The sequence below is a fragment of the Trachinotus anak genome, unplaced genomic scaffold (assembly GCF_046630095.1).
Source record: "Trachinotus anak isolate AG129_WGS33_773 ecotype Australia unplaced genomic scaffold, CSIRO_AGI_Tana_v1 ptg000010l, whole genome shotgun sequence".
Classification (NCBI taxonomy): Eukaryota; Metazoa; Chordata; class Actinopteri; order Carangiformes; family Carangidae; genus Trachinotus; species Trachinotus anak.
In genome coordinates this window covers 26,058,813-26,202,991 of record NW_027273861.1, presented here as the reverse complement: position 1 = coordinate 26,202,991, position 144,179 = coordinate 26,058,813, and the positions used below count along the sequence as shown (strand labels likewise).

General features: G+C 40.9%; 2 protein-coding genes and 1 long non-coding RNA gene across 7 annotated transcripts; all 3 read left to right on the top strand.

Annotated features, from left to right (window-relative positions):
• Positions 1 to 4,238: 4,238 nt before the first annotated feature.
• gpc1a (glypican 1a) lies at positions 4,239 to 44,016 on the top strand. 2 transcript variants are annotated; one of them, XM_071486444.1, is made up of 10 exons: positions 4,239 to 4,762; positions 32,615 to 32,773; positions 34,515 to 34,732; positions 35,223 to 35,396; positions 36,855 to 37,020; positions 38,373 to 38,503; positions 39,295 to 39,432; positions 39,968 to 40,098; positions 42,012 to 42,187; positions 42,557 to 44,016. In XM_071486444.1, the coding sequence occupies exons 1-10, from the start codon at positions 4,612 to 4,614 to the stop codon at positions 42,736 to 42,738; spliced, it is 1,626 nt and encodes a 541-aa protein (XP_071342545.1). In that variant the 5' UTR covers positions 4,239 to 4,611; the 3' UTR covers positions 42,739 to 44,016. The 2 variants fall into 2 exon arrangements, with proteins under 2 accessions (XP_071342545.1, XP_071342544.1); XM_071486443.1 differs by having other exon boundaries at positions 35,220 to 35,396.
• A 1,960-nt stretch (positions 44,017 to 45,976) lies between these two features.
• LOC139626183 (ephrin type-B receptor 1-like) lies at positions 45,977 to 134,534 on the top strand. 4 transcript variants are annotated; one of them, XM_071486440.1, is made up of 20 exons: positions 45,977 to 48,594; positions 75,813 to 75,877; positions 76,530 to 76,820; positions 77,847 to 78,065; positions 78,185 to 78,365; positions 86,839 to 86,994; positions 92,489 to 92,751; positions 95,457 to 95,532; positions 96,938 to 97,062; positions 107,311 to 107,476; positions 107,849 to 107,954; positions 109,261 to 109,319; positions 109,449 to 109,646; positions 114,386 to 114,633; positions 117,774 to 117,841; positions 118,479 to 118,626; positions 120,831 to 120,980; positions 126,046 to 126,242; positions 126,363 to 126,521; positions 127,933 to 134,534. In XM_071486440.1, the coding sequence occupies exons 1-20, from the start codon at positions 48,501 to 48,503 to the stop codon at positions 128,042 to 128,044; spliced, it is 3,081 nt and encodes a 1,026-aa protein (XP_071342541.1). In that variant the 5' UTR covers positions 45,977 to 48,500; the 3' UTR covers positions 128,045 to 134,534. The 4 variants fall into 4 exon arrangements, with proteins under 4 accessions (XP_071342541.1, XP_071342540.1, XP_071342543.1 ...); XM_071486439.1 differs by having other exon boundaries at positions 109,261 to 109,322; XM_071486442.1 differs by lacking the exons at positions 126,046 to 126,242; positions 126,363 to 126,521; positions 127,933 to 134,534 and adding an exon at positions 121,346 to 123,621 and having other exon boundaries at positions 109,261 to 109,322.
• Positions 134,535 to 139,315: 4,781 nt separating this feature from the next.
• LOC139626419 (uncharacterized) lies at positions 139,316 to 143,094 on the top strand. Its single transcript, XR_011692259.1, has 3 exons — positions 139,316 to 139,834; positions 140,552 to 140,642; positions 142,906 to 143,094. It is a non-coding gene; the product is annotated as an uncharacterized lncRNA (long non-coding RNA).
• Positions 143,095 to 144,179: the final 1,085 nt, after the last annotated feature.

Sequence of the window (144,179 nt, the reverse complement as noted above, 5' to 3'; positions counted from 1 at the left end):
AGCCATATGCAGGTTGTAGCAGGCTAAGCTGTTTTGTCTTTCATTATTTTTCTCTCTGACATCTTCATGCTCTGATGCATCACAGGCATGCACTTGGAAATACAGAGTGCTATGGTGTACAATATGCATGATACTAGAAGACTTTGGGTGTGAGCGTGTGGAGAGTAAAGTGTAAAGGATGGCAAAGAGGGAATAGATTGAAAAAATGGCAACTATTAAAGTATTAAAACTGTCTTCTCAGGAGTGTGTGGGCTTAGTTAAGGGCAGCTAAAGTTCAGATGAGGAGAAAATGGAAGAAAACAAGACTGAAGCTGAGTTTAAATGAGTTCCAGAGCCGAGCTAAGCTGATGAAACGGGATAAGTCTCGTGGTTAATTCCGATGCGTGTAGCTTACGTGGCTTAACTAGTCTCGTATCGGCTGGATAGGGTCAGTTTGGAGGAAATGTTCTTGCCAGTCTGAGTAGGACAAGGTGGATCTATGTCATAAACAGAGACTGAATAGTTTATTTGTGCGACCTAACTGACAACATTTAATCATCACTGACTCGGTGGCCTGGGCCAACAGTGAAATCCAGTACGAATGTGGCGCCAAAAAGAAAACAGAGAGGACACTTGTACTCATCCACAGACAGTATCCACATTGTCGTATTGTTGTGTTGTTGCAAGAACGACCTAAATATTTGTCTGATATCAGTTTAAACCAGTTTTCAGTTTTGGTGTTTTAATCTGACATTTAATATATCACTTTATGTAGATGTGGAACACATCCACCTGCTCCAGAGCTGAATGGATTATACAGATATTTTTACTTTTCCATGCTGATAGCAGTTTCAGAAAAGATTCTCATCTGAAAGCTGGCTGCGTCACTTAATTTCCAAAATAAGATATCAGTCTCTGGACCTGAAGACAGGTACAGTATGCATACTGGATAGAAAAAAAACCAACGATATTTGACATGTTCCCCATCGCTCTGTTTCTACTTACTGGTACAAAACAACGTCTTTTCCCCAACGGCTAAAATAGCTGGTATGTGCCAATCTCCTTTAACACATTAATCCTAACAGCACTTAGCCTGCCATGGTAATAAATCACTGGCTGGATTAACACTTGCCCTGACGTTACACTAGGTGTGCGTGGAACTCAGCATGTGTATCTGGGATTAAGTGAATGTGTAGTGTACTTTTTCCTCTGAATGAGGTGGCTTGTAAACGTATGTCCGACAGATGACCTGAAGAGGAGGCCGAACCTGTGCCTTAATCTCAAACGAGACAGTCCAGCCCAAAACAAATCATGTTTGTCATGAAAGTCGCCCTCACACAGCCAACAACGTGGTAAATACCAGTCATTTACTAAAGCTAATTCAATGGTATCTAGTTTTACTGTAAAATGGGATATCAAGATGAGTAACTGACAAAAATATACCAGGTTATTGATGAATACTATCAGATTCTTCTTTATTCGTTTCTCTGTTACGGCCTTTGTTTCAACATGTTGCAGCGTGCTGAAGTGTTTGAATTTGTACCAGTGATTGATGACCACCTTGATAAAATGTAATGTACATACAGTGTGGTCATGACGTAATTCCCTAGATGACGAGTTGATCATGATCAGCTGAGTACACACATGACATTTTGACAGGTCGCCGCAGGAAAAGCACAGGTCAAAATAATGACATGAATGATGGTTGAATTTAATCGAGCTGCTTCACTTTCTGGGTCCTGGTACTCCTGGTGTGTGCTGGCTCGGTGCTACACTGTCATGACTTCCTGCCACACTCGAAACCAACAGAGCCATCGTGGATGTTATTAATAACACCTGTGCTTTTCCCGCAATCGCTAGGCGGATACATCAGGTGTGTTCTCAAGAATTCAGGATCAAGATTCAGGTTGCAGTGGCAGCAGAGTAAAGGCCAATTTTCACTTTCATGCTGGTCTTGGCAGGTTAGTCCAGACGTCCATCTTCCCAGCAATGTTTTCCAGCTCTTCCTGAGGGATACCAAGATATAAGATATAAGCCAGATGGAATATGTAATCTCTCCGGCCTGTTCTGAGTCTACCCTGGGGTCTCCTACCAAAAGGATGTACCCAGAAAGCCTCTGATGGAAAGTGACCAGAAGGCATCCTTATCACCTCCTTTTAATGTGAAGGAGCAGCGGCTCTACTCCGAGATGATTACTCTCCAAGATGTCAGCCGATGTGGATCCCACACAGCCCATAAACTGGTTCACAGCTCTGGTGTGAATCCTAGCTTTTTCAGCTTTGACTGCTGCTTGCTCTGCTCTGTTTTACAGTATTTACCCTCATATTATGACGACAAAAAACATGACTACATCAATGGTTTTGCAGTTTTAGGCTAATTTATTGGGATCAGTGTACACTACATAGTCAAAAATACATCTGATCTTACCAATTTTGGGGGGATTCATATGGCTTTATTTCTAAGTCAACAGTAATGAGATTACAGGAAATAATGGAAGAAAGAGATGGGAAATGCCACACAGGGCTCCAGCTGAGGTCGAGCCAGAGGTGTTATATGTGATTGTTGAACATCTAATTCTAAAACCATGGGCGACAATATCCCTTGTCCCCATTCAGCCACAAGAGCATTCGGGAGGTCCAACCCCGTTAAAGTCTGGTGCACAGTTGATGTTCCAGTTCATCCTAAAGGTGTCTGATGGGGCTGTGGTCAGGGCTCTTTGCAGGCCAGCTCACCAAAATCAGAAAACTATTTTATTTCGATGCATCTGTTTTTGTTTTTTTTTAGGAAAGGAACTTCTGTTGCCGCAAAGATGGAAGCATATTATTGTCTAGAAATACTATTGTATGTTGCAGCATTAAGATTGTCCTTAAGGAGCCCGAGTCGAACTATGAAAACACCCCCAGACAAGGACAATCAGTGCAGGGACACTAAAGTTGTTACTGTCTTGAGCATTACACTGCCCATAATAAGCCATTAAAAAGTACTAGCACATTGTTACAAAGACTAAAGACTGAAGGACAATGAGTTTTTAATCTTTTTATAGTCTACTAATGTATGTCAAGCATTATTGTTAATTAACCTGCTCCAACCTGACCTGACCTGTGTAGCATTAACGCCTCTCACACAGTTACATACATGTCCCCTTTACACTTCTCTGACTAATCCATTTCTAAAGTAATTAGAGCAAATTTAAAGCCTTTGTGTCTGAGTCAATTTCACCTACAAATTGCATTTCCTTTCAGCCGCATTTCTGAGGTGTCAGCGCTGCCAGTGACCTTTCTCAGCCAGCCTTTGGACCTGGCACTGCTGCTGGGGAAGATGTAGGGTGTGAAGATTGGAAAGCATCCGACAGCTCATCGGTCACGTCCACCAACCCTGCCAAACTGAGCACTGAATCTCTCCCAGCCACTGACCCGCATAGCACGTTTGGAGCTTGTTTTATGAGTCAGGGTTGTTTGCAGAAATGTGTTTTATGCATGTCACATTGTGTTTCATGCATTTACTTGCAGAAGAAGGTCTAACCTTGAACCTCAAATCCTGACCTCAGTATCAATTTTTAACTGGTTGTGGTTAAAGATCCGACTGTTTTGAAGCTGCAGGACAACTGAACACGGTCTGGTGGAAGAATAATTCAGTAAAATCTCTTAAATGGTTTCTCAAAACTTAACAAATAAAAAAAGCTTCTACCCCAACAATGAGATGCACATTCACCAAGCACTTTATAAGGAACACCTGTGCCTGCTTGTTCATACAACTATCCATCAGCCAGTCCTGTGTGTGTGTGTGTGTTTTTGAACCTGGACCCCAATTTGATTTTATGCAAATAGCATTTATTATTATTTGTCATTTATTACGTATTGAAGATTGAGTAGGAAGTATGAAACCAGTACACTGTCATTTTCCATTAATGAGATGAAATACTAGCCTTCACATTTTTGATGGGGAATCCCTGAACATCCCGTCCGTCCACGCCTTTCCTGGGTAATGGGGCCTGCAGGTGCCGCTGTTCAGCCCCTGGCTCCCTGCAGCAGGAAACACACTCTCACTGACAGAGGGAGAGAGAGTGAGAGAGAGAGCATCAGCACACTGCACCGCACACTCCCACCAACACGTTTCATTGTCCCAAAGCGTGGACAGAGGGGATTCACCGGACACTTCTCCTCCTGCCTGACACCTGGCTTCAGATGACGGATTTCGCTCTTTTGCTGCCTTTAAACTGACTTATTTCCCTGATCATGACCCGGTAGCCTGAACCCGGATCTGCACCGGCTTTGACTGAGCAACACCTGCGCTCTCTCTCTTCTTTCCCCTCTCCATTGTCTCTGGCATCTCTGCAGCTCGCAGCCAGCAGCGCCGGGGAGGAGGTGGAGGAGGAGGAGGAGGAGGAGGAGGAGCGGGGTGTACCTGACACCTACAGCCGCGACTCGCAGCCCTGCTCTCCCGCAGAAACACCCCGGAGTGGCCGCCCGGTTGCCAGCGTGTTAGTTGAGCGGAGCTCTGTGCAGTTTGAACGGGGAACTGTGCCTCTGTTGACAGGCTGAAAACTCTTCAACATCAACACTGCAACAAAACACTCGGAGCCTGTGAGAACTCCTGCCTGGAAGAAGGAAAAAAAAGGACTACACCTGGAAGATGCGTCTCCCGGCGCTTCTCTGTGTGTCGGTGTGTCTGTGTGCGGCACCGGGCCCGGTGGCCGGGGCGGACAAAAGCTGCGCCGACCTGCGGCAGTTCTACACCGGGAAAGGGTTCACTCTGGCCGGGGTGCCACTGACCGAGATCTCCGGTGAGTTTTGGGGAAATAGCATTTGGGGAAAAACACAATTTCGTGCACTTCTCAGCACTTCTGAAGTCAGTTTTTTCTAATGATGAGTAGAAACATGAATCAGCTGGCTTGCTCAAATATCACAGGGAGTTATGATATAATGTGAGCAGTATATCGGGATTTACAGTGTGTTTACAATATTGCAATATTCCTTTATTCATTATTCCTTTTGATGGGGATGAAATGACTGGCCAGTGCACTGTAACGGGTTTGAATGAGGATACCATTCATGTTAATGCAACTGCACCCAAAGCTTGTTCAGCCAAGTTTTCAGTTGCATTAAGTTGTTTAACTGTTTCAGTTGTGCTCATGTGTCTTATTGTACAGTTATCCAGCCTCTCTGCACTCTCCCATTTTCTGTCTCCCTCCATAAGCAATGCACCCGTTCTAACTGAAGTGTCTCCCAGTCTATAGTCTGTCCTGCACATCTCTATTATTGTCCCTTTCTGGGGCATTTTCATTGTCTGCCGAGGGCAGAGTTGCAGGTGGGTGTAAGCCATGTCTCTTGTAGAGCTATTATGTTCTATTCAGGGCATTTATGATTGTTTGCTGGTGTTTGCGCTGCAGGTGAAAATATAGATTTGCTTTCTGGCCATGGCTATTGTTGTTCAATACTGTGTTTTCAGGGCATTTTTCATTGTCTGCTCTGGATTGCAGGTGTGGTGTGTGTGTGTGTGTGTGTATACGTGTGACTCAGTAGATGCTGAAATGGCCTGTTGTGTCATTTGCATAAACTAATAATTAAGGCTAGCCTGGAGCAATATTCAATACCAACTATAGCTCAGCAGGCTCACAGTTTAAGGTGCTGTAAAAAAAAAAAAAGTGGAGCTGAACATGAGAAAGGATCTGGGATGGTTTATATTTATTCTTTTCTATTCTTTTGTTTCATCCTGGTACCCTCTCTTATCAGCCAAATCAGCTGTCCAATTAGTGAGGCAATCATGAATTTAATCAATTAGTCAATTACCAATCCAGTCAAAGAGTCAATCAGCTGCAGATCCGGTCAGTCAGCCAGACGCCTCACATCAACGTGTCTGTGTCTCATCTCTCTGGTCACCACTCTTCACAAATGCTGATTAAACTGTCTTGGCCTTGAGGAAAGTGCAGATGGGAACTGTAAAATTGAGTTGCTTTCCCCCTTTAAGGCAATCATCTGTCGCTCTGTGTCTCCTCCTGTATTTCACCTAGAGATGGACAGAATGCAGCAAAGGAGGAGAAGAAAGCGAGGCGAGATTGAGGTGTGCATATGTGTGTGGCCCCTGTATGATCTGAAGGTCATTCCGTGTTGTGTCAGTTCAAAAAAATTGCCTTGTATGGGCGGGTGGGTTATTAATATTGGATGTGTGTGTGTGTGTGTGTGGGTGGGTGGGTGTGTTACTGAGATTGAGACCCGCAAACAGACAAGAGTGAGGCAATGAAAGGTGGAGACAGAAACAGACAGGAGAAAAAAAAATGAAACAAAAAGACAAATCGGATCCAGAGAGAGAGACAGGTTGACAGAGGCAGAGAGAGTGAGTCACTCAAGGTCTCTTCATGGACGACTGTGAAAGAGACCCGCCACAATACTTTCCCACCCTTTCCCTTAAAAACTCATCTTTTATTGACAGATGAAAAACACAATGCTTCACTCACTTGGACCTTGATCTGCTCCTGTTATTTGAGCAAGACTTCTGCCTTCCCAGAACTCATTAAAACTGACAAACAGATAGAAACAGAAAGATGGCGACAGGCAGCACAGTTCCCCAGAACAGGGGCTCTTCAATCTTTCTCATCTCAGGGACCCGGGGTTGGTAAATTTAGCTTTTTCACCCAGGAAGAGACAGACTCCTGTGGATGCCTGTGTCAGAGTGAGTCAGGAAGGTGTTCGTGTCGACCTTGAGGTTTCTGATAACAAAAGTTTGATGCACCTGAGTGCTGAAGCCCAGCCATCAGGAGGAGTGTTCATTAATTGGATGATATGATGATATTTTACTTTAATGTGTATGAATGTATGTGACTGTAACTGCATGCTGTATAAATGCTGATATACTGGATAACTCTTCCCATTTGGAATCTCAAGGTGATCCCACAGTATTATAATGGTTATTATAACATAACTGTAAAACACACTTCCCCCAGTTTACTGCAGGGAAGCTTGTGTAAAACCAGTGAAACATCCTCTCTGAAAAAAACCACATTCAGGCTTGTTTGATTTCTAAATGTATCTATTATCACTCAGTGCAGTAAACACAGCACAGATGTTTCAGCCCTGTGGCCTTCCTGTGCACGCAGACTCACATTTAGAGGAATAAACACTTTCTTAATGATTTGGGACAAGACCCAGCTGTTCCCAGTCATGAGCAGTTCATGATTAGCATTATCTGCAGAGCACAGCAATGGCAGAGAAGGTTATTTCAGTTTACTCACCTCACTGGTTGACAAACCCCTCAATATACAGGATAGTACTCCTGGTCTGGGAAGGCTGTTGCATTTCAGAGCCAAAACAATGCTTCCTTCATCATTTTAGTTTGAGAAATATAAATGTTGTTTTTCTACAAAACACATGACAGATGCGAAATGTTAAGACAAAACATTCATTGTCAACTTTTGATACTTCAAAATTCTAGTTTATGATACTCTTCTGCGGACACATTTTGTTCTGTAGTCAAACAGTATTAAGGTTTGATATGTAGCCCTTTACTCTGTTTGTATTCCTGAGGTCAGTCAGACTTTTTTGGCGCAGTTTGCAGCAATATCTCAGTCAAACAGCCTCACGAATAAGTGAGACAGTGAAAACACAAACGTGCATCCAAAATTTTACAGAACTGTTGGCATGAAAGTTGTTATTTTGAATGTCTGAATGCATTTCTCTCCCAATAGACAGGTGAACTCAGGCAACTACACTACCAATTAACCAACTAGTCAAATATGACTGACATGCGATAAGCTGTTGCATGCGTTTTGAGATCAGCAGTCAAAAGCCTTCTTGTATTGAGCTATTTTTTTTTCAGCTCAACAAACTTGCAGATGCTTATATGTTCATTTTTTGTGGAACACAACCCAGCAACAAAATAGAAATACTGTGTCTGTCTCTGCTACATATTGGCACCTTAAACAGAAATTTTGAAAAAAATAAGATGCAATCTGCAAGGGGAACAAAAATTTTAAAAAATCTGATATTAACGCCTGAAGCACAAATCAAATCTATAATAAAAGACAATCTGGATATGAAATGCATGCTATCACCAGGCTTATACAGGGTGTGAGACCTGCATTTGTTAGTTGATATGATTAATATCATAATTCCAAAGTGAATAGTGTGTAATATAACAAGCAGATGCTCTAAATTCCTACAGGGAGTAAAAAAAAGCCTCTATTCTTCTCACTCCCTGCTCACACCTATTGTCCTATAGGTTTAACACCATGTGAATGGAAGTCGTCTTTCCTCCTGTCTGCCGCTCTGTCTCTGTGCCTGCGAGCGTTTTTAACACACACATTGTACCCCTTACCTGGTCAATAGTTAAAGACTAGCTTGTCCTATATAGTGTGTGTGTGTGTGTGTGTGCGCGTGTATAAGTCTTTCTGTGTGTGTGTTTAAAAGTCAGTGAAAGCCAACACCTTCTTCAGGGAAGACACTTAGTTTCATTCACATGAGCATTGTCTGTGCGGAGCAGCACACACCCATGTGATCGTATGACACAGAAACAGAGGGAGACTATATGTCCTGCACACTTCATGTTCTGGACTCCGAGTTACTCAGTTTTGTCGTTTCCATGTGCGTTTGTCTCTGTGTTGTGTAGCCTACATACTGAGAATTTGCCTCATTGTTGTTTGTTTGAAGGAACACAGAGGAAACGCAGGGAGGACGAGAACGACAGAGATAACCTGAAACACTGTGTTGTGGGCCAGATAACCTGCAGATGAGGATACATTACAGCTTCAGTTACCAGTCAATAACTCTTTAACAAGGCTGAGTCAACTAGGGAGCCTCCATTCATTTACATTTACATGATTTCAATACCCTCTCTTTAGCTACACAGCACCAAGGGCTGAGGAATTATTCGGCATTATCATTCATCAGTCAGGCTTTCATTCATATTTAGAACTAATTTTTACCTAATTTTCAGAAAATTGGCAATAGATGATGCAAATGAATCCGCTTGTCCATCCACAGCTTTTATGTGAGCCTGAGGAATTGGTTCATTGAGATTAACTGCTGGTGGTGCTATTTTTACAAGCACAACAGCATTTTCCTTATAGCCCACCATTATTAAGGAGACGCTTACAACTGGACAACAAGAAAGGTCATTTATTAGTATTGGCATCATGAATTTTAAAATATGAAGTTTTTATATTTGTAAAACATACCCAGAGCCAAAAGTGATTTTTATCTGCATAAAGTTTTTGAATTTGTAAAGTTTATGGACCAAACATGAACGTGGAGCGCAGCCAGTGGGAGAAACAGTCATGCACATGTGCAGTGGGGCGCACAATGCGGAAGCAGACCTGCAGGCTAGAAAACTTTTTTGGCTTATGCACTTGGTGAGCGATTTTAATTCAAGTGAGTGGGCGCCATCTTTCAGTCTGGCATCCAGCTCATATCATACATGCAAGTCAATGTGGACGACAATATGGCATTTATATTTGTTTCATGGATTGATTTGAGGATCGTTGCAGTCATCCTCATGTTTTCATCTGCCGTTATTCATCAGCTCTCCAGTGGAGCAGAAACTGTGCCATTTAAGTCACATGCTTCAAAGTCAAAGTCTGGAGAAAGAAACTCTCTGGAGCATTTTTTTAATGTAACTTATGCAGTTGCATTTGCAGACTAAAATATGCATATTAAAAGAAAAATGGAACTTTGAGATGCTCTTAAAAAAACAGAAGATGAAAAAACAGGTCACAAAAAAAAAAAAACTGGCACTTTTTATTTATATTGCCACCCTCATCTGCATCTGAACCATTATGCCAGACTAAATAAAGCCTTAATATAACTTCTCTCCTTGCTCTGCCTAAGAACACTTAACTATGAAATTTATTTCCTATGCATCTATGCGTTTACATTACCTGTGACAATATTGCAATATCTCAAAGAAAAATATGATATTTTACAGTTTTACTGATGCTGGTTCACATCTGCCCACAGTGTTTGTGGAATCACTGTGTGTGTATGTGTTTGTGTGTGTGTGTGTGTGTGTGTGTGTGAGAGCTTTTATGTATGTGTGTGAGAGGAAATTGATACTGTCCGTCATCTGTCACACATCACACGCTCACTGAGGCGCTCACAGCACATGCCACCAAGTGGAACGCTGAATACCCAGTCCACACACACACACACACACACACACACACACACACACACACACACACACACAGTACGTAAATGCTCTCTCTATACTCTTCTTAACTTCTATACTCCTCCCTCTTCCTTTCCCTTGTTGCCTGTCTTATTCCTGCTTTTGTCCCTGCATTGTTTTTCTAGACATGGCTCAGATTTGTGAGTGCAGGGTTGTCTGTGTCTGTGTCTTTGTGTGTGTGTGTGTGTGTGTGTGTGTGTGTGTGTGTGTGTGTGTGTGTGTGGGGGGGGGGGGGGGGGGGGGGGGGGGGGGGTTTGGTTGGCAAGATCTGTTAAAAGCAGAGCTGTGAATCTTTCATGATGTCTGATGCAGAGACATGAGAAAAAGACAGACAGATAGAGGTGAGGAGGAGGAGGAGGAGAGTGGAGAGGATGTGAGGAGAGGAGAGGAGAAGAAGGGAGGAGGCTCTGTCGTTGTTGCCTTTCCTCTCGTCTCCTCTCCCTTCAGAGACGAGGGATGAGTGGCGCTCCAGCTGGTTTGATACTGATACTGGCTCCTGTGCTCCGCATTTGATCATTTTCTGATGCCTTTTTAATTAAATTCTTAATGTGCAGGCGAGTAAATGACACTTCAGGAAATCTTAAGTGTTGTGTAACTGATCTTTGCTGAACTCTTTTGCTGGACAGTTATTTTCCAATCTAGTGATCAGGTACAGCAGGCCTGTTGAGGTTTGGATTTCTCGGCCGCTGGAGTGGTATGCATGGGTATGATACTCAGCATAAAATGTTTTGAGGGTGCTGTTCTTTTTTTTTGCTAAGCCAAAAACACAAAGACTATGAATGAAAGTCTGTCCGCTATAACACAAGGTTCAAAACGCATAGTGTTTAAAATGGACGTAGCCTCCATGACATCATCCGTAGGTTTCTGAAGGGCCAATTCAAAGCTCAGAGTGGGCTGCTCCACCGTTGCCATCTTGGCAGTGCCTGACTTTCTCTAACTCATAGCTAATCCAAAAATTGGCAAAGAGGTTGGGTGTGTGTGGAGTTGAGACTACATGCTGGTTTCATAACAGCATATGCTGCAGTTAGCATTGCTAGCACAGTTGGGCGTCTTGCTTGAAGGCTAACCCAAGGTTAATTAATTTACTGGCTAAGTAGCTAGTTAATGGGCTAAGCTAACAAGCAACGTATCGTGAGCGCAGACACCGATGCCTGCTAACCAGCCAACATTTCCCAAGCATTTCCCGTACTGTGAGTATGTAAGCTAAACTAACTTACAATGCTAGGACTAATTAGCTCTATTCTGCAGTACAGTATGTTTTTTTTTTTTTTTTTCATGTCTTCTACAAGGATTATCACCTGGTGAGGATGCTAACTCTTTCCCAGGAAGCTGTTAGCTTTAGCCTCCGTCTTTTAGCTTAATATCATTTAGTCAACAAGTGTGTATTTAAAATCCTTTTTTACAAGATTCTTAAAATGAGTCAGTTGGATACTGTGTTTTCAACCCACTCATGTCACTAATGGTAAACTGATGTCATCAGGTCTTGGCCACAAAATGACTGAGAGCATGTGAGGAGGTCCATGTGAAAAGCTATTTTGTGCCTAAACCTACACAAAGTAATGACTGGGAAATATTCATATATCAAGAAGGAAGAGCTTCCTGTTAGCTGAGAGACAGATCGGGTCACAGCTCTGGGTTTTATGAAGACTGTGGATGATTTTACATTGAAACTCCAGAAATAACAGTCATTAGTCATAGAGACAGCTCACACTATTATTATTATGTGTTCATGGCTGTTTCATGAATATTGCTAAGGCTCTGTGTTTGACATGCATTTAGAGTCTCAGTTTGGGAATCGGTGACGGTTGGTAAAAAGCAGACTGATGGCTTTGGATGGAGGCTGTGTCCTGTTGTGATGCTCATAATTTTTCAGATTTCAAATTATAAATAGGCATGTGTGTCTCTTTTTGTGATCCTGTGTGCGTGATCAATAATACCAATTAAGTCCTGTATTGACTTGTAATGTGCTTGTAAGCTTGTAAGGAGTGAATCTCTCTCTGTTTACACTCCATTAATCTCCAATATGGCACATATCCAGTATCTGGTGTATTCGTATGATAATGCTATGAATATAACAACCAGAATGAATCTGTGTTCTTAACTTGTGCAGCAGGCTGACAGCATAACAACATGATTTTTTTTGTTTTTGTTTTTTTTTGTGCTAATGTTGTGCTTTTAATTTTAACCCCTGCTGTCAGCTGATGGTTATTTCTCTCTACCTGCAGAGCTAACTTTGCATATAGCCTTATTCAACATTATTAGTGCTACTAGCTGCAGTTTCTGCCTGGAATACATATCATGTTAGCAGCGTGTGGTAAACAAAAAAAAAACAAAACAAAAAAATAACATGCTCTGCAAGGATGTGAGTCGCATAAAAAGTCAGTTGTCAACAGTAATTTCACAGGTTTCCAACGAGCTTCTTTATTTTTGAAGAGTGGAAATGTCCATACATAAATTATTACGACATTTTGGAGACACATTTTCTGCCCCCTTGATTATTAATAGATGGAAACACATCTATTGTCAGTTGCAAAATTGACAGTTGTTAGTTATAAATGCTTTTGTTTATGTCTTTCTGAAATCAAGGACCAGCTATTTAAAAAGCAAATAAGAATTGCGAGTGGTATCTGTCATTTTAAATCACATATGTGCGGTGCAAGGTCGGGCAATTAGCATAACTTTCTATAAAAAAATCCTGTAAACTTGCAAAAATTTGAATTTTCATTGCAGGAATCTTCTTTATAGTGTCGAGGCTTGTTGCTATCCAGAATGTAATGCAGCCATTTACATTCTGCGTATGAACCCATAGCTATTATCCTGAATCAGTGCGAGTAAAGGCACAAGAAGATTAAATCCATTCTTCCATTGCCAACATAAAATCAAGTAAAACTGATGAATGCAAGGGTCAGAGCCATACAACCCCCCTGCATCCTTATGATCAATGATCATCACGTATTATGGGAGTGGTAGGTGGAGGGGAAAAAAAGAGCTGAGGAGCAAGAGCAAAAACCGTTCCTCGCCTTAACATCAATCTTTGCACTTAAAATCAATGTGGTACAACACCAGCAGTGTTTCTCGATAACCTCTGTCTTCCTCTACATTTCTCTCCCACCCCCGCCCCCCCCAGTTCACACCTTCTCTTCTTGTTCTCTCCCCGCCCTTTAATGTTTATTTCCTCCATCTTATCACACGCTATTTTTACTTTCTCCTCCTCCTCCCAGCCCTCCTCTCATCTTCCCCTCCTCCCTGGAAGTCGAGCGTCCATCTGTTTTCCAGATGAAACGATGAGTTGTTTGTCTGATGTGGTGGACTCGGTAGTTGCTCGGCTGCTTTGAGTCAGTGCTCTTCATACATACTGTATGCTCCACGGAGCCCCGCACTGTGTGTGTCTGTGTGTGTGACGGAAGGGATGGAGATTTATTGGTATTGGTGTCACTTTGATAACAGGCATTTGCATAAAGTGAAATGAACTGGTGCACAGCTGGTTGTAGTCGTGGTACCTGAGCCGATCCTGCTTACATGGAGAGATTACTGAACAATATAATCAAACTGAATTTTTTTATTCGTTGTTTGAAAAAAAACATAATTTTCAAAGCTTTTCTGCTTGATAGTCAACAGATGAGGACTGTCGCTAACAGTTACTTTGATTATCGATTCATCTGAGCATTATTTTCTCAATCAATCGTTTCATCCATAAAACAGTGAAAAATATCTACTCCACTATCCCACAGCACCAAGTGACATCTTCACATGTCTTGTTTTGGCTGAACAACAGTCCAAAACCACAAAATATTACATTTTTTATAATGCAAAACTACGAAAAACAGTAAATTCCCACATCTGATCAAACATAATAAGCAGTTTGAATATGTTAAACTGGGCTTTAGGAAGTTGTGATGGTGCATTTTTAACATTTTTTTGACATTTTGTTGACCACTGTTGGAGAAAATGATTGGCAGATTAATTGATAATGAAAATAATTGTCCTCAAAGCCTTTATTAGTGGCACATTCATGTTCAGTATTGAGTTAAAACAATAACATTATTGTCACTTTCTTCATGCATTGATCAATTATTTGATATATTCATTTTCTCCACCTGATAAAGAGGGATAATGAACTGAGTTTCCTGAAGTAATTTAATACAACGGTACAAATGTTAAGTAACTTTCCATGGCTCACACAGTGCACTTCAACTAAAGTCTTTTTTAATAACTTCTTATGACAGTGAATGGGGATGACAGGAGTGGATGAGCTGTGTCGGTGTAGCGTGTTCACCCTGCGCTTCAGCTCGCAGCTCCGTATATTAACTGTCATGCATTGTGGTTTGTAATTTCAGGGAAGGACGCGTACAGGCTCAGTGGGTTATCTACAGACAGACGTACTGGAGAATGTACAGTGAGGCTTTGTAGTGCTCTGCTTTCCATCTCACTAGCCTTTAGCAGTGACGACACGCCAGCACAGACCTGCTTCCTGTCAGCGCCTGGCCTCTGTCATTGGTTATTACAAGGATTAATTGTTGTAATTCAAAGTCTTTTCTGCAAAATATGATCAGCAAAACAAGCTTCAGTGTGTGTGTGTGTGTGTCTGTGGTTTCACACAGACTGCCAAGTAGTTTTCACTTCATCTAGTTGGTTTTTAAAAGGTTCCACAAATGTATCTTAGCAAATACTTAACCAGCTTTACAACAGAACATATAATGATGAGGACTGCTGTAGCTGGAAGAAAACACTAAACTGTGTCTCACAAACACTGATTGTTATTAACAGTTGTCATGGTGTTGATTAGATCAGGTATCACGCACAGTTGTCTGAGTGTGACTGTTCAAAGCGTGTGGGATATTTCTTTACACACAAAGCACAGTGGAGACTCTCAGACTTGCATCTATACAGTCTAATATTTGTACAGGGTTCCATACATCAGATATAAACAACTTTAAACTGAGTAATGAGCTGATTATTCCTTGAATACAGTATATATCATATTTTATATCACTGGGTGACAACAAGAGGAGAAGCTGGTTCATTGATCATTTGTGACAAATTGAAATTACATTAACTCAGAGATCTCCTCTAGATGTCTTAATGCTCTGCTTGGAAATATAGTTTGTGCCTGCTTTTGATTTTCAACAGAAAAAGTGCAATTACCTGAACGGAAATTCTTAAAATTGCATCTACTCCTTGTTGTCCCGCATCGAAAAATCCAGAATCTATGAAAATGCATGAAAAGTTTGTTTCAAGTGGAAGTTTTCAGTTAAAAGACTGGCTGTAGATTTATTCACTGTTCTGTACAGCCGCCATGGGAGACATTACATTATTACTGCTAATCACTTAGTCTGTAAATATTTTCCTCAAACCTCAGCAGGGTTGTTATTAGGTTTTATAGCTTGAATGTTGAATGAATATAAAGTCAGTCAGTGCTTTTGTACAGGAGAGGATGTTATTGTTGATGCACGGGCCATGCGGTGTCCTAACTGAGAGGTCACAACCACACACACCACATGCACAACCCTGAGCACTGATAGGATGATGGCGGAGAGTATTATCAGAGGCTCATCTCATTAAGCTCTGACTGGGTTTCCAAGGCAGGTGTATCTGTCACGGCTCTACGAGGTAGAACAAGCAGACTCGGGACCGGTTTCCAATAGCAACCGAGGGCAGCGATCATCTTTGCTACATTACAAGTGGGTGATTGATTTTATTTCTGAGGAGTGGACATGAAAGGTCAAATCAATGAGGGACCAGGCTGCATCTTTTCCCCCTGAACTCAAGTGTTTCATGGAAAGAGCAAGTTGGTGATTTGTTAGAATGTAACACACATTCGCACGCACACTCACAACTGCTTGTCAGCCCCCAGGGATATTGTGCGAGTTGTGGTTAGTTAATGGAGAACCTGATACTAACCTGAAGGACCTGTCAGAGTGTGTGTTTGTGAGTGTTTCTTTGAAAGCCAGGAACAGACAGAGGCCTATAATTAGACTCGTGGCTGTGAAAATCCAAACTCCGTCCACGCCTGCTATGTTTGTGTTTGTATGAGCCGTACCTTGCTCCATGCAGCCAGTCTCCTTTTTAACCTCCTGAGTGTCAGCTCAGAGGCTATTTCGTGTTATTTTTATTGTTATTTTTATGGCGTTTCTGCTTTATTAGATAGTTTTTGCCGTTGGGAGAGACAGAGAAGTTTATTTGATAGAGGTGGCGAACTGCATAAAAGCGCCTCCTTGGCTCATAACATTTTGAAGACACAGTGTACGTCATGTCCTGACGATACACCAGGGTACCCATATGAGTTTTTCTCTTAAATCTAACACACTGTGTGCGGCCGCTCCATTTCAATGCCTACAGAGCGTTGCCCAAAGGCAACGCAGGAGACATAATGATGAATTTCTGTGAATAAACTTTCGAGCAGAAAGAAGTGCTCCAGATGAAATTCAAATAGCTGCTTCGCATTTCCCTCACTTTTCATTTGAATCTTGTCAAACATTGTCATTTTCAAAAGATTCACCAGTCGTGTTCATCATCTGCAGAACATTTTCTTTCTTCTCTGGTTTCGACAAACACTTTTTTGTTTACACCAGAGGTTGTTCAATTCTCCCCCAAATAAAAAGGCTTCATTACCACAACAATGTCATTATTCATAACTGACTGGTTTGTATTACTGTTGGCTCTGTCTGCATAAACAGCATATTTACCAGCATGAACCTGATTCAGACCCTGAATATTTAGGAAACTATGATGTCATTTTTCACTATTTTCTGAAATAATATCAACCAAACATTCATAAAAATAAATAAATGGCAGACTGATGAGTAATGAGAACAATTGTCTGTTTTAACTCTACTTGGGTGTTTTTCTAACCAGCGAAACTGTTGATGATCACAAGACCAAACCTATTTGAATGAGGGAGAATCGGAGATGTGGGCGATTCAGAGGTGTGGAACCAGGATAAAGACGCTTTAATGGAGCTTTAATAATAAATCTAACTGCAAAATCTATCCCAACTTAAAACTGTGTCTGTATAATTTTTTTTTTTTACACTTTTTTTTAATTGATTTTTCATATGTAAAAGGTACAAGGTGGAAAAGAAAGGAAAAAAAGTGAAAAGAAAAAACACAGTGAAAGGTCTGGATTGGCATATCTTCAAAAAATCAATAAATTTCTATATAGTGTTTGGTTCTTACATCTTGAAATCTTGAAATGCAAACATTGTCCATTTCTCCCGGCACTTCTCTTCTTGAGTTCTTTTCCTATGGGTTGACGGCTCCATATTATATATTTCTCCATATTATATATTTCAGTCACAATGTTCTCTTAATACTGCAATTGATTTAGGTATATCATAGTGCAGGATCCGTGTCTGTGTATTTTTTACAGATCATGCAGCTGAAGTTGATTTAGATATGAGTGCAGAGGGCAGTCGTTGCTTTGGTCAAACTTCCAGCTCCCTCGATGCGTCGGTCCAGGACCACGTGGCCGTTCTCCCAGCAGCTCTGATGCGGCGCTCGTTCGCCACATTCATTCAGCTTCTCCACTGTTCTGACCTGGAAAAGCCCGACCTCCAGCTTTGACCTAATGTTCCTGTCACCACGGAGATTTGATGCCCCCTACTGAGAAAGAACCGTGATGGGGGACCTGCCCCTGACGTGCCCTTCTGTGCACACACACACACACACACACACACACACACACACACACACACACACACACACACATTCCCACCTCTTGTTCACCATCACTTTCCAATCACCACCAACAACACTGTGCTGCTGGATTAGGGGCTGGTGTCTAATCGCCTGCTGATCCTGGTTTGTTAATCTATGTGTTAGCACTTTTAAGGCCACAGCATGACAGCTAACACTCTGACCTTACCACAGAGGGAATAACACACACTCTCACTCATATTTGTTTCCGTCTTTTTGACCCTTGCATGTTTACACTTGAAGAAACTCTCATTATTTCTCAGGATACGTTTAAGTCTCCGCTTGAGCTGTCACAAGGCAACACTATCCACTGTTTACGGTCGACTGTAAATAAGGGCTAATCCCAGCAGTCAAAGATAGCTGAGGTGACCTTTGCCTTCATCAGAATTATCCACATACTTGCACAAGCGTGACCACTCAGACGCTGACTCTCCCTGGCGTGGCACACACACCAGCTGGCATGTGTTGTGATTTTTTTTTTTTTTTTTTTTACAGACTGAGCGAAAGGGAGTAAGAGTAGTAGTTAGTTTAAGAGCCTTTAACTACTCCCAGAAATGACATAGAATTATGGTATTATACGTTGAAGCTGGTACCATGTAAACACACACACACACACACACACACACTCACACTCACTGGGCAGCAGACAGGGCTGGACTGTGGGGCGGTGGGGTATTTTTAGTTCGGTAATGGTATAAAATAAGGAAAGGTTCACCCAAAACACAGCGTGCCCACACCTCCCTCTCGTTTTTTCTCTGCTTCTTTTCTGTTTCACATTCTCTCTTTTTTTTTGTTCTGGTCCTAAGACCTTCCAAGCATCTACATTTACATTTGTCATTCTTCAGTGTTGCATTTTTTTGCACAATAAACACGTCTACAGCAGTGGTTCCCAGCCTATGGGCCGGGGCCCACTGGTAGGTGTTGGAAATGGGCCGACAAATCATTTGCAAAACTGTTCAATTTTGGTAAAAAGATGTAAATGTAATGATTGATGCGCCAGCGAGTGTACCCAGAGTTCTACGTGTGAGTGTGCTGACTGAAGTGTACGATTTGAGACACAGCGTTAGTCCTGGTGACTTTAATGTGCAGCCAATGACTATTCTGATTATTGATTAATCCGTTATTTTCTCCATGAACTGATTAGGTCAGCTGCATTTTGACAGTGCTCAGCAGCTCAGCACACAATCACTGTAGTGATCAAAAAAACTGACTTAAAATGTAAAACTACTTCTCGGGCTGCAGTTATGTGTGTGTGCAGAAGCAAACCAGTTCCGTGAAGTGCTCAGACGACTTCTTCATGTCGCGTCTTATGTCAAACCAGCAGTTCAAAAGACTTATGATTAATAATGATCAAAATATTGACTACTTGAGTACAATCTGCAGCTACAACAAGATTTGCACTGTTCCTTATATTTGCCATAAACATGGTAGCGAATATTGATATCAGCTATGAGTAAGACAAGCAGCCTCATTGATTTGTATGTTGACCACAGCCTTGAGTAGCTCTGCTTGCTGTGGTGAAAATTGTGATGAATTGCCCCAAAACTGCAGTGTAAGGCATTTTTTTTGTGATGATGGAGAATTGTGTTCAGCGAAGTGTCAATCGGTTATGCAAACATTTGAGAGAAACTGTGAATATATGAGAAAAAAAAGAGTCTAAATCACAGAATCACAGGGAAGAGATGGGAGCTACAGATTTATCAGACACTTAGAAGTAGATTACAGTTTTATAATTGACTCCTTTCCTCCATTTTCCCCCTTTTTTTTCTCCCTATCCAGTTCTGCTTCTGTGTCCTCCCTCCAACCTCTCCCTCTTTTTTTCATTTCCATTTTACTGCCTTCTCATCCCTCCATCTCGCTCTCTCCTCTTTCATCATTACAGCTCTGTGGCTCCTTCCCTCGCCTTTTGCAGGGGATAGTAAAAAGGTAAAAGTGTACTTTGGTAGGAAGGGCCATGTGGAACGTTAAATCACACACAGGTGCCCTTAAATGGTGAAGAGAGTGTGAGATGGAAAGTCACACACACGCGCACACACACACACACACACACATACACACACACACTCACTCAAACACACATACATGCACGCAGACGCACCATCAGCCCCTCATTTAGGGAGCGGTAATTTGCCGCAGTAAGTGACAGGGTTATTGTAAGACGCTCATTAAGAAAGGGAAGCAGTGAATAAACGACTGACTGAAGGGAATAAATTCAAACCACTGCGCCACTTTTACTGCTCAGCAATAAGCCGCTTTGATGTGGTGTGTGATGGCAAAGCCGGGGCAGACTCTGGGCGTGAGTGTGTGTGTGTGTGTGTGTGTGTGTCTGTGTGTGTGTGTGTGTGTTGTTATACTGGTTTTACATTGTATTTGTAATGTGATCACAGTGTAACATGATTTTTTTTTTTTCCTGCACGTGTCATGTGTATGTGCACTGTACCGCATGTTTGTGTCTGTCCTTACGGCTTCCAGGGTCAAAGGTCGGACCAGTTACAATGAGACAGGCTGTTACCGCAGTAACACAGTGCAAGGTCACTTCCTATGAGAGGCTTTCATCTCAGCGGGAGAAGAGGAAGAAAAGGGAGAAGGAGGGATGGATGGACGGGTGAAAGGAATGAGGCAGTGGCAGCTCATTCAGCTGCCAGGAAAACTGCAGGAACACTCGTTCAGTAGAAATCCCAGCGCACACAAAGCATGTCTGGATCATCTTTACTTATAAATAGTTGTGCACGGTTACAAGTCAGCATCACCGTGGCTTCCTCAGCCTCGCTCACTACACGATCCGCAACAGGTGTGTGCTTTGAAAGATTCTGGTGGCTCTCAATAGCCCACAGTCAGCTGTGAATGACATGACACACGTTTACACTTCTAAATGTACATGTTCTTCTGCGGTGTCTGGCAATGGCACAGTCTACACTTCCTTTATGCTCAGCTATTCTTAGGTTAAGGTCACTTTTGGCTTGGTCTACATAAAAGTCCACATGAGCATTGAAGCATGGAGATAACGTGCTTGTGCAGTTTCTATTTTTTTTTAATCTTATGCTTATTGCCTGTGTGTGGATGGTAAAAGAACAATGTGTGCAATAGCCACATGTTTAGTTACCATGGATTTTCTGTTATAGTGATATTGCATCCTTAATTACGAGTTGGATCATGTTCGACCGTTAAGAAAAGAAGACGACCTAGAGGTTCAGAATGAGGCAGCAGCGTTAGAGGAAGTGGAGGGATGGAAGAAGAGGTGACAGAAAGTGATTTGAGGAGAAGAATTAGAAGTGAGGCAGGATTGATGGCAGGTTGGAGAGAGATTTAGGGGAGGACATGAGTGTGTTGAAAAAGGAGACGAAGCCTGGCAGAGAGAAAAATGGAGAGAAGTGCAAAGGTGCTTTGGTGCGGTGGTTGTCTGTGTAGCTGAAATCCATCATGTGGGAAATGTTGGAAGAGATCGAACATTTCATGATAATGATGACCAACAGTGTAATTCAGACTCATTCACCCATTCATACAGTGCTTTACCAAACATCCACACACTTATTCACTGATGGAACAGACATCAGAGGCAGTTTGATCTGGTTTTAGCAATGTCTCCACTTCAAATAACTTGACGGGCACAGTGTTAGTATCTGTAACAGAAACAATGGCCAAAACCATGAAAGTCTAATTTGGGGTTCAGTATCTTGCCCAAGGACATTTGCACACGCGGGCTGGAAGAACTGGGATCGAACCACCGACCTTCTGCTTAGTAGACGACCCGGTCTACCTTCTGAGCCACAGCTGCCGTTAATCAGTGTTGAAAATCAACTTCAAACAAACTTCAGAGACAACTTATTGTATCCAACATCATTTTACACAGAACACATATGAGATAATGACATATTTCTTGGTTATTGCAGCTTTGGTTGTGGTTTTGTTGTTCGGCCCTCGTCATGAGAACAGTCTACTCACCGAAGTCATTTTTTGAGATGTGACAAAGCAGAGACATTGTCCAACAGACAGAAACTGGTTAAAAACAAGCCCAACTTTATCCAGATCATCTGATGTAAAAGTGAGCATCTAAAATAATCACTTATCGTAAAAAAAAAAAAAAATGGCATGACAAGTACTGGAGGTCAAAGGTGAACCAGGAGGTAGTTCAGTAAAGTGATGGATGCTGTCTTTGGTTTCTCCTCTAATCCAAGGTGTGGTTAAAGTTTGTCTGAACATCTGACTGCTTGTATTTCTTGCCCAGTCTGATCTAGTTTTAGCAACGTCTCCACTTCAAATAACTTTGATGGACACAACGATTGTATCTCTCACAGAAACAATGACCCAAACCATGAAAGTCTAGTGCTGTAATAAAGTGAAATGATCTTATTTCTCGCTCAGTCTGGCTCAGTTTTAGCAGCATCACCACTTCATTTAACTTGATGAGCACGATGTTGAAATGATGAAATAATGGCCAAAACCAGGAGAGTGTGATGTGGTAATAAACTGATATTATTATTTAAAATACCAAGAAGTGATCATAAAGTACTTTAACAGCTATAGATAAGAGCCTGTACTTTCAGGGAAATTGTTTAAATCGTTTAAATGGACAACAGTGATGCTTCACCACATATGAGAGCTGTTTGTCAAAGTGCAATTTTCTTCCTTTGTCAGCAGCAAACAAAGGTTGAGCAATGGTTTAACACCTGGAAACCAGTCATTTGAGAGCCTTAAGTTGTGCTTTACAGTGTGCTGAATCAGCTCCAGCATATACTGCCCGACCTGTGAGAAAGATTAGTCTGCAGTGTTGGTGCAGGTTAGATGTGTGATGGGGAACTTCTACTGTGGCTGAGAGCGTAATTGGATTTACACGTCTCATTTCACTCGCTAGATGCTTCAACAGTCTCAGATATTGGAAACATATCTGGAGTTTCTCAAGTAAAACAAAATTGGTCCGGTATTTTTCTTGTACATAAATTGTCTTCAATTACTTCCAATTAAACAAAAAAAACTTTTCATCAGGTCAGCAAAGTTCAGCCATTTAGACACTTCATTATCATTAAAGTTATAATTGCAAATTCTTGCTGTTTTGGGTGTTTTTGTCTTTGGTTCAAAACATCAGGGATGTTTGCATGATCATCTGCTTTTAGCTGCATTTTCTCACAGTTCCTCAAAAGCTGAGCTGCCACTGCCTGTTTCAGTATCTCCTTTTCAAAGCAGTGGTGTGTGTGTGTGTGTGTGTGTGTGTGTGTGTGTGTGTGCATGCATGTCTTTCTATGGTTGTTTGGTCGAGTTTTGGTTTGAACCATTGTTATGAGGACGACTTTTGCTGGTCCGCACAACTTCAAAGTGCTGTTTTAATGGTTGAAACTTGGTCTGACGGTTCAGGTTAGAATTAGGTTTACATCAGGGGAAGGTTAGGAATTTATTTGTGATGGTAAAGGTTAGGGTTAGGGGCTTGGGAATGCATAATGTCCTTACAACCATAGGAAGACTAACAGGCATGTGTGTTAGAGAGACATGAAATTATCCTGTGTGTATGTTCCATTTGGCGTAACCTACAGCCTCAGGGTATTATGTCTGTCTAAGTAACATTAAATGTCTCCCCACCTTTGTGTGCAGTGTGTGTGTGTGTATGTTTCATGTGTATATGCATTTGTGTGTGTAAATGGAAAAAAGCTTATACTGGTGCTGATAGCTGGTGCGTGTGTTATGAAATACAGTGACCTGATCTTCTTAATTGTTTGTCTGGTGACCCTGATCCACCTAATCAAGGCCACAAGGGTGTGTGTGTGTGTGTGTGTGTGTTGGAAATGGGGCCTTTTGCATTAAGTGATATTAATCTGACTCTGTATAGATGTATCGTTTTATATATAGTGGTCTAAGCCTCAATTAAGCTGATTTCACTCAACCACTGTAGGATGTTGAGGACAAGTAATTTTAAAAAAGCAGTGGCAAAGTGTTCTGATGTAAAGAAAAAGCAGAAACACATTCCAGCCACTGATGCATCAAAATGACTATCATCATCTCGCCATGTCGTGTAGCAGAGAGCAAACAACTTGTGGAGCAAAAAAAATCCCATGAACATCAAAAATGCATTTTTACCAGAGGGGAAATACCAATTATCAGTTTGTAGCCAGAGGACAAACCAATAAATATTCCTGTGTGTTACCATACAAGCCAGAAGCATGGCACCACAACACAAACACAAAAAAACATTCAGAAGAAATTAATTATCTCTGCTGTTGAGTGTTAAAATAAATTGCTGGATCAACAATCTCCTGTCTTTGATTAAATCTGCGTGTTGACAAAACCAGAATACTTGGCTTGGCTTCACAAGTGTTTGGCTTGATGGGAGTTTAAAGGGAGTTTCAGTTTGGCTTTATTTCAGCTAAGGGTAGCTGAGCAGCAGGCAGAAGAGCTTGTCACCTCTGAAATATCTGAAACTCCGCGGTGGCTTTGATTCAGCTCGTTGCTGCTGCGCTGGATGGCTTCCTGTCGGCCTCCGCTGCAGTGAAGGTTACCTGTTTGCCTGCTTGGCACACGTGCTGAGGTTTTCTCACTTGTCGAGACAGGCTCAGGTATGTTGGGGCTGCCACAAGGAATGCAAGGGGGGAAAAAGAGAAGACGATAAAGAGAGCGGGAGGGTGTGACAGAGAGAAGAAAGTGGAAGCCAGATGCTTTTGATGGGGAAAAGGAAATGAATGGCTAAGCAGTGCCGTCTTGATGTGGTCTCCATGGCAACCAGTGTAAGCAGTTATACATCTGCAAAACGAATGATTTCAAATGAAATGCATTCACGTAGTGCTTAAGTGCAAAATACCCTGCAGGAGAACAAGGTTGTGCAGTCTTTCTAATGTAGCACTTAGCTCCTGGAGGGCTGAGGGAACATGCCATCTCTCCTCGGCATAATATCCACCTTTAAATACGTTTATCCCCATAAATTTACATCAGACATTTCCACATAATCAATACTGCGGAATTTATCTCATCAGGATTCATGCCAGTCTAACAAGGTGAATGAACTCTGTAAAGTTTTCATGGGCTTTGCCTTAGCTACATCTTCTCTAATACAAACTCTCCATATTCCACCGAGGCCGTGAGGTTGTTGGTTTGAGTCCAGCAGTGGCCAAAAACAGAGGGTTTTGATTGGACTAAGGAGCACTCGAGGTTGATTGTGATGATGACTAGATAATGTGAAGCAGGATGTTCCTGCATACAGAAATGAAGGACTGGGAAATGGTTATACTAGAGGTTTTTCTTTTCTTTTTTTTAAAAGTCAGATCAGTTCTTTATGTTGCTTTTTTTGTTTTATTGTCAACACATTTTTACTGCCACAAGTGTCAACATTCAAATTTATGTCAGCCAGGGATGAGACGCTGTGTGTTCTGTAGCTGCACGTGCTCAAACTTATTATTCTTTACAGTCCAGCCTGACCGATGTATAGGTTGGGCAATATTGGCCTATCACAGATCAGCGATTATGTTGTCCGATATGCACTCAGGTCTGTAAGGGTTGATTACATTTTGTAATTAGCCAATATACCTGGGCGGCCCACCTAACTAAAGTCTATGAGTGAGAACCACTGATATATATAAAGGATATCGGCTGATATTTCAATTTCTGAATTTTTTCTCCTCCCTAAAATTGGTATTGGCCCCAAACATCCAGTATCATCTGGGCTCTAGTTTAGAGCACTGCAGGAAAGCATTTCCTGCTGATCAGAGCTCCCGTAGGTGATGATAAAAGTTTGCAAAAATCTTTACACCATAGCTACTTTCTCTTCTGCGCTTCACAACCTCCATCCATTATCTATACTGCTTATCCATACAGGGCCGCAGGGGGGCTGGAGCCAATCCCAGGGGGCTGGAGCCAATCCCTATTAATAAAATAAAAATTTGAAGAAACACATGCTATCATACTTCCTGTTGAAAGCTCAGAGAGAGTTTATCTTACAGACGCTGGGCAGAGACTAGTGCTCTGTTCTCTGCTCTAGTAATTCTACTGTGTCCTTTTGATGAACACTTTCTGTTTCAGACCTTGAGAGTTAGACAAGTTGTTTTTATGGTCCTCACTTCTTTACAGGCCCTTTTTAATATCAAAACTTGGTTAAGGTTGGCTTAAGGTCAGACTAAGATTTAGAGTGTGGTTAAGTAATGGCTTTGTCTGCTTCGTGTAGGTGAATCATCGGTTTGGAATAGGCAACAAGAGCAATGTTCAGGCTTGTGCGCTGTATGTCATCATGGGCTCTCCCATCCAAGTGGATCCCCATGGAAACGAGAAGAATAAAGGCAGCTTTGTTTATGCTAGCTCTTCAAAATGGGGTCAAGCATTCGGGATGAGATGGGTGAAATGTCACACAATTGGTCAGTCACTACACTAAACACTACAAAGATGTTTGGGGTTAGGTGTCAAAGCGGAAGTATTTGGTCAATGCAATTATTGATTGAGGGGATAAGATCCTGAGAAGCTCCACGTGTTAGTATTGGAATTACAGTTAGTTCTAATTGTGAGAGTCAAGGCATCAGGACGGTACAAAGGAAGGGTTTGTGGAACCGTCAAACTACATCTGAAACCGCCCTAATGTTGGGATTTAGTAACTTTCTGAAACCAACAATATTACAAGCAGCAATTAGTCAGATGTACAAGTTGGCAGATCTTTCTTTTGTTCTTCATAAAATGACTTCACCCACCCTTCATGCCTTTGAGGAGAAATTTGAATGATGTACCACACCTTGTGTGTGATGGAAACCTTTTCACCCTACCTTTAATTAAAAACAGCCATAAACACTTACCTTTAGGCGTAATTTGACAGCACTTTGTATAAACTAGTTAATTTCAAACATAAACCAGTCCTAAGGGTTGGTAGCTGGTCATATCGGTAACCAATGAATGACAAGAAATCAAGATGAACCAACTTGTTTTCCCAACTATTTTTCACTTGCAGTTGGTCACCATTCCTCTCTTTTCTCTCACACTCCCTCTCTGCCTTTTGAAATGCTCTTAGCATCTTTATTTTCAATGGATTCGTAGATACGATGAAATGAATTATGTCAATAAGGGGTACCCTCAAATGTAGTACAAACCTGTGTGTGTGTGTGTGTGTGTGTGTGTTTGCCCCTCAGGATAGGGACTTGACTAAATATATGCTGAAGCTTGAGGGGAAAAACAGTGGGCAGCCAAACCTATAGAAACTGATTTAATTTGATTCAAATCTTTTTCTCTCACAGCTCTCCTCTCCTCTCCTCTCCTCTCCCTTACACCCCTTTTCCCTGTAGCACTTAAAGGCTCAGTTTTGCTTCAAGGCTTTGCTTAAAAGGAGGTTCCACCCTTTTTATAAGCTCACTCTCTCACTATGTGCAGATAGTTGCCCAAAGGCTGCCCATCTCCCATCACGCAACCCTTGAGCAAGGCATCTCCCTGAGAGAACCTACTGTGTGTTGGATTTTCTGGTCTTTCACCCTCTGCAGTTCATATCTGTCTACATGTGTGAGCATGTTTGCAAGCTTGCTTTTTGTGCATGTGTTAGTTTGTCACCGCTGTGCTCACTTCTGTCTTTCCAAGTGAATTAAGCTTTTATAGCAGGATGCCAGCTGCTTCCATTACCAAGCAACCCAGGAATGCAGTAAAGCATATGTGTCTGTGGTAAACGCCTTGCATCGTCTGGGTTGGTAAACAAACCAACAACAAAATGCCAACATTAACTGCAGCGCTCGAGTACCCAAAGATGATCTCTGCTATGATATGTAATGCTTGTGGTGTGGCTTCAACTCCAGCAGAAGAATTGCCTCAATTTGTGTATGACTCTGAAGCCATATCCTATCCTGCTCTATCCTTTCCTTTCCTTTCCTTTCCTTTCCTTTCCTTTCCTACCCTGTTCTATGCTTTCCTATCCTTTCCTTTCCTATCCAATCCTATCCTGTGCTAATATGGTCAGTGTTGGCAGATTTGATTGACACCGAGTCAGAGCCTCAGACCTAATCATCATTAAAGTTGTGTAATATTTGACAGGTGTTCTCTCTTTCCAGTCATTTCATGAAATGATCATTGTGTTTGTCTGTAGTGGGGTAAAGTGTTATTTTGTTGAAATAACACACACATTGCAGGTTTGTTGCAACTCTGACTGCATGCAGACAACATACTTATTAGTAATGGCCATTATTGTGCTTGTCTTGTGGTGCTGTGAAGGACTTTGTCCTTTTCAGAGCCTCCATGGCTGAATAAAAGTGTAGGAAGGAAAAAAAAAGCCTTCCAGTCTTCTGTTTTATTGGGTGGCTGAGAATTTGGGCAAGCCCAAAACCACACTTACTATACTGAAAAATTATCCCAATTAAGCCTCTAAGAACAGATGGAAGTGTTTATAAGCCTTTCATCACAGAGCTGTGACTTTGGAACTGAATATAATTCAGATTCAAAACTTTCATTCCTGAAATGACATTTGGTTGTTTTGGTTATTAGTCCTCTATCGTTCCATGTCAAGCCTCACCAACTGTGTGTGATGACAGTTTCTTCTTCTTCTGCCTCTTCTTAAAATTGTGCCAGATGCTACATAGCAACAGCTCCATCTCTAACTGTAAGAGATGAAGGACTGATTCTTTATAATGTATCATTTTGTTGGGGGAAACCACCCAAATGATAAAATAAGAATCCAAAATTAACTGGTGACCAGTCTTACCTGCCCATGGGGTACCCAATCTGGGAACGTTAATCCTACCCTATCATCTCTGAACTGAACTGAGTAACTTGGTGGTGATTATTCAACTTGTCCTTTGGATTGGGATGAAATATTAGAAACAAATGACAATGAGATTGTATGTATTGCAAGGCTATTGTCAACAAGTCCTCCAAGCTGAAAACCATACAAGTTCTTTGTTTAAACCTTCTGATACGACCCATGGGAGTGTCTCCTGAAACAGTGCCCCTACAGTGGCAGGAGTACCAGACCTTGGTTGACATGGTTACAATAATAAACACATGGAGTGTACCAACAACAGCGTACTGGACCTTTGTAAACAGTCATGGCTTGGTTAGGTTTAAGCACAAAAACTACTTGGTTAACGTTTCGGAAAAGATCGCAGTTTTGGTTAAAATAAGTAGTTCCTTAAGATTAGATGAACTTGGTTGCTATGGTTACAACAATGACAGCGTGGTTAAGTTTATCGATGGTCATGGATTAAAGAAAAAACGTAAACTGCTAGTTTCACATGGGAATCAAACACTAGTCTCCTGTATGAAATTCATGTGTTTTGTTGACCCATCCATCCACCCTAACCTCCTGTCGAGGACTTTGTCGCTCTGTCACTAGACTTCTTCCCTTGCTCCTGTCATAATTAACTACGGCCACTAGATGTTGCCTAACAACAAAACGTATGTATAGGTGATATTAACCTGCTGCACAGACGACCTATGGCCTTGTTCTTACAGAGAGACAGTCACAGTCACCATTGTACTTGACTGCACGATGTGCTGCTTTGAATTTTCAATAGCAAACATATTTTTAAAAAAGAAAGATTTTCTTCAGATGTTGACTTGAGTTGTGACAGATAAACTCAAAGAGGTCATGCAGGGGTTCTCTCTGATAACCGGATTGACAGGACTGTGGGAGTTGTGCGAAGATTCTCAGATAAAGTGTGAGGATGCAGTTACATTTTTAAAGCCTTTTCCAACTTTGAACGATTGGACTCATGGTAAAGCAGGTGTGATTAAGGGGGGTGTGATTTTGTTTGATGGTGTTTAAGGTTGGCAGGAGTGAAGCGTCTCAACTTAGACAGGCTGACCTGCACTTGACACTTGAGGGCTACTGAAGAAATGAGAATATTAAATGTATGTCCTCTTTGATTTGGGGGATGAGTGTGTGTGTGAGAGCACTAAACTTAACCATCCAGATGTGTAATCCACTCTATCTCATTCTCTTTCATTTGTAATACAGAAAAAAACGACTTGAAATGTTTCAAAAAGGACTGTGGGAAAAAAAGTAAGGTGGTACTGAAGGTGCGATTTCCTGTACTACAACTGCCAGCTTCTCTCTCTCACACACACACACACACACACACACACACACACACACACACACACACACACACACACACACACACACACACACACACACACACACACATATACCAGCCAGTGCCAATGAAAGATTCATGGTGCAGTGATGATGAAGGCGTCTCCTCTTCTGCTCCACTTACCATGGTGGACAAAACCCCTCCCCCCAAAACATCACACAGACACACACACACACACCAACCCAGGACCTGTTAAGGAAGGAAGAGAGCAGTGATGCACACAGCTGTGGGGTACTTACTCACCCTTAACCTTTACATATGTGGGCACACACAACTACACACACACACGAACACACACCAATCCTGAGGCATCTGGTTCATCAAGGGGCCGATGCTGCAGATTGCTTTCTAGGCTGTCTGGCAGACTGTGTGTGCACAAGTATGTGTGTGAGACATTTTTATTTTTAATTTCCCTTACGGACCTGCGTATCCCCTAAAGGGTCGAAAAATGTTGAAGACGGGTCATTTTCTAGCCTGTACTCAATATTTTTCTATCTCTATTGTAAAAAATATTATTCTAAGCTCATGGCACAGGTTCAGGTTGGGTGTGTCAGGCTCATGGTTTACGGGAGGAGGAGTCAAAGCCAAAACCTATTCTGTTACTCTCAGCATTCATCACTGCAGAGTTTCTGTGCTGCACTTCAGGCCAAGCAGTTTGTCCTGTAAGCTGATACACAACCACACATCCACGGGGGGGAAAAACTGCTTTACCCTTTAGTCATTTTGTGTTTTTTAACTTATTTTTTAATTTTGACAGTTAAAAGGAGAGCAAGGCAGTGGTAGAATGTAACTAAGTACTAAGAAGACTATGTATTTAATTGTACTTTACTTGACTATATAGATTTTATACTACGTAATCATTCTGCTCCACTACATTTCTAATTTTAGTTACTAGTTACATATCGGATTAAGATTTTGCCTTGAAAACATAAGATTAGTTTATAAAATATGATGCATTGTCATAGAAAAACTACCATGCGTCTTACATGTTAATGCTTTACCAATAACATTATAATAAATGAATAATAGATACATACAAAGCCCTTAAAGGTGCCATTGCATGAATATGTTTACTTTTGATACTTTTTTTCTGCCAATACTTATACCACTTATACTTTACCAATACCAATACTACTTGCATTATTTTTACTTGTAATGGAGTATTTTTATACTGTGCCTTTGCATTTCTTATTATTTATCTATTTCAGCACTTCTTCCACCAGTGGAGCAGGGACAGGAAATAGGGGATGACATGCACAAATGATCCCTGACTGCATCTGAGCCAGTGGCCTGCAATTAAATTTATTTTAATGATCTGTTCCTCAGTGACTCTCCGTGTACCTACAAGTTGTCCCAAAATAAATATGCAGACACAAAAATATACAGCTAGGGAGAAGTGGTTATAAAAAAAATCAAATATATTCATATATATCCTGTGCATTGCATCCAGAGAGCTTTTCTGGTTGATAAATGGAGAGCAATAAATACTTAATGCAATGGTTTGAAAAGCACTTCATTCTTCAGAAGAAGCAGCACCACGATGGAAAAACCCTCCAGTCCTGCTTAGATTAAGTGATATTAAAAAAGTAAAAGCGAAGAAGAGTGGTTCCTCTCTGAGTGTTGGATCACTGATGTGTTAACAAGTCAGCAGTGTGTAAGCCACATGTTGTGAACGGTCCAAGTGGTTCTCTGTCTGACTTCTTCATTATTAAACTCTAGCTGTGAATCATAGACACCGACTTGGACTTTGGGGAATTTGTTGCTTTCAGATCAAGTGAAGAATTCCACAGTCTTTTACAAGACGAGGAAAACAGTCTGTAAAATTGTATTTCTAGTGTAGTTCCTGAAAGTTTTAGAAAGAAGAGAGATTTTAAAAAGAAAGAAGATACAACTTTTTCATCTGAATAGTTCAGATGTTTGGGTTAGAGAAATAGAGGTAAAGTAACTTTTTTAGTAGAAGTAAATTTTTATTTATTTTTTTGCCATTTTGCCTTGATGTTTTTGATATTTGACAGTCTAGAGAGAGACTGTAGGAGTTTGACATGCAGCAGGGGTCCCCCGGGACCTTTTGGCACCAGATTCCCAAAGTACCTCAAAATGTATGGAATTTACTGTGACTTGCAGGTACAGGTGATTATATGGATATTTAGTGTACTATAGTCATATAGGGAATCTTTGCTGGTAATGATCACATGCTGATGTTTAGCAGATATTTTGTCCACCATCCTCAACAGTTCAGTGTAGCACGCTAACATTTGCCAATTAGCATCAGACCCAAACAAGCCCGAGGCAGCTGAGGCTGTTGGGAATGTCAATGATTTTGCAGGGATTTAGTCATGAACCAAAGTATTGGATGCCTTAAAATTTTGATGATGTTGCCGGATGAAGAGTCAGAAGATCTTTTTTGACAATTCATCCTGAAGGGGACATGAATGTCTTAACAAGATTTCAAGGCAATCCGCCCAGTACCTGCTGAGATGCTTCAGACATTTCACTCAGAACCATAAACATCAGCCACACATGGCGCTATACACCACTCACAGCCGTTTCCAGCCGTGGCTGCTGAAACCCATTGATTTCCATTTTACAATGACACTACATTGTCTTTAACTTGCATTACTTTAAGCCTGGTGGTGTCTGGTTTTGGTTTGATGTTCAGAAGCTGACAAGTTCCATTACTAATTAATATGAATCAATTAAATAACGCACAATTGAATTAATTAATGACTTTTTGTCTTTTCCCCACCACACCAGGTGAACATCTGAGGATGTGTCCCCAGGGTCCGACCTGCTGCACCAGCAGCATGGAGGAGAATCTGGCCGGTCTGACCGCCCAAGAGACAGAGGGACTGATCAGAGAGGCCGGCAGGTCGCTGCAGGCTGCTTTCAACGCTCTCCACAGGAGCTTCGACAGTAAGTAGGGTGTGTGTTTGCGTATATGTGTGTGTATTTCAGACACTCATTACTGGCTGAGCTCAATAGCAAAGCTTCAGCGGTGAGCCCAGGGGAGTGTGACATTTGAATGTTGTGTATTTGTGAGTTTGTGTTCGGTACAAGCTCAGGCTGTGAGGCTCAAAGCTCGGCGCTGCAGCTTCAGTCGTGCCGGTGTGTGTGTGTGTGTGTGGGAGGACGTGTGTGTGTCCTGTGCGTCAAGGGGACCCCTGACTGGGTGTTATAATGAGAGCGGAGTCAGCCAGACACAATGAAACGTGATAAGCCGGTCCCCTGATGTCGAAGGGGCATACACACACACGCACACACACACACACTTGGCGTACGTTCACGTGCACACACACACACACACAAACAGAGGGGTGTCCCCCTGGGGCAGTGGCTGGTTCGGCTAATGAGCAGTTGACCCACTGAGGAGCCGAGTCTGCAGATCAGTGCACATCAGAGAAAGAGAGGGATGGAGGGAGGAAGAAAAGAAGCACAGACTGAAAAGTGCCACTGATAACAATGGGGACGGAGACAGACCAATGCAGCAAGTGAGAAATGTGTCATTAGTACTGTGAAGAAACAGTGAATCAAACATAAAGAACGAAGAGAGGCAGAGAGCAGCAGGAGGAGGACCAGTCAGAGGAGGAGGAGGAGGAGGAGGAGGAGGAGGAGGAGGAGGAGGAGGAGGAGGAGGACAGTATTATTAGTCTGAAGCCAGCAGGCCACCTCAGTAGCAAAATTGTGGCCGTCCATCTGGTTGTGGTTAGAACAGGCTGGCAATGGTCCACAGCCTTTGAAGATGAGGGAAAAGCCCAGACCAATATACTGCAGAGACAGCCTCCTCATTCTCTCTGTTTGACCTCTCTATCACTTTGAATCCATCTGGCAACAGAGAAAATTGCAAAGAAACCTTAAAAATGTAAATTGATTAAGAGAGTAAATCAGCATCATGGCCGCAGTAAATACTCTGTAAATCAAGAATTTAATCATGATTGTGACAATAAACAAACTGTTTAGGTCTTTTTCATCTGGGCAACAAATACATTCAAATGCAACCTCACATGTATTAGTTAGTTTCAGTACATCCAAAGCCATTTTCTATTGATATGATTGGCGTGAGGAACAATCTAATTCCTTATTCAGTCTATCTTGCGTTTTTGCCTAATGCGTATTTCATGAAATATTTATTGCTATTTATTGGATAATGTTCCTACAAAATAAAATTGCACTTAAAGCTGCACTAATCAATATGTTTATATTAACAATGGCTTAAATGATAATGTAAAATGTGAGAGGAGTCTCTCACAGAGACTCAAAGGAGGATCGCTGTGCCTCTGCAGGTGATTTCAGCTCATTGCTTTGGTTTCCTGTGCTGCAGCACTGCTTCGTTAGTGACATTCACAGAGGCAGCAGGCAGCTGTTTTCAGCTGTAAACTACCTGTCCAGCACCAAACTCACCAAGCAAACAAAGTAAAAAACAGAGTAGCTGGGGAACATAGTGGAACATTTAGCAGCCAGATATGCTTTTTTTTTGGTGAGGACCAAAACAGAGCTGAAAGTTCAGGTAATATTGGACATTAGTCTCATGGCCAGAAAATAGACTCAGCTCTTCTTCCTCCAACCTCCCTCTACTCTTATTTCTCTGCTTGACAACGCTTCTCCATCTGTCTTTGCTTTGTCATCCTTCGCTCTTCTCTCCTCTCTCCTCCTCCAGCCTATTTCACTGAGCTGCACAGTCAGTCCGAGCGCTCCCTTCAGGAGGCGCTGTCTCCCCTCGGCCCCCTGTACTCCCAGAACACCCGTCTGTACGGGGATCTCTACACCGACCTGCGACAGTACTACCGGGGCTCTGCTCTCAACCTGGACGAGACCCTGTCTGAGTTCTGGTCCCGCCTTTTGGAGCGCACATTTAAAACCTCCGCCCCCGCAGAGGTGAGTACAGACATATCCACAGTTATTATTACATAAAATTATGAAAATTTTAAATGTTATAAATTAAAAAAATAGTGAAACAGAAATCAGAGCACGGGTTGAATAACTGATATAAGAGTCTACGTCACAAACTGACAGTCTCAGTCTTGTTAAATAAAAGATTAACAACAGTCAGATTATACTGAGTCTCACCAAATGTTGAAATCAGAATGACTGTACTTGGACACAGTTGAAGGATTTTGTTGATTCTTTCATCTATTTCCTTAATTGCCTCTCTGCAGCCCCTGTGTCTGCTCTGGCTCAGCAGAAATACCTAAATGATGTATGAGATGATACACTTTCCATTTTTAGATGCATCACTTGCTCTTCAGTGTTTATTGATCTATTAAAACACACACTGATCTTGCATTCAGCTGACAGGGAGGAAAGGTACCTTTAAACAACATGCTTCTCCTACAGCGTGTCTGCCACTGTCACCTCTGTCCAGCAGGTCAGCCTGTCAGAGGACTACCTTGAATGTGTTGCTAAGCAACAGGAGACGCTGCGGCCATTTGGAGACGTCCCTCGGGACATGAAGGCAAAGGTGATCCGGGCTTTTGTCACAGCCCGGTCGTTTGTCCAGGGGCTGATAGTCAGCGGAGAGGTCGTCAGGAAGGTCTCTCAGGTGAGTGTGTGTGTGTGTGTGTGTGTGTGTGTGTGTGTGTGTGTGTGTGTGTGTGTATGTGTGTGTGTGTAAGACAGACACAGGAAGAGATGCCGTGAGGTAGAGAGAAACAGGGTGTGAGAGAAGAGTTCACGATTCAGTGTTTGTGTTGTAGTGAGAGAGCATCATCTATTTGTGAGTGTGTGTGTGTGTGTGTGTGTGTGTGACTAAGACTTGCTCGACACACCCTAACTGTCAGGGAACATGTCTCCACCCTAAAAAAGAAAAACAAAGATCATCAAAAATCAGCGTCAGCCTCTGCCTCCAGAACAAAGCTCTCATTTGGAGGGGCGACAATGCTCTTGTCAAATTACGGGTGTGATGATGTTTTTTCAGCTCTCAGTGCAAATTTTAACAAACACATTCACAAGCGCAACGTGTCTGGTGTGACTGTGTGTGTGTTGTTTGGCCAAGTTTGTATGGTCACATCGTACGCCCTCCTTGGGTTCTGTCTCACAGGGACGTTAGATTCACTGTTAAAATGACCACACTGGCGATGTTGCATTTTTATATCTCGGTTAATGACTCTGCACACGGTGTAGCTGTGCTTTTCTTGCAGTTCCAGGCCTGCACGAGTTCCCTTTCATTTCCAATTGTTGTACAAATAAAGAGCACGTTCTTGAAACTTCCTTGAGATGTGTAATCCATCACAGTGAAAATCTAGTCCACGTTAATTTTTGTCAGAACTACATTCATGTTATTGAGTGCAGACTTTTAAATTAATAAATCAGCACATTACCGCCCACAGATTAAATATCTCTGACACAAATTAATGCAGACTTGATGTTGACAGTGATGGATTGCACATAGGGTAGGACAATGCATCCAAGTATCTAAACCTCTGTAGAATACATTTAGAAATGGTCAACAAAACTGTTGTTTAAAAGTTGCAAACATACTGTTATGGTCCTTAACTTCTGCCCTTAATTTGAAGTTGCCCTCAGTTTCAGTTTCCTGTGAGAGGAAGTGGGAAACTAATTCCACTGTGGAACTGGACACTAATGACTCGCGTACATAATCAGAAGCTGAAGGTGTAACAGAAACCATGTACTGTTAAAAGACTAACAAGGAGGGATATCACTGCCTTCTTGTTCAGGCTCCATCCCCTATAATGTTACCATACTGCCCTCTATGGTTTTGTCTTTTCCTAGAGATATTCCTACTCTGTTATGAACGGCCCTCATGGGGTAAATTCCCTATTGAAAAGGAAAGAGGAGGAGCTAAACAGCCTGTTTTGAATGGGGATCCAACAACATTTCCCATAAAAATCAAGGGTGAAGGGAAGAAACGGGACTCTTACAACCATCATAAATGACTCCGGATATATATATATATATATATATATATATATATATATACATATCTATAGATATTTTCCAAGAGTTTTCTGATGCTAACTCTTCGGTCCACCTGCACCAGGTTTCCCTGAGTCCAGAGTGTATGAAGGCCCTGATGAAGCTGATTTATTGCTCTCACTGTCGTGGCATGGCCTCCGTCAAACCCTGCTCCAACTACTGCTCCAACGTCATGAAGGGCTGCCTGGCCAACCAAGCCGACCTGGACCCTGAGTGGCAGAACCTTATAGGTAAGATTCACAGAGTGAAGTCAGACACAGTAGTGTAAATCTGGAGATAATCCAGATGTTATTAGTCTGAGTGGACCCCTGGAACAGACACTGAGCTTCATCCAAGAACCACTCGTACATATGAGTTTAATTTACAAGTGGTTCAGATCTGTTGTACCAGTGATGTACAGTCTGTCTCATTCCATGGGGAACGATACAAAAGGTTTAAGAATTATAATGACTAATTTAGAAATAAACTAAGAAGCAATTAATAACTAAAAAAAGATCATGCAAAATAAATTTGTATATTCTGTTCACCAGAGAATTAGTTTAGATTTTATGATTTTTATCGGCATATCTCACCACAGCATGTTACAGTAGTTGTAGTAGAAGTAGAGAAATTCTCCCAATCCTACAGCTGCCTCAAGGTCTTTCTCTGTTCATCCTCTTCTGTTGCACCAACAGTGTAACATCCCATCTAACATCTCTGCGACCGTTACATAACCGCTTCTCATATTAGTCAGGGACTGCTTTGCTTTATGAAAACGTTACTGAGCATCTAACTTCACGTAGCCTCAACTGCTCCCTCCACTTTCTCTGTGGTGTAAAAGTCATTTTTCATTTTTTAATTGAACATTTTTGTGAATGAAACTTGCCCACAAACAGAGAGGAACAGGGAGACTTTTATGGCAGGTTTAGACGTGTTGAGTATGCTAATCTCACAATCACACCTCCTCATGAACAGATGGTGTTCATCAGGCTGAAACTAACAATTTACCACATGTTTGTCCAGCTAATGGAACAAAGTAAGAATGATTGAGAATAAGAATACATAATATGTCCTTGCATCCAGGCCACTGACTGTGAGTTATAATCTTATATCAATCAGTAAAGAATGCAACTGCAGATGATATTAGTATAGACATAAGAATAGAATATTTATTGTCATTATACAAAATTGTACAATGAAATTCCCTCCGACTTTCCCGGTGTAGTAAAACACATTTAAAAGGCAACAAATAATTATAACTAAGAACACAAATAATAAATAACTAAGCATGCATTTGAATGTTGAGCACATAAATGCCACATTGTCCATGTCTGATAACATGATCCATAAAAAGCTTTGATCCTCAGTGAGACAGTTTCCAAGTCCATATGAGAAATTCATAAAGGAACTTCTTCAGGTATCATGCAGCACAGTGTCTTTAAATGACTAATAGTATTTATGCTATTACACTACTAGTTTTGATTTTCTGTATTATTTATAATAGTAATAATAAATGATTCTGTTACTTGGGGGAAAAAATTTGGTTTTCATTGCAGATTTCCACAAATTCATCTTCTTCTCTTTTCCTCCGTCCTCTGCTCAGACACCATGATCCAGGTGGTGTCTAGTTTCAGCACGGAGCCCAGTCTCGACGTGGTCCTCTCCTCCATCCCTGCTCGAATCTATGAGGCTGTTCACTACCAGCAGCAAAACATGGACACGTTCACAGCAAAAGTAAGACGTCTCAGTTTGTCTCATCACTTATTCTGATTGCGTACACACCCGAGCAAATTTCCCAGGGAGCATTTAATCTCCGGTAAGATGCCAGCTCCTGCTTATGTCTGCAGTCCTGCACCCGCTGAATTATTTGTCGGGCTCATCACCGCTTCATCAGTTCGTTGGTTGAATTTGATTCCAAGGTCAAAGAACATGCAAAATCATCAGAGACAGAATTATTATCCTCAGGAAGCACTCACCTCGAGGATACCTGAGATGGAGCTCAACAATGTGCTTCAACGGTAGTGGGCTCCACCTTTCAGCTCAGTTGCTAGGCTCCCATCATTCACCGGCTGTCCTCTCACTACATGTACAGCACATGTTGAAGTAGTGGGTGCAGTTATAAACAATCTTGTCCTTGTTTTCTGTTATTAGTCTTTGTGAAGTGTCATTTATTTTCAGTCTCCTTCAGTTTATATGTTAAATTAGGTTTAATGAGACAGAAAATGTTGCGATCACAGTGTAAATGATGCAGATGTTTCATCCTTAAATACATGTGTGAGTGTGAGATTAAACAAAGTCAATGAATGCACAACTTGTATCCAAACAGCCCTATAGTATGAAACACGTGTCTATGGTGACATCTAGTGGATCGTTTCAGCAGTTTCAACAGTGAAGCCTACAGCTGTATTTTTTACACTGTAAAGACATTTAAAATTTTACACTTTTCATACATATTTCACGTTCACAGCTTCCAGTACATGTGTGTTGAACTGTGTCTGTGCATCTGTGTGTTTGCATGTGTGTAGGTGTACCAGACGTGTGGAGCTCCAGGTGAACCAGGGACAGGAAGTCCCGCCCTTCATGAGCAGAGGAGGAAGAGCGGCTCCCTGACCGCCTCGGAGTACAAACCCTCCCCGACTGCTGGACTCAGACTGGAGATGCAGGTGTGTGCATGTACATGTGCAGTGCTTCTGCAAAGGTTTTAGGGACTAAAGGTGATTATAAAAAATGATACGAATAGTTTTTATTTCTTACACAAAGTGCAGTAAGCAGGAAAAATCAGAATCAATGAATTTGGGGCAGATAAGACGCCTCACTGATGCTACTGTGTGAAAGAAAAGATTATTATTTTATGTCAGCATCGGCTTTACCGGCCAGGTATCTGGGAATTCAGCGTACATACATACATACATACATACACAGGAACCGGAAGACACACACACATACATTACATGTCAGACAAGGACAACTAGCTAACAGACACTGATATGATTTTAAAAAGTTATTCATGATCAACATGGATTTGATGTACTATGGTTTTCTTGAAAATGTATTAAATCAGATTAAAACACTGCAAATTTTGTTTTGTATTCTAAATCTAGGATCAAGAAAAAATAATGGTTTGGGATGTGACTTGAGACTTTGAGTCAGTGAATAACAAAACAAAACATTTTCTCAAATCTGGGTTTCTGTCCTCAGGTATCAGACCTCTCCAGTAAGCTGAGGGAGATGCGACAGTACTGGACCCAGCTCCCCATGGCACTTTGCAGCAAACTGGCAGCAGGAGGTGCCAATCAGGATAAATGCTGGAATGGCATAACCAGGGCCAGGTGAGGAAGACGACACCGCACATCAGTGAATCTGTCAGTAGCTTTAAAAGTGACTGCAGGTCATCACACAGCCAGTTGAATCTCACTCACTGCACTGAAATTCACCTAATATCCAGACTATGTTTAGATATGATTTAACTGGACAGTATTTATCCCCTACACGTTAGATGAGGTTCATACAATGAAGTGAAATGCTCATTCTCCCACCCTCCACCATTACAACTGTGTGGATAAAACCCTTTCAAGCTAGAAATCTGTTCAGCTCAAGTTGTTTTTATGCAGCATAGAAACATTTACAAAAAGAAAACTGTACTCTTACAAGCTGGAAAGCTAAAAAAAAAAAGTACATAGAAGCTAAAAGAAGCTTCTGAATGGAAGAGAAAAAAGGGAAAAGGAGAGGAGACAACTAGTTTACGATAGAGTTGCTATGATAAAGGCCGGTTCTCCTCTTGCTGAAGGCCTTTTGTATCCTTTGTGTCATAACAAAGAGAAAACAAGCTGTTTCTTCTCAGACAAGCCGAGAACAGTGGTGTACGGAAATTTATTCTGAGGTCTTATGAGTTGGCATTTCTTCCACATGGAAAATCACATCCTGCAACACAAGCATTCATGGCCACACAAACACACACCTCTGCTTTTTGTTTCAGCCCCCGCTTACTCCATGTGTAAATGGTTTATAGAACAATTTGATGCTGTGTTGATATGTGTACACGTCCGCACTCACACCTCACATCCTCTCAAGTGGTTGGATTGAAGCCAAGTGATGAGATTTATCATGAGCCGAGCACTCAGTAATATATGACAGTCAAAAGGCACGAAATATAGATATGTGTGTGTGTTTGTGTGTGTGTACAGAGAGAGAAATATGAGAAAAGCCATGAAATATAGATGAATCACTGACTGTGTGTGACAGATTAAGGAAATATGAAATTTGTGTGGCAGTGGGTGAATTATTACCGTGATGAGCTGTTTGAAAACCTACAGCGACATCTAGTGGATCCCCAGACGGCTCAATAAACGTCACACACAAAATTACAACGTCAATAAATTCTTCTTGAGTGGAATATGGAATACAGGCTCGGAGTATGGAGTTTAAATGAGGCTATTTAACATTTTAAGCAGTTTCCAGAACATAAATTAAATTCCACCTCTAAGCAAATGGTGTCTGTGTGTGTGTGTGTGTGTGTGTGTGTGTGTGTGTGTGTGTGTGTGTGTGTGTGTGTGTGTCCGTACACAGTGTGAGTTCTTGTACCTCTATATTAGTGAGGACTAGGACTTCTGAACTACTATAGTGTAGTATTAGGTTTATGTACTTTCAGTGGAACTGACTGACATCATGACAATATGATGATATCACATATATTGTTTTACAAAGTGTTGTTGACCGAATGACCGAATCAGTCAAAATAAAATAAATGTAAATTAAGTGTTTCTGTTATTTTTCCAAACCCCAGTGATATTAATATGGACAAAATAATAGAAACAGCTGTCAGTATATAACTGATAGATAGATGAGGTGTATCTAATAAACTGCTAACTCAGTGTATAGTTATGATGGCTAAGGTAAGGTTAGATTTAGGGGCTAGGAAAAGCATGTTGTCCATGAGGTTCCACACTAATACTAAAATACAGTTGTGTGTGTTTGTGTGTGTGTGTGCGTGTGTTTGCTTGTGTGTTCGGGCTGTATAACTCTGCGTGACTCTATCTGCTGACCAGGCGCTGTCAGCACAAAATGCCACATTGTATTTACAAAATTGGGCACAGCTGTGCAGATTTATTGACTGAGTGCATGCATGTGTTTGTAAGTAAAGAATTATTTAACAATAAATGTCAAAGGTAAATGTCATTTATCACATCCTCTCCCTTAGTTTTTACCACATATCCCGCTCTCATCCCTCGTCTCCTGCAAACAGATATCTTCCAGAGGTGATGGGTGACGGCTTGGCCAATCAGATCAACAACCCAGAAGTGGAGCTTGACATCACGAAACCAGACATGACGATCCGGCAGCAGATCATGCAACTAAAAATCATGAGCAGCAAGCTGAAAAACGCACTGGAGGGCAACGACGTGGACTTCCAGGATGCTAGTGGGTCTTTTTCTGTTGAAAGTGCTTTCCAGTGTTAATATTTTATGAATGAGGCACCTTGTCCAACTGCATGATGCTATTTAATGGTCTGATTCGCTGTGTTAAACCAGAGTTGGGAACTGAGGAGCAAATACTCCCACCTAGTGACTAATAAACTTAATTAAAGCATTGATTCCATTCATGAAGGTCACATAGTGCCCTCTCAGTAATTTCTCAATTATTACTAATTAGAGGCTGAAAAGTTTGAGCTTCTTAGGGACAATTGAAGGTGATGTCTTTCTTTAAAAAATCATGTCCTTTTTAATTAGATTTTTTCAAAGTAAGTAATCAGTGATTTCCCTCTCTGCCTCTCTCTGATGACCTCCCCAGGTGATGACATCAGCGGTTCAGGAAGCGGGATGTGTGTAGGTGGACAGTGTAGTCGGAGCAGACCGGGGTTGTACGCCTTCTCGCCAGACAACAACCGAGTCAGAGGTGCAGCCACGTCTCAAACCCGCCTCTGTAGCCTCCTGCTCCTGCTCCCATTGGTCATCCTGCTGCTTCAGCGATGATGGACCGCCGCTGCATCCAATCAGACTCTGACGTCTACAGCAGGGCTGAACCGTGGGACAGACAAGAAGGGGTTTTGGTGGGGGGGAGGGGAGGGGGAGGGATTGGAAAAGCAACTTTGCCAAAAAATTGAAAAAGACATTTTGGGGAGTAAATGGACAAGATTTTCTTTGACCAAGAGGAGCAAAAAAAATTGACAGGGACAATACTCCTCCTTTTGTTTTGCTCAGTCTTAATATGTCTTAGTTTGAGTGTGATTCAGTTTGTTGAGCTGGTTTCAGTGGATTCTTGGGATGAGGATTATGAGAGAAGAAGAAGAAGAAGAAGAACGAGAAGAGAACGATGACTTCACAGTGAAGAAGATATTGATGAGGATGTTGATATAGATTTAAAGACTTTCTATCAGGTCCATTTAGCTCCAGTGTCCAGTCAGCAGGCGGCACAGCTCAGTGAAAAAAATGCTTAGTGCCCCGATCCGTGATGCGTTCAACAACACTTTTTTATTTTACTTTTTTTTAACTTGAGGTTGTGTACCTTAACAAACATTGTGTAAGCTGTAAATGTTTGTGTACATTAGCGAAAAGACTGGCACCATATTCAGCCGTGAATGTACAGTATAATACTCTATTGGCAATGAATCCCCCATAATCTGTGATGTAGTTGTCCAGATGTTTTTGGTGTGTTGGCATAAACAGATTCATTCAGTTTGAAATACTATTGCAGATAAATCCCCACACTCTTGAAACGTATGAGATGTTGTGATTGCAAGAGCTTACCCAACCATTTCAAAAGAAAAAGGAAGTGACCTTTTTTTTTTTAACAACTCATCACCTTTGTAAAGGAATGAGCCGTCTCATCAAAGCACCTGTAAACAAGCACAGACGAGCAGTTTCCTTAAACCCTGTAAAAGTACACTGGACATTTGTGACATCACTCTCACCAGGTTTTGTAACTGCATAATGAAACAAAAAAAAGGCATCACTGTAAAAAAAAAAAAAAAAAAAAACAGTTTTCAGTTTTTGTACATACAGTACAGGACATTTGCAGATTGTTGACAACATGTGTACGTTAGCCCGGTGATATATCACTGACTCGGCATGCCTCTTTTTCAGTCCACACCACTATACTGATACATACGGGACTTTTAATTCACACAAAGGGGCGGACCTCTTGCACACACATTTACACACACTGGGGTTGTGTATTAAGCTGATTTTTATTCATGAGTGTATTAAATCTCACATTTCATTCATTAAACTCTGTTTGAGTGTTGCAGTGGATTTTGCCATGGACAGTTTGATTTGATTATTATTCAAAGAAATAGTTCAACAGAAGCTCATTAACACTCTCATATCTGTTTGCCAGTTAGCGTAGCCTAATATAAAGGCTATAAACAGGGGGGAAACAGCTACCTCAGTAAAACCATAACATCTGTCTGCCAGCAACTCTAAAGCTCATTAATAAAATCGTATGTCCTATAAAAGTCCTGATAAAAAAACAACATAATCTTTTGTTTTTGCAGAGAATAGACAAACAAGATATAAGGTTATAGTGAGTAAGATGCTGGTAAGCGGATATTGTTGAATATATTTGTAATGTATCATTATTAATCCCACAAACATGACTTCAGTCTTCCCATCTAACTCACAGCAAGAAAACAAACAGGCATAATTTCCCAAATTGTCAAACTATTGCTTCAATAATAGGCTACATGTGTTTTAAATGCCTTTCTCTTCCTCTCAGCATGAAGTCCTCTGCTACAGGTTTTCATCTGCACATACAGGCTTTCATCTCTAAAGTACCAACTGTTCTCTTTCACTGTCTGTGACTGACGCTCTGTTGCTACCAGATTCAGTCACGAATCACTTCCTGTTCCTGTTTCCAGCTGCAGGGCCAAGGGGGACCACTCACTATGTGCCACACCCACTCATAGATATCACTCTTTTCCAAGTAACAACATCAAGTGTATTTTCTACTTAAAAAAACCCAACTTGCCAGACGCACTACAGCTATAAATAAACATATAGCTCTTTGTAACAGGCACTGATAAAGCGGGGGGAAAGGAGGCCATGCGTTGTGTGTGGGGATGACAATCCTGCACCAGTCAGAGGATTTGGAGTTAATGAATGATTTATTTTCCTGATGCTGATGTTTAAAATCTGATACAACAGAATGAAACTGAGCAGGAGGCACAAACGCACACATACACACACAGAGTCACAGAGTTCAGTACAAGTTTCTATTTTTGAAAGACTTGTGCGTTTCTTGTGTACAGGGCTCACATTGTCAACAACTGACTGTGACCTGATTTGAGCGTCTGTTTGAACTGACCATTGTCCACATCATATGTCTTTGCTGAACTGTGTCTTGTTCTGTGATTGTGACTGATGTGGAAGTAGAAGGAAGAATTTGAACTGACTCTGCCTGAGAAATGGGAGGACACAGTCGAATTTTACTGGGCCGTGTACAGACATAAAGAAAAATGTGTTGGTGCTCAGCACTGTGTCTGCACTGTCTGGCCATTTTAAATCCCTCAAGTGAGAGCGGCCATTGAACAAAAGCCTCCACACCTCTTGCTACACAAATTGAAGAGACTGACTGCAGACAGTTTAAACATAATTGTTGTGTTTATGTACCAACCAGCAAGCCTGTAATCGATTTATTTTTGTCTCCACCTGTGGTTTAAAATTGACAAACTCAGTGCTAAACGTGTTTTCTTGGAAATTTTAAATGTTCCAACAGCTGGCTTTAAGATAAGAAGCGTCTCTCTTTGTCTGCCTTTCCCTTACACACAGACATACCCGACTCTACAGGACACTTGTCAATGTGTACCTGGACGCAGTGACCACTGAGGAAAGGTAATTGTTGTAGTGGTACATGGTGTAGTGTCATAAAAGCTGTTGACAAGTGAGATGTCACACTGAGAGACTGCAATGGCCTTTGTGAGCTGGGAAAACACAATGTCACAGCAATGATCTGTGCTGTCCAGTTGCTGAGCAGCTTTCTCCCTTTACACTCACAGTGTAAGAGACATGGAGACGTGGAAGATGAAAGAGATGAGGAACAGGACAAAAACTTCAAGAGTAAATTGATCTCAGGCCAATAGGGGCTGACTTTTTTTTTTTTTTTTTTTTAAGTTTTATTTATTTAGTAACACAGAGAGAAGTCTACAGTTTTAATGCTGCGCTCAGTCCATAAAACTTTTAGGTTGTTCCTACAGCTGTGGCAGAGGGCCAAAAAACTTTTTATTGCACTTCTTCTTCACACATTGTCCCTCAATTTAATGGTGTATCTACATTAACCAAAGGAGAAATTAAATCTTAAAAGTCATTAACCTCTCACCAACCAGTGTTCCACTTGCAGGACAGTGCTAGAACTATGCAGAGCTCTGACACACCGATAGTAATATGAAAGGTATCAGAGTAATCTATAGATTAGACTTGAATTCTTTCAGTCAAAATTCGCCTCAAGGTCTCCCAATCAAAAAAGTCCATTTATTTGAATTGGACGGGTGTAGAAGGGTGAAAGTTGGTCATATAGTTTAGGAGGTGACTTGATTAAAAGTGCTGCACAGCCACACAGCTGTCTTCGCTCTGGCTGCTTAGATCAGGTTGGGAATTACACAGGGTCAGTAAAGTCCACGTTGCAATAGGAGTGATAAAGGTTATTGCCGTCCCTCCTAGACAGCAAAACTATCAGGACCGTTAGGTAAATGTCAATGAACACAGTCATAACAGGACGTGTACTTAGTTAAGAGAAGTGAAAACACCTGTGGGGGTGAACAATATATGTGGGACTGAAGTATATTTATTATTTTTCAGTTGAAACTTGAAAGGTCTAAATTGTGTATGTGGCTGTTTTCATGTCCCGGATTAAGGAACACAGGCCCATCACTCAGAACCAGAAACAGCCTAAGGACAATCTCACTTATTTTCAGGATATCAAGGTGATATTTCCTCATCTCTCTTAGTGCTGTCTTGGATGTCTCATACATAGTTTGTACATTCAGGTTCCTATGTGGAGCTTGGTTTTTTTTTTGTTTTTTTGTATGTGTTCTCTTTTGTACCTCTGGCCTCCGGCAGGCTTTCACCAGTGGTGGTCACACAATCACTTCAAACTTATTTTGAGTGATGATAATATACTGAAGGCCAGGTATGTTTGCTAGGCTGCTTTTTATAACACATTTTTTTGTTATGCAAATGGTCAGGGTGCTGTCTTTAATCAAGCCTCATTGAGACCACCTGTTGGGAGCTAAAACGCCCACCATTGAGGAACAGAGGTAAGCCTCTCCACCATGACAATAATAACAACAATGAAGTGCAGGAGGGATAGATGTGTAGGACTTTGAATCTGGAGAAGGAGGACAATACAAAAATAAGTTTGAAAACAAAGTCTTGAATCTGTATAGTGAAGAAAACCTAGAGTCTTTCTCAAAATAGGGAGATAATCTAGAAATGTTCTGCACTGCAGTGTCTAGTTTCGGTAAAGATTGCTGGTTGAACTGCGTGTTGTATACAGGCAATGTCATGCAGTATATACCTTCACCGAGCACTTTATCAGGATCACCACACTAATTCTGAGTAAGGCCTCCCTTTTCTCTCAGAACAGCCTCAATTCTTTTTTACATGGATTCCAGAAAATGTAGGAAACTTTCCTTTGTGATTCTGTGCCATGATGACATGATTGCATCACACAATTTCTGCAGATTTGTCGGCTGCACATTCGTGCTGCCAATCTCCTGTTCTACCACATCCCGAAGGTGTTCTGGACATGTTGTGGATTCTGAGATGCTTTTCTGCTTTTCTGTTATCTTCCTGTCAACTGGATGATTTTTGTTTTTCGCAGCAAATGAAAATCTCAGGAGATCAGCAGTTTCAGAACTACTCAAACCGACCTGTCTGGCATCAAAAATCATGCCATGGTCAAAGGCACTGCTGCCACATGATTGGCTGATTGGATAATTGATGGGATAAGCAGGTGTTTCCTAGTAAAGTGCTTGAGAGTGTAGGAGAGACTGTGTCATGCACTGACAAGTGATTGTTCAGGTCAGAAAGGTTGAAGCAACGTGCTCTCATTGACACCCGTTACTTCATTTACAAAGGTAAGGCCTTACCTGTGATCTTTTAAATGTTGAAGATTTGTAATTTCATCAAAATGAAGACACATCACACAACTTCTCTCCAGTAGGATACACAAAGCTCCGTGGTTGTGTCTGATATTGTTTCCAGTATATAAGAACTGGATGGACAGTGGGTTGCACTTGGTCATTTTACAACATCTTGTTAAAAGTCTTTTAAAGAGACACCAAGTCCCATCCGATCTCATCATAACAAGGAACACTGTTATCAACACCTGTACATTCCCCCCGGGGCTCAGGGTCAGTGACGGTGTGCAGGCTGTACTGCTGTGTGACCGCTGGGTGTCACTGTCCCGTCACAGAGCCACCGCGCCGGGGCGGGGGGAGACCTGACCACTGGGCACAAAGCATGGGTCAGGTGGAAAAGAACGGGTGATTGGTTTACGAGCCGCCGTGCTCTCTCCTGATTGGATAGAAAGGTGTGAGAAGGAAGAGAGGAGAGAGAGAGAGAGAGAGAGAGAGAGAGGGATCCACCAGCAGTCTATCCGCTTCAGTCCCCGCTGACTCTGCCGGTGCAGCGCACACACACACACACACACACACACACACACCCAGAGGACTGAGATGTGACTGCACATCGGAGGAATACAGCGCGTCTCCGTGGGGATTTTCTCTGTCAGCTGGATAATGGGAGAGGACCGGCGGGGAGTCATGGTGGCCGCGCCGGCCACTTGGGTTGCGGTGCTTCTCTGTGTGATTACCCCGGTGCATGCAGTGGAAGGTAGGAAGGTGGGCTGAGAGGGGGCATCTTCCAGCGCTCAGCTGGTGCAGGGTGCAGAGGCTTCCCAGCCTCCTGGAGTCTGGTTCCCCTGTAATACCAACTTTGGTATTACTCTGCGCGGAAGCTTACTTTGTGAGATTTGTGCGACGTCCTCTGCAGTTTCTCCTGAGAAGTTTTCCCTGTCAGAGTGAGTTGTGTGTTGGGGGGGTGTTGGTGACGGCTGGTCGCCTTGCGTGGACGCCTCTGGGCTTTGTGCGCTGTAGCTGTTCTTTATTCTACTTTTATAAATGCTCTCCGTATCAAAATCTCGAGGGGACGTAAAATACAGGCGTAATATAATTTTTATTCCAATGACATTTTCAATCACAGATCTTTATTCATGTGATTTTGGAGGCTTGAATTATCTGTGGCGAGCTGCTGCTGGGATGGGTGGGCTGCATCATGTTTTGTGTGCTGTTAGTATGAAACCTGAGAGTGTTTCTCCCTCACTGCTCTGTTGTGCTCACCCGGAGCAGCAAACTGAATCAGAATCAAAGCTTGCAGGTGGTAGCTTTTACCCCCCCCCCGAAGCATCATCTTCCCTCCCCTTGCTTCTTTTCAAACATCAGCTCCTTCTTCTTTTGCTGCACCTCTCCAAGTATGGCCTCCTCCCTCCTACGCCTCCGCTGCTCCTCAGTCCCTGCCGCTCCTCCTGCTCCTGAGCGTCTATCACTGCTGTTGTTGATGCTCCATCTCAAGTTTCATCAGACATGTTGCTCATCATCCTCCTCTTCATCAGCATCACCTGCTGCTCCTTCTGTTACTTGTGTCTCCTAACGCCACTGCTCCTCTCCCAGTATCAAAATGTGCTCCTGCTGCTCTTTCTTATCCTTCATTTCTTCCTATTCCTGGTGCTTTTCCTCAGACTTGACCTCCTGCTGCTGCTTCTTCTACTCCATTCTAAACATATCCTGCTGCTTTTTCATTTGCCTCTCTCCAAGCAGCTCCTCCGCAAGCATCTCTTCCTCTCTGAACACCACCTGCCTCTTTTGCTGCACCTCTAAAAGTGTGACCTCCTGTTACTCTTCCCAGAGCATCGTCTAATAATGTTCCTGCAGCCCCCTCACACAGAATTAGTCCCTGTTTCGCTGCTGCTGCTCCTCAAACATCACCCTTTGCTCCTAGAGCTTTTCCTCCCCAATCATCACTTTTTGTTACCGCGACTAATTCTCCTATCACCTCCTCTTCCTCCCGTTGCTTCCCTGACCTTCTCTTACGGCCAATGCAACTCTGCAAACATCTAATTATACTCCTGCTGCTCCGCCAAAGGTTCACCTTCTCCTCCTCCCGCTCCGTCTTTTCACGCACGACATCCCGCTCCTTCTTCTGCTCCTCCCGAAGCACCACCTGCAGCTTCTACCTCCTTCCTCCTCATTCTCCCCCGTGCTGCTACTGCGCTTCCTCAAGATCCCTTCCTCCTGCGTCCCTCATATCTCCCCCACCATTCATGCTACATCTCCTGCATGAGTCTTCCCTCTCCTGTTCGCTCCTCCTGCCTCTCCTCCTCCATTTTCCTCTCTTGCAGCATCTCCTATCATCCTCCACTCCTATGTCCTCTATCGCTTCTCCTCCTGCTCCTGCTGCTGCTACTGCTGTTGTCCCTTATGGAGGCGCTAGATTAGTCTACTGCTGTGTTTTAATGATGCATGTAATGACGAGCTCCGTAGTGAGCCTCCCCACATTATGAGACATGTAAATGTGTTGAATGGCAGGTCTATTTTGATTAAACAGAACGCTCTGTGTGTGTGTGTGTGTGTGTGTGTGTGTGTGTTTGTGTGTTGTTTTTGGGGGGAGGGGGTTGAATTGAGAGAGAGGACAGACAAATGGGCACTGTGTGGGCGGTGGGTTGTTTTGTGGTCGTGGTGGCCTTTTCATGGTAAGTAAGTGCCTAATGAACTGATGCATAAGCTGATCTGAGTCTGTTGGTGTGAAATATACACACTGCTGACACAGTCACTGTTATTATCTCTGCTCTGTGTACACTTGTCCTTCACAAACTTTCAAACTTTTTTTTTTTATAGAGCCCAACTGATTCATCTCCTGTCCAAAGAAAGCTGCATGTCTTTGCATTTAGGAAGCTAGAGCCACATTTTTTTATTTGTCAAATTATTAAATAATAATAGAAACTTTTGGTGATTTATACTTCTGTTCACCAACTAATTGATTAATCAACTAATTGTTATAGCTCTAATCTGTTGACATACTGTAAGTATGTAATGGTCAGGAGAAGCTTCAGCAGATGTCACCACTGTCCTGAGAGGAAGTAGAAATTAATACATAAAGATGAATTAGTTGTGACATGCTATTTTAGCTCTAATCAAAAATTCATTATGTTCATTATACAGGCTTCTGCAATACACAAATTCCCATGTAATGTTTATAATAGTTAAGTACTGTGCTGCATAATTGCGCTTTATAAATTATTTGGACATTTTTATGCCCCTGCACTGGCGGCAGCCAGAGCCGGAGGCATCTTGTTTTCGGTTTGTCTGTCCATCCATACGTACATATGTCTGTCCCATTGTCGTGGGCAGGAAATCTCAGTAATGCCTTGTAGGAACTTCTTCAGATTTGGCACAAATGTCCACTTGGACTCAAGGATGAACTGATTCGATTTTGGTGGTGAAAGGTCAAGGTCACGCTGACCACACAAAACATGGTTTTGGCCTTGTGAACGAAATATCTCTAACGCTTGAGGGAATTTCTTCAAATTTGGTAAAAACGTTCACCTGGACTCAAGGATGGACTGATTAGATTTTGGTGGTCAAAGGTCAAGGTCAGTGTGACCTCACAAAACACTTAGCCATTACTCAAGACTTCACACAGCAGTTGTGACAAAATTTCACACAAATGGTTAATATTTTATGGGACTCCGGATAAACAGGGGTGTAATCTGAAACTAGTGTGAGCGGTGAAGGCATACAACCACAAGATAATAATTGACGTTTTTTATTATTTATTTATTTTTTTGGGGATTAATGGATTAATGGTCTGTTTATAAAATGTGGAAGTGCCTGTAAAGATGGACCCCAAACGGGCACAAGGAGAACATGCTCCATTCTGAAGGGCCCTGGGTGGCCGGCAGGTTCGGACCCAGAACCTTCCTGCTGTGAGGTGACAGTTCCACCCACTTCACCAGTGCTTGGCCTAATTCAGCACAATGAATTTCTGCTTCAAAAATCCATTGTTTATCTCTCTGTCTTCATGTGTATTTTTCTACATCTTGAAGTTTTTATTTTTTCTACCTGAACCCTGCTGCTTGTTGTGTATGAAGTGACTGCTTTGTTAGATTTTAAATGTCTTACTCTCGATCATATCTGTTGTTCACAATGGCACCTATTAGCAGCTTTTTGAAAGCAGCCTTTGCAGGTTTGGAGAAGAGCTGGCCTGCAGGAAAAAAGGCCAAAATACTTAAAGTTTCCGGAAACAAAAGCATAAGGACTATGTTATTCTGGCTATAGCTGTTTGCTGTCATGTACAAAGCCTTAAATTGCTGCAATCGTTCAGTAACCTTTACTTTCCCTCAGGACTTGGACCTATTCAGAGAGCCCAGAATGGGGCACAGTAATCCAGCATTTGACCCTGTTATTTTTGAAAGTCAATGCAAACCCTGACCCAGCGGATATTGTTGGGTGTAAGTGCTACATATCCCACAAACAAGCCTTGGGAGGGGTGGCAAAGTCATCTGTGTCTGAAACAAATGCGCAGTCAGCAGCAGGCTCTGTCACTGAGATTGCTGATTTGTGTCAGTGTTGAGCGTCGAAGGGTTGAGGAGTTAATTTCTTTCGACTTTTTCATGCAGGAGCTGCTAGTTGGAGCCTAATTTAGAAACCCTGAATCAGTGCAGCGCTGCTTTTTTTTTTTCGCTTCCATACAGGCAAGGATGCAGGTAAAGTGTGCACTGTGCATATGATTACGCCGCACATAGTATCTCTGCTCCTACATGTAAACTATTTCAGTCCTTTTCCCCTGGAGCCTGAGCACATACATGCTGTGCCCCATCTGTCATCTTGTGGGAAAGTTAAAGGTTAAACATTGTAGATCCTGCTTCAGATGCCAGTGCAAACATGACAAGTTGTAATTTGTGACTTTGTTTAGAACGAGTGTGTGTTTGTGTGCGACAAATGATGAACAAATGATCTCCTTGAGGAAACCTATCATGTGCTTATTGGGAAGAGATATGCAGATGACACACTGCACACACACACACACACACACACACACACACACACACACACACACACACACACACACACACACACACACACACACACACACACACACACACACACACACACACACTGTACCCTTCACCACACTACACCAGCTCATGTTTTAAAGATGTGGCTTCTATAGTCATCTGTTGACAGGTTATCAATGTGACAGACAGATAGTTGAACTGGGGGAAAGCAGAAGCCTGGAAGAAGATCCTTCTCACCCGTCCTGAGGCTGTTACTCCAGTGCATCCCAGTCTATTTTTCCTCAGGGCCTCCATCCAGTATGAAATATTTATTTCCACACAGCATTCAGATTGTTTCAGAATAAATTTGGTTTTCTTCCTCCTGAAGGTATTTGGAACCCGTGGGAATATTTACCTTCTGCTGTGAGACTCAGAGTCCTGGGTCTTGCTGCTGTATTTCCCATGGCAATTTGGGCATCAAGAGGCAATTTCAGATCAGTCGGTCCGTTATGAGACACTATGCTTCTCTGTACCCACAGGCTATCAGACTTCACTATCACAGTCTTCAGTGGCTCAGGAAGTCATTCCTAACAAAACACGCCCCAATGTTTAGTGAGGCATGATAAATAAGTTACATTAGTGTGAAAATATATCCTTAACTAAGAATCTTCACACCCTGGCTGTGAATTTTCACACAACTCAACAATCCCACTCTTTTATATTCAAGGTAGAACTTGTTGGTCCACCGGATCAGTCTTATATGAGTCACGTCTATTACCGAGGAGAAATATCAGGTTTTAATGCATACTTTTGGCAGCATTTACATACCAAGCGTTTGGGTCACAATGTACATCCCACTCTGATGATTACAGATGCAGCCGGTACAACATGTTCTAAAATTGTTTATAGTCTAGACGTGGCTATCGTCAGAGTGGTTTTTAATGTCCTTTGGGACAAGTCCAACTCAAGTCTTGAGTCTTCATTAGCAAATTACAAATAGCGATCCAAGTCTTTAAGCTTCTATATGCCGCCCATTGAAGTGATGTGGCTTTTTAACTTTATATTGTGTTAATAATTGAAGTTGAAGTTTCATTATTGACCTTGGCAATAGAACTAAATTCCATCCACTGATGAGGGCCATGAGATGTGACTAAAATTTCCAGTAAGTGGACCTTGAGCTAAGAAGTTTTAGTCAGACTGTGTTAATAGTGTTTTATAACCCAGGACAGAAAACTTTCACAGTGCATAAGTTGATGATTTATACTTATAAACAGAGGTTTTGTTTTCAGGGTTTTCTTCTTTTATTTGATAACTGAAAGTAGAGAGAGGACAAGCAAACAAAGGACAATAGCTGGATGCAGACCAGGGACATTGCTGTTCATGGTTGGCGCCATGTAGCCCTGAAACAATGATACAATGATGGCTGATTAATCGATCAGTGCTCTAATTCCAGCTTTTCCAGTGTGAGGATCTGCTTCTCAGTCTTACATCATAACTCAAACGGCTGTGGTTTTTGGACTGTTGGTGAAAACAAACAAAATAAGCGATTGAGAAATGTCTCCTTGGGCTCGGGGAATGTGACGTTTCATGGACTGAACTATTAATCACTTAATCATTAAATTAACAGAATGTATATGGCCTGGTAAAACTTAATGCTTGGCGTGGTAAAGTGCCTCTGATCAGGAATAAACCGCAAGCTGTACACATCTGTGAATGAAAATATTAGATGGATGGTGTTGTTCTGTGTACAACCTGCTCGCAGACTGTACCATTTATATCAACAACAACAATCACTCAGCATGTAAACCACCTTCATTACAGACATTTAACTACAATCACCATTTCTCCCCCATAGCTGCCATCACTGACGTGTTTTTTAAAAAAAGCAGAAATTGGTTTTAGCCGCAGAGAGAAGCGGCAGGCTCGCGCATTATAAAGCACTTCACCACCTAAACTCCTGAGGTTATTTGCATAACAAACCAGTCTAAATAGATTATATTTCCTGATATGAAACTATAATTGATACTGTTAGAGAACAGAGCACTGCTGGGCACAAAGGGAATGAAAGAATCCTTTGTTTTCGCCTAAAATTCTCCCTTTCCTTTCACTGGGGTCCATTATACAGTCACTTCAACTAATTTGCAGCTCAAAGAGTCACATCAATAGGCCGCTATGTTAGACAGACAGCAATGGCATGCTCCTTGAGTTGTTCTGTCTTCTGTATTGATTATCTTTTTCAACATGCAAGGTAAGCGATAGCATCAATTACCCTTTGTTTCAGGCAAAGGCAAAATAATTTCTCTCCCCTGTTGAGGTACACTCCACCAATAAAAAAACACCTTCATTTATCTTGACCTCAGGCCTCTCACTGACTCCTCAACACAGGGGCTGAAGAGAAGAGAAACAGGAGGAATAGGAGAATCTGAAATATGCATTTACTGCTTCTAAATGCAAATGAGGCGTTAGGGGGGAAGAAGAGATTGCACCAGATTGCAGGACTTTCCTTACAGACTGATGGCACAGCATCATCGTTTCACTGCAGACACAGGGTGTTACACTGATGTTCTTGAGCAACCCGTGCATAAAATACACAAAATATTAGCAATATACATATTTTTTTTTTAACATTAATTGCACAGTTATAAGCGAGAATAGGGGGTTTAAATGGGATTGGGATTGAGTGCAAAAGCATATTTTGTGATGAGTTTAGGGTTGTATATATACAGTCTATGACTGCAGTTGTTTGTAGATAGGCTACTAAAGCTAATACTATGTGACTAATTCTAATTATAATAAACAGAAAGATGCTTATTATACGTCCCCCAGGAGCCACAGGTGACATCTTCAGATTCAATTCAATTCAATTCAATTTTATTTGTATAGCGCCAAATCATAATATACATTATCTCAAGGCACTTTACAGGGTAAGGTCAAGACCTTACTTTGTTACAGAAAAAAAACCCAACAGTTCCCACAACGAGCAAGCGCTTGGCGACAGGGGGGAGGAAAAACTCCCTTTTAACAGGAAGAAACCTCCAACAGAACCAGGCTCAGGGTGGGCGGCCGTCTGCCTCGACCGGTTGGGTTTAGGAGAAGACAGAAAGAGGGGGAGGGGGAGGAGAGGGGAGAGAAGAGAGAGAGAGAGAGAGACCAGGAACAGCTGTGTCGGTAATGGTGTTATCAATAATAATGACAGGTAACAGTGGTTAACAGTAAAGATGAGTAGTGGTGGATCTGGATCCTGCTGCTCCCGGGGCAGAGAGACCTGCAGAATGAGGACAGAGAGAGGGAGAGAGAGGAGAAGCACAAACTACGGGAGAGAAAAAATACAAAGTCAATGGCATGAGGTCATCGAGAGAGAGAGAGAGAGAGAGAGAGAGAGACAGAAATAGAGAGAGAGCGCCCAGTGAATCATGGGAATCCCCCAGCAGTCTAGCTCTATAGCAGCATAACTAAGGGATGGGTCAGGACATACCCGAGCCAGCCCTAACTATAAGCTTTACTAAACAGGACAGTTTTAAGCCTGATCTTAAAGGTAGAGAGGGTGTCTGCCTCCCGAACCCACACTGGGAGCTGGTTCCAAAGGAGAGGAGCCTGATAGCTGAAGGCTCTGCCCCCCATTCTACTCTTACAAACTCTGGGAACCACAGGTTGACCTGCATTTAGAGAGCGAAGTGTCCTATTGGGAAAATAGGGAACTATAAGCTCTCCAAGGTACGATGGTGCCTGACCATTAATGGCTTTGTAGGTGAGGAGGAGGATTTTAAATTCGATTCTGGAGTTTACAGGGAGCCAATGCAGAGAGGCTAACACAGGAGAGATGTGATCCAGTTTCCTAGTTCCTGTCAGTACTCGTGCTGACAAACAAGATCACTTGTTTTGTTTCTAAATCCCAAAAATATTCAAATGATATGGATTCAAAATGGCAGAAAGCAGCCAAGAGACGCTGGAGTGAGTGAATGTTGCTCAGTAAATGTCTTTAATGCTTAATCAATGATTATAATAATTTTTGATTAATTTGAGTAATTGTTCCAGCTGTGGTTTATGTTGTGTCTCAAATTCACAGATTATTGAAATAGATGCATTTTATTACATATGAAATCAACTTGTTGTGCCATTTCTTCTTTCAAAAATACTGTCTCACAATCTCTAATATTAACTGACAGTGTTCTGTTCTGTTCTATTCTATTCTATTCTTGCTGCTGTATGCTGCATACTGCTGCTGTGAGCTGTAGAGCTTTATGGCTCAGCATATGATTGAACATAATGGCCCATTATTTATTTGCTGGTTGAGAGTGGGCCCTTTGCCAGCCTCTTCAGGGTTCCTGCTGTGGGCATATGGTCTCACAGATAGCCATGCTGGATATTAAGGACTGTGTCACTGTTGGAGCAAAAGAAAAGAGGGGAGGGGACGTAAAGGACGAGACAATGCACATCACTGATTTTTGCCTCATCTTGCAAAGGTTGTGGTGGATAATATGCCTCTTCAGGAATATCAATGAGTTTTGGAGAGTAATGTCAAACTAATCTCAAAATGCATCAAGGGAAGCATGATATAGGATTCATGTGTAAACTCGCAGCTAACAATCAGTTTTTATTACTAATTAATGTCTCAATTAGTTGATTAATCATTTAGTCTGTAAATCCATTGCCTCTATCAAAAATGGGAAGTAAGTGTCCATCACAATGTCCCAGAGCCAAAGATTATATCTTAAAATAGCTTGTTTCATCCAACCAGCAGTTAAAACCCAAAGATAATAAATTTACCATTATATGAAACATTATATAACATTTGCACTGTGAGCAAATGTTAGCACGCTGATTATGAAGATGGTAAACATTAAATCTACTTAACATTAGACTTGTAACATTGAATTTGTGAGCATATTGTCATGCTAATGTTAGCGTTTAGCTCAAAGCACTGCTGGGCTCAAGCACAAACTAGAGTTGCTAGTGTGTGTGTGTGTGTGTGTGTGTGTTAGTCTTGTTGCTTGTTAAATAATTAAAGGATTAGCTTCAAATTGCTGTCAATCCAAAGTGTAGTAGAATAATAACCTAGTTTACTTTTGCAGTGAACAATTATTTTCAGTATCGATTACAATCATTTTCTTAATGAATTGATAATTTTTTTGTCTATGAAATGTGAGAAAATTGTGAAAAAAGTTATGTTCTGTTATAATTTCAAGCTGCTACTGGTGACACATTCAAATGCTCGTTTTATTCAACCAGCAGTTCAAAACCCAAGGATATTGAGTTTACTACAACATTTTACAACAAAAAGCATTTTTTTGACAAGACCAATAATTGTTTCTCACTGTACTTGAGGAACTTTTATTACCAAAATGCTTTTACTTCATAGCAGTCCTGCTCAGTCCTGCGTCCTCTTTCAGTCCTGCGTCATCTTAATCAGATCATGGTAGGTTGACCAAGCGTCAGTGCTCTTTCAAAGCTGTACCCGACTTTACACTCGCTGGGTTTCATCCACACCTGCCTTTTACAGCCACAGGCTTCTGTTCTGTTGGCTGCTAAGCTGCTCTGCTGGAGCAGAGAGCAGGAATTCAGTGGTTCTGCTCAGCAACAGAAGGAAACTGACCGCGGGAGCAAGAGAGATTATTGTTCAGGTACAACAAGTGTCGACTTTTGTCTGGCAAAATGTCACACACTTGAACTGAGCATGTGTCATGACCCCACAGGTCAGACTTGTTCTTTTTTTTTTTGTGGTTTTATATTTTCCTCTTGTTCTCTTTTACTAAATTTCCAACACAACAGGGGCAAAGCAAAAACCGGGAGAAAGCAGACAGGCTGCGGAGCGACAGCGGCAGTTTTACTCTGACAGTTTTACTCTGTGTGACAGCAGTGATGATAGCAAATCTCCTGAGAGATGGTGAGAATAAAAGAGGGATGGAGAAGGATAGAAAAGGAGTTAAAGCAAAAAAAAAAAAAAAAAAGACGGACAATGAACTCAGTGGTTAGCCCTTTAGTTTGATATATGGAGCTGAGAGCCAATAAGTGTCAGGTCCCACCCAACAGGAGCCATTTTAACAAGCTCTTAGTATTTCAGGGGCTGTTAGCAGACTGGCAATCCAGCTGGGCGATTTCTGACTGCTGTGGAATTTGAATTATAAATGTGAGCACATTTGCAGGTATGCACAGGTACAGAGAAAACAGCAACCTCTTTCCATCAGCATCTACAGTCGTGTAACAGTGTTCTGTGTTTACCTGTTGATTCATCCACAAAAAGGTATCTTTAAGGTGTTGTCTTAGGTCATATAAAAAGAGAGTGAAATGATATGAGATACAGGAGCTTCCATGGAAACATCTCGTCGGTCATGAGTCAGATTTAATATTCGCACTGCAGACATACAGCGACACTGCAAACATACAGCGTGCCATGTGCTTTACGCCCGTGGTCCACCTGGACACTTCTGAGCGGTGACACATTTCTTCATCTCAGAATGAGAAAATGATTTTTTTATATGGGTCCTGGCCTGAACCCCTGCTGCATAATCCACAGTGCACACACTAACCTACAGTATATTTGATCCTTTACTCCACCAGCCTCTTTGGTGTACTCGACAAGCACATATGATTTTGAGCAGAGTAGAGCAACTGAGTACTGCGCTGCCTTTTCCATTTGAGGAAAGTTTTTTTTTTCCGTTTTGCTTATATGTTTTTTTTAGGCACCAGATGAACCCAGCAGAAATAAACCCAACGTCTACTGAACATTTGCTAAATGTCACAATATCAATGTGGGTTTTGCTGTCAACCTGATTTTTATTTAAAATTCAACATCTGTCTGACATTAAAGTGGTTAGAGTCCAACGTCTTTCTGAGTTAACGTCGATGTCTGGCGCCAGCTGGGAACTGATGCGTTCAGAATCAACATTTTAGCAAGTTAATTAACATTTCCTCATCATCTCAGTAGAAAATGTAATAAAAATGTCAAATTTACATTTCCTCCAAAATGTATTTGTAGTTTAGTTTTTCTGAGATCAGTCTGCTAACTTGGCTGGCTGTTATACCAGCTAAAGCTAATGAGTTGCTACGACAGCGTTCTCAGTTACTTTATCACAGCGCAAACTACATAGTTTGCTGCTTTTTTGAAGTGAAAGGAAATAAATACAACCCCTGAAACAAACAGATATTAAAAGTGGAGCCTGCAATGTGCTGTTACTTTTTATTTCACAAACTTAGAAAATAGATTTATAAACAACTAATTGTGGCATGTATGAAAGTTTGGGCTGTGGATCTTCTATTTCACAGGGTATTCCCCTTTTTAAAAAATTGCAAGTCGTTTTCCTGAAATGCCTATTTTAGTAAATTTATTAAAAACAATGCTGTGTGATTTTTATCAGCATAATTTCTGACAAGATGCTGCAGACTCACAGTAAAACCTGCTGTCTAGACAACTGAGGAAGGAGTGGGAATTGTTGGCGGTGTCTAAGGAAAAACAGCAGCGGAGAAGAAAAATATGGTTGAGGGACCTGATATGGATGCTAATGACTAAGCAGCTTTTAATAAGCTGTAATGTAAGTAACTATGAGTTTTATTCAAAACCCATCAGTGCAAATCACAAGCATAATACTGGAAACACTGAAAACATTTGAACATTGCCAGGATACTTCTGTCAAACCAGTGAGATGAGAGTCAGTGGTTGAACTTGTAGGTCTGCATCACTTTATCTACATTGTTGATTTGAATTTGAATTCGGCTGCATTTATTGAAGGGACCTGTGCTCCAAGTCTCACAGAGAGTAAAAGACAGCAGTGAGCAGAGGGCTGAGATGGGAGGGAGGGAAGCAGTGATTCACAGAGGACAAGTGGACTTTGATGCAGCTGCCATGTTGCAGTCCTCAGGTTCAGTCCAGGAGGGGACATGGTCACACCTCTGTGACAGCAGGTCAAACTCTGTGTGTGTTTGAATGCACTCAAGCGAAGCAATGCGGTTGACTGGGCATCATCACTTTAAGGATGCACCACACACAAACACAGCATCTTCAGGACTCAGATGCCCATCAAAGTGACATGCACAGCCCTGCTAGTGGGGGCACAAACACCAGAGGAAAAAAAGACATCAAGGTAAACTCTGCATCATTTCTGAGGCAGGAACTTCTTTTGTGTGTTTTTTCTCTGAGTTTAAGTGAACTCTGCTTTAACCCTCATCTCTCCTTCCACCCCCCCTCTCCTTCCTCAACCCCCGCCTCAACAACTGATCCTCCTCAGGTTTCGACCTCAAGGAGCAAAGAGGTCAACAAACTTAAAACCCCCCTCCCACAGCCAAACATATCCCTCACATAGCTGAAATTGTTTCGGTATGCTTGGTTTACTTTAGCTTGCGTGCAGAATTTACATAATCAACCTCACTGACTCAGAAAATAGCTGTGGTGGGTCACGGTACAGGTGACCTCATGATGAACTTAGCTCCTTCGGTTACACCTCTCATCTCGATGATCTCTTCACCTCTGGTGGGTTTATGAACAGAGAAATGGATTTTGAAGCGTTTTTCATGCCTGTTCTGTGCTTGCACTTAATTTTGTGCACCTCTTCAAAATGCAGCAAAGTGGACTCTCAGCATTTGATTGAATAACAGGGGATTTAAAATGGTACATGTTGAAGCACTTCATACACCAATCAGCAATCTCCATTCCACTGTTTGGAACAGTACTGATCAAATTCAATGTGATTTATAAATTAACTTGTAAGTTGACCATCATGTGTTAAACAACACAACTTCCATGAATGTCTCTTGTTACCCCTGACAAGTCTGTAAAAACACTTCCAGTTTCCAGTAGCCAGTGCTGTAATGGATGTCAATAAGTCTTTGCTTGTAAACAGCATAGATGCCAATTTATGTTATTGCTGATGGGTGCTCTAAACAGTTGAATGTCCCACCCCCATGCCCAATATAAACCCTCTGCAAAAACTACAGACTACATGACAAACGGCACTTAACGTTGGTACTACCTTTTTCTCAGCTCCTGAGCTACCGTATCCCTACGCACAAGTGCACCTATGGCGTGCACTATATTACACCGCAGCTGCTCTGTGAATCAGAAAGAGCCAAACTTCACTTTGGTTTGACGGGAAGATAAAGTGCTGAAAATACTCAAAATGAAGCCTACATTAAAACTGATGTTGGATTGTTTCAGTGGACATCTTTTAAAAGTGACTATGTATCACACAGACCCTCGTCAGATAACCCAAACTATTCCTTCATGTGGCGTTCTTTGCCAAAATCAATCCACAAATGTTAAATATTTTATGACTTGGTTATAAATAGTTTTAATTTTCTGTATTTATTTCCAATGAGGGCACTGGTTCCAGATGTTGCAGGTCTGCACTAATGATTATTTTCATTACCAATTGTTTTCCTGGTTAATTGATCATTGTTTGGCCTATAAAGTGTTGGAGAATAATGAAAACGTCCTCTCAAAATGACTAATGACCAAAACGACAGCAAATTCTAACATTTGTTTTTAAAATTGTTGCTGCTTCACCTTCTGACTATCAATTAATTGTTATAGCTGTGGTGTTTTTCAAAAACAAAATTAATTTCACCTCCATTGTAATCTCAGAAATACAAGAGATCTCAAAACCATAACATATAAAACCGGAAGTGTCTGCATTAGATTACTGGGTGTGAGGGAAGAACCCAACCTTTCATGTAAAATTCTGATTGATCTGACTTTCTTTTTTTCATTAGTAATACATAATAGTACAGACAGCAGCAGCACAGTGGTCTACAAAGGTTTCTTCCTCTCAGGGGTCAGGCCAGCAGCCACTCCACCTTCACCGCTTGGTCTACCGTGCGTCTGTTAGCGTGCGGCTCCACACTGACATGACCAAGCCTCATACTGTGCGAGCATGTGTCTCTTAGCCATGTTGCACTTTCTGAGTTAGCAGAAGGTGTCTCACCGAGCTAGCGGATGTCTTCCAGGCTGGTTTGGGTAGAACATGTGGGACCAGATTGACCCACTGGTAAGATTGAGACTGTCAGGGGAGATGCAGCGGAGGCATGGTGGCATGTGGTCAGCTGATAACTCTTTTTTTTCCTCTTTGTTCATCTCTGTCTTTCTGTAGCTGTCTCCAGGGAGACAAGCGGAGACACATGCTGACATGTGATAAACAGATCTGTGACTAATGGTCTGCCTTAATAGAATACAAATTAGATGATTAGACAACCTCTTTTATACCAAGCAAGCAAACTCTGCTGACAGAATAAAGCTTAAAGCTTGTGTCTGCTAGTTTGTAATTAACCCTTTACCATATTATGTATATCCCGTTTATTAAGTAGGGGGGTGCTGTAACTATAAAACTGGTCTATCAGTTTGATAATATCCTTCGGTCTGAGGAAATATTGACTGGCTTGTCAGGTCACGCTTGTCCTAGTATCCAATATCTGTTAAGTGAATTATATCCATGTTCAGATTACCTTGTCAGTTATTGACCTTCCTCTCTGCTGGATCCACTGGATACCAGCAACATATCTGCCAATTCCAAAGTTTTTCTTGAAATTCCAGCATATTTGAAAGCCTATTATTTTTCCTGGAAAACTTTGTGCATCGATCCTTAAAAGATAAGGCTGGCAATATAGTGCTGTATATATTACAGCCATATTTCCTCAAATAGTAGCCTTTATTTACCTCAGCTGCAGAAAGTAACAGACCTTTATTTGAGGCAGGACTTTATTTCTAATTCTCTCTGTTTGATAAGTATATTTAGGTATATTCTAGTAAGAAGCTCTGTTTTTCAGTCTGCTACCATTTGCCCTATTAAAGTTACTAAATTATGCTGTCAATATAAACTCAACACTTCCTGCAAATGGTTTAAATTAAAAGCCCGTCTAGCATTTCAGTGGACATTTCTTAACAGGGCTTTATTGTGAAACATTTGCAGGCATATTCAACAACAGCCAGACTGGATTAATCACATTTCTGTGTAATTTTTTGAGACAGCTGGGGACTATTTTCAGCTGTGGATTAATACAAGTGGTGCTGTAGTATTTACAGCAGCAGGGTGGTGTATGCTGGATTGACTCAAAATAAACTAAAGTTTTATCAATTTTACAACAATGGTGCTCTAAAGCACAGATCAGTTCATTGTTGGTTAAATTTTTCATGGGAGTTTTTGACGACAAGAATGACAGAATACCAGTAGACATGCCCTTTGACCTTATAGCACTGGTCATGTATTTATTTTAAGTTGGTCTCAGAGTGTCAGAGGACGGTGATGACACAGGAAAACTACTTAAAGTTAGATATTAATGCTCTGCTATCTCTGCTATAGTGTGACAGTGAAAACATAAAAAGGTATTATTTTCTGCTCAGTGACATTCATCTATCACTATAGAAAGGAAAGTATGTTAATCAAAATAAATGCCGTATGCGCTGCATGTAGCTGATTAATCGATTATATCAATAGACATCAGCCAAAATAGTCAATAATAATATATACAATAGATGCTAATTTAAAATATAATATAAATATAATATAAAATACATATAATCACTGGTTGTAGCGTTGGAGTTTAAAAAGATATGTATTTTATGGATTATTTGGCCAAGTGTGATGTCTAAAAAGGAGCTTATTTGAAGAACTGGGTCGACTCAGAACAATTTAAATGATCTGTTTCTTCAAACAAAGATGTATAATTGTAAGCTTGGCTGAAAATTTTGGCTTGACACAGTCTAAAATATGCAGAGATGAGTGTTTTTCAGTTCTTATTTTTCAGTGTCCACATTGCCTTCTCCATGCACTTACACAAACTTAAGAAGCTGTAATGCTCCTGTGGGTGTATTCCTTGTGAATGGGATAAGCTTGTCACCATTTCAGAGGCAGTGTAGATGTACGTAGACACACAATACACACTGTGGCCCATTTCCTTTCAGATGACTTCCATTCAGCCATTGAACCCTTTCCATTGGGCTTTTTCTGATGACAAGTCACTGCTAAAATGATTTTAACGCCCCACTTTGATTGGTTTTGTCTTCTGTGGATTTCATAATTATTGTCAGTTTATATGTTCAAATGCAAAAGAAACATAAAATGGAAGAATCTTTATTTAAGATTGATTGAGGAAAATATGTGGGATTGAGGCTTTGATGTCGGGGCTCGGAGATAAAATGTTGGCATTTGGAGCTGTAATGCGTCAGTGTGAAGCTTGCAGTGATGCCTCATCTTTCATTTCTGACTGGCAGCTCAGAGACACATGCAGTAAAAACACTGGAAATCTCTTGATACCCTTAAAACCCCACTGGATTTTACCGTGTAGTTTTGTGAGTCTGAGATTTATGACAGCTGAAGTTTGCCTTATTTACAGGGAACTGTAGATGTCATATTAAAAGTTGAGTAGATTAGCAGATTTATCAAACTAACCCAAGTATAAATTCACTTGAAATGCATTACTGAATTAAAATCATATCACAAGTCCAGGTCTGGTGAAGATGAACCTCTCTGATAAAGTCATTACAGGCAAACAGTTACAGTTCAGTGGATATTGGTAAATATATTGGTATATGTATATGTGTGTGTGTGTATATATACTGTATTATCCTCCTCACATTATCACCCCATCATATGTTTTCCCTGGATTAACATTTGATTTCTTTATATTCCCATTTAACAAAAGAGGACAAACTGTTCCTCGTGCCATTCACCATATGTTGCCACAGAAGCTATATCATCCTCACCCGTGCCCACTCATGTAGCCCTGTGAATTACCCACCCTATCAGCGCTCTCAGCATCCACTTCAACGAATGATCCTGCGTGTGATGATGTCTAACGTGGCGTCTACAGGCGTCGCTCTCCTTAAAAACAGAGCATGTCAGTTAGAGGCCTGTTCCCCTTGTGTTAGTCACAAAGGCACAAAGGATTCTGCCACAGTGACAGACTGGATGCTTCACAGGGTGCTTGTGTCTCTGAGCGAGCTTGTGTGTGTGTGTGTGTGTGTGTATGTGCATGTTTCTTTTTGTGGTAGTGGCAGTTTCATGTTAACTTTTCATCCAGAGAGAGAGAGAGAGAGAGAAAGAAAGAAAGACAGGCTTCATCGGGGTTCAGTTCTAAAAATAAGAACCCAATATGTTCCTGTTTTATTGTTGTGCCGTTCCCATTTTCTAAAAGACAATAAGTTATTTATTTATTTATTTTACAGTGACTAGCACACCCTGTTGTCTAAAAACTCAATATGTTGCTGTTATATTTATAGTGACAAGCCTCTGCTGTGACAAGCAATCATATTCTGGAGAGCCACAATACATCATCTGTGCGTTAAAGCCACAAACCTGCCCTGCTTCTTTAAAAAACCGTATATTGTGTTGACAGGTCTGCCCTGTTTTACTGTGTTGTACTGAGTTATCCAACATATAATTTCTTAGTAGCATAGTCATCAAACTATAATATTGTAAAGAAATCCAACATTATAGGAGCTATATACCAGTATCTCTCAACCCTGGCTTTTTCCCTTTTTTTTTTTTTTTTTTTTTTGCAACAACACCAATTACAGAGAAAGCTGTAAATTGTCAAAATGTGTAGGTATCAGAGAGGGATTTAACAGGTCCCTTTCAGTTTCTGAAAAGCTGAGATAGAGGGTTTCTGTAGGACAGTGATGATGTGTTATTTTTTTTTTTCAAACAGTGACGAACACGTCCTCTTTCATCAAGTGAAATCATGACACCACAAATTTTCTAGGTCAAGGCTGTTACCGACAGATGCGAGAGGGGAATGAGAGAAGAGGTGACAAATCAGAGGGTGACAGAGGCACACAGGAGGAGACGGAGTACGAAACAAAGACGGGGACCAGAAAGTCTGAGACTGAGTGTGTGTATGTGTGTGTGTTTTTTTGTTTTTTTTGTGGGATGCAGGTTCAGTAAGAAACTGACACAGATAAGTGCTCATGTGTGACAGCTTGGTTGTTCTTTTTAACACAGCGGCCCTGTGCCTCTCCCAGCTTCCATTCACAACAACAGCGACATGTCAGCCGGCGGAAAAACAACCTGATACCTGAAGGCATTGGTTACACTCGTGCACACGTCTGATCCTAAAGAGCCGTTGCTGTGAGACCACACTGCTTTTTGTGCACTTGGCTTGAAAACATCTACCATGTGTTTCCCTCTGATGGATGGATGAAATCTGAAATCCATTTAGCTCTTTAATTATCTGATTACCACCTGTTGTTGGGTAATCTTCTGTTGCTGCTAGCTGCTGGCGCTTTGAGTTGGTTCTGATTTCGGTTGTTTTTTTTGTTTTTTTTAAATTTTGCCACTTGGAGGCAGCAGAACGAGCTGTAAATAACACGGACATATTTATTTCCATAAAGAGACGCTATGGTGAATGTATTAGCAAACATTGATTATTTACACACATCTCACAGACATGGAGCAATATTAGCATTAATTTGGAGCCAAATAAGTCTGATAGTAACTTTGCTTTTAGTGAATCTCATCAGCGCACACAGAAGCTGAGTGATCTGCTGCTGTGCACGGGGCCAGTAGAAAAAAACACTTAAAAGATGCTTGTGAAACAATCCAGGATTGGTTGAAATGTGCACTTCATTTAGAATATTTTCAGCGTTTTATCGTCCCATCTAAACAAAGTGAAGTTTAGCTCGTTCTGATTCACTCAGCTGAGCTGCGGTGGAGTACAGTGGTAGGTGCATACATGCACTTGTGCGTAGGAACATGGTAGTTCAGTGGCTGAGAAAATGTCTTACCAAAGATAAGTGGTGTTTTGACAACAAGATAAAGCCCTGAAAATATTCTAAATATTCTAAATATTGGATTGTTTTGGTGGGTGTCTTTTAAAAGTGTCTGAAACACCACTACACAAAATACCCCAGAATCTGGAGATGTAGTTGCCCAGATATTTCAAACTATGAACCATATATGATGAAATCTTGCCTGGACATGCTCATGAGATTGTAAGATGTCATATAAATTATTTAAGATACTGATTTTTGCAAGAAGAAAAAGGATATCTCTGGATTCTTGGGGTTTTGGCCCCGTGCACAGTAGCACGTTGCTCTGCTAGTGTGTAGTGTTCCCTGCTGCCTCTCCTAACTGGCAGCACGCTGATCTGAATCCACTGCAGGTAACACACTGACTATGCGTGACTACCTCACACAACCCCCACGTCAAATAACCTGAACTATCACTTTAAAATTGTGTTCTCTCCCCCAAGTTTGATGGTTCATATGAACAATTCTACAACAGAAATTTATGCTTTCAAAATCAAGCTGAATCAGAATCAGCACTTCAGCTCTTTGATGCTCTCTTCATTCTAGATCATTAGAGGACTTTCTCCCGATCAATTTTAGCCGGTTTTACTGGAACACTATTATCTTATATCTTACTGTATTGCATATTGGTCACCTGAACTGCTCTATTCAGTATGATCTGTGTGCCATAGCCGCTATTTCAGCAGGGATGGAGGCTCTTGAATTACCTCTCTTGATAAAATGAGTTTAAAAGAGCATAAATAAGAGTGGAGCTGACAGTAGCTGAGACCAAAAATACTTTAAGAGGCGCTGCACCTAATTTAGCTGCTAGGAGCCGGAGAGCAAAAGCTAAGATCCACAAAGAGCAATTCAGAAACCTAAAGTGGAACTTTGACATCGTCATATTTTATCATCAAGATTTATCACCAAGACACGAACACACACAAACACACACACACACACACACACACACACACACACACACACACACACACACTCATGCATACAATGAAAAAAGAACCACCTCTTGTTTATAGGGAGCAGTACGATTCAGCACAGTCAATCAGATATTTGCAGAAGAGGAAGCTGGAAAGAACTGCAGAATATGAAAATGTGCAAGGTTCACGATTTGAACAACGTCTTTATTTACCCAAAAGGTCGAATAATAGCTTGGTGTCTTTTGTATTCAGCATGGAACAAATATTGTCAGGCTGCAGGTAGGCCTTTCCCAAAACTGATGCATATAGTGGCATGCCCAAGTCCTGAAGTCCCTACAATGTGTGAAAGCAAATGAATAGAGCTAAGCTATTAATACACTAAGACCAAGAACCCCATGTGTTTAATTTATTTTGTGCGGCACATAGAGGAGTTAAGAAGAAAATTAATACCAGTGTTAGCAGGAGAAGTTAACAGAGGATAAGGGACTGACAAATGTAATACTGACTCTACTGTGGTTCTTTCAGATGTCGTCAGCAGGGGCTGAAGTCTTGACTTAGATATATGGTCCAACATTTGATAGACTCTGAGCCCATTGTGCCATGAGAAAATATAGTGGAAGATGCAAAGAATAAACAAAAATGTTAAGTTCACTGACCTAACAGCTAAATAACATTAGATCTAAAAAGAAAAAACACCACTGAAATGAGAAGTATAACTGTAATAAGAGAGCATGTGTGTCCGAGGATGACCTCATTGCATCAGGTCTTAACCATAAAGCAAGAAGCACACCAATTAGTTGGACATTGATTTGATTCTTAGGCACAATTTGTTCCAAATTATGTTATAATTAAGTTAAACCTACATCAGAGTATCTGGTATAAATGTGTACTTGCATGCCATAATCATGGAAATTCATCAAATAAGAGTTCAGAGGTCAGAGAACTTATCAACAGAAAACCTTCCTATATTATGGAGCATCATATCAGAGTTATCTTAGCATAGAGGCAACAAATTTAAAAGCACACATTTAAAACACCTTTGGTTGCATTATAGGAAATGAATTCCTTTGAATTTTGCAGGTAAGATAAACAGTGTTCAACTCAGCTTAGCACTGAGAGTATATTTGATCAAGAATTGAACATTTTAGTTAATACATCCTGGCAGTTACAGTATGGGTGGTGCATGAAGGCAGGACCTTGATCAGATGTTTGAATTAGTCTCACTATACATCATTACAGTGCAGGAGGTGTTTTGTCTAAGTGAACTTAAGTGGCTCCTGATCCCATAGACATTCAGTCATTGAGTCATTTGAGGGCAATGTACCGTTCAGTGTATCTTTAAACGGCACATAAATCCATCACAATATACATGCGTGTTTGCTCCACTCTGGGTAAGTGGATAAAAATAAAAATGCCCCGAATCCTCTCTTTAATTTACGACATGATGGTGTCATGCTATTTTGAAAGAAGCGTAATTTTTGTCCACAACATCTGCAGCTCCATGTGTAAATCTACTGTTGTTGTGTAGTTACGTATGATTTTTGTTGATACAATGTGTTTTTAAACTGCTGAGCAGACTCTTTTGAGACAACAGGGTCAGCCCATTAGCCAGTACTTCAGACTGATGTTGAATGTGGAAATTACTGGAGGAGACTTTGCAGGCTGTGTATTCGCTTTATATGCAGCCAAGTGTGGCTGAAGGGGACTGCGTGCAGATAAGAGCAGTTTTGAGACACCAGAGTATGATAGTGAGTCTGCTGGAGCTCCTGTGAGTCTAACAGTTTTGACAGGAGCTAAAACTTGTAAACACTAAGTACAGTGGTGGAATGTAACTATGCATTTCCTCGAGCACTCCACAGTTCAAACTTGAGTATGTTTATTTGGGGCTAATTTTTACTTTTCAGATTAAGATTTTAAATTAAATGAGAACAAAACAACAAGCAAATACGTGATTAATGCTAAAATACAACCCCTTGTTAAAGATTAAACTAGACTGCAACTAATTGATATGATTATTTTTATTAGTATTATTGGTCAATGTATTGATTGTTTGATATATAAAATGTCAGATACAGTTCTCCAGTTCAAGGTGATGTCTTGAGATGTTATGTTTTATTTCTTCAAAATATTCAGTTTACTAGGATATAAAGCTGAAATTGTTGTATATACTGAAATTAAATTTCCCCCACCCTGACCAGCTACTTACATGTTAATGTATCCATAATTATAATAATATGGTTGTATAGTAACACAACACTCTGAAAGGGACCGTTCTGTACAAAATGTACTTCCACAAGGTCTGGATACTTCCTCCACCAACTAAAGAATTTTTTCATTCTTTCTTCCTATAATACAAGCTATTGGGTGTTTAAGTTTAATTACATAGTTTCTTGTGGAGAGGTAAATGTTCACTCAGGCTTCATGTGTGGATTTTTTTTTTTTTTTTTAGATTTTCAGAGCAGTTTGCCCAGCCTGATAATTGTCTCCATAATTGAGTTTGGGGGCATGTGAGGGTGGATTAAAAGAAAAGCTTCTCTGCGTGAGTCCTGCAGAATCTGTGTGTGTGCGTGTATATGAGTGTGTAAACATGTATCTGCATAGCCTACGTATATTTGATTTGTGAAAGTGCACATCCGCGTCTGAATGTGTGTGCTCTTGACTGAGTTGAGTTGTCCTTCCGTGATGCTGTGTCATTCCACTCCAACGCCTGATTGGTCAACAACTGTCTCTGCGGGCGGTATGACGTCTCTCCCTCCAGGAGGGCTTTTAGTGTGTGTTTGGCTTGTGTGTATGTGCATGTCCGTTTGTTATTTTGGTGTGCGTCCTTAACCACTGGTATGATGCCCCGAGGTGTACTTTCTTTCTTTCTCTCAGAGACACATGCACATACAGTGTATACCATACAACAGTTCTAATTTGCAGTCTTTGAGCAGTAGACTAATATTTTTAGAACACACCAGGCTAATTAGCATAAGATGATTGACCATTGGTACTTATACATCCCACATATAGACACACACACACTCATTGAGAGAGAAAAAAACAGAAGGAGGCATCGATACTCCTGACTTCTAATTCTACTTCTAATTCCGTGTCGGTGATGGAAATGCTTTTATTTCTCCCTTGTGGGCTACAACAAGGCCTCTTTGACTGCTACAATATCGCACAGATTTACCTGCTGTTTCCTCGGCCATAAAACAGCTTTGGTTTTGTTCAGTGGTGTTGCACTGGTTGAGGGGGTGCACCACTGCGGGGGAGGTGGGCACACTGCGATCACAGCCTCCAATATGTCAAAAGTAATTAGGCTGATCGGAGAGTATACCCTATTATGCACAGAGAGGTGTGTACTGTGTGCTGTTAATTAGACTGATGGCTGGATACACTCTCACAAACCAACTGGTTTGTTCTGATTTGACTTCCTCCCCTTTTAACTGAGGATGTATGTTTGCTGATATGACTTGGTTATGTTGTTCTTACTCGTGGATCAGAAATGTGTACAAATGTATAAAGAGCAGTACTGAAACAATTAGTTCATTAATCGTTTAGTTGATCAAAAAATATTAATCTGCAGATATGTTGATAAATGTTTGTAGGTGTCAGCTTCTGAAATGCTGTTCTTTATCATGTATGACACTTTTTGGACTGCAACTGTTAACAAAATAAGCTGTTTCACTACTTTGACATTTGATAAACTACACAATTAATTGATAAATTGAGAAAATACTCAATAGATTATCATCAGTTGCAGCTGTAATTAAGGGAAAAAGATGATCAGACATGTAATTTCATTTTTAAATGTATTCATTTATATTCAATGTAAACTAAGTTTAGTTGGATGTATTCAAAAATATCTTTGGCATAATTTTTCATGTTTACATTAAGATTACTCTCCCTGCACTTGATCATAATGCCTAAGCTGTGCTTAGGATGCAATAACATGAAATGATGAATCGCTGAGGTCTCCCAAGAGTTTCTGGGTATGATGGTGCAATCAATTTTCAGTAAATAAAAATTACCAGCCAACTTTGTATATTGTATGCTAAGATTGCCTGAGAGTGGCTTTAACAGCCTGTTTTGAAGAAGAAGGATGGTGGTATGAGGGAGTATGACAGAGCGCAGCCATTGTTAAAGTTTTTTTTAAGCAAATCCCTTCTTGCAAGACTTTGCTGGAAGGTAGCATGTGAGACTACATGAGCTATTCCAACATCTCCTCTGTCAACACTGAGGATTTATTACCATTTTTCTTCTTTGCCTCTTTTTTTACCCAAACTTCAAAGACTTCTGAACAGGGAAAATATGCATGGTAGAAATAAACTGGGTCCATATTCTGCTGTGGATGGGCTTTTGAAAATCTTTGTTGACAACATGCCACTAAACGCACCAAAGCTACAAATTAGAAAGTGACAATTGTCACTGTATGAATAAGCTTTGGTCCATGATTTTGATAGTCGACTACATTCTTGCATGACAAGCATTTCATTTTCCCAAACGACCTTCATTCCCAGGGGAGAGCTGAAAAACTGGGTTCTGCTGTAATTAGGCTAGCTCGCTGACAAAAAAAGAAGCACCCAAGGTAGAGGGGGGATAAAAGACAGAGAGGTAGAGTGAAGGAGAGGATGAAAGTGGGGAGGGGTTGAGGAGGAGGAGGAGGAGAGCAGATAATGAGAGGCAGGGTGACAGAATGAAAGAGTGCAGGAGGAGGAGAGCATGTCAAGAATCAAGGAGGGGGGTTGTTTGCCTGCGGCTGCCTCATGGTGTGATGTCGACGAACCTTCTCACCATGTTTTATTACAAAGGGCTCTATGTTGAGGTCTGTGGTGTCAGCATGCTAACTAACTTACGCCAGCTTGAGTGTCTCAGCATGTCCGCTCGCCACATTGTCTTGCTGTTAATTTTGCATACAGTAGTTTAGTTCAACCATAAACAACACCGTAGAGCTAAGAAACCTGCTTGAGCAAAAATGATGGTTATAAAAACACATTAAGAGGAGCACAGGAGATATTTCATGCTGCAGAATCACACAGGCGTTCATTATAGACCCACAAACCTGCAACAAAAAAGGGAAATTATATTTCTTAGCTCTTGGTGTGGCTCAAACACTATTTTGGCTCAGATTCTTTCTGCATGTTGCAATACTGAGCAGGGTTGTACTGTTTGAATATGGTCATCTTAAATGAGTTCAATTAGCATAACAATGTGGTGGACAAATATGTTAATATATTAAAAAGCTGTGGTCACAGGGGAAGTAGCATTTCATGCAGATTAAGATTTTATATGATTGAATGTTTGCTCCACTGTCTGCTGTACTAGCAGTAATTAAAAATATGTCTACCATCCCAAAATTTTGATAGCATGGGTTTTTCCTTCCACTTACACTGTACCATACCAACATTACCATGCACGGACATAATAATGCAATTAATCTGTTTCCCTTATTAAACATCTCTCATTTTCTAATTTCCCAGCCTGTCAGGCTTTGCCCATACCAGAGAGAAATGCAATGAGAGAAACTGCTGAATGCAGTTTTTCGAGCTGCTCACATAGCAATAATTCACCATTAACACAGCAGGATCTATAATACGAAGTGACACGTTTTACAATGAATGTTGCCATCTGGGCTTTTGCTGTCAAGTAGCTTTGTTGTTGAGTTGTCATATACTTCTCAGCTTTCACACACCTTTTCTCGCCACGGGAGAGGGTATGATTAGCTTCATGATGTAAGGAACCGTGTCAGTGTGTCACCCAGCTGCGATTTAATCAATGTGTCAGGTTAGTATGTGAGATTACTGTAACAGATACAGCCAATAGTGTAGGTTTCAAGTAGGGACATGAAGTCAGTAGTGACACCCAGATCAGCAGAGTGCCAGAGTTCTCTGTTTAATTGCTGATTAATTTGACTGATTTCAGCTGTGTGTAATTATTCTTTCATCTATGCTAATTGAGAACGTTGGGCAGTAACATGCAATGTGATTCGCCTGCTTATGTCAGATGTGAGTCGTCTAAGGGACTACAATTTGAAATTTAGCATGTAAGTGCTAAAGAAGTTGTCAGCAGTCCTGCTCATTAAACTGCAACAATGCCCACAATTGCCTATACACCAAGAAACATGAAATGGTTAGCTTTTTCATGCTATAAACAGAAAAGAAAAATGTCTGATGGTTGACAAATTGGTAGACACTGTTACACTGACTTTCCCTTAGTACACTTAATAATCCCTCGAATGCTGTGGTACTTCAACATTTTGGTTGTTTGGGTTATCTATTTTCTGTCTAACCAGAAGTTGGATGGGACAATTACGTATCAGTTTTCACCTATGTGCATTCAGTGAACAAACTAGTGCAACTGTCTTTTTGAAGCCCAAAGTTTGGAGTTTGGTCATTGCCTCCTTGGTTTTTGAAACCAGAAGAAACCATATTTGGACGAGAAGGTAGAGCTGAGGAGGAGTGAGGGGTGGATCTGTCCTTCTATGTACTCTATCCTGACTCTCAGGCAGGTGGTACAGTCTGTCAGTCACGTTGGCCCCGCCCTAATGCATACCCTCCCTCATAGTTTATTTTCCTCTGAATGGGACCATAGTTTAAAAAAAAAAAAAGAAAGTCATGTTGTATTGGTGAGGAAATTAGGCACTGAGACCATAAACTTATTGGGAAAACATTTACTGAGGTAATAAATCAAGTGAGAAGTAGGATAATTGTCCCATAGACTTCAATACAATCTGCAAATATATTTTTGCAACCAGTGGAGTCACCCACTGATGGTCTTTAGACAGAATGCAGGTTTAAGGCACTTCCACATTGGCTTCACTTTTCAGTCTGGTCTACGTCCATACGTTTATATACAGCCTATGGCCTGGCGCTGGGACATAAAGTTGAGGGGGAGGCGGTTAGCCATTGCCTCATGAAAGGTTCATCTTTAGTCAGTGGCTGAAATGCTACCAACACTGCCTACACCTTTGTTACTCATCTTAAGCGCTCTCTTGCTAACAGCTTTCTGGTGCTAACTTTTATTTGAGGTACACAATGATGGCAGTATTTCTAACTGGATTACCTTTGTTGTCATTGTTTAATATCATTTCATGTCTGGTAGTTCTGAATACTGTATTAGCATAACCAGAGGGCTGGTTTATTTGTGGCTACTCCGCTCTTTTATCATAGGGTATGGGGAAAGAAGAAGCATTGCAGAATAAGTTCAAAGTGGGATTTTATGGATATGAATGAAATGCATCACCTTGCAATACTAAATTTGGTGACTGATCTTACTGTTAATTAAAACCAACTGTCCTTTTCCTGCAGCTCCCTCTTTTCACCTCTCTCTCTCTCTCTCTCTCCCTGTCTCTCTTTTTGTCTGACAGAGACAGTGATGGATACAAGGACAGCGACAGCTGAGCTTGGCTGGATATCGTTCCCTGCCAATGGAGTAAGAACAATGTGCAAAAGTGTACTGTACGTGTGTGCAGGTGTGTGTGTATGCGTGTGCACCCTTGGGAAAAGCAGTTTGAGTACACTTTACAGTGCTCCATTAACAAATCTGTCAAAATCTTAATTACAGTGGCAAGGTGACACCAATTAACCGCTATTGATGCAGAATAGCATGGATTCCGATTGATCAGAGAGGTGTGGCACACAACAGTCCGCTAGAGACACATGAAAAGAATAGAATGAAATTAAATACTACAGAATTGAATAAAATGGAATAGGATCTTCCAGACACTTCCTCAAACTCCTTAGTGTATTTAAAGGCTGGCTTGGCAACCAGCCTCTTACAATGGTCTGCAGTGTGTGTGTGTGTGTGTGTGTGTGTGTGTGTGTGTTTGAGATGAGTGGCTCTAATTGTGATGAATGGTTGTCCCTCTGCAGCACAGAACAAGGTAGAGGAGAGGAAAAAAGTGAATGAGGGAGGTGAGTGGGAGAGAGAGACAAAACAGGAGCAAGAGAAAGAGAAAGTTTAATTTGTGTCAGGTCTTGGTAAACCCATTAATCATTTTACCCTCCCCTCTCCCCTCTCCCTTTGCTCCCTCCCCTCTCATCCATAACCCCCTGCCCTTTTTTCACACGTACACATTCCCTAGTGGGAGGAGGTGAGCGGCTATGATGAGAACCTCAACACCATCAGGACGTACCAGGTGTGCAACGTGTTTGAGCCCAGCCAGAACAACTGGCTCCTCACAACTTACATTGACCGGCGGGCGGCACAACGCATCTATGTGGAGATCCGCTTCACCGTACGTGACTGCGCCTCCATCCCCAGTGTCCTGGGCTCCTGCAAAGAGACGTTCAACCTCTACTACCTGGAGACCGACAGGACCGTGTCAGAGAGCATTAAAGGGGTGGAGTACTGGGCAAATGCCCCTTTTCTGAAGGTAATGGTGACAGAAATAAGAGCCTTTGAATAGAGGAGCAAAGCATGAAGAGCTGGATGTATTGTATTTCTGTAAATTAATCTTAAAATTGATATGATTATCTCAGTGTTGCTTAATGTTATTCAGCACAAAAACACCAATATCTGTTGGTCTATGTTGTACCAACGGCTCAACATAGACTCAGATTCTTTTTTTGTGTTTTTTCTTCATTTTTAATTTGATCTATTATTGGGTATGCTAACAAGTGGTGTTATATGCTGCAGTACCTGCAGTAACTGAGTCTCATCAGTTGCTACTCTGGAGAAAATGCAGGCCTGAGGCTGGTTTTCTGTGCATATTCATTAATCAGTCATTCTCCCCTGAAAACTAGTATCTAAACGTGGGTCGAGAGAGTTCTCCTACTCTTTTAGATAAATTCACCTCAGCGGATTATCTGAAAATTTAGTTGTCACAAAGCTGATAATGGGGTTTTGTAAAATGCAGCTCATGAAAAGTTGTCAGAGATATGTGATTTTCACAGGACAGCAGCAATATGCAATCCAGAAGAAGCACTGCACTGATCCAAAATTGGTCAGATTTGAACACGGTCTTCATATTTCAATATCTGTGGGTGTGTCTTTCCCAGGGATCTTTGTGAGTCATTCTTGACTTCTCTCCTAAAAATATCATGTACACAGTCCATGTGCATTTGCAGTTTTTCAATTAAGCAAATTTTTCAGTGTAGCTGAGGCACCTATTCAAGTGCTGGAAATCTCAGAGCAGCCATCTTAGCTGTCATCATTGGTGTTCATTTGGGAAGCAGCAAATTATGACTTGATTGCACTGTAATAAAATGAAATAGTATGTGGTCACAAGTGCATTTATCCCATATTGAACAGGAGCGTCAAACATTACTTAGTGAATCTAAAATTCATCCAGAATTTACTATTCTAGAAAGAACAAGGGCAGAAGAAGCAAAACATATTAGTTCCTTCATTAACTCTTTGGCCTTTCCTGTCCTCTTCTCTCTCTTTGTGCCCCTGCCAGGTGGACACCATCGCAGCTGATGAGAGTTTCTCCCAGGTGGATTTTGGGGGAAGGCTAATGAAGGTGAACACAGAGGTTCGGAGTTTTGGGCCACTGTCCAAAGGCAGAGGCTTTCACTTGGCCTTCCAGGATCTGGGTGCTTGCATGTCCCTTCTGGCTGTCAGGGTATTCTACAAGAAATGCCCCAGCATAGTGCAGAACTTTGCTTATTTCCCAGAGGTATGGACCATAACGAATTAAAACCAGCGGTGCTGTTTCCATCAGACCTTGGTAGACCTGTTATCAAAAACATTTAAACATGTTGATAGACCCTTTATTCTGACTCCACTTTTGTGCAGACACTGACCGGAGCAGAGTCCACCTCGTTAGTCATTGCCAGAGGAAGCTGCATTCCCAACGCTGAGGAGGTGGACGTACCCATAAAGCTATACTGCAATGGAGATGGAGAGTGGATGGTTCCCATCGGCAGCTGCAGCTGCAAGGCGGGTTATGAACCAGACAATGGAAACGTGTGTCGAGGTAAATCTGTATGTTAATGAGGCTGTGCTAATTCAAACTGTGCTTGTAAAAATGGAGGAAGGAAAGAATAATGGAAACAGGTGTAGATTCTCTACTGCACCTCAGAATATTAGAGGAAATAGCATGTAGACTGAATTAATTACTTTTTAAAAGTATGTTGCCACCAGCAAACACTGCATACAAAAGTCATATTATCTTGTAGCTAAAAATTAACCAGCTAGTATAACAGCAAATCAGCAAACATGCGCCATGCTGTTTCAGCATAAAAACATCTCATTGAGCACACAACAAACATACAAGAGCTAACACTATAAATAAACCATAGAAACTATTAAAACACAGCTGTGATGACTACAAGCTTAGTTTTTAGTTTAGATGTGTTTGGTATGTGGAACCACATGATGTATGTGGTTTAAATATGGTGTGCAGATTATCTTTTGAATAACTAGTTTGTTGTTTGCTATTTGAAATCAACCATGGTTAAATCCTGATTTGGTCTATGGAGCAACATCATTGCTAGACTCTGTGCTGAGTCAATTCTGCAAAAAATGCAAATGTTTATTGTATCCAGGGGAGTAAAGTGTGTCATTTCTGGCAGTCCTAGCTGAATAATCACACGCATTAATATATTTTTAAATGTATTTCTGCCTAAGGATGAAGCCCACGATGTTCCATATGTTAATATTAGTAGAAGCGGACTTGGGTGAGCGTGGCACAGAAATAGCTCCTCTCCCCTCAATATTCCATGTATCTCTACCTCTTTTCCTTTTATATCTGGCCTCCTTCCCCATTTCCTATCCAAAGTAGTACCCATCATTTCATTTTGTCCCCGGAGAGTCTCATCCATTTTGTGTGTGTATGTGAGTATGTGTGTGTGGGCGCGCGCGCGTGTGTGTGTGTGTGTGTGTGTGTGTGTGTGTGTGGTGATATATGTACATATGGTGAGATGATAAGTGAGGCCGCTTCATCCCATGTTAATTAGTTTAGCGTGTTCCAGCCAGATTAGTCTACTGCAAATTAGTCCTGGACTGTCAGAGAGTGTCAGAGAGACAGAAGAGTATGAGGGAGGAAGGAAGGAGGGAAGGAGGGAAAGAAGGAGGGAAGGAAGGAAGGATGAAAGAAAGAAAGAAAGAAAGAAAGAAAGAAAGCCCTCTCGAGGGATGGACTAGTAAGAAAGTAAAAATGAGGACAAACCAAGGACAGAAAGGTAAAAAAAAAAAAAAAAACAGAGATAAAACAGATAGAGAGCACAGAGTAGACTGATGAATAGTATTCTATCTGGCTCTACTGAAATACATTAAATGCACTGACTGAAATGGCAGCGTAGCCTTTGGTGTCAGTGTCTCCTTGCACAGAAAAACTTTGTGAGATTTGAGTGTGTAGACGGTAAGCCAGTCAGGATTCATGGGAGACAGTGATTAAGTCTGACAATATTACAGTAATGTTGATTGCCATTGCAGAGGGATTTAAGGTGGAATTTGGAATTATTAAGTCTTCCCTGTCTTTTGCTGTGTCTCTAAAATATATTAAGCTTGTCATTGTTGCCCTTGAAAAGCAAAATGAGAAAGCAAGGCTGAGCAATGAGGAAAAAAATTCCATCACATTTTCATATTAGTTGGTATTGATATTTATCACAAAATAAATAAGTCAATATCTCTGTCGAGCTTAAAATTCCCTATTAGTAAAATCTGAAAATGAACCAAGACATGTCTGAGCTGCTTTTAAATATGTATTTAAATAAACCAATTATCTAAAAATCTTCAATCCTGTCAGAATAAAACCTTTTAAAACCCACAGTGTGAAATATCTTTGGTCAGGTACAAGCATCAGTTAAAATCACATTTGGCACAGTGTCTTTGCCATTAAAAAAGCAGCAGTAAGCATGATGTATTAACAACAGGGAAAACACATACTGCGGTGTGTTGCAGGGGTGATTCTCTGAGAGCCTTGCTGCTTGTTCCTGAAGATGGGTCTAATTACTGGTGAGACTCTGAGCTTACACTCTGCGTGCATTATCAGATGGTGATGCTTCAGGTGATTAACCCAGTTCTTGGTATTTCCCATCTTTGCTATCACAGGATTCCTCTTTGTCAACAGTATACAGTATATGCCCCATCTGTTTCATGCCAGTCTTTAAGTAATGTTAGCCGGGTGCAGTTTGAGCCTGTCTGTAGCTGTAAATATGTAGATGTGGCTTTGTGTACTGATGGGAAAAAAGCTTTTTTCTCCCATTCAATTATCCAACAACAGCATGTGGTATGTTTAGCTAACTCCATCAACCCTGCTGTGCCTAGTTTGGGAGGTGGACTGTATGTTCATAAAAGACTCCCTATCATATGATTTGTCAGAAACTGATTTTTTTCTGTGTTATAAGTATGTTGTCATGCAGTGTAAGTTACTGACATTATATTGTGGTTTCTAATTTTCTTACTCAGGAAAATTTCTATCGTGACCAATGTTTATAATGTTTTTTACACCCATCCTTACCGGACAGTCAGACTGGATTCAGTAAAATCATCATTTAAAGGCATAACTAATTGGATTATTCTTGGATGGCAACAGTGTGCAGACTGAAAACAGACTCTTTCGACATCTTAATTTGTTGCCAGGTCTCACCTGGGTCATGCTTCATTCTTTTGTGCCTAAACTAAATTTGAGATGTCATGGGACAGGCTCTGTCCCGTCTGTCTCCACTGAGCTGGCATCTTTTTGGTGTACTCTTTTGCCAATCAGCTGATAACAACTTGGCAGGAAACTGGACTCACTATTAGAACAGATGGTTGTCTTTGTGTGTGCGTGTGTCTGTGTGTGTGTGTGTGCACGCGTGTGTGCATGCCTGTGTGCATGTGTCAGGGCACAGAGATGGTGTTTATTTTGCACCAAACCAGCATATTGTGCAAACCATCCGGCAAAACTGGCTCAACATCAAAGTACTGTGTGTGTGTGTGTGTGTGTGTGTGTGTGTGTGTGTGTGTGTGTGTGTGTGCATGTGTGTGCATGCACAAGATTTGAGTGAGTGTGTAAAGTAAACAAATATTCAAAAGACCCTTACTTCAAATGCACCACACGACAAATGTAAGCACTACCATCAAATACACACAAACACACAAACTACCCCTGCTGTGGACCCCAACAAAGCTCTCAGAGTTTCTAAAACCTCTAGGCTTTTAACACACACACACACACACACACACACACACACACACACACACACACACACACACACACACACACACACACACACACACAAGCTTTTAATAATTGATCAGTGAGCCTGTATGCCAACTTTAGACAATTGTCATCCACATGATCACTGCATGACTCCACACAGCTGGCTAAAGTCACAGAGGGAAACAGAGGAATAATCTTTTTTTCTCTCTCTCTTTGTCCCTGTTTAACTCTGTCTTTCTTTCCCTGCAAATCTCAGTGCTTAAATGCCTCTCTCCTATCTTTCTGCATTTTCTTTTCCTTCTTCCCGTTCTGAGATTTGTTCCATTTGGATCATGGATTTTTCTGCTATGAGTTTCTTCCTCAAAGACTCATATATAAATGTCAAAACAAGTATATATCACTGTACTAATTACAGTAAAAACATCGATACTACCTAACTGTACCAGGGATATAGCAGCTTCCATGAACTTTAATGCAAAATGCTCCCTCAGTGTGACGCTCAGAAGAGTTCAGTTCAAACAGTGGTGCACTATTTAATCAATAACAATAAAAGTTGTTGTTAATGCATATGTATGATCAGATTCATGCGGTTCAATGAGGTCTTCATACATCAGTGGATTGTTGTGCATTTTTAATCCTAGCTTTTTTTAATAAAAGGTCAATATTTCTGTCCATTCCTTTTACAACTGATAAGGTTTGTGGCCACACTTGTACAAACACAAACAACATTCACAAGCATTCGTAATGTTAGCAGTTTGAAATCCTTCAACAGCCGGACACAAAAAGAGAGCGAGAGATAACTATACAGAGAAGGTATCCAGAGATGACAAATGGAGAGAGGGAGCAAGACTTGTTGCCATGGTGACACGCCCCATGTGTATGAGCAGGGTTGTTGAATAAATGACCTTGACAAGCCAGATGCCTATCTGCCTATTCAAAGCACACACACACATACACACACACACAGGCACACACACACACACACACACAAAAGAAGCAAAAGCCATTGACACTCCTGAAGACGCCACTTCAAAGAAAGGTGGATGTATGAATAGAAAGAAACGCACAGAGAGCGAGAGTGACACAGACAAACAGAAGAAGGCAAAGTGTCTGAGGAAAGCCGTGTGCAAAACTTTAGCTGAAGATAATCTGAATATGTGTGAAAGCATAATGGATATTACATTAAAGTAGTACGTACACTTTGCAACGGACTCTAAGAAAAGCAGCATTGGTGGACTTGCCTCCTCTGTGGTCACTGCACTCAGACACTCATACAATGGATTGGAAAAGTGAACTCATGGGTTTTGCTCATAAAACGCCATCACCAATCAACAACAGTCAATTTGATCATTTTAACGTCATTTTGCATATATATTCAATTAAATTCAATTCAATTTTATTTGTATAGCGCCAAATCATAATATACATTATCTCAAGGCTCTTTACAGGGTAAGGTCAAGACCTTTGTTACAGAGAAAAACCCAACAGTTCCCACAAAGAGCAAGTGCTTGGCGACAGGGGGGAGGACAAACTCCCTTTTAACAGAACCGGGCTCAGGGTGGGTGGCCGTCTGCCTCGACCGGTTGGTTTAGGAGGAGATAAAAAAGGGGGGGTGGGGGGAGGAGAGAGGAGAAAAGAGAGAGAGAGAGAGAAACCAGGAACAGCTGTGTAGGTAATGGTGTTATCAATAATGATGACAGATAACTGTGGTTAATAGTAATGATGAGTAGTGGTGGATCTGGATCCTGCTGCTCCAGAGGCAGAGAGACCTGCAGAATGAGGACAGAGAGAGGGAGAGAGAGGAGAAGCACAAACAACTGGGGAGAGAAAAAAAGACAAAGTCAATGGCATAAAGTAGTCGAGAGAGAGAGAGAGAGAGCCAGAGAGCCAGAGAGCCCAGTGAATCATGGGAGTCCCCCAACAGTCTAGCTCTATAGCAGCATAACTAAAGGATGGGTCAGGACATACCCGAGCCAGCCCTAACTATAAGCTTTACTAAACAGGACAGTTTGAAGCCTGATCTTAAAGGGAGCCTCCCGAACCCACACTGGGAGCTGGTTCCACAGGATATATATTTTCCATATCGTGGACAAACAATTCTCAATTCATCAATGAATAGTTTTTTAGAAAATAAAGAAAATTTGCCAGAAAATAGAAGATAGTGAAAATAGTCCAACTAACAATTCAAAACCTAAAATGTAGGGATGGGGCATCATATTTGGCTATTACTCATAGAAATCAGGATTCACTCCACACCACATAATGATGCGATGTAAGTGATCTATAACATTGTTCATGTTAAATACAAGCTTAATCAAGACCTGCAATATGATATGAATTGCACTTCAAAACATCAGTAGTTTCATTAAGCCCTGTGGCTCAAATGCAGTGTAATTATGCAGTGAAACATGTCCAATGTAAATGAAGATAAAAAAAAAGCACCAGCAAAACCAAGAAATGACAGTAAAACATTTCAGGGGAGTGAACACAATAGAGCAGTGCCGCAGAAATACACTGATGTTGAGAGGGAAGGACAGAAAGAGCAGTTTCATTGTGTTTCCTCTCATCTTGTTTCTCTCACACTTTTCTTTGTTTCTGTCCCTGTTTCTTTTTTTCAGTAACTTTGGTTTTATTTTTTCCCATCTCCTTCTCTCTTAAGCAAAATCTATCTGACCCTTAAATCCGAATCCATTTGATTAAGTGACACTGTGAAGTTCGTAACTTTCCAGCTCTTTGTCTCATTTACTTCTTTCATTCAATTCATGTCACTGTTTAGTTCTCCAGTGTGTATGGACTCCTTAAAACACTGCTTGTGAAATCCTTCTCTGTCCTCCACCATAAATCTATGTATCATTTGCAGTTTGGTCTTACAGCATCTAAGGTATCTCGGAAATAAAGTGAGCATTCGTTACAGCAGAGGAAGGAAAACAAAGTGCTAAAGATAAATCAAAACTTGAAAACAGTAACATTAAAAAAAAAAAAACCTCATTTGGTTTTCCTCAGTCTTTTGGCAGAGCTTTCGTTTCAGTCTTATTTCTCATTTCACACCTCTCTTGCTGTTCGTCTTTTTTTTCTTAACTTATCATCATAATTCAGAATGTGTTTGCCCTCACAAAAAGGCACTTATGAAGTCCTATGTGTGAATTTAAAATGGGCATGTTTTTGGGTATATAATGTACACTGACTTCGTGTGATATGTTTTACCTCGGACGTTTGACCATGTCTTCGTGTTACGTTAGATTTTTTAAGTCAATCTGCTGTGACCTTTCTTTAACTTCAACTTCAAACTAGATCTAAGACCTTGTTATAGTCCAGCTGTCACACACTCTCAGTACTTGCTGTCAATCTCACAGCTGGTCGTAGTAGCACTGCGGTGGCAGCGTTTCTGCATAAATTGGAGTTTTGAAGGGTTCAGTTGCAGACCAGCCTGGAAATGTTTAAGGACCAATCGGAGCTACTATCAAAATTGCTTGAACCATGCACCTAATATTTACGCCACTAAGAAATAATTGAGAAGTGCTTTCACCCGACTCATGAACATGAACTCTCTGTACCTGATTGGATGAACAATTGCTGGGCCTTCCTTAGGTTTAAAGGTGCTATTTGTAGGTTTTGCTATTGCTACATAGCCAGCATTAGCATCAGCTGTTTACTTACCAGTATGGAAGAACTGTTGTGAGTTCAGCATCACACCTCATTCATTTACTTAACTAGTTTTTGAGTTTTAAGTTTTGAGCAACGCCATTAACTCTTGTCTCTGTTGAGCCTTCTCTTCCAGTGAAGTTAGCACGCTAACCAGCTAGCCGGTGTCGTCACTGTCCGATAGAGATCACTGTAGCCTCCAGTCTGCTCTGAAGAAGTAATGCTGCTCAGAGAGTGTATTATAACCTCTTATCTCGTGAACGCAACAGTGGCTGGAGCTCTTATCAAGCCACAATCACCACCCCCTGCTCCCACCAAGAAAACATGTTTGGCAGCAGACTTACAAATAATCCTTTTAACTTCAGATTTTCAAATCACAAAATGATTGCGGCTTCTCTGGAAGCCTTTACAAAGCTTAAAATATCGTTGATGTAACAGAGATGTGCTGTCATTGATCAGCAGCACTACTGTTAACAAACATATTGTGCATATTTTGTTCAAAGAGCCTTCAAAATATACACAGATTGCACATCTAACCCAAACGGTAACACCATGATTCTGGTCTATGACATCATGTCTAGGCAAAGGTCGAGCTTTGTTGCAATTAAAAATTAATATCAAAAATGTAAAATGCAACACTACTTTAGGTAGACGAGCTGGAAAAAAAGGGGATGACGCATCCAACTGTGGCGTCAGAAAGCTCCTGTTTTTGTGTTAGACTATGAAGAGAGGTGTGAATAGGCGGTTCAAAGGAGGTACAGTAATGGTGATAAGTGAGAACTTTTAATTACTTTACAGAATTTAGTGGATTTGTATTAACTGTGTGCCCCCCACACTTCTCTAGGATATCACTGTTTCAGTTGAATGTTTCCTGATCATCTCCAATGGATGAACTTGGAAGCCATACACAACACCTAATTCTATCTGACTAGCTACATGTGTACAAAAGCTCTGAATGTTTGGAAGGTTATTTTGTATAATGTGCATGATCCAGGTTAAGTAATTACAAAGACTCCGGCGTGTGGAATTGCTTTTCAAAGGGGTGCAGCTCTTCACAATGCCACCTAGCTTCCCGTCCACACTGATTTTGACCTCCATTACCACTGTAGTCCTGTCCTCAGCCGCTGCAGTGCCAATGTTAATGAAACTACATGTAGGCAAGCTGAATAACAAGAATGTACTTTGTGCTCAGCACGAGCTGTCCCTGGATGAATGAAAGTTGGAAAGAAAGGGGGACTTCTTATTTCAGAATTCATATATGTGTTTTATGTCACAAAGGATAATTTAGTTAAAATTTATGGAGAGAAACAACTCTGACCCAGATAAGGGAGCCAGAGAAATGAAACCATAATCTACACTGCAGATAATCAGATTTTGTGGACCCACACAAAGTGTTTTTGTGTATCTTGTCAGAACAAGCTCATGAGCTGCTATCTCAGAAAATCCCCCTCTGTGCTTTGTCAACTTCATTGTACCAATAATAACTCTATTGGTACTATGTCCTTATGAAACAAAGTTTATCAAATGTTTTGGACTCACAACAAATAAAAGGCACACAAGACATGACTCATATGAAAATTATAACTTATTCGTTGTGTTTCATTTGTGTTCTGGAGGCAGAGTTGTGAATTATTTTTTATGTGTCTTTCTTTCTTTATAGCTTGTCCCCAGGGCACCTTTAAGTCCTCCCAGGGGGCAGGATTATGTCAGCAATGTCCGCTCAACAGTCGCTCCACCATCGAGGCGGCCACCCTCTGTGGCTGTCGGAACGGCTATTACCGTGGAGACATGGACAAACCTGAGGACGTGTGCACCAGTGAGTCAGTCTTTCTCTCTGTCTCAAACAAACATGCATAAACAAACAAAAACACATACTCAATAACCCTTTTTCTGCAGCGTAGCTGAGTGTGATTATGCTTCAAGATGACCAACACAGGAAGAAGTTACCAATCGCTGACATATTACAGCATATCACTTCATAACATCACTGGCAGTCCAATAGCTCATCATTAAGTTAAAGGCCAATATCTGCTTTGATTTATTATTCCAACTCTAATTTTATGCAGCTCATTCAGAGTGAGGGTGCCGCAATGTTCCCGTCCTTGTTTGGGGATTTGGGGAGCAGTAAGTAATAACGCTGCCACATTCCTCAGGCTTTCCATTGAAGTGAATATGTGTTTAGTGTGTTGAGGAGGCGATATTGCTATGCAAGACGAGGCACAAGGTTTGAAAAACGCTGCCTCTCAGTTCCACAGAGAGATGGTGTAAGTAGGTTGAGACATGAATCATTTTGGACTGTCTGGTGACTGTGTAGCTAGTCTCAAACTGTGAAACTGTGTGTGTGTGTGTGTGTGTCTGTGTGTGTGTGTGTGTGTGTGTGTGTGTGTGTGTGTACCGTGTGCATAGGTGCATGTGTGTGTTTGTGCACGTCCTATTGACCTGGATACAAATTCTTGTTTTTCTGGGGGGGTTGAAAAAGCTCTGGTTCATTCATTCATTTCACTGTTTTATATCTGCGAATGAATCGACGAACTTCTATAGAAAAAACACTGTAAAATTAACATATTGAATGAATAGTGACAGTGAACGTTGTTAACCATTCTTTGAGGCTCTTTAGCACTGGTTTTGACCTTTTCTTCATCAGCTTCGGATTACATAGGGTTGATCTTTTTTTTTTAGATCGCTCTCAAACCTCGATTGGTTAAAAAAGAAACATACTTTGTTGTCTTTCAGTGTTTTGTATCAGCTTATTACAAACGATTCAACAGGCGTGAATGTGAAGTGGGGAAAATTAAATTCTTCAGATTATGACAGGAAGTTGTGGTGCACTTAACTGTTTTGTTTGTGTACAGTATGTTTAACTTCTCTGATAGTCACAAAGAGGAAGTAGTTGTGATGAAGATGGTGAGACCCAGACTGGACGTTATATGCTGTGAATAGTGACACACAGGTAGAAACAGTCCTACTATGGGGGCATAGCTACTGTGTGGTGCATGTTTCACTCGCTTTTTAGTGACAAACTCCTAAAACACATGGACACAAGCACCTTTGTTTTAACTATTTCACCAGATTTAAACAGGAAATCCCTTCATTCACCTACTGATGTGCATACATATAGTTCATGTAGTTATCAAATGATTTGAATATGCTACATAAGCTGACTACAAATTGCTCAAATGATCATTTCCTTGCAGGTCAGCCTTTAGGAATTATAGACTGGGGGACAACATTTTCCAAATCAGGCTCCTCTGTACATGGGAGTATATTATATACAGTATATAAAACTGTATACAAGGTGCTTAACTGCAAATATTTCAATTGCCAAGTTTTTTGTGATGAATAAATAATATACAGCTATCTGTGTGTTTGCTGTCAGTCTCACCTGTCGCTTCTGCCCTAGCCGGCTCTCCCACAGCAGCATGTTGGCTGCTGTCCTCCTCCTCCTCCTCCTCCTCTCCTACATCTCTCACTTCATTAGCTGCTATCCCTCCCTGACCCTCTCCTGCTGCTTCAGCTGCCACAGCAGCACTGGTTGAAGCTTGGAAATATTCGAAACAAATTAATTGGATAGCTAATCACACTGGTCGGACTGTTCCGCTTGTCTTAAGTTTCTAGGGTCTGTGTTTGGTTGATATTTCTGGTGCTCATTTTCTTTGCACCTCCTCAGAATGAGCCCTTTTGAGTCTTTGAAAATATCTGTCAATGTTCATGTGGATTGAGCGAGCAAACATTCGGCAGTTAAAGGATTAACATCAGCGTTATCCGCTTGCGCGGGCAGTCGATATTGACCAGCAGCTACGCCAGCCGTCTTCTCTGAGGGGGAAAGCCAGCAACAATCCTTTCTCCCGCATGATCATGTTTTGATTCAGTGTGTGCAGTGTTCACAGATGGGTCCGTCAATGTTTGTGAGAGAGAGAGAGGGAGAGAGAGAGAGAGGGAGAGAGAGCGACATCTGACTAGCCCAGAGTTTCAATTGCACCATTTTCACAATAACAACGGGGGGTGGGGTATGAGATGACATGTTTCAACTCATATTTATTAGTAGATGCGTATAACTTGTATTGTCATAGATGAAGTTAAATTGTCGTACTTGATCCCATTAAAGGATCCATAAACCTTTGCATGACTTTTGCGTTGCCCCCCTTGGGCTGCTGTCATCTGCACCGCTAGACCCCCCCCACCGCTTCCTTGAGAGTCTGCCATCAGCAGGTGGATTTAATCCTAGTTTATCTATCTCTATTTAATTTCATGCTAAAATCACTTATCTACTATCACACAATCCTGTTGTTCGCTTTGCTTTCACACCACAGACAAACTGCAACAGACTTCACTTGGAAGCAGACAGAGAACCAGCCTCTCAGGGAGGCTTGGTCCAGTTTTCTTTTAGCCTACATCAGAGTTTGATTCAGAGTCTCCTGACCAGCCTGTATAAACCAAATCAAATGGGCAAGAGTTTGTTTGAACAGAGCCAAACACCCATAGATGCATAAGTTAGGGTAAAATAGTGATATAGTGATCCACGAATACATCCATAGAGGCAATGAATTAAGAGTTTGTCACCCATAGATGCCATCCAGGTAGAAGGCTTAAACCTTATTTCATGTCTTACACTAAAAACATCAAACAATATCATTAGGGCTACATGCTACCACATTTGCATTTTTATTCCTTTTAAATATATCAAGGAGGGAACCTCAAATTGAACTTTTAAGAAATAATTTTGCCACAGTGGTTATGGAACAACTTGTGGTGTCAACTTATCCTGACAACAGAGAGAGCACATGAAAAGCCTCGCCTCAAACACCAGTGGCAGACTATCAACTGGATGCTGATAGAGGAAAAATCAACATTTCCCAGTGAAAAGGTGTCAGGTGTCAACCGAGTCAGCCCACACAGCTCTGGGAATTCTCGGTACTTTAAATTAAAGGGCCAAAACAAATTGAGTCACAAGTTGGGTTTTTTTTTTTCTTTCCCAGACACAACAGCTTTGGGTGAAGAGAGTGAAAACTCAGAACTATAGGATAGAACTTCAATATAGGACGGAGCTTCAGTTTATTTATATATGGTATAAACTCAATCAGATATAAGATCAGATCAGTGAAATGGAAGAGTGAGCGCAGAGTGTGGGGATAGTTACGTGACAGAAAATCATTCCCTCAGCATGCCTCATGGGCTGCATAGGTGTGGAGGGGGTGTGTTTGTACTGTACGTGTGTGGGTTTTTTTGAAGTATATTTTTGTGTACAGGTCACCTCGAAAGCCGTTTACAAAATGGTGAAAAAGTGAAGTGTGTGGTTGCAGACTGCAGTGCAGGCTGTGTCTCCATGTTTTTTCTTATTTTCTTTGTAGTAGCAGTAAAATGGTCAATTTAAAATGTCTTTGTTATCTCTTGTCTTCCAATTTTTTAATTTGAGCGTGTATCTGCTATGTAACTCTCTAAGGTGACTGACTGTAAAAGAATTTGTATTTGTGCTATTCAGATAAAAAGTAAGACTGAGTGAATAACTGTGTCAACATCCTGCGTGTGCTTGTGAGCATATAATTATGAGTGCACAGCTTTCGACGGGTCCTCTCTCTCCCTCCCTCGCTCTCTCTCTCTCTCTCTCTTTCTCAGCAAGACTTTATATAAGATGGTGCTGCTTAGATTTTCGACCCCCTACTGATTGTTAGCACTGATGCTGCAGCGTGGGTGTCTCTGAGTGTCTGTTTGAGAAATACACACAAACACATATTCCACAGGGCCATCCCAGACGTTTCTTATGACTCTGTGGTTCAACATATGCAGAGGTTGACTATCCATTTCATCTCAACTGTTTTTGTGTCAACATGTCGCGCGTCGAAGTCTCTGTGACGCGTGCGAGCAGTCAAGGCGAAGTGCACCCCCCAGGTTTAACCTTGTGAAAACTCTGGGTGTGTGTTAAAGACTCACAAAGACACCCTAAAAAAAACAGAGTTACTCCTCAGATCAAAGACATGAGCTGAGAGAAAAGAGAGAGACAAGCAAGAGAGAGAGAGTGACTGACTGCAAAGAGGCAAAAAGACGCTGATCGTCCCGCTGATGGTGAGATGTCAGGTCACCTTTTGACTGATAGTGACAGGCTGAAGCTCAGATTCCCTACATTTATACCAGCATCACTGGCTGGAAAGTGCATTAAAATTTGCATTAAAGGCAGCCTCAAAAAGACAGTGAGAGAAAGGTTTTAAAGTGTAAAACCCCCGATATCATACAAGCTGATGTCAGTAAATGTAAAGGAAAAGCAGTCTTCCTCATATTCACATTTTGAAGAAAAGTCAACAGAGCTCTCACTTCAGGCTTTGACTGGAGTCTATACTTTGTCTATACTTTAATCTAGAATATAAATTAAAGGTTCCCCACACACCCAAGATGGGATGTTCAAGGATGTTCTTCTTTTCTGTGCAGCTTCCAGGGTTAAAGTGTTCAGCTCCTTCAGATTCATCTTGTGTTTTTTCAAATAGTGCTGCTACTCATCACATTTTCATCACAGATTTGTCTTTATTTTCTTGATTAAACATTCATCATTTGGTCTATAAAATGAGTGAAGAATGTGCATCACAAACCAGCAGCAAAGAGAGTGGTCCTACCACCATAGAGGACTATGAAAAACAGCAAATATTCACATTTGAGAGGCTGAAACCTGGAATTTTTTTTGGGCATTTTTGCTTAAGATAGGAAAATGAATCACTTATCAAAGCTGTTAGCAACAACTTTTCTGTTGATTGACTTGCAAAGTAATTGAATAATTGTTTTTGCTGTTATATTAAATATTAAGTATTAATATTAAATATTATGTCTTAAAAGTAAGAAAGTAGAAAGATAAAGGTAGAAAAGTTAAAAGAGCAACAGTGCAGTGTAATAGATGTATAACATCAACTGAAATACTTAAGTTAAAATACTTAAAACTAGTGTTATTTTCTTTCTCTGGCAGCCCCAGTTTAACACTTGTTGAATTTTTCCAACTTATGCAAAAAACAAATAAATAATTATATAAATCTGATATGGAATTCTGGGCCACACATTTACCTTAACTGCAAGGTTAAGGTTATAGTAACTGAAACAATAAAAAAATATATAAATATTTAAATATATAAATGAAAAATATCCATATCCTATTATTAGGAACCACTTGATTTTAAAATAATGATTTTCTTACCATAATGAAGTTGGGTTGCATGCAGGTGCTTTAAGCTGACAGGCTGATCTGAATTAAAAGTCTGCCTCACAGACACCGACACAGGAAACGTGTTATTTTGAGCGTCAGAGTCTCACCCCCTCCTCTCGTCTCTCCCCAGGTGTCCCTTCAGCGCCTCGCAATGTGGTCTCAGTCGTCAACCAGACGTCGGTGCAGCTGGAGTGGCACCCACCCCGGGAGACGGGGCACCGTGACGACCTGTCCTACAACGTCTTGTGCCGCCGGTGCCACAGCAACGAGCGCAGGGCGTGTCAGCCCTGTGACGACAGCGTGGCATTTGTTCCAGGCAAGCGGGGGTTAAAGGAAACAAGGGTGGAGATCAGCAAGCTGAGGGCCCACACGTCCTACACCTTTGACATCCAGGTGGGTCCCCCGGAGAGAGGGGTGTCTTTTTAATGCTTCATTTATTCTGGGCAGTGTTTTGTTGTGAAAGGAATACTACAGTGAAAATCTGTACCTATTCTCAGCTTGACACCTTAAAGCCTTAAACCTTAAACTTAAACTTGTCTCAGAAAAGTTTGTTACTTGCTGTTTTATGCAGGATGGCAGCTGTATTCACCCTGAAATTTACAGGAGGTACAATGGACTCCAGTGCTGAACCAGAATTACAGCAAAATTTGCAAATCATTGCTGCAGTATTAATGCTTCTCCGCCATTGATTTGTATGTTCATGGTTTCTCTCTATAGCTACATACACAAGCTCCACTTTAAGTATAGCCTGTATTAATTGGATTGCCATTAGGATCCATTGGAAATGCTTTAAATCCAGGATTTAAAGCTACTGGCCTCCACAAAAAAAAGCAAGAGACAAACTTGGAGGTGAATCTTTGAAGCTCAACAGTTGGATTTTCAGTGAAGTAAATTTACTGTATCGCTTTTTTTTGGCCGCCATTATGGTTAACTAATTAAAATGCAAAGATGCAACTCAGAAGAGTAGTTATTACTTATTATCCACTTCAAAAGCAACTTTGATGCTGTCAACTCTTGTTTTAAATGCAAATAGCTGCAAGATATTCACTGTGATGCTCAAGGATACTGAGGCTGTATTAATGCTTGCTGACATGCAGACTTTTATGCACAATCTGCAGTTATATCATGTTGTCTCGTACCCCAAGGCCACTCAGAAGTCTATAAAGTTAGTGCAGTGGTGAACCTTCAATACTGTGCCATCGGCTCAGTTACCATCAAGGTTGGGTGTCTACATGAAGGTCACCTGCTCTGTAATTGTTTAGGGAGTTTCCTTGTGTAGTCAATTTAGGTTAATGCCAGAGTAAAGTATGAATCCACTCATAAAGTATATAATGTTTTTTGTAGAGTTACACTGATATGAACGGTGTGGCCTGGACGTATGAACTAATCCTTCGTCAAGCTGTCTGTTGTGGGATGAACCGATCAATAATGATGAATGAATGAGTTACTCAAATGAAAGTGTTGATTGTGAAAGTATTGATTATGATTTAGTGGTTACTGAAGGCATCCACCTTTTAGAGTAAGAGACAAATTTCCATAGAGATATCCAGGGTCAGTTTGATTTTTCCCAAAATTAGATTATCCAACAACTGAAAACAATGACGTCTACTCTAACAACCCAAAGTCATCTGCAGTCTTATATTCACAAATGTTGTTTTTGGTTACATGGTAACATCAGTGTAGCTGTGAAATACTGACTGGTGAAACTTAGGAAGGCTTTTTATGATTTTTTTGGCAGCATGTTTTTTTTTTTTTTTTTAAATACTCAAAAACATAAGGAAATGAGTCGAGCTTGTAATAAACCATCAAGTGAGCCTCACTAATTACCAGCCTTTATTCAGTGATTTGCTACGACTGAAGACATTGTTTTGACCGTCAAAATGATTAACTGAGCTCATGACAAACAATATGTGGCAGCTAATGAGGCGGTCTTTAAAACGCGCTGAGAACCTGTTAATTGTGTCTTTGTGTTGGCGAGACAAGAAAGACGGTGAGACCTTACAGTTTAAAAAGACACTGGCAGCACTTGTATATTAAAACCATTTCATTGTTGCTGATTATTGGCTGTTTACTAACTCCCTCCCCTGAACAGCGAGTGTCCAATCATAGCTTAGCAACTGAAAGACTACGGGACAGGTCTGTCAAGAGTGATGCTCTGTTTACTCTATGTCCTTTTTTTTTAACCTTTCCAAACCCTAAAACAAGAACAGAAATGGGAGGAATGGGTGAAATATAGTTCTTTTTGCTTTTCCAGTGTATTGGGTCTTGGATGCTAATATATCAGATTGTTGGGAAACTTCAGGGCTTTGTCCTGCTCATTATTGGACTGCAGGAAGTTTACTCTCCAGCGACACCAACCAGACATTATCTTGCAGAAATTCATTATTCCTCATCCGAAAAGGCCTTTCTGGAAATGTTGAAAGTGAAACATAGTGTTTTAAAATACAAACAATAAAGGATAAATCTAACCTCTGTCTCACTTGTCCTAATGTGTAAGTAAATGAGCGAAACTGTGATTTGAGTCCAATCTGAACATTTTTGTCTGTCGAAATTGTAGCAATAGAACTAGCTAGCTCTAAACTGCAATACACTCCTTCTTCATATCCATGTTTCCTACATGGATCATCATCCTGTTATTTTTAGCCATGAACGTATGTAGGCAAGTGCATGTTCAAGACCGTTTTACACATTTCTCCTCTCAAAGCGAGTCAGCTGTAAACATTAAAAAGTCACTTGGACATTGGCCTTTTCGACCATCTCATGGAGCTGACGTCATCTTAATCACCTAGCAAAATATGCCGGCCACTGCTGCTCTTTCAGACAGCAAAATCAACAGCTGCTCCCTAAAAATTAGGAGCCGGCTTTTCTTTTCCTGCATCTGAAATTAAGGACCCATTGTTTTAAAAGCTACAGAGAATTTCAAGTGTTAAATCTGCCCGTGTTGTCCTTGTAAACTGCATATGTGGAGAGCAGAAAGCTAAAGAGGCGTAGCAACAGTAACTACGGGGGACAGGACAGGGGGAAGCGGCCAGTTAAAATAACTATTAATGTTAATGTCTGTATGGGAATAACTGACCATTACACTTTATATTCTACAGGCAATCAACGGAGTCTCCAACAAGAGCCCTTACCCCGCCCAGCAACTGTCAATCAACATTACAACCAATCAGGCTGGTGAGTGGGGAGTGCAAAAGCTCTGCAATTGTGTGTGTGTGTGTGTGTGTGTGTGAGCATCTGTGTATGTGTGTAAGCGTCTGTGTATGTGTGTAAGCATACCTCGGGGCATGGTGGATTAAGCGAGGGAGGGATGGCTAGGGGGATAAAGGAAATTGAGCTACAGTCTTTTAATTCATAAAACATGTTATAAGCTTGTCATCTCTCTCCCCCTGCCTCCCTTTCTCTCCCGCTCCTCTGTCTTTCCTGCACATCCACAGCTTTCATCCTGCTCTCCTCTCTCCCTCTGCCCCAGTCTCAATTGTCTTTTTGTTGCCTTTATCCCCTCTCCCTGCCCTCCTCTGTCTGTCCCTCTCTCTCAGTCTCTTGACAGTATAATTCTTAGAGACTATAAAGTGAGCTGAGCTACTGCTCCATCAATACTTTATAGAGACAGACACAAGTGATATTTCCTCCGCTACCAAAATTTAGATTTAAAAGCTACTTTTCTCATCACATAATATACCTCATCTACAGCAGCTCATCCCTAATCGAAACATGATCCATTGTCCCCCCCACTGCTTTCTGAGCACATTTTTCTAACCACTGGCGGATGTAAAACTCTCTTATCCCTGAAATCTTTCAGGACTCAACAAAAACTGATTTATTTTAAGGCTGACTGAACTTTGGGATGAGGGGAGGGGGGGTTAAATTATGCAATAGGGTTTTAGACTGTTTCATGAGACCTAAGGATATGAAATTCACTTCACATATAGAGAAAATGTCAATTGTGGTGATATTAAAAAGTCCTCAGGTGACAGCTCGCTCATGCTGTCAAATTATAACTACACGACAGGTATCGGCTTTTGAGGTATCACAGTATATACTGAGGATTATGGCGGTCCCGTGATGCTATGATTGCCCAGCTCTCATACTGCTGTCACCTACTAGCATTTTAATGGATAAAACCAATTATTAATTATATTTTCAAGAAAGCATTAATATCTTTTAGTTTCCTTTGAGGCTTTCACTCTTAATGGAACTTAAATCAATTTGATGTTTCTTCCACTTGTATAGTATTAATCTCCCTGTCTTGATTCCTTCCTCTTGGATGAAAACCATCGCATAAAGAGATCCCAGAAGCAAAACCATGAAATACATTATAGCTATCAGCTTCTACTTCCTAGAATTATGAGTAAAAATACATTGCAGACATAAATCTTGTTTCCCCATCAGTGACAAGTGCAGTAATTTGTTTTCATGAGCCTGGATGAGGAAACATTTTTCTCCTTTGGGTGTAAATAATCTTTGGCAATATGTCATTGCATTACACACTATATTTCCATATTCATGGCATTTAGGCATGCTAGCAAATCTTTTAACTGCCTAATTGATTGTGTGTACTTGTGTGTGTGTTTTTTAACAGCTCCCTCAGTAGTTCCCATAATGCACCAAGTGAGCTCAACGAGCCGCAGTTTCTCGCTGTCATGGCCACCGCCCGAACAGCCCAACGGAATTATCCTCGACTATGAGATACGATACTATGACAAGGTAAAGTGGGATGATAAATGTGTGTGTGTGTCTTTGTGTGTGTGTCTGTGTGTTTTTTTTTTTTGTTGTTAACATCACAGCCAGCAATCCATTAGAGTAGATAAAACAGGCGAATCAATATCAACTACACCTAAGTCATTTATTATCAGGACTGTTGATGAAGAGCAGCTGTTACAAGAAGTCACAACAGTTCATTAGTTATAAACGGATGCTGGATAAATTAACCTATCAAATTAGGTCAGTTTGTGCACTGAACCCACAACCATCAGGTGATTGAATAAAGAAGGTATTTCGATGAAAAGAGTGATACCAGTCCCATACGTGTCTGTTAAATATGAAGCAACAGCAGACAGGTTAGCTTAGCTTAGCATAAAGACTGGACACAGGGGGAAACAGCAAGCCTGGCTCCGTCAACAGGTAACAAGAAATCGGCCTCCCACTATGTCTATAGCTGCCTAATTAACATGGTGTGTCTCATTGTTTAATCCATGCAAAAACTAAAGTCCAGTCATCATCATAAGGTTGCCAGGCAACCAGCGGAGACTTCAGAAAGTCGATGCTCCTGGCAAAGCAATGCTGGCCCATAAAACCACCACTTGTTGTTGTTAGACTTCAATTTTTGTATCATATCATGTGTTAATTAGTACGTCTAAGAGATGCTAGTAGGCAGATTTATTACCCCTGGACAGAGCCACTCTACCTGTTACCCCCTGCTTCCAGTGTTTGTGATAAGCCAAGCTAACTGTCTCCAGGCTTCAGCTTCACAATGAATCTACAGACATGAGAGAGGTTATTATCATCCCATCAAACTCAAAGAAAAGAAAGCCAATATGCATATTTCCTTAACTGTCAAGCTATGCCTTTACAAGAACTATAAAAAAAAATCACAATGTTAAAGGATTTGAAAAGGTCATGAAGTTAATAAGGGCAACCTAGACCATCCAAAATTTAAATAAAAAGCTCTAGATCAAAGAGGACAAAGAACCACTGTTCAAAGGTTAAATAACGGCCTCAATGAAATAATCCCAATTTGAAAATAATAATATACACAACCATAATGGTACAGTACTGGACATGTAATTTTATGTTTTGTTTCTGCTTAACACAATATGTGCAGGGGTTTTCCTACTTTTCACAGGGTGCTTCCCTCTGAAACACCTGTCACACAATCAGCGGTACATGTTGCAAGACATTTCTCCAGTTATTTGACCAATTAACGAAAATAATGACTCACATACCACTGTTAAAATAATGTACACACAAAACTTACATTACAACTATATCACTAAAAATAAAAAAGATTCAAGATTAGGATGATGATTCAAGATAGTGTCTTCTATATTATTATTATTATTATTATTATTATTATTAATTTCCTGTCACTTAACATGTCAACCACTGATTGATTATTACTTCAGTGCCTGGAATATGTTAAATGCTGCTGTAGGAAGAAACCTCTCACCATATTTATTTTATATTAGATTTATTATTCCTGCATTGATTTATTTTCTCTCTCGTGTGCTAAATGTATATTAATGAGTTCAGTTCATGTGTCTTCTCTCATACGATATTATTTCCTAATAAGTCAGAATCGATCTGAGAGCAACAGTGTGTATTTCATGGTGCCTATAGTCACACTGACAGGGTTTTACAGTGATGGATCTTTATTCCAGCACACATAAATAGTTGATAGTAGTCATGCAGCAAAAATGAGCATCCATTTATTAAATCTAGCTTCCGTGAGCTGTTGTCAAATGAACACTACATCACCTCGACTAAATTGTAAAAGAAAGGTTTATTGATTTATTGGATCTAATAAAGCTGTGTATGTTTCTTTCATGAGCAACTGATGAAGTAGTTTCATAAGTCATAACACACAATATGGAATCAATTGAATAAGACTGATTAAGTAACCCACTAAAGAAACACTTATGGGTCTCATGCAGTCTACTCTTCAGTTTAATCACAAAACAGCAACTCAAAAAATTATAAATACATTATTGGACAGTGACGTAGACATTTAAATTTAAACAAAAATTATCCAGAAGTTGAAATAACATATTTTATAGCTGTTTTACAGGAATGTAGTAATAATGATAATGTTCTTACAGTTCTGATGCAGTTTTTCACTGTAGTCTCTGGATGGTGATGGTTGCACATATTCCAAAGTCTGTGTGGAGAATTGTTAAAGTATTTGTGAACTGCAGCCACCAATATTGTGGTAGATTCAGGTGGCTTCATTTCTCTCTATGGACCTCAGTATGTGCCAAAGGTCAACACAAGCTACTGGTTCTACATAGTTACCTCTATCTTTAAAGGGCATAGTCTTTTCCTCACAGAGAGATAGACTCAGTGAGTAGACTCACAGACAGCAGGACATCTTTCCGGGAAACCATCCATTCAACCAGGCCCAGATGCTGAGGATCTGCAGATGTACTGACAAACAGGAAAAGTGCTTGATGAGAAGTGCCATTATGTACTCTAACCAAAGTCTTTGGAAATTATCTTTATCCTTCTCACTCTGGACAATTCTGTTAAGAATGGGAGGAAGCCCAAATCTCAAGAAGCACGATGCAATGGGTACTTCTACGTTCTCCATCTGTCCAACCTCTCTTTTGCACTGCTTATCCAGTGCAAGGTCAAGGTAATCCACACGTCCCTCTCATGAACAACATCTTCTAGCTCCTTCTGAGGGAAGTGTTCCCATGCCAGATGAGATATCTAGGGTCTCCATCCAGTTGGATATGCCTAGAAAATCTTGAAAGAGAGGCACCCAGGAGGCTTCCTCATCAGATGCCTGTGCCACCTCAACTGGTCCTTTTCGGTACGATGGAGCAGCTGCTCTACTGTGAGCCCAGCCACCTTATGAAGGAAACTTATTTTGCTTATATCTGTGATCTCATTCTTTCAGTCGCTACTCAAAGCTCATGATCATAGGTGAGGGTTGGAACATAAAGCAACTGGTAAATTGAGAGCTTTACCCTCAGGCTCAGCCCCCTCTTCACCACAGCGGCCTGGTACAATGCCCACACTACTGTTGCCCCTTCTGAGAGTCACTACTTTGTTGTGGTGAAGGAGTTTGTGGATTCCCGTGACCCTGAATTCACAGACCCAGAATTAAACAGTAACATCCCAGCTGCAGTACCTCAGGGAGGCACGTGTACCCCCCTCCTGGAGCCAGACCTGGTGAGGGAAATTCAGCGGGAAACGTCTGGTGGCTGCCACCACGTGAGCCCACCACTCACAGAGACAGACGTTGGTGAACTGCAGTTCACTGTATTTTGTGTTGAAGCTTTTCAGATTTGAAGAAAGATGGAAGACAGGTCATGCTGCCCAACAGTGTTATTGACCTTTGTGAAAGTGCTGTTTTCTCTTGTTTTCAGTGTTTTGCAAAAGAAAATAAAGTGTGAATGTGGTTTTAAAAAAATGTCAAGTGTTAGAAATGTTAAAAAATGTTTTTGCTATGTATGTCAACATCTTGAGAGCACTAGAAGATCTTTCTATCACCCTGGCTGAATCTCTCAAAGACAAGAAGACTAAAGCACCCATTTATCTGCCAGTGGTTGCTATGAAATCAAAGCTCCTTCCGCTCCACTCTGCGAGGCTGTCTGACTGAAGCAATCAAGCCTCCAGCTGTTCTGTGGTGGACAAGGTCTTAACCTGTATGAACCAGGGCACCAAGGCACAAAACACTTCACTGCCAGAGTTCAATGATCAAACTAGCCTGCATACGGAAAGCCAAACCTGGGGCACCAATGAGGGCCTCTGATTTAGAGGTGAAACATTCAAGACCTGATTGCTTTCCCATCAAAGACTCCTGCTCTAGGAAAGGAAAAGCTCAAAGAAAGGACAAATTGTGGCAGCATATCTTGTCTTCTTTGTAATTCAGTCAATGGAAAGCAGTGCCTTTTTGAGACTCAAAGTTAAATTAAAAGCATATCTATCACCCAAAGCTAAACTTAAGAATATCCTCATCTTTTCTCAAGCTGAGCCAACAGCTGCAAAAACAGATAGACTTTCACTGCAGTCGGATTAAAGACAAAGAGCAAAGCACCTACAAGGGATTGTGTGAGATATACCAAAAAGAACAACATGCCTCCTCATCCACAGCCCACATTTGATTCATTGCCATCTTCTTATCCTTTTTTTTTACAAAACTGAAGAAAATAGTTTTTGGCATTTTTTTGGGATCCCACAGCAACTCTCTGTACTCATTTTTTTTCTTTTTAATACATACTGTCAGTGCGTTGGTGCTTCCATAACTCACTTAAACTCTCAGCTACAAACAGAACTACAAACTTTAAATGCTAGACTCTTGTCAACTCTCTTTCTTATCTATTCTCTTTGATGAAAACACTCAGGCACAGTCCTAAAGTCCGTGACTCCAGAGGGCTTGCTCACAGTTTCCAATTTTCCAGAACAACACAATATATGACTGTAATTTTACTGTGCTGCACAAGAGGAAGGGAGAATGTGTGTTTGTGTGAGTCATTTTTATTGTTGGGGTTATTATTGCTACTTTGAAAGTTCCTGGTGACAGTGTGTACTAAGTATTCACATGTAAATTCTAGGTTAATACAGCAGTAACACGACCATTCATCAGGACACAAGTAATTGAACTATTACACCAAAGTATGTCTTCCGACCTGTTTGCTGATGCTTTTGATGAATTGCATTCAACTTTTAACGAAATTAATGAATAATTTATGTGTGCTGGTATATGCAGTAATTATGCACAGTATAACCTTGGTATCCTGCAAGAATATACTTTTAATGAGATTATGTAAAGTCTTCCTCACATTCCCGTCTTACTCTCACATTTTGAAATGCTACTAAAAATGATCAACACATGCAGATCCAGTGTCTAATGTCCAATTTAATGGAGGCTGGGCCATAACTATCCTCATTACCGATTTCATTTCATGAAATATGATTTGAAGAGATCTTCCAGTGCTCACTGAGTGTGATTCCTCTCCAATTAGTGAAGTTCATTATGCCTTTATAAGAATGTGGTACCTGAAAGCATTTCAGCTGTTGAAACATTTGCACATTCTTCTGTGCAGAACTCTCTATAGTTCACATTAACTGTTGATTGTTCTCACCAGAAAAACAGCACTATTTGTATCTGCTAAAGTGCCTAGAACTATTTTCTAGAATGATGTTTACCTTTTCCTGACAGGTAACCTTTTGTTGTCATGCTAAACTTGAGTCTCCTCTTGGAAGCAAAGGTTGAAGTAGTTTGCCTGCCGCAAAACCTCTTAGGAAGGAGTTCAAGTGGAAGGTTGGCTATACAAAGTGTCTGACATTGTCACTGGAAGCCATGGGTCACATCTGGTCTTTAACACTGGCTCCTTTTAACCATTGACCCTCTTTACCTGATGTCAGCAATAGAGGTAGCAGATCAGAAAATGCTCAAATGAAACACTCATTTTAGAGGACGGTGAAAATGACCTGTTTTGTTGTTGTGGTGTGAGTGCTTGTTAGAATTATCACTCATACTAAAATAGCTGCTGGAGCATAAAAATTATAAATGTCTTGAGCAAACACACAGGATTGGAATATTAGACAAACCTAGTGATAAAAGCTGTCTGGAGTCCAGACTGGAGAATTAACAACATTGTAAATCACATTTTTAGAGTGCCTTATGACGTTTTATCAGCCAGACTATACGTGAAAATAGCAAAGTTAAGAAATATACTTTAGTCCTAATGACTGGCACTAGCAGCACAGTGTCACCACTCATGACAATGCCATACTTTTTATACACAGCAGTTAGTTGAAAACTGCATTTAAGAAATATTCTGTTCATGCTGGAGAGGCTGGTTGAGTCTCGTCCAACCTTCCCGCCACAACAGTTCAGTACAGACAAAATACTACTGGGCATTGCTCTAAATATTTTAAGAAACTAATTGAGAAGGTTCAGCAATAATTGAAAAAAGCAAAAGATATTACAGGGGTGTAATATCTTACAACAATACAAGTATTCCTCATGAGGTGGCGTGTCGCATCTGGGGGTTGGAGTGCTGCTCAGCTCCCCTATTTCCCAAGGTTTTGGTAACAGCGAAGTTCCAGGGAAAGCACACAAAGAAAGAAAGTTGAGAATCTGCCTCAGAGAGAGCAATTAGAGTGAGTCAAGGACAGAATGAGAAGTAGTGCACTCGCTGGGAGATGTACTGTAGCTGCAGTCTGACAGTCACAGATAAAACCCTTACTTTGTCAAAATCAGGGCAGCGACTTTACTGTAAGTCGGCCTTATTTGCTGCAGCCTTTACTTTAACATTATTTAACATGGAAGCCAATTAAGACTCAGAGTCAAAAGCTGACAGTTTGTTCTTTCTTTGTTTCCTCTTTTCATTCTTCTTCCTTGACACATATCTTAAGAAGGGAGAAATAATGTATTTTAACTGATGACAAGCCAGCCACATAAAGTGACTAATTTTAGCTCATAGCATCAAGTGAAGAAAGTCCTCAGGGAGCAGTTTGATAAGCCCGGAGAGAGAGATGACAGATTTTTTCTTACCAGACAGCTGCACTGTATCTCCTTTTCTGGTACTTTGTCATTTCTCCACCTTCTTTCCCTCCATTTTCTCTTCCATCCCTCCCTTACCTCCTCCTACCCTCTTAGCCACTCTATAGATAATGAGGTTTTAATGTAGTAAATTTGATATGGCACAGGGAGGCAGGATTTTTCCCCACTACTTATCTCTGGCTACCAGACCTTCCCAGATGGGCTGTCCCCTAACCTCTCCACTGTGTCAAGCGTAGAGCCAACCCCCCCCACACACCTCTCCAAATCCAAACCCCACCCCCGACACAATACCCCCATTTCTGTGGCCACTTCCAAATATAACCCTTCTCTCCCTGCTTCAAATGCTGTAGATTCTACAGTTGCCCATATGTCTTGTCTTTATTATCACAGTAGTATTACTCTTTGGTCATATTGCAGTATATGTACACACACTAAAATTAGAGGGTTCAATGATGCTAAATAGACCAAGCTAGGTCCACAGGAATGAACAAACTAATAAATGACACAGGGCATCCTATATAAAAATAGTTAAAAATAGCCAGAAGCAAAAAGGGGTTTAAGATGGACTAGAGGGAAATATCTGTTGCAAAGAATAATAACGGTAACAGTAATAAAAGCTCAATCATCTTCAACCCCTTTTCATTTATGTGCATGTCCTTCTCTGATAACTATCCATCTCTCTAATCTCCCCCCCAGCCCTCACTTTCTTCACCACCCTCACCCTCCTAAACTCTCCTCATCACCATCATCATCTCTCTTCCCTTTTCTCTTAGCCCTGCCGTTGAACCCTCCAAACCCCTCCACCCCCCTCATCCACACGGCATGACCCCCCCCCCACCCCCCACCCCCCACCCCCTTTCATGCCATCATCACACCATGTCTGTCATTCTCTCCGGACCGTTTCAATTTTGCCACAGTAAAAACCTTTTTTTATCTGAAAGAAACGGGTGACAGGAGGCGCAGAAGGAGGGCAGAGAAAGATAGTGGCGAAAGGTTGTAGCCTATAGGGTTTATAAGATGGACCTGATAGGTCTGATTCCTAATCCACCTCAGGAGGAGGACTGTGGGGAGAGAGCACCAAATGCTCAGGTAGACCTGTCTCTGTGGACAGTGGCTAATTAACTGCATTGTCACTCATATTTGCAGGGGAAAGCAGGAATGAATGGGTCAAAGAGGATAGGAAAGAGGTGGAAAACAAAGCAAGAAGGAGGAGGAAAGAGGTGGTGATACATGAGACTCAGGGAAGAGACATATGAAGAAGGTGGTGGTGGTGGACAATATAAATGATGACTGGAAGGTACATGGGAAGAGGTGTAAGAGAGAGGAGTCAGATTTAAGGTGAAGGAGACACATGAGGTAAACACAAGGCTTTTTTGTAAGGCTGACTGACTTTCTAATTGGGTTGTTTAAGGGTCAGTTCACCTAAATTATAAAAATATGTTATTCAACCCTATGTGTCTTGGTTGCAGATAGGTTGGTTTTATGTGCTGATGTTTTAAATATGAACTCTATAATAATACAGTGGGATTGTCAGGGTGCTTGTGCTTCTCATAAAACAAAAAAATGACGTTTATAAAATTTAACGGCTACATGTCTTTTCATGTCTTTTCACTGGTGATGACCCAGTAACTCTGGATAATCCACAGAGGTTGTTTTTGACTAGCTTTCATGCAGCCCGCTGCACTTTGATGAATCGTACTTTCAATTAAATCACCAGAGGAGACTGGACAGTGTTTCTGCAAAGACTGTTCTGCTTCATTAGTTTCTGGACCCAAACGCATACACAGAGACAGAGGCAGTGAGGGTAAAGTGGGGTTCACATGAGGATTAAGGGGAATGGTTCCGGTGATGGAGATGGCTGGCAGGCAGAGGCAGAGGGCAGACAGGCAGATGCGAGAGGAGGCAGGCTGGCAAGCTGAAGCGGCGTGGGCAGATGAAGAGACACAACAGAAAAGAGGGCGCAGGGACTGAATTCTGAACATAGGGAAACACAGTTAGTAGATAACTACCATGGGGGCTTGTACTGCTGGGTGTGGTTACAGGCACAACAGAGGGGTGCTGAGCACTACTTGCTTTTTATTTTGGACTGAAGTTACTCTGCACAGGCCAGTTCACCCAAATTTCAAAAAAAGCTTTTGAGATATGCCAGTTTTGAAACTTCTATCCAACCCCAATAAAATGATAGAATATCATAATAATAGTAATAATAGCAGTAGTTACAAAGTGCTGCACAGAGCAAAGTGCGCCAAAAGATTGAAAGAAAATAAAATGTAGGCTGAAATATTAAAACACAGCAAAGCAAAACAAAACTAACAAACAGACAAAAACCCTCAAAATACAGGCTCAATAATTATAAAATAAGATCAACACACTAAATGACAGAGGTTTTAGTGTTAACATGAAATTGTTTGTCTGTACGTAAGTGTGTCTTCAGAGTTGACTGGAGGGTTCAGACTGAATTGGTGAGCCTGAATTCCTCTGGCAGAGTCGGGGGGTTTGAGAGTGAAGGCCCTGTCACCTCTAGTTACCAGTCATGATCTAGGAACAGCCAGGAGATTGTGGCCAGAGAACCTCAGACTGCGATTGGGCTCATATGGAGTGAAATGTAATTTTTGCCAAGAGCCCCGTTCAGTCTTTTATGTTGCTGGTGAAATTTTTAAAACAATTCTGAAATGAATGTGTAGACAGTGAAGAGAAGCCAAGATAGAGGTGATGTGATCACATTCCCCTGAATGAGTTAAACCAGCTGCAGAGGAAAGTGTCTTCAGCTCAAGCAGAAGTGAATGGAGTTACAGTAGTGAAAGATAAAAGCCTGAATGACTTCATTTGGTGATATTTCTTTGGTAAAGAAAGAAGGACTGTGCAGTTTTCTAAACTTGAGCATAAAAACCAAGGTCGGAGTCAGACAGCACTCTTAGATTTTTAGCAATAGGTTTTAAACACATACTGATGGACCACCAAATTTATTGTGGAGCGACTTGATGTCTCTCAGATTTGCTCTCATTAAACTGGAGGAAATTGCTGGACATCCAATACTCATTGAGGCAGTTTATAAGGTTACTTACGCTGCTGGTTTGTGTACATATAACTGAGTGTCGTCTGCATAGAAGTGGAAATGTATTTTATATTTACAAATAATGTGTATGTGCAATTATACTGCTTGACACACTGAAAAACATTCACAACCGGTTTTCATAGTGAGTAGAAAGTAGGTCCAATCGTAAAGTCTGTGGACTATCCAGAATATTTCTGCAAAGATTGTGTTTTGGGGTGGAGGCCAATATCTCAATATGGAATCAATATCAAAATCTTGTTATTTAGGTGAAGTGACCCTTTAAGGTGTGAACAGTCAGATAGAGACAGACAGATCATTCAAGTGTGAGGAGCATGGGAACAAAATGTAGTTGAAGGGATATGAAGTGTTCTTTTTTTTTAATGAAAAAAGATAAAGAATAGAGATAGAGCATGGTGTGACAAAGATTGAATTGAAACTCAAGATGCTGCAGTTACTCAGTCCTGCCAGGGTGTCTGTGGTGTCACAGTTTGAAAATAACAAATGTCTCAGTTTGGACTGCAAGTTAAGAGGGATTAATCTTTTGTCAGCTGAAAGCCAAAACTAAGGATTGAATTTAGTCTCCTTTAGTCTTTGACTGAAACAGTATTATAGTCTGTCTTGGACCACTGTGAAACATCCATCTCTCACTGTACTTTCCCTGCAGTCCCAGTCGTCAGTACTGAACAGTTCAGTAGTCCTGAGCGAGACGACCAATGTGGTTCTGGAGGGACTGAGGCCCGGGACTGGCTACGTGGTCCAGGTGAGGGCCCGTACCGTGGCCGGCTACGGCGCCTACAGCAAGGAGATGCTCTTCCAAACACTCACTGATGGTAAGTGGGTGATGGTTGCCTGCAGTGTGTGGAGGTGTGTGTGGGCAGGTGGGGTTTTTATGGTGGAGAGGAATGTGAGTGTAGGAGCGAGAGAGGGAATGTGAGAGGCTGAGCTAGAGTGAAAATCTGGCTGTAAGGTAAATAAATTGTGCACTACTTTGTGTGTGTGTCTACTTGCAGTCATGTAAAATGAGCCTCGTAAACAATATTTTATGTGTGTGTTAGAGAGTGAAACTGCTAGGTGTATATTCTTCCTTCAAGAAATGCTCAGTTGTGTTTATGGGAAAGCACTTAAAAATATGAAAATAATACTGCTCCTCTCACTTTGTGTGTGTGTGTGTGTGTGTGTGGTTTATGTGTGTGTTGCTGCAGATGAGTACAAGTCAGAGCTGGGACAGCAGCTCTCCCTGATTGCAGGATCTTTAGTGGGAGGAGTATGTATCGTCTCATTGGTAGCTATTGCCATAATCTGTTCCAGGTAACATGCATACACACACGCACACACACACACACACACACACACACACAGACACACACACACACACACACACAGACACACACAGACACACACACACACACACACACACACACACACACACACTTAAACACATCCCGCATCTTTTACAAATACACCCAAGCATCCACACCAGACCTGTTTATAATGGTCAATATGGGTCACTTTCTAATCAGGGAATGTATCATGGTTTGTTTAGATTTAATAAATGGATAAAAATCTGATAAAAATCACATTATTTACAGTGCAAACACTATAACATCGAGTAAAACCATTTGTTTTTAGAAAAAAATTCACCATCTGATAGTATTCCCCAGCAGAGTGAGTTTTGCCAGCTGTTTGCCCCCTCGTCCTGTTACAGGTCAGGTTAGACCCCCGCACACCTGCTGTCACAAGATTGACGGTAAATCAGGGGAATTCATTTATAGATCACATTTAAAAACAACAAACACTGAACAAATTGCTTTACAGAAAGATTAAATTATGGGATCATTTGATTCATGATTACATTTAAACAAAAACACAGACATAAATAAAATTATTTAGGTGAGTTAATAAAGCCATACCTGGATAAAATCATAAAAGCTGCAGCATTGTGCAGAGTACTTAGGTCATGTGATGGTAACTGAGTAAACTCAGCTGAGGAAAACTGTGACATGCATTTGAAAACCAGTGAGTTGACTTTGAGTTCGAAGTTTATTTTATGAAACCACTGTTTCCAATGGCAAGAATAAACTTTCAGGTTTACCATTCATTGTTTTCACATAATTTTGAGGGAGCTTGGGAGCTTAAGAACAATAGTGACATAGCTCTGGCACATTTCTTTTATTTGATTGAAGAGTTTTAAAGTGGAGTTGCACTCTGAAATGCCTGAAGTTTCTGTAACCCCAAGACCTCCCAGAAATAGCAAGCGACAAGCTGTCTCTCCTGTGTGGCATATAGGGTGTCTTTTGGGAAGATCAGTTGACATATTAAAATATTACAGAGTGCATTTCTTTGGTTCCAGCCTCAGATGAAAGCGGGAAACAGGAGCTGACAACATAGAACAGTAACAAGTCACCCAGTGCTAATGAATTCCTGACAGACTTTTCCTTTCTCTCAAGCAGACTTTTCTCTGACATTCAGGAAGACTATTTATTTTATCTCAGCCAAGCTGAGGAGCAGACAACCAATTAGCATTTTATTCTCACAACATTTCATACTCTTGTTTATCATTTCTGTTCTCATGCTACCTTTCCCCTAAAATCTCTCCATCTTTGTTTTTGTGTAGGAGAAGGCAGCTGAAGGAGAGCATTTACGGTGACAAGCTGCCGCAGTACAACAATGGAGGTGGTACGACTGACAACACTTCTGCTGCACTTATTTATATATGAAATAAAACCCAACATCATACACATTTACATCCACCATCATTTAAAACAATGTTTTCTTGTTTATTTTTTCTCATTTTCTCTTCAGAGGTGACTCTGAGGCCTGACATGTTCAGTGGTCAAACCCCCACTGTGACCTTTCCCACCCTGTCTGAGGGTCACAGTTCACCAGGGGTCAAGATCTACATCGACCCCTTCACCTACGAGGACCCCAATGAGGCTGTGCGGGAGTTTGCCAAGGAAATTGACCCCTCCTGTGTCAAAATAGAGGAAGTCATCGGATCAGGTAGAGATTTTGATAGACCTAGTCTCCTGAACCCTCTGGCTCACCCTCCCTCTCTCTTGTGTTGTTTCAGTAAACTGTCAGAAGAAAAACTCAACAAACGCCTCAAATGAAAATCCTTGATTATTTCAATATGTGTCAAATATTAGTGTGCATTCATTCTGTTTGCGCAAGAGCTTTGGTTGAAGAGTAAGAAGAAAAAAAAAACCACAGGCCTTGCTCATATCTACTATTAACTGCTCCAAACATTTTAAAAGTAAACCTTGGTTTCCTAAATGAGAACAACTGTCAAATGAAACAGAAGATACTCTACAGTAAAATACTCAATTTCTTCAGCTGACAAACTTTTGTGTCAATGAGAAAGATCTGGAAACGTGCAATGCCAATTTATTATTTTGCTTTATTTTTTTTCCTTTGAAGTCAGGGGAGATGTTTTATTCATGCTGAGAACTTTCACAGGAATAAATTAAAACTGTCCTCATGCATTCTCTTTGGCTATCTGAGCTCTCACTGTAAAAATGCTGTGTGATGTTTGGATGTGAAACGGCGTCCCAGAGCTCCCTCTGAAATATTAGGGTGTGGGAGTGGAGGTTTTTGCGTTGCAGCTGTTGGATGGAAAAAAAGGTGGAAACAAACAAAAAACTTAACATTTGCTAAGTATCTTATTTTACCACTGATCCCTGAATGCTGATCTTTATTGTGCACAAAACATAATGAAATAGATTAAACATATAATGTAAATAAGGGATCAGAGCCTGGTATTGAACGGGTCTCAGTGCTAAATTATCAAAGGTCATCGTATCGATAAGCTCTGATAAGCCAAAACTTATCTTGCATATTTTGTCTCATCAACCCCATTTCTGATTGAGACTTTCTCCTATGATGTATTTTTGCTTTTCCCAACAGAGATCTGTCTCCCAGAGCCCGTTTGTGCAAGGGCCGAGCAGCTCTCTCTCGCAGACACAAACACAAACACACAGAGACCCTGCTATTAGTGACAATGGCAAAGTGAAATATCCAGCGAAAGTCCATCACATACAAGCAGAGAAATGCACAGTTTTTAACCGTCTAGCTCGTAGTTCATCCGTCGTTGCCCCAGTTGTGTTATTTTGTGCTAGCAACCTGGAGCCCACACAAGGAGTTAACTCAACTACACAAGCATGAGTTAATGATGGAAAATAACCACTGGTGATTTGTTAGAAATAATGCTAATGCACGTTGCTTCTCGAGAATGCTAATTTATATATAGTAGATATAAATAAATCAAGTAGTGCCGCCATTAAAATCTTAGCAATAGCCATCCCTAGTAAAAAAACATCCATTTAAACCACACAAACAGGTTCACTGTGTGCATGAAATCAGGGATACATCCAGCTATCAGTCACATCCTTGAGCAATAACTCTTTTGCAGGTTTTAACGTTTAAGATTAGTGATATTTGTCCACCACCTCAGACCGCTTTAGATGAAGGAATGTTTTTACCTCCGATGTTAAACCTCTGATAACACAACTTGTTTTCTTTGAACCAAAACCAATCAAACCCAAATGGCCATGGAGCTCAGGGTGAAAAGGGTCATGAACCAGATTCAGACCTTCACCGCTGCGAGTGTGTGCTCGGGGCTTTGGTCTGTTGAGCCACCCTGAGAGGCTTTTCGTAATCCCTCCGTTTCTCGCTTTATTTCTCTCTGGGGAAGGTTTCTCACCTCAGCCAGAGGTGACAGAGGAGGGATGAAAACGACCAGCAGGGAGGGGAAAATATGACCCGGGGTTATATGAGATCTGGCCGGACTTTGAGCTCTTAAACATTTGAATCTCTCCCATTCTGCTGCGATGAAAAAGAGAAGATGAAAATGCTCTCTCTCTTTCTCTCTCTGACTTCATCATCCTGTGTTTCTTTTTGTCTTTCTTTGATTATTTCCGCCATCTCCATCTCTCTCCGTGATTCAGCCCCTCTGGAGTCTCAGAGTTTGTTTGCGTATAGAGAAATGCTAAAACAAACAACCAGGAGGGGGGAAGCAGAACAACAGACTGAGGAGGGAAGATAAAAGAAGAAAGCACCCTAAGGAGATAATAAAAATATCTCACCTTACTCTCTCTTCCTCTCCCTCTGTGATAACACCTATCTCTTTTCTTTCCTTTCCTTATTACTATCACTCCCAGTGTAAGAAATTTTCTTCATAAAAAGCTCCTTTGACTGAAGATCAGTGCTGTAACACTTGAAGTTACAATAGAAATGAGCATTAATATCTCACCTGACAGGCCAGTTAATCCATTTAATATATTAATGTAGATTCAAGACAAGATTTTAGAGCAAAAACCAATGAATATTTCTTCTAAAGCTCCTTCCTCTCCTTGACCACCTCTCTTTTAGAAAGACAGGAAGTGATATGTCATCTTGTCTCATTTCCATTCTTCACTCTTTCACTTCTGCACCCCCATCTCTCCTTCCTTCCCACATCCTCTCCTTCTTATTTTGCTCTCCATCCTTCTCTCCTTCTACAAGTTTACAGCACTGACAGTAGATAGTTTTTAATGAGCAGTGAGATGTGGAGCAGAGATCACAGTGAGACAGGGCGACACAGCCTGTCATCCAATTCCCATCACTCATCCATTATTCACACACTGATTTTTATCTCTGGGATGAGGACTTTTATTTTGAAGTGATATTCAATTTTCATGTCCCCAAGCAGCATATGGCTGCATTTATTTTGACAAAAGACATACGTGTCTCCATAGAAAGGAGGGTTTTCTCGACAGTGTACAGTTTCACTGAGGTTGTGCAGTTCATATTCTTAACATTGTAACCGAGCACAAAAAAAACAATTCACAGATCAACACAGTAACAGCATAAAGTAAGCAGTAACGAGAGGCACATGAATAATAGACTGTAATCTCTTTTAGCTTTTACTTTAAAGTTTTTTACATCCACAAAACTTTTCATGTGCACGTCAAGTGAGAAAAAAGCAGAGGTGGAAAGTAACTAAAAGTAATTACTGGTAATAAATTACTGTTCTTACAGTATGTACACTTTACTTAAATATTTCCATTTTGTACCTCTTTACACCTCCACATTTGAGAAGGAAATGTTGTACTTTTTAGTCCACTGCATTATATAGTACTGCTTTATGGAACACTGAAATGGTTATTAAATAAGATGTTACAAAAATAGAGAAAATATCAATTAAAGGGGCACAGCACCAGTTATAAACATGAAGATCAGTGTGCCCATACCGAGGCCTGTGAAAACACAGTGATAAAAGGAGCCATCAGAAGTGCTTGTCAGATCAAATAGCTCCGGAAACCATCTGTGACCATTGCATTTCCGACGACAGATTAGTGGAAGCTGGGTCCAACCATTTCAGTAGCTTTCTGAAACTGACAGTCTGACATTCATCACTACCTGATGCTGTGATTGGCCAGCTGTGCGGAGGTGAGAAATGTGTCAGGGTTTGTCAAGCTTTCATTTTTCATTATTGACACAATTTTCTTTCAGTTTTCTTTCACTTTTCATGTGAAAATCTAAGTGCAACGCTGTGAATGTCTTCGAGGAGAGGCTGCCCCGTTATTCCCATTTTTAAATGATATCGCAAACTCCTCCTATTGATTAAGTCCGACTTTTCAGTGTGGCTGCTTCAGAGCAACTATAAACTCTTTGGAATTTGTGCAAGCTAGCTTTTCCTTCTGAGACTCTGGAGGTGATTTTTGAAATATATTTGCAATAAGAGAGGGTCTAAAAAAAAACAGTTGCAATATTGAAATCGTAGGCTAGGTCTAGGTAAGTCTTGGACTCTGCTGCTTGAATTTTTACTTTTCTTTTTAATTTAATCATCTCAGACTTATGTCATGACCAAAGTCTTACCTCTAATGCTAATTATCCTTCCTAGTTGGGAAATAAACTGGCATCCTGTGTGACCACAGTGACTTCAGCTCAATAAATTGATGCTACAAGGCAAATAAACAGTAAGAAATTGCTTTAGCATGGAAAACAAATTAAACCATAGGCTGGGATTGAACCTTGGAACTTTGTGCTACAGCCTCTGTATCCACAAGGGCACCAAGCCGCCTTTGTTTAAAACAAGAGATGACGTTGACAGTTAAGATGTGATGTGCAAAGCCTTCGAAATAATAACAGCACCATCCCTTTAATCTAATTTTCCACCTTTGGTACACCGCCCTGTATCATCCCTGAGAGGGGTTCTCGAGTGGATTCAATTTTTGTTGTTCTTTGTGTCTGCTAAACCATTAATGTGCCCCCGAGCAAAGCCCTTGACCTCAGTCTGCACCTACAGAGCTGCTCAGAGGCCATCAGTATGAGACTGAGGGTGCAGAGGGCGGCTCCCAGGACCGAGAGTGTGTTTATATGGGTAACACGCCTTGCCCCTCACACTGCTCCCCGAATCAGCTGCTGCAAATAACAATATGCTCTTTCTTGTTTGATTGATGGGAGATGTTAATCATGAATGGTACCCAAATGGTATGAACTTCAGCCCATCTGATTTCACAGCTAACCCATTTTACACCATAAAATGTGATTAAAAGGTAATTATTTATTAGCCCCTTGTTATGTGATAATTTATTGAAGGGTTCATGATTCAAGGATGCATTAAAAAACACCATCCCCAGCAATGCACTTGTTTTAGCTGCTGAGTCACTTCCTGTTTTCTAAAGAGCCTTAGATGTATACTGAACCTTGAAATTAGACAGAATGCTTTAATTCCAAGCCCCTTTTTTCTCCTTCTTCAGGTGAGTTTGGGGAGGTGTACAAAGGCCGCCTGAAGCCTGTTGGGAAAAAAGAAATTCCTGTGGCCATCAAGACCCTGAAGGTGGGCTACTCCGAGAGGCAGAGAAGGGACTTCCTGTCCGAGGCGTCAATCATGGGCCAGTTTGACCAACCAAACATCATCAGGCTGGAGGGGGTGGTCACCAAGAGCAGGCCCACGATGATCATCACAGAGTTCATGGAGAACGGAGCTCTTGACTCGTTTCTCCGGGTAAATAACACACACATACTGTCCACACAGACGCATGCAGATGTAATTCCATGAAACTGAATGAAATACTCAACAGTAGCATGAGATGAGTTTTGAGAAATGATCCCAGGCCCATCAAATATTATGTTTCCTAGCTGGGCTGTAAAACTTCAGCTGTTTGACAGTTCATTTATGACCGTAGAAACCTCAGTTGACTGTCTCAACTTGCTTATTATGGATCTTTATCACATGGTGGTATCTGGTTATTTAGATGTTCTTCATGTTCCTCTGTCGTTCTATGAGTTCTCATTCATGTTAAAATTGAAGTTGTCCAAACAGTCTCAACTTAAAGCCCCTGAAATCTTCTATTAGATTAAATTTTCATGACTAAATGAGGAAGAGTCAAAGGTAAGAAAATAAAACTTTGAATTTCAGCTTCAAACCGGTGAGAAGATCACAGAGGGAAAAAGTGAAACAAGCAGAACTTTAGCTAATATGATCCCATCGCTGATAGAGAAGAAGATGATTGAGAAAATGTGTCTTCAGGGCCTTTAAGGTCCATTTACTCGCTTATTTTGGAACTTTAAATTATATCACACGGTCCTCATCAGAAGATAGAGCCGTGAGATTCGTCAACATTATTAGAACAAGCTACTGGATTTTTTAAACTGTACAATTTGGAACTAATTTAACTATGTTATGTGACTTTTTAATACTCCTTAGCAGAGGAAGGACAGGTTTGATTTTACACACAGGATCATTCTCAGTGGGGCCAGACCCTCTTGTTGCTAAAGATAGTTCTTTATGACTCTGGCTGTGTGTTTGAGGTCGTTGTCGAGTTGCAGAAAGAATTTGGGACTGATCGGATCGTTCTGTGTGATGGATGGGGATCGAAAAAAGTTTGCACAGTTACGTTTGGTCAAAAGTCACATGTAATCCAAACACATAAATAGTCACACAGTGCAGAGGAACAGATGAACAGTGGAGGACTGGGAGTTTTTGGAGAAAGAGACACAAGGACAGAAACAAGCTTCTGCTCTCTCTTTCCTCCTCTCTTTTTCCTTCCTGTGCTCCTTCCTCCTCATCCTGCCAGCCTGTCTGCCCATCAGTATGTCCGTCTCTTTGATCCTGCCCTCCTTTCGAGGCGCCTCTAAAAACAGAAAGCGAAACACTTTGATGTTCGGTTCTCACAGCGTGACCCCTTTTGACTCAAATCATCCGCTGACTCATACACGCACACAAACACAATGATCGATCTCTCTGGTGTTGCTGTCCTAGCGTGACCATCTTGCAGGCACAAGACCCAGAGGATCAATGCGCGTGTGTGTTTGTGTGCACCTAAAAGAAGTTTTGCCTTCAGAGGATTAGGCTAGAGGAGCATCAAAGGCACAGTTTGATGCACAAAGTGAATTAAAAGACACACACACACCTTTAACTGCAACTATGTCAGCAGGGATGTCAGTGATGTTTATAGAAGACAGAGACAGTCTGGCCCAAAGGTGAAAGAGTGAAATCGCAAAAAGGCAAAAATGTTTTTGGCTCATAACAACAACTGACCTCCAGCTCTTCAAAATATGTGGTTTTTGTGTTGATTTTTAATATACAGCTGAGGAATTTCATGTTTGCTTGTACACATTCAGGATATATTTGCAAAAATTAAGATTAAAGCAATGGCATAATAAAAGAAATGATTTTCACACCTCTCCTATTAACCTGATTTATACATGACAAGGCATTATTGCGATTATGTCATATGGCATATCACATATATCTTTGGGACAGCGAAAGCCCATCGGCCAACATTATCCAAGACTCTGATGCAGAATCGGTCCTCGTTTAATTACTTTACCTTTATAACATCCCTGATTAACTGAGCTATTCTCCAAAGGGAAAAACAACATAATTAACTCCAACTTTCTTAACTCCATAAGCATGATTTAAAGCTTTAAACTTTTCTAAAGCACAGGTTGACCAGCTTCATGCTATTCAAAGTGATGTCATAATGACTTATTACCTCGTATCTCTGTAGACCTGCAGCACAAAGTAATGCTCAAATTAAGTGACTGAGCTTTACCTGTATTCATGTTCTGAACAGCCTGTTAACGGAGGTGCACCATAAGGAGAGGCAAACCAGGAAAATGCTTGGGGCCCCCAATGGCCCCTCATATTGGCACATTTTGCAATGATGACTGTGAACCCCTTTAAACCTCCCATAAAGACACTGCATCATTTCATGTTGTACTCTGATTGGTTGGTTTGTAGACATGACAGCAGTCACACTGTAAATTTCGGACTCTGTCTGAATTTTTTCTTTGGTGTTAAAACTTCAAATCTTTATATATTTTAGCCCAATTAAGAATTTTATTTACTGAATGTCTGAACCCTAAATTATCAGAGAAAAAAGCCAGGCAAATTTCAACCACTCCTTTGTCCAGTGAAGAGTGTTGGCGAATCATAGATTTTTAAAGTTTTTTTGTACTGGTTTTAATCCCCTGGTGCATTTGTTATGGCGAGGAGAACACCTCTGCAGATAGTATGGCTGCCGGTAAAAACCTCCTGAACATCTGGTTCTTAAGTTATCACAGAAACAACTGAAACCAAGGCAGCAATCACATATCTGCTTTGTTCAGTGTGTTTAATAGTTATGACCAGGTCTGTTTGTTTTGGAGAGGAGGAGACCTCTGTGGATAATTTGGCCCCTGGTAAAAAAAATTAGGAATTCAAACCGGGAGAACCTTACAGCAGTGGAGGAGACAACTACCATGATACCAGCCCAACAACGTCTTTTTTTGTGCATTCTTTTGATTGAGAGATCATGTGTGGCAGAACTTACATACTGTTCATTTACAGTAACATAAACTAAAAATAAAGCGCCGTAAAAAACTAAATTGAGAATTGAATCGTAAAAAATGTTAAGTTGAAGTTAAACTGTGAAAATCACAGTTTCCATAGCAATAGAAATTAGTGTGTTTAAATATGATTCTTCTTCACCCTAATCACACTACAGTCACATTTTGTTCTCTTGAGTCTCAAAAACATTGTTCGTCATGACATTTTCTGTCAAATGCTGACACGTCTTTCACATGTCTGACGTTCTCTAAATAACTAAAGTCTGATAATGGAAAATAACAATAATCCTGTCACGGTTCATGATTTTGCAGCAGAATGATGGGCAGTTCCCAGTGATCCAGCTGGTTGGTATGCTGAGGGGCATCGCGTCTGGAATGAGGTACACACACACACACACACACACACACACACACACTCCATTTTATTATAAAGATTAAGAACAAGCTTTTTGAATGTTCAGTGATTGTTATGAGAAGTTAGATTTCTTTGAAACAACAGCAACTCTATGAGAGACTTCATGTGGTGACAGACATCAGCAGCTTGTGATGAACTGCCTCCACATCCTGCAAACTCTTCCTCTCACACACACATACATACTGATACATGCACACATGGGAGGGAAAAAAAACCAAAAAAAAAAAAAAAAAAACTGTATGGTAATCCAAGCTGCTTAGTCAAGTTAACAAGGCCAATTTATAGGCTTGGCATCTTAAAACACTGCTCTCACACACACACACACACACACACACACACACTAACACACAATTTAGATCCTATCTGTGTTTTATTGCAGGTATCTGGCTGTGATAACACACAGACATGTTCATGTACACAAACGTTAAATCCCATACCTTCTTTATCTAAGGTAACCGGCAGTGATAATACACACATACAGTGACACGGACACACACACATACACACACACACACACACTAAATCCCATTACCTTTTTATAGTAGCCCAGGTAGCTGGCAGCAGATAACACACTCACACAATAAATCCTGCTGATGTTCCAGGTACCTTGCGGAGATGAGTTATGTTCACCGGGACCTGGCAGCTCGGAACATCTTGGTTAACAGTAACCTGGTGTGTAAGGTGTCTGACTTTGGCTTATCACGATATCTGGAGGAGGACACATCTGACCCCACCTACACCAGCTCACTGGTAAGGACACACACAAACACACACAGGACAGGCAAGCTCAAATAAATGTACATTCAAAGAGGACACACATATGCCGCAGTCCCACTGTGGCCAACAGATGGCAAACTGCCTGCTACCTGTTGTCATGGTAATTTTAATAACCAGGAGGTTTCACTCACATTCATAGAAACAACACTGAAAGTCCACAGCCATGCTAGCAGCCCTGTGAAGCTGTAATGCTTACTACTAATTAGAAAATTAAATTGCTGAATGGACGAAAAATTGACAACTTTGCAAATGTTAGATCCTTACGACTAGTTCGACATTAAAACACAAACTTTGTCCTGATGGTGTCTGTAAATGGACGCTGCTCTGATTGTCAGACTCAGTTCTTCATTATCAGGCTCACCTTTCATCGTGTGCTTCATCAGCCTCAGCTGTACTTAGGCTCATCTGTGCATTGAGCTGAATGCTAATGTTAGAACGTGAACACGTGCACAGTTGGGGACATTAATCTTTATCTATAGCTGATGAGGCTGAAAACCCACTGGAAGCAAACAAATGTTGGAAAACCACGTCTCTCTTGTCCCTGTGGGTTTGTCGGTGCTCACAAGCTCACAAACACTTGTTTTTGGATCTCTGGTCTTAGAGGCAAGGGACATACGAAAGAGGATGTTTTCAAATTCTGACCCCTCCTCCTTCATGCTATCCCACATTATATGATTCCCTCTTGTCCTGTAGACAATTAGTTGGGCCATTCTTCACTCAGTCAGTCAGTCATTACTTTTAGAGATATGCTGTTATGAACTTAAGTGTTGGATAAATGGACACTTTGAACTCATGGTGGCACTGTATAAAAAGTCAGAGGACCATTGCGGTCATTAAGGGGCCAGTGTACTCCGTCAGATCAGCTTGATGGATGGTTGAATAGCTTCAGAAACCTCCCTCCTCCCCACGTTTCTGACATTGCTTTGGAGGCAAACTGTGTCAAACCAGTTCTGTGATTTTCCAAAACTGACAATCCAGCATTCACACCCACTTCACACCTTTACCTGCCAGCTGTGAGGTGCTGAGAAATGAGGGTTTGAACTTCTCTTTCTTTTTTTCCCATTGTTGACACAGATATTTCATCTGCCCCTGCTCTATAACAGCTGGCCTTCAAAATTCTGATCTAGTATAATCCGTCACAGTAGGAGATTTAATGGAAATCCATCCGGTTGTTGTTGATATATTTCACTTGGATAAAAGTGTTGGGGGAAAAAAGCATAAGTAGTCATAAGTATTTCTTATCATCTTAAAAGTGTAAAAGAGTTAGAGTTTACAGAGGTAATAGCTGTGGCCCAATTCAGGGGCGGCATCCTTCATCAACTGTGTACTCTGAAGGCTGAACCAAAATAAAGGATTTTTTTGAGCAATACTTACAATCCTTGGGCTTTCTGTAGGTGCAGTTTGCTTTCATTACCGTCGCGCAATGAAACTTGGGAAAGGATCCACCCGTTGGATCCTTCGCTGCACAGGAAAAGAAGGCCGCGGTTTCTCTGCCACATTTAAAGGAGCCTTCTGAAAATGGGACAGCCTGGTCACACCGCTGTGACGCAATCAGTGTTCAAATGCAGCCTCCGAAGCATGTGGACCCTGAACTGGGACACAGCTATTGTATTCCTACGAGACTCAAGCTCAGCCAAACATGTAGCAATAGCTTCCATTCTCCTGGACAAAATCAGCAGTCACGAGAACAATATTTCTGTTTAGTCGCTGCTTTGTCTTCATTGGAAAAGACACGAACAAATGTAGAGGAACAGTATGTATGTGGAACAGATGTGTGATATCCATCTCGCTACACTATCAAACATCTGCTGTGTCTTCTCTCTCTCTCTCTCTCGCTCTCTCTCTCTCTCTAAGTTTATCTTTTTCATACTGAAAACTGTATATGATGCTACAGCGTGATGCCAGACAGCTGTGTACACATTGTTTGGACTCAGTCACACACATTTCTCATCACTCTGTCTGGTAACGACTGTGATGACCGTTACATTAACAGTCAGTCTTTACCTTGATATTTATGACATGCTATGGCAGATATACAGGCTGCCCAAAGCCACTGTTTAGTACTGTGTGATGAATGTTTAAGTGTGCACATCAATCGAAAGGCTATCAAGAAAAAAAAAAATTCTTTCATTTCTTTCTTTTCCTTTCTTCTCTTCTTCTCTCTTTCTTTCTCTCAGGGTGGTAAAATCCCAGTGCGGTGGACGGCTCCGGAGGCAATCGCCTACAGGAAGTTCACATCGGCGTCGGATGTCTGGAGTTATGGGATCGTCACCTGGGAGGTGATGTCATACGGAGAGAGACCTTACTGGGACATGAGCAACCAAGATGTAAGTCACCACCTGCTTGTATGTGCGTGCGTGCGTGCGTGCGTGCGTGCGTGCGTGCGCGTGCGTGTGTGTGAGAAAGAGACAGAGATAAAGAAAGAGAATTTGTCTCGTGTTCTCATTGATGTCTGTGTCTGTATAAAATCATGTACGTTCACCCATTTTTTATATCCATACGCATTCAGGGGAGAGAGAGAGAGAGAGAGAGAGAGAGAGAGAGAGAGAGAGAGAGAGAGAGAGAGAGAGAGAGTGTGAGTGTGTGTGTGTGAGTGTGAGTGTGTGTGTGTGTGTGTGTGTGTGTGTGTGTGTGTGTGTGTGTTTGGGCTGGGGGTGTGATTATTTGTTTCCTTTGCCGTCTCACACAGCAGGGTTTCTGCATGCCGAGCAAAACACACGGAAAATGAGGACATCAATTTAGATGTCACAGAAATGTTTGTTCCCGGAGACATCAGACCAAGAGGCGTCAGAATTTTGTTTGCCAGCTGATCTCTTCTTCAGGGAATTTCATATTGTCTTGACAACTTTATTCCAATTACCTACACAGTATGATCAGTCTGCTGCAGCGTTTCTATATATTTTTATTTTATGCCAGCATCACATTAATGTTAGTTGTTTTTTTTTTTTTTTGTTTTTTTAATGATCAGCAATTTTTTCTGTCAAAAAAAGAACTGTACAATTCTCTGCTCTTCTTGTGTTAACATAATATAAAAACCACTCTCTCATCCTTTCCTTAGGCTGAGTATTCAATTTTACTGTTTAAACCTAAAGGGGATCACGAACACTACATGAAAAAGGAGGTTCCAGAAGATTGGATTGCTGACATTTTTATTTTTAGGTTTCTATTTCCGAGAAGAAATGTGATACACAGATTATAGTTAGTTTTGGCACTAAACCCCACTTCAAAGCACTGAGGCTCTAAATCCCAATTCTTGCTTTCCGAAACTATATATCTAATGGCTCTGACACAGAGTAGCCTGGGATTTTTACAAGCTTATAGTTTGTCGTGAGTTTAAACTTTAAAATAAATTTTGTTGTTGCAGAAAATTTGCCAAAGTACTTCTGAGTTACTTGAGTTGTGTTCATCACCTGGAAAGTAGGTGTTTCTGTCTTGTTTCTCCCAGTAAAACCGCATTTTCAGACCACAGCTTCCACTCCAGCAATGTTTAACCTGCTTTAGACCTCATTGTCTTAGATGCGAAGTCTTCTCTATCTAGTTAGCCTTCACACTGATGAGGAGTTAATCAGTGATGAAATCCGCTTTCAGTTACGAGACAGAAACACATTTTCGCCTAATAAAAGTAAATCAGTTCCTCATTTTCGTCTGTGAGGAGCCATTTCCCTGTCTAGCATTTAGATCACCTTAACCATCTCTTTCCCCTTATTTCACACTTTCCACCGTCTCTTCCCTACCCCCTGCTGTCTCTCCTCATCTCCTCCCTTGCAGCCTCACCCCTCATTCCCCCATGGTTGCTCCCGAGAAATAGAGGCAGTCTATGCAGCAGTAATGACAGGGATTCAGTTTAATGACAGAGACAGTTTTATAATGGCGCAGATAGTGTATAATGATGGAGAAAGCGTGTGTTACTGCTATAGCTAACGAGGGTCTGTTGGGGCATTAACTATGCATGAACCTCACACCCTAAACTCACACATACTACACACACATACACCTCAACCACACACATGCTGGCAGACACACGTAAAAAGGCACACACACCCAATTTCAAAGAACATGGAACGGTGAAATTGTCAGCGGAGCCGCCACAGGTGCTGTGTTCGACATGAATTAATCATGAAAGAGACCTGTGATGTTTCACTACACTCGCTGCTATTGTGATTGACAGCAGTGCTTAGAGAGAATTTATGTGGCACAAAGCCTGAGAAGTGTGTCGGGGTCAAGTAGAGTTCACTCAGCGAGCAGACAAATCCCCGGCGCTGCATTTACAGTAGAAGCGCAGCAACTCCCTCGGCTTATATAGGCTTACACATACGCTGGCTTGGTCTTGTAAGTTTAAATTTAAGAGAAGAAAGAAAAAAAAAACATGTTGAGGTTTTTTCTTTTTGTTGGCACTCCACCTTTCTTCAAAGGCACAATCTGTCATTAAAATGTGAAGAGAAACATAGCAGCAGCCCCAAAACTCAAAACACAGGACACAATGCATTTGGACTCAGAAAAGGTGGAGTTGAGACAAGGTCAACGATCAAAGCAAGACGAGCTGTACAAGTCCAGGGGGGTAAAAAAAAGGCAAGCAGAAGTCCAAAAAGGAAAAAGGCAGAGGTTGTAAACTGTGGCAGGAAAACAAGACAAAAGGCTGGAATGCTTTGGCAGGAAGGCATCATGAAAAACCTGACGGCACCACGGCTAAAGAGACGGTAAACCAGGGAGGATAATGAGGGAATGAGGAGCAGGTGTGCAGGTGAATGTGGAGGTCAGGTGATGGGGGAAGGGAAGGGTCTCAAATGATAGCAAATGTTGGCGAGAGACTAAAAACAGCTGCAGAAAATTCAGGTTTCATTGACTTTTAGTACAAAACACGTTACATACAACAATGGAACATGGCAGGAAGTGCAACATAAATTACTGAAAAAAAGGTCATTTTAAATTTTAGCTTATCCGACTGTAATCATCAGTTTCAAGCAAAAGGACAACAATTAATTGATTGATCAAAAGAATATAAATTGTCATTATTCAGTGTTTTCTAATGTTTCATAGACCTGATGATTTCTCCTTTAATTGAGAATATAATCTGCAGATTCATCAGTAATGAAAATTGTTTTATCAGGCATTTTTTCATGATTTTCAAACACTTTATAGAAAAAAAAATCTGTTTTTCACAGAAATAATCTGCAGATTGATTGATCAATAGTGATAATGAATAATAATAGTTGCAGCCCCAACTAAAAAAAAAACAGTTCAACATTCACTTTCTTGTTGGCAATAAAGCAAACTTTACTTGTTCTTTCAACTGTTATTGGATGATTTAAACAGGACTTTGGCAAATACTTTTCCCTGTTACTCACTCTGCTTATATTATGCATCTACTGAAAATGAAGTGTGCAACATTTGACCACGATTGTCACCCACCTGCCGGCTGCTTTGCTCACTTGATTCAAAATGAGCGTGCTGTGTTTTTCCCGTGTGATGCGACGGCGAAATTAGGCCGCCATCTTCTTCGAAGTTTGAAAATATGCTGATGCCCCCCCCCCCCTTCCGTTGCATAGCCAAAATGGCGACTGGAGAGGATGGATTGAACGTTTTACACTCAATTTTTGGACTGTTTTGAGTGCACCAGTGTGCAAATTCAGACACAGCATGAGTCTAAATTGTCTTTGTTTTGTTTTCTGATGCTGTCATTTCTGTTACCACTACATCCACAAAACTTCCACAGAATACTCGTCATCCTCTGTAGATGTAATCTCTGTCACCAAAAAATGATTGCGTTAGGTCTCTAAAGATAAAAGTGTGGAAGTCGAAAAGAAAGATGATAGGATGTGATGTGTGAAAAAAGGTGATTGAAGATATTGTTTTGAAAGCTTTACAGATACAGAACATGATCGGCGCTGCTGTTTGAGCCATTAGGGCCAAACCTCTACGTGAGCTTTAAACATCACATCCATCATAATTAGCGTAGGGGAGACATCAAAAAACATATTCTCACATTCCTGGTACAGAGGGCAGAATAACTGAATTTGATGTTCCCTTTCATTTGTTATTTTGCAGGGAGGTAAGGCAGCTAGTTACTCTTTCAGACAATGGGGGTTTTGAAGTCTGTGATGTTCAGGATAATTACATTCTGCACCCAAAGGTGTGCTGCTGTATTTAGCACGACCTCTCTGCAATACAGAATTCCTACCTGAAAGTTTTCTCAGAAAAACCTCGAAAGATCTGTATCGTCCTCAGTACCTGCACCGGCAAAATGAAATCAGAAGCTTCTCTGTGTAAAACTACCTGCCTCAACATCAGAGTCTGCAGCAGGCGTCATCGCTGCTTAGCGATGAATATCTGGATAATACTGAGTGACTGCACGCTGTGTCAGGATGAAGCTCTCAGATGGAAACTGAATCCTCTTAACTAATCCAAATGTTCATTTTTTCCCTGTAGTTTTAAATAAAGCCAAATGAGGCAAGACTCATCGGTAAAAATACACCTGCGCTATCAACCAAAAATCTCCAAGGGGCTGTAGCAGAGCAGACGATCCCATCTTCACAGAGTCTCGTCCGCCTGGAGGACGTGACAAATCAAAATATAGTGTCCCCTAAACAGCAGCGAGACAGCTGGACTCAACTTTGGATCTTTTTGTCTTGTTCTATCCCTTTGATACCCTGAGCATCAGACCAGCACCATGCTGCATGCAATTTACTCTCCTCTGTCATTTATATCTTTCATCTCCCCGACCAGAAAGTCGGCTTGTTTAAAAACACACAGAAGAATTTTTACTTTTTCTTCTGTCTTTTCATATTTGTCAAATACGTGTAAAAAACAAGGATTTTTGTGAATTTATATACCCAAATCCCCCTTCTGATCTCCTCTGGTGAAACATGAAAATATTTTCCTATAACTCCTGCTGCACTCAAGGGACATAAACATAAACCCTGACTAATCAAATCTGATTATGGGAAACCAAACTTCAAACTTCACATTACAACAGCTGCCTCGGATGCAGCCTTAGAACTGATTCATTTCTCCATTTTTCTCTGCTTCCTGATCCGACAACGTGGGTGACGGAGGTGTGGGTGGAGGCAAACAGCCCTTTACAGTTGAACAGAGGGTTGCATTTAGCTGTTGTTCCCCGGAGACTCACACTCACAAAGAAACGGCTGCCTTTAAGCGATGAAATCCTTCATCATTTGATCAAATCCCTCCAGAAATGACACCCCACCTGCATATTTCAAATCGATTCATACCATGTCACATAATGGAAGCTTAACATGCCGTTTCACTTCATCCACTTTATATTACAGCAGCTTTAAGTACGTACAATGAAATACAATATACCTCAATGATTTTTCAGTATTTTGTAACAGTTTTTATTGTTTGTTGTTTTTTCCCTCTCCTACCGTGTCCCAGGTGATAAATGCCATCGAGCAGGATTTCAGGCTGCCGGCGCCGATGGACTGTCCAGTGGTGCTGCACCAGCTGATGCTGGACTGCTGGCAGAAAGACAGGAATGCTCGGCCAAAGTTTCCTGATATTGTCAGCATGTTGGACAAAATGATACGCAACCCTGCATCTCTCAAAGCCGGCACCAACAACGTGGCCCCTGGGTGAGGAGAGATACAAAGTCATTTACATACACAAACACGCTCGCCCTGACTCGACCCTCTGTCTCAGTGACACAGTGGTTTTTATTTTTTTAAACCTCTCTGTGTATCCGCTCTCTGCAGTCCTTCCCATCATCCCTTGTTAGACCGTGGGGCTCCGGACCTGAGCAGGGTGAGCTCAGTGGAAGACTGGCTGGCTGCTCTGAAGATGACCCAGTATCGTGACTCCTTCCTGGGCTCTGGTTTCACCTCTTTGCCACTTGTCACACAAATCACAGCCGAGTAGGTCCACCCATTAAACTGCCTCTCTCCTTTTGTCCGTCTGCCTCTCTCTGCCTGCGTCTCACACTGCTCACCTGCCAAGTTGGCGTCTTGTTAGTTGGATGACTGGCAGCTGGTTGGCTGACTGCGGGTCCATTTGTACACCTGTCTGTCTCTCTGCACACTCTTCCTGTCTTACTTACTTCCATCCTTTCTTTCTTCCTCTTTCTATCATGGTATAAAATGCTATGAGCACCATCACTGAGCATCAATATATTACTGTCAAATAAATAGTGTCTGTCCTTACACAAATGAAACCACTATCCTCTGAGTGGTTTCTTAAACCACAGTCTCTAGCTTTCTCATGCCTCTTTTCTAAACCTGGCGTACCTGGTGTTTCTGCTTGTGGTTTGTTCTCTTTCACCGTTTTACTGCCGAAAACGATCATGTTAGTGATTTTCTTCTATAATGTTTAATTCCCAACACCATCTGTCAGTTTTCACTTTGTCAGTGAAGGTACTATAAGTATTCATTTTGTCAATGGCTCAATCGCTCTTTTTCCTGCCTAAACAAGCCTGAAAAGAAGGCAAAAGTTTTTGCGGTGTTTGCTTTAGTTCTGCTGAGCAGCTGCTGAATACGAATTGAGCCTTTAGAGCTGACCTCCAAACTCTTCAGTCAATGAGGAGTCAACCTGAGGTTCCTATCTTTACCTTTGACCAAGGCCCCAGCATCAGACTTTGAGTTGGTCCCAGTGCTTTGCAGTGTGACTGCCCAGTGCTCCTAAACAGTTGAGTCAGAATGAGTCAGACATAGAGGATTAATTCCCCCACAGGGATTAATTAAGTATACTTTCACATAGTACCCGTGTGGAGACAGCAGATAAGAGGGGTATGAGCCAGCGAAATTTCTTTAAGACACTTCTCATGCTACTTGTGGAAAGATGGATGGGAAACTTACCAGAAGTTACTTTTCATGGGTTTTTGAATTGTTCCCTTTGCAACACAGATTCATGGTGGTAAGTGTGTTCAATCATATTTTGAAATCTGGGCTGACATTAGAAAAGCTATATACCTGCATAGCACATAGGAAGTGATGTATATGACCATGCAGGATGTATGGCCACGTGCTGTATTGTTCACTGTGGCTGAAAGCAAATTGCCCCAGATGCCACATCAGAACAGTAAGATAAATTATTAATGTACCTGCAAAGCAGACAGCAGACAGTGGAGGGATGTACCTTTACATTAAAAGAGGTTAAAACCTGAGAGAGAATTATGTTAGATATATGATTAGTTAAACTATATCACTACTTTAATAAATCTCTGTGTGTCTTTGGTTTAATTTATTTTCTGATGAATTGGTATCATATTCCTACACATAACATCTTTAACAGTGCAGCCTAACACCTGTATCTGTATCTGTGTCTCCCCAGAGATCTTCAGAGAATCGGAGTGTCTCTCGCCGGCCACCAGAAGAAAATCCTGACCAGCGTTCAGTCAATGAGACACCACGCTGATGACCAGTCTCCTACTGAATCCGTGTAACTGCACAGAGGAGTGATACAGTATGAAATATATTGACCAGTGTACAGACTGTGGAGGAGCAGGCTGTCATCTTTACACTTCTGTTTTGTCCTCATACACATCAGTTCGCTGCTTGTGGAGATCTCAACCACTTAACATGTTTTTGAACAACAGCCAAACTGTGGCCATTTATGTGTCTGCATGGCCACTTCTCTCGTCCTGTCATGGACAGACTGTCTCGTGCTACTTGGCTTCTCACATCAAGTTAACTTCAATGGGCAATGCAACATTGAATGACTGAAAACAAAAATATATATATAGTATCTTGACTTTTCTGTCTTAGTGGCTACAGTCACAAACCCCCACCCCCTCTCATGCAACAACTGCAAGATAAGACCATTTTTTAACAACTTGACGCTTTGATTCAAGGCCTGCTTTTTATGTAAGGATAAATCACACAAAGATGCTACTGTGAAGACTGTGTGAGCAGACGTTTGGACACAAGCTGGACCAAAAGCCTGACAAACGGTCTATGAAAGCGCTTCTTGACATAAGACCCAGAGCAGGCCTTGTTATCTCCAGTCTGTCTGGTTCAGTGCGTTGGTGAAAACTGCAACCATTTGAATCCAGACGAGAGCCAAGAGTTTAAATGGCACGTTTTATGAATCAATCTTCATATTGAAGAGTCTGTACATATTATAGTATGGGATATTTATTTCCTATATGCTCATTTGCTTTCTCTTCTGCCTACAGCATCGGACAATTAATTGTCACTGGAGTATTTGTGAGTTCTCTGTGATTATCTTCCTCTGCCTGACTCATCACTGGAACAAACTTTGAAGTGCTGTGGACTGCGGACAAAAAAAAAAAAGAGGAAAAATAGGGTTTTTGCTTTTTTTTATGTACTTTCCATTCAGCCATGAAAAGATAAACTCTCCCATGCAGAGAGCTAGCAACGCCTGTCCTACTTAAAATACTTAATTCAGGGGGAACTCATAATGGATGATGTTTTACAATCAGCGCTAATGCCCTCTGAGTAAAGCCAATTATGGATCAGAAAACGGCAGCATAATCAGATAAAGGAGTATTATACCATAGCAGTGTAACAACTTACTTCCCGAGCTAGGAAGGAGGGCAACTGCACGCTTGGAGGAATAGAAAAGGAAAAGGGAGCTTAAGAGACTGTGGGTATTGAGTCATTACCAGCTGCTCAGATGCACCTGTTACAAACGCACTGCACTGGCCAGAGAATCCCAAAAGAGAGAAGAGGTTATTGTCATCCAATGTTCTTGTGATTTGGCTGAAAACCCTCAAAGCCGACTGCCAGTCGAGCGTCAATACAACACATGAACAACACCCGAAATCCAATGTTCATGTTCTGTCCACGCATGAAACAAATCTCATTTCAGTCAGAACTGTATGGCTGCTGTCCAGATGGTAATCATCACTCTACAGCAGGCAGGAGGGAAGGCAGGGTCCTTGGTATTAATTTTTTTTTTTTTGATTCATTGGCTGGCAGACATGTCATTGTTGTCAGAGTCTGTTTTGACAGTCACATTTCCCAACTGACATCACTGATTAATACTGTGGTGTCAGTTTGCAGATGAAATGGCACAAAGTGACCTATACATGTTCTCATCTGTGGACGGCAACCTTTTCAATGTCGCGCCTTACGCAAAACACATTTATGACCAACAGAGATTGATTCCTTAGACATGTCAGAGAAAAGGTCTAATGAGGAAAGATAGTAAAATACAAAATACAAAAAAAAAAAAAAAGGAAATTATTGGGTTATTTATCATGTGTTAATATATAAATGTTCGACTGACTGGTCTTCTCAGAATATGATATGATGAAGGTCTGATCTCAGTGGTGGAGAGGTGCTGGGAGATCTCTTTTATCTCAGCGCTGAGCAGATCGCCAGCTGTGAAACAACAGCAGGCTCACTCTGCCTTCAGCCCAAACCTCTGGTCATGCGAGTGCTCCCATATCCCAAGGATTACCAGTCTGTAGCACTGATTGGATGTCATGATTTTTATTTGTCATCTGCTGCGAACTGTGCTCACAATGACATGAAGTGACAGTGTGTAGTTGTTTGCTTTCAGCACGACGTGTCCTGCAGAACGATGTGTTTGTGTTCGCCTCGCGCCACTGATCTCCTGTCTTTTATTTATTTATGAAAGTTGTGACATTGAGAGGTCCGCAACTATTTTAAAGCCTCCAAACATTTCAGTTTCCAGTTCTCACCGAAACTCAGCTGGCAATTGCGGCGCGACCCGGAATTGCATTTGTTGCCTGGCAACAATAGCTTATTGAACATTTTATCAGAAAGTATTGAGATCAACTGGGAGCGAGTCAGTGGTTCAGAGGCATAATTCGTTGTAAATAGATGCCTCTGGAAAAACAGTTTCAGCGCTGGCTCGGGGGTTTAATAAAGAGTGAGATGACTCGTGTGCCTAAAAGCTCATATTAAACACCACCTAAAAAAATTGTCATGCAGGGGAAATGAAAGCTATCAGCACAGGCAGGTATCTTAATACATTATGTAAAATCTGCAGCTCAGTGTGATGTGTCATTTCTTTGCGTCATATTTTCGTCTTCTGGTATTTAACAAGGTTAGATGTGAGTTTTCGGAGACATTTCACATGTTACTGTGTCAGTGTTTGTGGAAAAAAAAAACCAATGAAGGCAGAAATGATGTACAGCACGTCTTGTATTTACATACTATGGCCGACGTGTCTTGGTTTGAGCACAAATCTTCACCACAGAGACGATATCTCAGGAACACAATGGAACACGTTGCTGCGTTGGTAAATCCTGCACTACATAGACAGATTAATCCAAGAGGGAGTGCTTAAAGAGTTAAAGGAGAAAACTGTTTTTTCTGAAGTGCTTATATAAAGTTGAATACACACTAAATCAAGCCACTTAAAGAGAGAAACATTTTACCAAAACCTTCTCTGCTTGTGTATGTGACCATGATTCCTACACAAGCAGACTGAGAGACATAGTTTTAGGTGAAGAAGAGTCATAGAGTAGAGTTAATACAGTGTCTTATTATGTCATCGCTGAATATCTTCTAGTTCAAGGATGCATTTTTTTAATTATTATAAGTTCCTTCATTAAAAGAAGGGAGTTTAGCCATCAGGCTTTTTAAATGTTTCTCATCCTTCCGTCTTTGACTTTCTTGACAAAGGGTATTTTGTTGAAAAATACCAAGGATCCGATGAAATTTTTTGGCTCGAAGTGTTTTATGATCCAAACTGAACAAAACTGCTGGAATCTGATTGTAAAATGAATAGAAAAATTTGCCACCCACTGTTGACCTTTTAAAGATAAAATGTTGGAGTCAATGGAGGAGCTGCTCAGTTTGACATGGAGCAGCACGTTTTGGCTGGTTAAATGTAGCCTGTGGATTTTTCACTTTCAGTGTTTCTCACCAAAACACATTGAGTGTATCCTTGAGGATGAGTTATAACAATGGGTGAACAACATTTCCTTCCTCATAAATTGACAAAGCCATTTTTGTGAACATTTTGAAATTTGCATTATTTGAATCAGTGTTTGCTAGGTAAGTCTTCACTGAATGAACAAATCTTTTACACCAACTCTTTTTAAGTTTTATTTTGTACTGGGTCTGCACTAGTACGCAGGAATTAGGCATATGCTCACACTGTGGGTCCAACACTGAAGGCTCTTGCTTTTTACTTTTACATGTTGCCAACTAACTGCCAGCCCCATAATTGAAAGAATTACAACCTTACAAACTCACTTGAGCAACTTTGTGACAAAGTTTATCTTACTTTAAGCGCTGCAGGTAGTGACTGCTGTGTGTGCATTCCCTGCTGAGATTTCTGTTCAGTGCTACAAACCTGTGCACTGGACTGGACACCAGTTCTCTCTAACTGCAGCACATATGGCTGAGAATACCTGTGGGGCTCCTCAAAATTCATTTACTGAACAGACAGTAGACTCAGTGCTTGTCAGCCTGTGGGTGCTTCTCCTGCTGCCTGCAAAGTTTGCTTGATAGTTGCACTACTTTTAGTGCCTGTTACACTTAATAATTGTTTTGCATATTGACTGGCTCGGACACGCTGAAGCACTGCAGCACCTGAACTTCCCGACACTGACTCTCTGCCTTTGCTGGTGCACTGCTGAGTGTTTTGGTGCGTTACGTACCTTTGGCAGGGATGTATATTGCATCACCCATGTGCATGTGCACAAAAAAAGGGGGGCCTCTAGAGAAACAGAAAATCCATAGTACTACTGCAGGTAAAAAAAAAAAAAAAAAACTCCACAGGGTATAGTATGGGATGGATTTTGAGTACAGATAATGTTTTAAGTTAAATTTTCCCTTAAAGAAAAGATACCACCTTGAGTATCCTTTAGATTTCTCTGTATGCACGACTTGTTATTCATTAGGACATCATTTTGCTGCATGACACTTCATAACAATGTCTGTGGCCACAGCCCACCTCCTTTGTAAAAACTCAAGCTTAAATGTATTCTGCTCTGCTGGGATTACTGTCGATGGAGACGACTGATGATTTTCTCTCCATTCATTGTTGAATGGCGGTAAAAATGGCAGCTGCAGACAAAAGAGCTCACTCTTTGCTTCAGAGGGACTGACATCAAAACCTGACATTTACTGCAGATGTTTTAGATAGAAATCTGCATTCAGACTCCACTGTAACTGTGCTGGAAATATATCAACATGATGTCATGTCATGTTTGGCCAATAAAGCTCCGGTTTAGGCCAAATAGACCACTAAACCACAAAATAGGCCCAGAAATGCAAGGTGCATCGCCAGAGGCTCCTCTGAGTGCTTTAGGGTGGATTTATCTTTTAATTGCAGTTATTTTCTGGAAGCTGGACCAACTCGGCTGCTTCTCTCCTCTCCTGTTGCTCTGGTGTAATAGATACTGCAGGGTAGGCTGGAGATGCGAGGAATCGAGTTATGAAGAGAGGAAAAAAAGTGAAAGGGAATAGGTAATAGAGGGGGCAAGAGGAGATGGGAAGGATAGAGGAACAGAGAAAACGGAGATGGGGGTGGGGGAGCGAGAGGCAAAGCTCGCCTCTCGTGTTTGAATAAAAATGAGGCTGGGTGTGCAGAGATTACTCTTTCTCTTTTTGTCTGTCCCTGCTCTACCCGGATGTCCTCTTTCTTCTTCTAATGCCCACAACCTCTCTGTGAAACTCTCTCTGCTTCCAGTCTGCGTTTCCACTGTCTCCTGCGACAGTTTAAAGGCAAGCAGCTGCAGCAGTTTTTCTGTGTTAGATGCACTATTTTCACAAACATTTTAACTTTTATATATCTACAGTTTCACTTTTACACAAAGAAAACCCCGCGGTGTTTTATTGTGGCGTTTCAGGAGAGTATTTACTCCATAACTGAAATTTCACAAGAACTACTGGATGGATTGACATGAAAGTTTTGGGTTTATGGTACCAAAAAGATAAAGGTTACAAATACTCTTTCTCCAGCATGAGGCTGACATTTTTGGTTTTGAGTGAAATCGATAAGAATTGGATGGATTTGTCACAGACATTGATATTCCCGTTGGGCCGTGTTGTAATAACCTTGGTGATCTCTTAACTTTTAATGTAACTCCGTGATCAAAATTTCAATCTTTCCAATACAATCCAAAAACCTGAAAAACTAATGTCATCCCTACAAACCTGAGCTGTTCTTTGTGTTTGATGCTAATGAACACGCTAAACTAAGATGGTGAACATGGTAAACATTATACCTGCTAAACATCAGTAAGTTAGTATTTTGAGTAATATTAGCACTAGCATTTAGCTCAAAACACAACTGAGCCAACAAACAGCCTCACAAAAGATGCTAGCTTGGCTGTAGACTCTTAATCGAACTTGGGGGGAAATGCTGGCAAGAATCTCTTCTAAAAGAAAAAAAAACCCTGCAGTGTTTTAATGTGGGTTAACAGAAGAGCTTTTATCCCAAAACTGTGATCACAAACATCTTGCATTATAGCTCAAGTGTGAGGAGATTGCTCTCTCATTCTTGCTCCATGTGTCCAGTCATTCGTGGTGTTTCACCAAACGAACCTGAACTGAAACAGTCAAGCTGTAAACACTCTTTGGATAGTTTTTATCATGTTAATTTATTTGCTTTCTTATGGCTTGCCACACTGTTCAGTATGTATGTAATGTACGGTTTCTCTTGAAAAAAGAAAAACAGCTCAATAATCAGCTGTAGTCTGCCTTTCTCTGTTTCCTACAATACTGTTCTAGGTGTTACTGCTCATATAGTCTGAGCATCCCTCTGTAATGTATTATAATACTGTAATATAATGTGAGTATGCGCACGCCTGTGTATCGTTGTGTGTGTGTGTGCGCGCGCGTGTGTAATATAATGTGTGTGTGTGTGCTGTTCAGTGTACAGTAAAATGTTTGTACATCGTGCGTGTGTGAGTTTGTAGCTGTTAACTTTCTGAATCTCACATTTACAATGCACTGTTTGTCAATAAAGAAGACAAATCAATCAAATCAGCTTCGGTAATCAATGAACAAGCTTTAGAGCTCAAGACGAAGGATAGACAAGAGGAAATTAAAGGCTTTCTATTCTATATTCTAATACGTAGAATAGAGAAAAAAAATTGGAGACATTTGTTAACATACAGTTCTTGGCTTAAAGGAATAGTTTGATATTTTTGGTCCAGTATTTTTTCTCTCTTGCCAAGAATTAGATCATCATCACAGCATCAACAGCATGAATCCATGGACCCAACCCTCCTTGTGTCAACAGTCCAGGCTGGTGGTGGTGTAATGACGTGGGAAAAGTTTTCTTGGCACACTCTGGGCCCCTTTAATACCAGCCTAACTGAGGATTGTTACTGACCATTTGCATCTCTTTATGGGCTCTTTATAATTTACCATCTTTTAATGGCTACTTCCAGCAAGATAATGCACCATGACACAAAGCAAAGGTTGTTTCAAACTGGTTTCATGCACATGACAATGAGTTCAGTGAACTTCAGTGGCCTCCCCACTAACCAGATTTGAATCCAGTAGAACATCTCTGGGATGTGGTAGAACGGGAGCTTGGCTGCATGAATGTGCAGCTGATAAATCTGCAGAAATTATATGATGCAATAACCTCAACATGGAACAGAATCTCAAAGAAATGTTTCCAATATCTCGAGGAATCACTCCCATGAAACACTGAGGCCTTGCCCAGTACTAGTATGGTGTTTCAAAAAGAGTTTGAGTGTGCATTTGTCAATGCATAGCTCATATAAAAAACATATTCATATTTACTTATTTGGAGATATGGTTAATTCCATATTTGTGACCTTGTTGCCTCTGCAAGGCTGATTTTGCAGTTGTTATGATTGTTTGTACACGTACAACAGGAGGGTTTGTGGGAGCCTGAACAATGAGAAAATAAAACACAATTATTAAAAAGTGCCTTCATTGTCTAGTCAGGACATGGCAGATTAGTGTGTTGGTCATATTGCTAATAATGATAATGGATATGGTCAATATTCTTTGATGTTCACTACTGGAGGCAACATTAAACCTAAATTTTACCTGAAATACTGCACGAGAAATTCCTCAGTAGATTATAGAAGACATCTGCGTTCAGAAAAGTAATAAAAAAGGTTATAAAACTCCATAATGAGTTCTTCTTTTATGCCAGCACACTAAATTAATCATTCATGGGAGCGGAAGTGAGTTTTTCAATGTGTGGGTGACTCATGTTTTTGACTGTAACTCTTTGTTGATAGATGGTAAAGTTTACAACCTGTGAGAACTGTGACTTTGAATGATACAGTGGGGTTCTCCTCAGAGCTTTAGAGGCATTTACCACTGCTGAGCTGACAAAATGTACTAAAGCTAAAAAAAAAAGAAAAAAACCACAAGGCTTGGTAAATTGATTCACATTTAAAGCTAGATTCACTAATAAAAGAAATCCATTACCTGACAGCCTGTGGAGTCTGCTGTAGTGTATTATTCACAGCAGAGAGTGCCCCATCAATTCATATGAAACAGATTAACAGCACAGGAAGTATTGCAAATTGCTAATGAGTGCAATGAATACACGTTAGGAGTGTAATTGACATAAGGCTGTTAACTGTAGCTAAGTGACGGAGAATGAAATTTTATTACAATGATGAGTGGCCTGTGAGTAATATTTAATAATTAAATTCACCATATGTTCCCCTAAAATTATAAAATAGCAGTCAGACATCCCTACAAAAAACGTTCCCAAAACTAACAATGAATTTGTTCTACTGAAAACTATCGTGTCATCAAAGTGCGACAGGGTTCATATCAGTGCCATAGAGCTCCACTGATGCCCAGAATCTTCTAAAGACATATCTGATGCACTGGGTGACGTGCTCCTTCATTACCATGGAAACAACCATGTAGTTTATCTACATACAGAATCCTGGTGTCATAGCCACCATGTTATGTATTAAGCCGCAGCTGAAAATAGTCTCCAACAAACACACTTTTACCCCTGTTAGAGTAACATTTGCTAAAAACTACAATGCCCAGCTGTTTTATAAAATTACTCAGCACCACAATTCGAAAAAACATGCATTTTGTGGTAAAAGAAATAGTGTAAGTACTTTTATGTTCTTTCAAATGACATTTATGTGGAAGAAAAATCCAAGTGAGCTATTTACAAACAAACAAACAAAAAAAATATAATAATGCTCCAGTAAAGAGGACGTCAGGAAACAAAATGGAACATATTCTATATCATTCAGACAGCACATTGAACAAATCTGCTTTTTGGGTAAAACACCTGAGCTCAGCTGGCACACAGATACATTAGTTATATTATCCACAACATCACTCTCAGTACCATATGCTTTTATTTTAACATCCTAAGTAGAAGCAGTTTTGGATTAGTCCCTCAATTATCTCCCACTGCTCTTTACTCTGAGTAAACACATATTCTCTGAGTTACTGTGCATAAGTGTTTTTAACAGTAGCCAGTAATTTGTTTATCCCAAATAAATATCTTTCTTGTTCCTCTATATAAAGTAAACGATTTCATGACTTAGCCACAAGTATCTTCCAGTCCGTCCCACCATGAAGGAAAGCGCTTGTGGCTGTTTGCCACAGACAGACAGAATGACAGAAAATATTTTTGTCCTTTTAATGAAATTTTCAGACAATCAGAAAAACAATAAATAACACCATCCTAACCCTCTGAAGTAAAATTTAGAGATTTAGGAAAGATCTACTTTTTTTGTTAAGAAAGTCAACGAGACAAACAAGTGTCAAAGTCACATGCTTTGTACATCATTCACCACGACTTTGCAATAACATAGCAATTTTAAGCTATTTCGACATTTTCTATGAAACCATCTTTGACATCATCGCCATCAGCATATGCTGGATCAAATTACATCAGCTTGCTAGTTTGGAATATAACCATTCACAATGTTAATTTTATCCCAGTATCCCCACATTGTCATATTTGAGCTTATTTACCCAAGTCCTAGTCAGTTTTTCTCCTTTTTCTATCCAGTGTGTCATCAAAACTCAACCTCCAGCCAACCCCACGATACCGTTTAATACATGGCATGGATTTCAGAGTCTAAGTTCAATTAAGTTGAACTTTGCTGACAAAACCTGGGGAAAAGTCTAGACAGTGTGGGCCACTGTGGCTCGCACAGCTGCCCACGAGAACATGGACACACTCTCCATTCAAAACAGTGGCTTTGCTCGGCACAATATAATTGCTAGAGTTTGAAGGCAAGTTGGGGTCTCCTGCCAGGAAAATGAGAACATGGATCATTTTAAAGGTATGACCAACTGTGCTCCTTTTCTGGTGAGCACAGTAGGGCTGCGGCTAACAGCTTTCCTATTATGTGTTCATCTGTCGATTATTTTTCCCAAAGCCCAGATACACATCTTTAAATGTCTAGTCTTGTCTGATAATCAGTCCAAAATTGACGACAACAAAAACCAGAAAACTGAAACTGAAACCAGAGAATTTTGCTATATTTTCTTTAAAAGTTTATTCAAACATGATTAATCAGTTATCAAAACAGTTGATTATTGATCTGTTTATTGATTTATCAGTTAAGTGAGTGATCATTGCAGCTGTATGGGACACTATTGAAGGGAAAGTTGCAGGTCACAGAGAACACACTGAGGCAATGCAATTCAAAACTTTTACACTTCTGAACCATTTCTGTCCAGTTTTTTTGGCCACAAGGTTGAACTTCACCATCTCTGTGAGCTGAAGTTGCCGTCTGTGTCTCGCTGCCTTTAAAGTTTCGAGAAAAAAGGCCAGAGGAGGTAAATGGAGCTCATATCTTATGGATGAGGCCGTGTGTGTCACCCCAACCCTCTGCTTCAAGGGTTAATGGCTTTCAGTGGTAACAGACCAAAGCCTGGCCAGGCGTGTTAGTGGGGAGCACAACACCGGGCGTGGTGGCATGACTTCATCACCAGGCAGACGGGTGAGTGACAGGAGGAGGTTACGAGAAAGAGAGGACGGAGGAAGGAAGAGAAAAATGAAAGGCAATAGATTCTATATGTAAGGGCTTGTGTGTTTGTTTGTGTGTGTCAGACACAGTGAGTCATCTTCACATGACCTCATCAACACAAATCTGTCTTTCCCATCCTCCCCCAACAACCCCCTGGATAAATAATTGACTCTCTGTTCCGACGCTGGTCTACTGGTGTGAGGCATTTTGCTCTCTGGTCTTCGTGAATTCTTTCTTTTTCTTTCTGTCTCTGTTTCTTTCTCTTGCATTCGCCTCTATCTTTCTCTGGCAGAACTCTCTGAAGGAAATGATGAATAGAGTGTTTTCTTTTTTTTAAAAGGAATGAACAGTTATCTATTATTGAGCAGCAGTCAGCAGCAGCTATCTCTATCTACTACGCTGCTAAAATAAATATGACACAGCACTGGAGAGATTTGCACAGATCTGAACTGAGCCCCCTCGTGCTCTGAGTTACAGATACCAGCAAAAACAAAAACCCAAGCAAGCCAGTTGCTCAAAGCAACTTGTAAATAAAATTTTATATTTTTTTGTTGTTGTCGTTCTGCAGAAGCATCACATATAAAAAAATCAAGACATCCTTTGGCTAACTCGCTGAATGACTGAAAGAGAAAAAATGTTGACAATAGAATCTTTATTTCCTTTATTGTTATTTCAGTATTTCCCCAGTTTCATTTTCTCATCTACTTCCCTGCTCCTCACCTGTGCAGCTTTTACCCTGCTTCACTCACCTGATCAGTCTCCAGCATCCACACCTGCCCCTCATTAGTCACTTACTGCAGTATATATCCTCCCCAGATAACACTCCCTCCTTGTTTGTGTTGCATTTTATCTGTAGCTTTCCAGCCTTCTCCCTTAGTTTGTTCTCTCTAGCTGTTTTCAACCAATACCTTGTTGCCTTTGGCCATTATGAATCTTTTTGCTCACTCTGTAAAATGCCTGTTGACAACTGTAAAAGCCTGGTTCACCCCTGTAGACCATCCTCTGAGTCTGCCTCTGTGTGCTGATGATTGAGTGTTACAGGACTAAATGATGAATTTGCTGTTTTGGATTTTCATGAACATACCACTGACTGTTTAATAAGCGGATGTTGTTCAGAATAAGAACACCTCGGGCCGAGAGCTAAGTCTGGGGAGTGCTGCTTGCAGGGGAAAAGCGAGGTAGGATCACTACCGTGTGGAGTCACCATCTGCAAGGCGAAGAGGAGTCGGGAACAGATTCAGGCTTTGCAGGAGTTGGCAGTTGAAAGCATCGAACGAGGAATGTCACCTCTCTGGGGATGAGGAGCTGGAGCTGGTGTCAGGATGAGCAGCAGTAAGTTCATGGATGTACAGTTGGTAGACTTAGCAGGGTGCAATGTTGTGTAGATACAAATCTCCTGGGCTGACTCCAGATATCAGTGTCTGAGTTGCATTTAAAATTGCAGATGACAGGACATTAGATTTTAATTTGATTTCATGTATTTCTTTTAGCATTCACTACAGGATTCGTGATGCTAATGCTGCAAGCTAATCCCTGTGAAATCCAAACTATGTTGTATACATACAGTATATTTAAGAGGCAGAGGCTTATGCAGAGTTAGCCAGGCAAAGTTTGGATTTTCATCCAACTACTGATCAGACAACCCGGATGTGAGGATACTCAATGGGACTTAGGTAAAGAAAAAGTTTTACAATTAATATCAACAATACATCCATAGTATATTTTTGATATACTGTGTAAAACAGCAGACCTTGAACACATCTTGTCGATGTTGGAAATACTGGGAACCCTTCAGAATAAAATGAGTTGTACCCTCACAACCCAGCAGTTCATAGCACATATTACTGAAGCCTGTGGGGGCTCCGCCTGTGAGTCCAGTGGGTGGACATTTAGATTTAGACCTAGGTGGAAGGTTTTTATTCTTGGTTTTCTAGAAAGATGAGCAGAAACCACCACAGTCAAATTCAAGTCAGTGCAGAGTTGAGGTGAGTTGAGAGAGTGCTGTTGCTCCTCTTCAGACTTTGAAATGTTGACCTTTTTTAATTGCAGACTTAACTTCTTGAATTCCTGAACACTGTGCCAAGACGCACTATCCCTGGGAGCTTTGTCAAAGTCAGTCCTGCAGTGTCTGAGTTATCAGGTAAAGATTCTGACCTTTTAATTATTGCACCTCATTAGGCTAATCACTTTTGTAACAATTTGTAATGAATACAGAATGAGTGCAGCACCAGACTCACAGCTTTGGAGTTTGGGCTTTTCCCAGTCTCACATTTTGGCCTTGAAATATAGCACCACCATCAGATCAAGTAGTGTGTTTTAACACACTAAAACATGTTGTAAAGCTGCATCATTACCCCAGCTTTTATCATGATCAAATTGAGGGGGCTGTTTAAGCACATAATGGAAATACCTTGCATACCTGGTTTAAAGCAACCCATTCAAGCTTAATTAGCAGTATGAGCCTTTGTGGAGACAACAGGGCAACAGGAGGTGCTGAACAGTATGAAGGAAATTCCAGAAGCAACAGCAACAACAAAGCTGTAAATCTCTGGTCAGAGTGGCACTGGACACCAGCAGGAAGTAAACACTTTTTTTAAGTTTATTGCATTCCTGCCTTTTTGAACTGTGAACTTCCACAGTGAAATATGGCTTACATCACTCTTGACTTCATGTCACAGCTACATGGTAAGAAGCTCAGTCCACTGAGTCACTACAGAGGCAGATGACTTAACTGAGGTATAGTTTGTGCTGATATATTGAGCTACTGTTGAATATGTTCTTTAACCTTTTTCATGCTCAGCTATACAGTCCCCCGCCCCCTAAGAATCAACATGTATTCTTGTTAAGGGTTTTTTTAAAAAAAAAGTAAGCTTTTTAAGGAAACATCGTCTTGCAGGTTGACAAGAGTCCCCGTGCTACCAATCATGAAAGGTAGCACTTTTGTTTTTTTTTTTTTTGTTTTTTTTTTTTGTTTTTTTGTTTTTTGTTTTTTTTGTTTTTTTTAAAAGGGTTTTGTTCTTGGCATCTTAATTTGAAAAATGTAGGTCAATTGTAACTTTGACGCTCCTTCAACTTCATCTGAACTTAATATCCTCTTCAATCATCATCCCTGAAGTAGATTCAGAGAGAAGATAAATAACTATCAATGCCGTGCACATTACTTGCAATATTAATAAAATTTTATATTTAAAACTTTGGAGTCTTTTATCTGAGATATCAGATATATTTAAAAAAAACAAAACACAAATTTGTGTTTGATATTTTCTATTCCAAGTAAAACCCAAAGTTTCAGTGACAAAGGTCAAAACATCACCGTGCTATCGCTGCTCTGTCTGCATTTTCACACTTCTCTTTCCTCTTTAGTCCTGTTCTTTTTTCCTTCTCTTCTTCCTCCCACCTTGCCACCACCCCCCCTTTACCTTCCTCCCCCCTCCGCTCTGTTTCCTGCATCCCATTGTTCTTTTCTGCCCTGAAGCTTCTGAAGTCTAAATTTAGGCGGTGATTCTTCTGGAGGGATCAGTGGTTGCGTGGTTTACCGAGGACGCCCTCGGTGTTTGGAGGAAGTAGTTCAGTATAATCTTATTTTTATGCTGTGAAACTTCTGCTGGAATATTTTTAAATGGTGTACAAGAGGAAACTCAACACTGCTGTAAAACCAAAGCTGTACACCAATGCGGTTAGGAAACTGTGCGACCTGCTGAAGGTTTAATAACGGTAATTGGTGTTAAATATTCACCCAAACGTAGACTGAAAACCATTGATCCACAACAACTTAAATGTATGGAAAACTCTTGTATTTTGTTTCTCTCAATGTCTCATGGACACAGACAGACCTGAAGTCTTATCAAACACTTGAAGTATTTAAAGGGTTAGTTCACCCAAATGGCCTCTCAAAATGTTTCCAGCTACTTCCAGTAGTATCTAGCCGTGCAGACAGTTTCAGATATGTTTTGAGATCTCCAATCACTTATTCAGATAATCCACAATGGTCAATGTGAACAATGTGTTTTTATGCACATATTTACTTTGCACCTTAAACATCTGAATGGAAACAGCAGAAAATTTCAGAAAAAGCCAAATTTTGGCAAAACTATTTTAATGTTTCCCTGAGGTTTGCATATCAAAATTAGACGATGCATGAAAGCCTGATTGAAACACACTTTTCCAAATATTGTGGAACCTGTTTATCATGCTGTCACTCACCGCTGCCTCCACACCTTCAGACAGCCCAAACAAAAACTCAACAAGGACTTTGCTTTGAATAACTTGTATTCTTGTTAAAACTTGTACAACTGTTTAAATATGACAGGCATATTCTATATCTTTTCAACATTAGCAAATTACATTTTAAATTGCAGCATTTATATTAATTTCCAAACTACATTTGCCTCTCATTCATGCAGTGATGACGGTGAGCTACCGAGGTGCTGGTCTGACCATCAGGCGCAGTCTGGGTTCAGTGTCTAGCCCGAGGACACTTCAACATGTGGCCAGGAGGAGCTGGAGATCAAAGTGCCAACGTTGTGATTAATGGATGACCTGCTCTTCCTGCTGACCCATAGCCAAATACAAATGTCACTAGAAAACTGAAACTAATAGTGTGTTGGTTTGTGTCTCAATATTTTCTGACATCTTTACTCTGTTGTTCTTAGCCCCAAGAAAATTTGTTGAACACGTCCTTTTTGGTGGGACTACTTTAGGACTGTCTCAAATAAATGATCCCATCAATGTGGAACCAACGTGAATAGTTTGACAGACTACAGAGTAGGGGTCTCCAGCCTTTTTTACTCTGAGAGCTACTACTGACAAAATATAAGGAGCTGAGACCTCATGTCTTATATTACTTGTTATAACAAAGTCAATCTCTAAAACAATAAGAGAATTTAACAAGTCATCAAATATCAATAACCAAAACTTACATTTTGTATCAAAAACATCTGAAACTCACATTAATGTCATAATTCAGTCAAACCTGAAAACAGACATGATAACACCACTGCAAATACATTTCCATAATTCCACTTAGAAATCAGAGAAAGAAACAGTACATTTCATTTTTTAAAATGTAAACAAATATGTATGGCAAAAAAAAAAAAACGGGGCTCAAGTTGAAGCCCACAGCTGAACTCATTTAATCCATGGCAAGATGTTTGCTGTTTCTTGGAAAAGTTTGGTTTATATCTGTTCTTATCATCTTCATATCTGTTATCTAGAAGAGTTGATATCACTGCATGTTGCCTCCACCATATCTGATGTAAACAAACTTGACAGTGCAACTCATTTCGTTGACAACTGACAGATAATTACTCGGTGTTGAAGAGTGGTGGGTATGTCTGTGTATTTGAGTTGCATTTGGAGACGATTCCCTGAGTGAAGTTGAGTTGCTTAAAGTTTGTACGATGCATCTATGGTTTGTACAGACTTTATTCTCTGAACCTTTGGGTGAACTTCTCTAAAACGGGTTGAGTGTTGGGAGCCACCTTTTGCAGACCCCTGATTTATTGTGTCTAAAATAATATCCTGAATGGTGCATGTGGCTTAGTTGGTTTTTGAATGTAGTACTGGGCTAATGCTGAACAATACAGTGAAGCAGTCATGTAATTTAAAAAAAAAAAAACTAAAGCAAAGGAGAAAAGAAATACAGTAAACACAGCAATACAATAATCCTTTCTCAGTG

Excerpts from the sequence above, each read along its gene's own strand:
- gpc1a (XM_071486443.1), top strand. The coding sequence starts at position 4,612 with ATGCGTCTCCCGGCGCTTCTCTGTGTGTCGGTGTGTCTGTGTGCGGCA. Across the intron at positions 40,099-42,011 it reads AATGGCATAACCAGGGCCAG|ATATCTTCCAGAGGTGATGG; the intron begins GTGAGGAAGACG and ends TCCTGCAAACAG. Across the intron at positions 42,188-42,556 it reads CGTGGACTTCCAGGATGCTA|GTGATGACATCAGCGGTTCA; the intron begins GTGGGTCTTTTT and ends TGACCTCCCCAG.
- LOC139626183 (XM_071486439.1), top strand. The coding sequence starts at position 48,501 with ATGGGAGAGGACCGGCGGGGAGTCATGGTGGCCGCGCCGGCCACTTGG. Across the intron at positions 76,821-77,846 it reads CAAATGCCCCTTTTCTGAAG|GTGGACACCATCGCAGCTGA; the intron begins GTAATGGTGACA and ends TGCCCCTGCCAG. Across the intron at positions 86,995-92,488 it reads ACCTGAGGACGTGTGCACCA|GTGTCCCTTCAGCGCCTCGC; the intron begins GTGAGTCAGTCT and ends GTCTCTCCCCAG.